We start from the raw sequence: 140,974 nt of genomic DNA on the forward strand, positions 1-140,974 counted from the left end.
TAAATCATATAGTTTAAAACTTTGGGCTGAATAATGACCGGTTATGATCACAACTATAGATCTGGTTACTCTAATGGCAGGGGAGGAGGACCGCACACTAATAAATGGAATAAGACAAGCTATGCAGATGATGAGTGCCGCACAATCATCGTTGGTGCCGATGGAACACGAAGACAAGCCATATTAGCCACTATGACTCAAGATAGGCTAAATGGATTAGCAATCTTATGCATTGAAAATGATGAGATTGAAGACTTGGAGTGCGATGATATAATTGATGATTTTGCTTCAAAAAATGCCAGAAGACAATTTTTAAAGGTTGAAATTTCAAGGAGCTTTGCTAGAAGTGGTTGTATATGATTGTATTTTTTATTGTCGGGGTTTAGGTACTATATCCCCTCCATTGTCTATTTTCTCAAGTAATATAATTTGGGCATGAGCCCCCCCCAGCTTCGACTGGGGTTCCAGCCCTCGTTAAATATTTTTTTAAACATATGTTTCCAATTTAAAAAAGGGCACATTTTGAGTTTTCGAATTGGACACCCAAAAATTTAGGACCGGCAAAATCTTATGTTATACTTAATGAAAGTATAAATAAACTCCAAGTTATGTTATACTTAATGAAAGTATAAATAAACTTCAAGTGTTAGTGAATCTATTTTTTTTATGGGATACGCATTGTACGAAACTAGTTTCAAATATCCAACCGTCAAACTTGTTTGTATATGCTTCAAGATCACATACGCCAAAATCGCAAAAAACAAACATTCAAAGATTATGTAACGGGACAAACCTTTTTTACGGTTATAAATAAAAAATCACCATTTACGGTAGTTTTAACTTTGACTCCTTGATCCTATATGAATACAATGAACTAATTCGATCGTCAATTTAAAATATTTACACTAATGGATACCACAAAATCTTATGTTATACTTAATGAAAGTATAAATAAACTCTAAGTATTAGTAAATCTATTGTTTTTATGGGATACGCATTATACGAAACTAGTTTCAACGATCCAACCGTCAAACTTGTTTGTATATGCTTCAAGATCACATACGCCAAAAATCATAAAAAAAAACATTCAGATATCATGTAACGAGACAAACCTTTTCGACGGCTATAAACAAAAAATCATGATTTAACGGTTATTTTAACTCCGATTTTAATAATTTTTTACAGCTACACTCTTTAACCCTATATGAATACAATGAACTAATTCTATCATCAATTTAAAACATTTACACAAGTGGATACCACAAAAGAAAAAGGCAATGCAAGAACCCCGACATAAAAGCAAAAGGAAAAAAAAAACTTTGATTTTCTTTTCCCCTTTTGCCTATGACATCCAAAATCCAAACAAAACCCTCTTATTTGTGTTCTATGTTTCGAAAATGAACTTGTGGTTGTTGATTGAAACAGGAATCACAATTTATCTTTGTTTTGTGACTCTCTGCTTTTCCAGTTCTACTTTTGGTTTCTCCAATATATTTATAAAGAGAGTATAGACTTCAAACTTTTAAATGAAGGAAAAAATATACATTGTAATTTGCAAGGTTTGTGCTTTTGACTTGTGTTAAAACACAAGAAAGAAAGATAATGACTTTGCGAAACGAAGTTAGGCGTCGCGCAAAGTTGTTTTGCGTGATGTAGGTGCACCAATGTCACACAAAGTTGGGAAAAAAGGGTAAAACATTCTTGGTTTGACCCCAAAATCTTGCACGACGCACAAAATGTCACGCAAACAGCCTTTGCGCAACGATACTTTGCGCGACAAAGCCTGACATCGTGTAAAATGGTTTTGCTCGACGTAGGTGCGCCTTCGTCACACAAAGTGTCGTTGCACAAAGGTCGTCTGCATGACGTTTTGTGTTTAGCGTCACAAAAACATACTTTGCGCGACGAAATTTGTTGCGTCGTGCAAGTTGCCGTCGCACAAACATGTTTTTGTACTAATGGGAGAAACTATTATATTCATCGAAATCAATGTTTGACCATCCCTAAAGTTTCATATTAAATTCTAATCATTTCTATTGAAAGCAACCGATATTAATATTCGATATATCCGTCAATATTTTCACAAATTTACAAATCAGTAGTTTTACCGATATTAATATTTTAAACACTATTTATGTCTACATCTTTTTGGTGAAGCCTTGTGACACCAAAATACTCTTCTTGCCTTCTAAAGTACCCTTATAGTTGTTTTTTAAGTACTCTTATTGTTGAGATATTAAGGTAAATCTCAATTCACTACCCTCAAGTTTCGTGGTTTTCAACATTTAGTACATGAATATTTTTTCATCCCAGAGTCATACCTAAAGTGTTAATTTTGGGACAGTTTTATACATCCATTAGTCTAGCTGTCAAGTCTCCCGTTAACTGATGATGTGGTGCCTATTTGGACAATGACTGGGCGCCAGTATCATTATGGAAATTAAAATTAAAAAAAAAATCCAAATATTCAAAATTCAAAATTTATAATGGGAACCCTACCAACTCGCCGTCACTCCACCTCATCGTCGGTCTAACTCGTCCTCTCTCAACCTCGCCGTCACTCCACCTTGCCATAGGTCCAACTCGTTGTCGGTCGCACACCGTCGTACGTTGCGCATACCTTTGCACATCAAAGAATGGGCACCGTTTATAGGCAAGGTTGTCGTGAAGCCATCACTGGAGTTGGGGTGGCAAAAAATGAGGATTAAAGTAGCTAAAACACCAGTTTATTGTAAGTAACCTACCTTTTTCGAAGTGTAGATAATATGGGTTTAGGTTTTCCGATTTTTCAATTTTGAATTTTAGGGATTTGTGAGTTCTAATCCCTTTTTTTTCCTATGGTTTTTGGAATTGTGTTGTGTAGTGGGTTTCTTGAATTGTTAATTGTTTTCAATGTGCATGTGGTTTTGTCTTCATTCGTGGTCTCAATTGCAGCCTTTGAAAAACCATGTGGTTTTGTTTTCACCTTTTTGTCTTCATGGTCCTACAAGTTAGTGTTTTGGGTTAACTTTTTGGGTTTTAAAACCTTTTTCCTTGACTTTGCTGGCATGCCTGAATTATTTACCCTTAAAATTAACCACGGTGGGAAGTGGTCTGAAAATGCATATACGGGAGGGTTTGAGGCTTGGTTTGATTATGTAGACAAAGATTTCATGTCTTTTTTCGAGATTGATGAAATGGTTAAGAAGTTAGGATATGACGGGTTTATCTTGTATCACTATAGGATTTCTGGGATGTCTTATAAGAAGGGATTAAGGCCTGTTGATCGGGACCAAGATGTGGGTAAAATGTGCAAGTATGTTCCATGGACTAAGGAAATGGAAATGTACCTAAAACATCTAAGTTTGAAGCAAGCTGCCATGAAACATAAGTTTTTGATGAATCGATGAGAATGGCATATTAAAAAAAGGTGTCATTATTGATGATATTAAGGAATCGAGGGTGGAAATTTCGATTACAAAGAGAAGTGGATCAAAATTAAAGAAGGGTATAGCAAAATGGGGTGTTGATCACTTAGAAAAACGACTATGTCGATGATGAACATGAGGCTAAAGCAACTGAGGGAGGACAAGGAAATGGAGATGAGGCTGAAGATGGTCATTTCAATGGTGATAATGAATGTGATGAAGATGATGAAGGTGATGAAGGTGAAGAAGGTCACGAAGCTGAATAAGTTAATGAAGGGGCTAAACTAGAAGGTAATGAAGGTAAAAATTTTGAAACATTTATTTTTGCAATTTTAATTTCAGTATTCAATTATTTTTGCAAAGTTTAGGTTTTTAACAAATATGCATTGTTTGTGGCAGTGAATGCAGAGGATGACACTACTGATAGTGAGTTTATGGACAGTGACTACAGTTTGGAAGATGATGATTGTCGTGCAGTAGATGATACGGTTGTAAACACTATGATTGGAGATGCTGAAAGGGGTGAAGGGCTTGGGAACTAACATTTAGAAGAAGTTATTGATGCAAGGGATGTAGAAGATGTTCTCCTTGATGATGAGAGAGAAGATTCAGATAGCCTGCATAGTGTTGACGATTCAGGTTCAAAATGTGATGAGAATGTCATCTACCCTGAGTTCAATGAAGAAGTCGACAAGGATGATCCAAAGTTTGAAAATGGATTGAAGTTCAGAGATGCTGCATAGTTGAGAAAGACAGTGTAGCCTCACTCCAAGCATGATGCACCTTCTATTAAGCTAAAAATGAATGAGAAATGGAAGATTAGTGCAAAGTGTGAGAAAAATTGTCCATGGAGATTGTATGCTTCCAGGATGTACAATGAAGATTTAATGCAAGTGAAAACTTATGTTGGGAAACATGAATGTCCGAGGATTTGGAGGGAAAATCCTAACTGCAAAGTGGCATGGCTTGTGAAGAGGTATGTAAACAAGTTTAAACTCAACCCAATCATGCATATCACTACATTTATGGATGCAGTAAAGGAGGAAAGAATGGTTGAGATCCACCTCAAAACAGCCTACAGAGTAAGAGCACATTGTTTGAAAATCCTTGAGGGGAGTAACATGGCTCAATACATAAAGTTGTGAGAGTGCTGTGATGAGCTTAGGTGGATAAACCCTGGTAGTACAGTTAAGATAAAAGTGTTGCCCTATGATTATGCTCATGTGATATTTTAGAATATTTATATTTGTTTGGGGGCTTGCAAAAATGGATTTAAGAATGGATGTAGGCAGCTTGTAGGGTTTGATGGTTGTCACTTGAAATGAGTGTTCAAGGGCCAGTTATTGTCTGCAGTTGGAGTGGATACAAATAACCAAACTTGGGTTATTGCATATGCCATAGTAGAGCTCGAAAACAAGGACAATTAGGTTTGGTTTTTGGAACTGCTAGCTGTTGACTTGGGAATTGTGAACCAGCGTGGTTGGACTTTCATTTCTGACAAACAAAAGAGTTTAATACCAGCTTTTGAGAAGGTACTACCTAATTGTAATCATCGATTATGTGTTAGGCACTTATACACCAACTACAAGGCAGATGAGTTTACAGGGAAATGATTAAAAGATGCCTTATGGAATGCTGCCAAGTCAACAACCATTGCTGATTTTAGAAAGAGTATAGCTGAGGTGAATAGGCTAAATAATGAAGCTTATAAATGGTTGGTGAAGAGACTAGCCTTGCACTGGAGTGTGTCAAACTTTAAGACACACATTTAGTGTGACATTCTCTTAAACATCTATATGATAGCTTCAATTCTTTTATCCTAAGGGCTAAGGACAAGCCTATTATTACCATGCTGGAAACTATAAGAGTTTTATTGATGAAGAGGATATGGTTGAGAATGTAATGAGGAAGGATAAAGAAGTTATCTGCCCAAAAATCCAAAAAAACTTGGAAGAGTACAAGCTGAAAAGCCCATACACTATAGCTACATGGTCTGGAGGAGAAAAAATTAAAGTGGATGAAGGCAAAGGCAATATATTCGTGGTGGATTTGAATTAGTGCACTTACTCATGCAGAAGATGGGATTTGACAAACTTTCCTTACATGCATGGTTGCTCGGCTATCTATTATGCAAGGAGACAGCCTAAGGAATTTGTTTACTCTTGGTATAAGAATGGGAAGTACTTTGAAACTTACGAAAACCTGATTCAACCTGTCCAAGGCATGAAATATTGGGAGCCATCTGAAAACAAATGCATTATTCCTCCAACTTTTAAAAGGCAGCTTGAGAGACAAAAAAAAGAAGAGAAATAGCGAAGGTGATGAAAATGAATTCAAGTTAAGCAAGAGAGGACAAAAAAGTGTGAAGTGTAGTGTTTGCAAGGGCTCAAGACACAACAAGGCCAGATGCCCAACCACTAATCCTCCTCCAAATGCTAGAAAAAGGAAGAAAAAAACAAGAAAAATGAGGTATAATTTTGATAATTTTTGTTGATTTTGCATTTCTTAAGTGAATTTGTTATTTGTGAAGTGTAGTATCTATAAGTGCTAATGTTTTATAGGTTCATTAATTAGGCCTCAACATCTAAAGCATTACAACCCTCTCAGTCATCACAGCCATGCACTCGGGAAGCTCCACAAACTTCATCTCAGCCAACTCAAGTCTTTCAAACCACTTCAAAGTCTACTGCAACAGGTCAGAAAAAGGAGGATGAATGTTCCATGATGATGCTTTAATGCTTTAGGTTGTTTAAGGGTTCATTTTGTTATTGTTGAATATGCCCTTAGTTTTTTTGGAAACAATTTTCGGATAGATCTTTAGTGTTTTGGACAGATCTTTGGTGTTTTTGGTACTCTTATTTTGGTTTAGTTGTGTACTTATATTTTGGAAGAACACCTTTACTTATTAGTTGTTAAAGTTGTGGTCTTTTGATATTTTCCTATGAATTGAAGGGTGTACAACTTGGAATATTAAACTTTGTTGTAAAAAATTTTGGCGGGAAAAAAGAAAGGCAGTACACAGTTATGGGTTAAAATTTGGGTGGGATTTTTTTTTTTTTTTAATTTTTAATTTCCATGTTCAGTGCAAATGGAGGATAAAATGAGTTAGGGGTGAAAATCGGAGATCAGAAAGTACCAAAGAGTGATCATTTTCTCTACCTAGGATCTATCTTGCAAAAGAACGGAGAATTAGATGGAGACCTCAACCATGGATAAAGTGGAAGAGTGCATCCGGCATGTTGTGTGACTGTCGTATGCCACTGAAGCTCAAGGAAAATTTTTATAGGACGACAATAAGGCCGGCGATGCTGTATGGCACAAAATGTTGGGTGATGAATCATCAACACATACATAAAATGGATGTAGCAGAGATAAGGATGCTTCGTTGGATGTGTGGGCACATGAGAAATGATAAAATTAGGAATGAAGATATTCGAGGTAAAGTAGGAGTAGCCGAAATTGAAGGAAAAATGAGAGAAAATCGGTTACGGTGGTTTGGACATGTGCAAAGAAGGCCTACTAACGCTCCGGTTAGAAGATGCGACTATGAGACAGAAGTCCAGGGCCGAAGGAGTAGAAGAAGACCTAGGAAAACTTTGGAAGAGACTCTAAGAAAAGATTTAGAGTACTTGGATCTAACAGAGGACTTGACACAAAACCGAGCACAATGACGTTTTAGGATTCATATAGCTGACCCCACTTAGTGGGAAATGGCTTTGTTGTTGTTGTAATTTTTAATTTCCACATGGACTCCTTAATGACACGTGGCGCCCAATCATTGTTCACATGGGCACCACATCATTAGTTAACGGGAGATTTACTAACGAATGTATGAGACTGTCTCAAAATTAACACTTTAGGTATGACTTTGGGATGAAAAAAAACTTCATGTAGCAAATGTTGAAAACCACGAAACTTAAGGATAGTAAACTGAAATTTACCCGAGATATTATATAGTTTTATCCATGACAATCCAGGGTAGAAAAAATAAAATAAAAAATAAAATAAAACCGGAGGATTGGGGAATGGCAAAGTGTTCATCCAAAAAAAGGCCCGTTATGTTGTAGCTCGGTTTGGGCTTTGGGCCCACAAATGTACCTAAAAAAGAAAAACTGGGCTTTTGCGCAATTTAAGTAAAATGTAGGGCATTTTCCGAAAATCGGGTTATTATTTAAACCCCACAGAGCTACTAGGGTTTATTCTTCATACTGAGTGGGTGCATTTCGCCGCAGCTAGCTAGAAGCTCAGGTTCCTTCTCCCTCTGCTCCTCTCTGTGTCTGTATCTCTCTTCATTCTCTGTGTGTGTGTTTATCTCTCTCTCTCTCTCTCTCTCTCTCTCCATTGCTTGTCTTCTGGTAAATTGGGATTTTCTTGTGTTTGCGTATTGTCCATGAAAGTTATTTGGATTCGATCATGTTGTAGGGTTTTAATCTCGTTTTTTAGTTGAATTTGATTCATTTTTGTAAAATATATATTGGTTTCTGTAAGGTTGGAATATACTGAGATTGTTTGGTTTCTGAATGCTATTATTGTTCAATATATAATTATATTATATATGTATAGATCGTTGTGTCACTATTAAAATTTGGTGTTAGATCCTGTAATATTTTTCAATAACATGTATGGACATCTGGGTTTTATTTGTATTGATTTCTGTTGCCTTTTTTCGATTAAAGGAAGAGGAGGAAGATGTCTCACAGGAAGTTTGAGCACCCCAGACATGGATCCCTTGGATTTCTTCCAAGGAAGCGTGCCGCTCGTCACAGAGGCAAAGGTATATATAGCTCCTTCCTTTGGCTTACAGTTTACATCGAAGAGAGTTGTACAATATTTTATCATCTGCTTGCCAGTGGTTTGTTTGTTAACAAGTATTGTATTGAATATGATATTTCTATATTTAAGCCGAATGCTTACGCTTTTCCTTTTTGTAAAACAATTTGTAAAGATTTTAAAAGTTTGTGTTTTGATAGTTAGCGTTTAGTGTGAATGTCTGTATCGGTGTAATTTGTTTGTGTTTATTTGTATTTATGTATCACTCACTCTTCTGTCAATTTTGTGGTCATGCAGTGAAGGCATTCCCCAAGGATGACCCATCCAAACCCTGCAAGCTGACTGCTTTCCTTGGTTACAAGGCCGGGATGACTCACATTGTCAGAGATGTTGAGAAGCCTGGATCAAGTATGCGACGCTCTAACTAACATCTCTTTAGGTCATATATTTTGTTGATGGGGTTACCGATATATAACATAGTTCCTTAACTTTATGATTTCTTTTGTGCTTGATCGAGAAGGTCAATAAGAGATGTTGGATACTTAGGTTGGAAACATGCTTCTGTTTCATATTTACTGTCACAAAATACAATGCTTAAATAAGTTCAACACGAATTTGTGCTTTTTTTTTCTTCTGACGTGTGCGTTCAAGTGGTTCACTTAGCAAGCAGAAAATGTGAGTGTTTGAGGTATCAATGCTAGTTGTTTTTTTTCTAACAAACTTTTAATCTCTTTAGAGCTTCACAAGAAGGAGACGTGCGAGGCTGTTACTATCATTGAGGCTCCTCCCATGGTGGTTGTTGGAGTTGTTGGTTATGTGAAGACACCACGTGGCCTTCGTTCTCTGAACACAGTGTGGGCTCAGCATCTGAGTGAGGAGGTGAAGAGGAGGTTCTACAAGAACTGGTGCAAGTCCAAGAAGAAGGCTTTCTCAAAGTACTCAAAGAACTATGAAAGTGAGGAGGGAAAGAAGAGTATTGAATCCCAGTTTGAGAAACTTATCAAGTATGCTACTGTCATCCGGGTGTTGGCTCACACTCAGGTATTGATTGGACTTTGTGGAATTGATGCTGTTCTTGTTTAGTCTGGGTATTTTTTGTCATGATATTTGATATTTGCTTCGTAGAACCTTCAGCCAGTTTACCCTACAAATTCGTCTTTAAAAAATGTAGTTCTGATTTTATTTGTTCAGCTAGATTGAATAAATTGTTTGGAGGCTAATGTTTGTCATGTTTTTTTTGCTTCGTTTTTAGATATTATTCCAAATACAGTTTTTATAATAGCTGCAACATTGCATTGAAACAAGTAATGTTATGCTCTATGGAACTCTTGATTGATGTCGCATGTGCTTGTTAAGTAATTTTTTTAATTTTTTATTTAAGTTGTTTCTCGTAGTATTTGTTATATCTTACTGTTATGTCCTTTTTATGGTCCTTCAGTGATGTTTTTGTTCCTTTGTCCAAAAAAAGTGATGTAGTTGTGCTTGTATTTTACATCTGCAGATTAGGAAGATGAAGGGATTGAAACAAAAGAAAGCACATCTTATGGAGATCCAGGTGAATGGAGGAACCATTGCCCAGAAAGTTGAATTTGCCAAAAGCTTCTTTGAGAAGCAGATCCCTATTGATGCTGTTTTCCAGAAGGATGAAATGATTGACATCATTGGTGTCACAAAGGGTAAAGGTTATGAAGGTGTTGTTACTCGTTGGGGTGTTACCCGGCTTCCTCGCAAGACTCATAGGGGTCTGAGGAAGGTGGCTTGTATCGGGGCCTGGCATCCTGCTAGAGTCTCATTTACAGTTGCCAGGGCTGGTCAGAATGGATACCACCACCGGACTGAGATGAACAAGAAGATTTATAAGCTCGGAAAGGCTGGGCAGGAGTCACACACTGCTGTCACTGAGTTTGACAGGTTAGTAAACTTAATAAACTTGCATGATTTTAGTACTCTGCATATGTCCTGTTGGTTCCTCTTTAGTTTTTGTTGGGTTCTTGGTTTAGGTTTTAGTTTCGTGTTTCTTTAGAAAATATGCTGATATCGATGATGTTTCAGGACCGAGAAAGACATCACTCCCATTGGTGGCTTCCCTCACTATGGTGTGGTGAAGGATGACTACATTCTGATCAAGGGATGCTGTGTTGGACCTAAGAAGAGGGTCGTCACTCTTCGCCAGTCCCTTCTCAAGCAGACCTCTCGTCTTGCTCTCGAGGATATCAAGCTCAAGTTCATCGATACCTCCTCAAAGTTTGGCCATGGTCGCTTCCAGACAACACAGGAGAAACAGAAGTACTACGGACGTCTCAAGGCATAAGGATGAGAACTCCCCAAGAGTTAATAGCTATCGAAGTAGTAGTCGAGTTTTTAGTTTCTATGCAAAAGACAGTAAGTAAGTTGCAACAATTCTGTTTTTCATGGTTTGTTTTGGTTTGAATTGCCGAGGATGTTGAACGGTGCGGATTAAGTTTTGTTTTCTTCGAAGTACTTGAATATTTGATGGTTATTTTTAGAATTACTACTTTTGAACCTGTTTTTAATGACTGCTCATTTGACGGCTAAAATCACGGGGATAAGGGGAGAAAACTAGAGGGTAGGAAAAAGTTATTTGATTGATAAACGGTGACTGGTGAACCACAAGTGGTCCACTGGTAAGAGCGCGAACTGTGGTTTCTCAATAAACAAAAAAATGTGAGAGGTTTTAGGTTTGATGCTCCGAGTTGGTAAGTTTGTTTGACTGTGGTTGAGTATGGTGGAATTTCTCAGTCTTTCCGAGTTTGGAAGGTTTGGATAATCGTTTCTTGTCAACAGTTGTTTCCTTCGAATTTCAAAAATAAATGGTGACTGGTGAACAACGGCAAGTGGTTCATTGGTAAGGGTGCTGATTGTGGTTTCTCAATAAACAAAAAAAAAATGTGGGAGGTTCCGGGTTTGATGTTCCGAGTTAATGAGTCTATTTGATTGTGGTCGAGTAGGGTGAAATTGTTCAAAGTGTCTTTGGATCTGGAAGGTGTGGATAATCGTTTCTTGTCTTCACTTGTTTCCTTTAGGAAAAAAAAATGGTGACCGGTGAGTGCATATAAGGTCCTGATATACTTTTTAGTGACTTGGCGTGATTTCTTGGACAAATTATGTGATCTTACCATTGTCATAAAGAAAGGTTGGAGCATATTGTCAAAATTATGGGTCGGTTGATCGCATCCGTTTGGGGTAGTGTGGCACTTGGTGCTAACTGTTTGGAATGTATTTGTGGCTCAAACAGCAGTAGCCATGGTCTTTACCAAATGTTCACCTGGACAGAGCGAGAGCGCGATAACAACCCGAAGACGAAGATGGTTAGAAGATTAGAGAAACATTGTGGGGAAGAGACTTGGAAGATAAGAGAAACATGAAGGGTAAGAGACTTAAGAGGAATTGCCCCCTACAGGCCAAGGGAAGGGTTTAGCGACGATTAGTTGTCCTTATTCATCAAGTAACTTAGATTTAGCCAACGCAAATATAGCATTGAAGCTGAACTTGAGCTTGACTCAACTAATTTACATTTTTTTAATTTATTTAAAAAATATATATTTACACAGAGAGGGTGGTGGAATAAATTGATTTCAAAATCGTCATTTACGAGATATGAACCTAAGACTATTTATCAAGGAAGAGGAATACCACTAAACCATTGTAGAGCAGTTTGGATTGATGTGCTTTAAAAAAATTTAAAAAAATTAAAAAAAAAACCGATTTTTCTTTAAGAATAATCAGTTGTAACATAAGCAAATGAGTATTTGATAAACTATATTTTTAAAAGGGGGTGTGATATCCACACACCATTTTTTACTTCTCCCACATTTTTTTGGTTTCGGCCGTCGGATCATATGAATTGAAGAAGATCAACGGACAGAAATTGACAAGGGGTGTGTGAGAAGTAAAAAGGGGTGTGTGGATAGCATCCATTTTAAAAGTGATATGAGCATGAAAGATAGTGTAAAAACGCTTGGTAAATTTATATAAGTTTGTATATGATAAAAAAAATGGACATGTAGTGGCGGTGGTGGCAATGATAAGCGGTAGCAAAGGCAATTATGGTTATTTTACATCAACAATGGTGGAGGTAGGGAGGTAGTGACACTAGTAGGGTGTGGTGTTTTGTGGTGTATAGGTAATAGTGATGGTAGCGAAAGAGGTGATCTCCATGGTTGTGTAAGGTTGGTGATTGCAATTATATAGGTGGTAGCGGCTATAGCGGTGAGGGCGACATTGGTGATGGCAGCGACAATGGTGAGGCTATGATGGTGGTGCCAATAGTTGGGTGTGATGGTTGTGGTGCAGAGATAACAACAATGGTGGTAGGGAAGCAACAATGACGATGGTGGTAGTGGTGGCAATTGTGGTTGTGGTGACAACAATGCGGTGGTGGAGGTGGTGTTGTGGTTGTAGCGGTAGTGGTGGCGGTTGTGATTGTTGTGTTGGTGGCAATGGTGGCAATGGTGGTGACCATTGTGGTAGTGGTGTAAGATTAGTGGTTGTAGTGGTATGTGGTGACAATCACTTTGTTACTTTAGAGATAAAATGTGTATAAAAGAATAAATAATGTCATTGTTAAATTAATAATGGTATTACAAGAATTTAAAATATTCATTATATGCTCAACTCTGCTTTTTATGGAAGTAGTTTTATAAAGTAACCTACAAACAACTTTTTACAAGTTATTGTCCAAAGGTCATTATTTCTATAATAAGTGAAATATTTAATTTTACCAAACGTTTTTTTAACCATAATGCAAATTAGTCTTCTTAATTGAATAAATGGTCCTCGTGGTTACATGATATTCAGAAGACAGCTCTTGTGGTAAAAATATTCAAATTTAAACTCTTATGGTGAAGTTTGTTAGGATTTATGTCCAAAATTAAAATTTCTGTTATTCCTCTGATAACCTACACATGACCCTCAAGTGTGAGGCTAAATACGCGAGGCTCACTTGTGCGCTATTAATGGAGAAATGACAGAAACTTTGATTTTTGACATAAATCATAACAAACTTCAACACAGGAGTTTAAATTCGAATTGTTACCTATGAGCTATTTTTCGAATACTTTGCAACAATGAGGACTATTTGCCCGATTAGGCCTTACATTTTTTATGGTTTTAGTGGGGTCCAAGGACTGACCCTGGCCTCGCACGTGTTTGAAATCCAAGTTTAGGTTAGGGCAAATGGGTGTGGGTGTTTGTTGTACTTTGATTGTGCGCATTCCAATCTAACCATATCTTGCAATTACATGTCAAACACTCGATCTCTCTCTCTCTCTCTTTGCGGCCCTGACTGAGTTTCCCTCTTCACTTCCGACCTCCTTCGATCGCTCTGTCTCTCTCTCTCTCTCTCTCTCTCTATCTCTCTCTCTCTCTCTCTATCTCTCTCAGAGGCAAGTCCCTTTCCTCCGTCTTACCTTTCATTGTCGATGTCGTTTTAAGCATATGAAGGTGCGTTTGGTTGTAGAGAAATAGCCAGGGAAAATCATAATCCGGTAACTGGGATCTAATACGTCACTGGACGTGTTTGATTCTGCAGCTATATTTTCCTTCCGTTGCTTTCTCGGCAACCAAACAGGTCTTTAGGCTTTGAGTTCTTTATCAATTTTGTCAGCTCAGTTTCCCCTTTTCGTTTACTGTTTTGCCCTCTGAAAAAAAAAAAAGAAGCTTAATTTGGTATTCTAATTAATTTTTTGAAGAAAAGCTCAATAATTTTGTGTATTTTGAAGGGAATTATTGTTGTTTGAAGCCACTTTTATCTGGTTAATTTGGGGTTTCCACCGAACTTAAGAATTTGCATTGCTATTACACAGCTATGGTGTATTTGGTGTTGTTTGAAATTGGGTTGTGCCTGAAAATGCTAATGTGTGGTTGGCTATGGTTGGTTGGGTTGTTGCAGGGTTTTCCACGATGACAGAACCTTCTAAAGTCATTCATGTTCGAAACGTGGGGCATGAAATTTCTGAAGTATGTTTATGCCCTTCACTGTGTCTCTGCAAATGCCGAGATTCAGCGGATTTAAAATTTTAGATTTGTTTTGATGGCTTTCCAAAAATTTGTATGATTGACAATGTACTTTAATTGGGTTGAATTCGTGGTCTCCTAAAACTAGAAGCATAGAGTCTTATACTGATGAGTTTAGTGCTTCTTGGACAATCCAGAAGCAAATTATGTTTAATTGACTTTCACTATATCTAAATGTGAAGAGAATGGTTTGATACGATGAATAATGAGAATTAGTGCTGATTTTAGAGGGAAGTACCTTTCTCTTTAAAGGAGTTTAATTCTTTAATTTGTTACATATAAGTATAACGTGGTAGAATCATCTTGAGCTTATTATGCGTTTATTTCTTTTAACTATTTCTGATGAATCTTATGTTGTTCTACTAGAATGATTTGCTTCAGCTATTTCAGCCATTTGGAGTCATAACTAAGCTTGTGATGCTTCGTGCAAAAAATCAGGTTTAAATTCTCATTACAATATGGTAGAGAATCTAGAGATAGAGGGTTTATGTTGTATATTTCATGTGTCATGTGAAATCTGCTACATGTGCAGGCTCTTATCCAAATGCAAGATACTGCTGCTGCAGTCAGTGCACTGCAGTTCTATGCAAATGTTCAGCCTGCCATAAGGTAAAAAATGGTGTCCCCCCCCCCTCTCTGTATTACGCTCTATATATTGTGATTTGCATAGCAATTTAAGTAAAAATTTGTTTCCATTTCTGGTATAGTCTTTAATATCATATACATTTTAATCTCAGTTTATACTTTCTATGATATTAGGGGAAGGAATGTATATGTCCAATTCTCCTCACATCAAGAACTGACAACAATGTACCAGAATGCTCAAGGACGAGGAGATGAGGTTGGTACCTTGTAGGCTTGATACTTCTATAAAAAGTGTTATCCAGTAATAAACATTAGAATGAATCACCTTCTGGTATGTTAGTACTTTTTACTCTGTCGTTAGTAGAGCTGAAGTGGCATGTGGTGAAGGTATAGACATATTGGTCCGATATTTTTCCGATGGAGGTTGAAATGTCACATGGGGAAGTGGACGTCTATGCTTTATAAATAAATAAAAAAAAACCCTTTATATTGGTTCAAAAGAAAAAGGTCCATATAGTTTTTTATGATGTATTAAGGCCATAAACCGCATTAGTTTTAACCTTCTTATGTATTAAAGCCATAAACCATATAAATTTCCATATAATTTCGACAATTTCTGTATAATATTGTACTTTCACTATAATTTTAGTTAATACGGGTGCGAATGTTTAGCGTTATATTTACCTAGGCAATAGTAAAATGTATCATGTTTAAAAATCTGTTATTCAGAGAACTTATGTAATTATGTATGTTATAAGGTCATATTTCCCGCCTCACATTGTTTTCTTCACCTGACAGGTTATATATTCTCATGTATGTAAACCTTATGTTTTTAACCTTTTTTAAAGAGAGCATTTATTAGTGTATTGTGAGTGAATTGGGGAAGCATAGTTCTGCTTGGCCTCCAATGGTTTATCATAAATTGATGGGTCAGTTACCGGTGACTTTTTGAAGAAAAACAAAACATGTGCAGGTTGTGTGCTACCAAAATTTGCTCTTTAGGATCCTATGGCAGAATGCAGATGTCATAAAGTCTTTGCAATTAGTACCAAAAGAAGTCCCTTTGCAATGAATAGCAGCACCCCTTCTGTGTTTCTTTTATTTTTTATAAACAAAGTACCAAAAGAAGGCCTATCAGTTGCATTTTGTTCTTTTTCTGGAGGTCACTTCTGTGTTTCTTTTATTCTTTATAAACAAAGTAAATAGCATTTCAGGTCAAATTGATTTTTAAATGTGGTCAAGGGAGGGACATTCAGTATAAATTACATAATAAGTGATAGGATTAGCATATTCCTGAAGGTTAACATCTTTTGTCTTTTGTGATGTAATGCCCAATGCCTCATCTGCATACTTGTCTTAGAACAGCCAGATCAAATGCAGATAGGTTATTGGATCGTTTGCGTGGTAGCCTGAATAAGAGAAGTTTCTTTTTCTTTCCTCCCTCTTTAATATGTCTTAACAGGGCCTTCTAATAGAGTAATGTCAACCTTTTAAATATATTTTTCTGTTACCACAGTTTAAGATTATAATCAATCTCTGATAGTCCAGTTTGATTGGATGAATACTGTTCAAATTTTTAGAAGATCTCCCAATACTTGTTGACAGGGTTCAGGATTCAACAATGAACACAAATAGTATAGATTACACGAATCAAGCCTGTTCCGAATTTCTTCACGGGCACCTATATTCGTATCTTAGATCCTTTCATATTTCTTTTCATGTTTTACATGCTTTCCATCCTTTTATAGTTAGATATTAATTTTATTATCACTTTACATGTCTCTTTCTCTATCTGTACTTCTCTATTTATTCTCCTCTCTCCTCTGTTTCTATGCTGTTCTGCTGTCGGACACTATCTGGATGCACAGCCAAACCGAATTCTGTTAGTTACAGTTCATCACATGCTATATCCTATTACAGTGGAAGTCCTGCATCAAGTGTTTTTTCCTCATGGTTTTGTTGAGAAGATCGTCACTTTTCAGAAGTCAGCTGGTCAGCTTCTACAAGTTTTCTCCCTCTTTCTATCTCAGTCTATGCCTCTTTTATTTTAGATTACAACTCTCAAGTTGACTCTTGATCCAAAGCTGGATGCATATGTGCTTGTTTCAATAAGAATGATCATATTCGCTTTAATTATTGATTATCAGTGTTTCAGTAGCTATAAAAAACTTATTTTTATATTTTCATTTTGTAGAATGATTCTGTTTGCAAACCTTATGCCTTGTAATTGAAAAAAGGACTTACTGACAAACAGTGCATGGATGCTTTATTTGTTGTAATGTATTTTCCATCCTGTTTGTGCAACCATGTAGGTTTTCAGGCCCTAATTCAGTATCAATCCCGCCAGAGTGCTGTTGCAGCTAGAACAGCCCTGCAGGTATTCTTCAAACATCCATATTGCTTTGCAGCTTGGACGGAGACTTTGTTTAAAGGCTGCATCCTAGTTCTGTTAATTGTTGAGCGTTGGTTAACATATCTGCTCTACAGGGACGTAATATTTATGATGGTTGTTGTCAACTAGACATTCAGTTCTCAAAGTAGGTTTCAAACCTTTTATCATTTGTGGATTCAATTTATATGCTTGGATTGGTCATATTTCTTTCTCATTATCTACTGATAATATTAATTTGTTCATTATTCTCATCATAATCCAGCCTTGACGAATTACAAGTGAACTACAATAATGAGCGTTCAAGGTTTGTTGGAATCTGATGGACTTAGTTTTATCTTCTTTATCTTTTTGACGTTATCCTGCTGTTAGTGCTGAATCATTTTTTTTCTTTCATCCTTTGCCTAGGGATTTCACAAATCCCAATTTGCCTTCAGAACAAAAAGGAAGATCTCCACAAGTGTGTTCCACTGCATTTTGTTGTTTATTTCAAATTCATATGTTATATCCTTGCTAGTTATCTAACCCTTTGTATTATATTTCTGTTCACTTTGTGCTACAGTCTGGATATGGTGATGCAGGAGGCATGTATGGCCTTCAAGGTACTGGAGCCAGGGCAGGTGCTTTATTTCTCAGGGTTTTTTTTTTTATTGCAGCAATCTTGTGATCTACAATAATTTATTAATATCTGTGTTCATTTTCGTGTTTCAGTTGGATTTCCGCAGGTGGGTATTGTTCAGACTGTCTTGGATGTGTATGAGATAAACCGGAGCTGAGGATATTACCAGCAATTTTGTGGAAAATATTTAGGATGTCTAGTGGATGACTTTTTCCTTGTGTTTTCATTCTTTTTGCTCTTAAATGTGAAATTGACCGCATGGTTTCTGGAACTCCACCGTGTTTGTGTGTCAGCTCATGCTTGTTTAATTTGAAATGTGCCTACTGCTTTTGGGGATCTCCTTCAGTTTGTTTCGGTAGTGAGTGGGGGGAAGTTGGTCATTTGAGATATTACATTATTTGGGGGCATAAGATAAGATGTCTGCTGATACCTTTGCAACTAGACATTGAAAAACGAAAAAAATCTTTGGATCGCCTTGGCCTACATTGGTTATTATAAAGAGGATCTTAACCAAGGTTTCTGTATATTTATGGTTTCTGAACTAGTAGTGAGCAACACTAGGACTATTTAAAGCAAGGAGCCTCTCAATATCTTGAGGCTCATTAATTCCAATTAAAATGGTTCCCACCTTTTAAGTTGGAAATGTATGTTTTTTTCAAGAAAGATTATAGCTTCTACTTTGTGATGTTATCTCCAATTCAGTATGTGGTTCCTTAATTGTATGGGAAATGATTTTCACACCCCATTTTCTCCCCCTACACGGTTCTCTCTTTTTCTGGCCTTTGGATTGAATAAATCAAAGGAAAATAATGGTCAGAATTTTACAGGGGCATGCAGAAATAGGAAAGGGGTGTGTCGATTTCATTTCCTAATTGTATCTCTGTTTATATTCATACTATAATGCAATAGGAAAGGGGTGTGTCGATTTCATTTCCTAATTGTATCTCTGTTTATATTCATACTATAATGCAAAATATAAGTAATTAACCATTTTTTCCCCTTAAATCTAGATGCCAAATGCGGCAGCAATTGCAGCAGCCTTCGGTGGAGGTTTGCCTCCTGGTATAAGTGGAACCAACGACAGGTGTACAGTCCTTGTCTCCAATCTGAATCCTGATGTAAGTCATGCTACTACTACTCTTCCTTCTTTCTCTTATGTTCTTTATTCTTGACATGTCGGCACTTTTTATTTCAGAAAATAGATGAGGACAAGCTTTTTAACCTGTTTTCCATCTATGGAAACATTGTGAGAATTAAACTTCTTCGGAACAAGCCAGACCATGCCCTTGTCCAGATGGGTGATGGCTTCCAGGCTGAACTGGCAGTACACTTTCTAAAGGTGTGGTTGTTTAAACTTCTCTTATTTATTGTAGGATACAGTGTGTTTATACCTAGGGGTCAACCTCACTATGGAATTATAGTATTTTTTGGTGAGTGATGCAAGCTTAACCGTCTGGGGGTCTTTTGTTTTGGTCATGTGGCTTGTAAAGAGCTTTGACAAGAGATGTGTGGCATCTGTTTGTTGGTTTTCAGGTTTGAAAGTAGGTTTAACATTGTTGATTATTACTACCATTATTATAATTATGTTTGGATAGTAGTCTCTGAAAGCTTGGCGTAGAAGTTGAATAATGCAGTCTTTGGTGCCACTCAACTTTGGTTTTGAGTAGTCCGGCAGAGTTTTCGTTATTGGTTTTTTTTTTTTTAATTTTTGGTAACCAAGGGTAGAGAAGAAAACGAGGGAATACTGACATTTGTTTGACACTAGGGATGATAGTAGGGAGAAGAAAATTTACCTGCAATGATTCACACGACAAAAACAAACAACAAAAGCCAAAAACAATGTTAAATGGACGTTTTCCCCGTCAGTTAAAGTTTTATGTATTCTTTCTCATTTCTTCTTCACATTCTAACATCTATTCTCCGATACACTTTTCCTCTTCACACATTTCTTATAGTGAGAAAAGTTGTCCTTCTGGTACCAATGTAAATTCATACATGTGATGCAGGGTGCACTACTGTTTGGGAAGCGATTGGAGGTCAACTTCTCAAAGCATCCAAATATAACGCAAGGTGCTGACACACATGAATATGTGAACTCAAATCTCAACCGCTTCAACCGTAATGCAGCAAAGAACTACCGCTATTGCTGCTCCCCAACAAAGATGATCCACTTGTCTTCTCTTCCCCAGGAAGTCACTGAAGAGGAGATTGTGAGCCACCTAGAGGAAATTGGGACCATTGTCAGCACGAAGCTCTTTGAGATGAATGGAAAGAAGCAGGCCTTGGTTATGTTTGAAACTGAGGAGCAGGCCACTGAAGCACTTGTGTGCAAGCATGCTACTTCCATCGGTGGGTCAATAATTCGAATCTCCTTCTCGCAGCTACAGGCAATATGATAACTTAATTGTTTCAGAAATAACAGGGATGAGGATTATAAAGCATAACAGGGTTGAGGCTTCATAAATGGGAAATATTTGTGGAGCTGAAGCTGTTATTTGCTGTTGCTTTTGTTTGTAATGGTGTTTTCGAATTGCGATTGTGTTGGAGGATCTGCTTCTTGATCATTTATGGTCTTCGTTATCTCCGGTGTTTGTATCAAATCATTTATTAGGTTCTTTACGTCTTGGAGTTAGCTTTCGTTCTTAGAGATGCCAAAAATTTTGAAGCTTAGGAAAAGGGAAAGTTTTACCTTTTTTCAATTTTTAACTTTTTAGAAGAGGGATTTCTTATGTGTACATCTCTTGTAATTCGGGTTGATTAGGTCATCTCTGTTGTATTCTCAATCCATGGCCATTTATGTTCCACTCAATTCCTTGATGTGCTACTCTTGTATGTTCACCTTCTTCCTCTCTCTCTCTCTCTCCCTCTCCCTCTCTCCCCCTCTCCCTCTCCCTCTCTCTCTCTCTCTCTCTCTCTGTGACATTGACTGTAAGTTTTATGTATTATTCTTCCTCTCCTCTCTCCCTCTCTGTGACATTGACAAAGTGTAAATTTTATGTTCGATTCTTCCTCTTTCCTCCCCTCCTCTCCTCTCGTCTCTCCCTCTCTCACAAATGGTTTGAAAATTGTATGTATGAATATACCTCTTTCCTCTCTCTATCTCTCTCTCTCTCTCTCTCTCTCTCTCTCTCTCTCTCTCACACACACACAGATTGACAAAGTGAAAATTGTATGTATGATTCTTCCTCGCCTCTTCTTCCACTTCGTCTGCCCTCTCTCCCTCTCCTTTTGGTTTAACTTGCAATGTCTTGACCATAAAATGTCTTTAGTTTCTCTTCACGAGCCCGTGAGAGAGGCACTTTCGTGTGACATGCTATGGTCTCAACGCGTTTACGAGTAACTGGACACTGGTAGGATCTGACATTGGAAAAAATACGTCTAGTTTAGGTGCAAAAGCTATAAAAGTGTCTGATTTGTTTAGTGTTTAGGGTTTAGGGTTTAGGACCGTGCACGGCAATATCCAATTGAGAGGGCTAAAGGTCCAAAAGCTAAAAAATTGTCTGATTTATTCAAAAACTCATCTCCAATCGATGACTAGGCTATAATTTTATGGAAGCCCAACAAGCTATTATTTGGCCGAAGAGGCGTTAGGTTGGCCAAATGTAGCCCTCTCTTAGTCCTTTTTTGGGATCAAGCTTCTCAGTTGTAATCATTGATTCAATTTCAACAACTGGATTTGAAAACATTTAACGGTAGTTTAACTAAACTAACCAATAAATTTAAGATATAAACTTAAAACTAATAAATTATTTGGGAGCTATGTTTAACTCCTTTGGTTGGAGATATATGAATATGGCTTGACACGTATATTTAAAACTAGTTGTTTGTAGGGCTATAATTATAGACGGGATTATGTATAACCCCTTCAGTTAGAGATGACCTAATATCTTCAAAAACTAGCTCAGCACGAGTAATGACTATCATAGAAAACACGACCCAAATCCAATTGCCCAAGAGGATGGTTCTTGTGGAAACTGGAGTAACTGCTATAGCGGAACCTGATTCAACCACAAGTTCACGAGACAAACTACGAACACAGGCAAACACGGGCCTCTTCGGTTGGCAGGGCAGCGTGCCATTGACACCGAACTCGAATCTCCTATCGTTTATCATCTGACGATTGTTTAGGGCAAACAAAACGAAGCTGTTATGTTTGTATTGTACACATGGAAAAAAGTCAGCAGATTGAAAAGCCAATTTATAGACCACAGCGTTCCTTCAGCCTTGGTTTAATTACTAAAACATGGAAGTCATTGTAGCATTGCATTAGTACAATACGCATGGAATCATTTCTGTTCGACGACAAACGGAATAAAACAAAACTTTAGGGAATTGTAGAGAGTACAGAGGGCAACTTGTATCAAACCGGAGCTTACAAAGAGAGCATACTATGACAAATCCCCCACTCAGGTTGCTTGCTGGTAAAGCATCAACACAGCACATCAGTGTAATTGCCAATTGAACTCAGTCCGGCGGTCATTCTTTGTTGCTGGAAGATTTTCCTTCCCTGACAGCTCTCCTCTTCTCTTCCCTGCAGAATTTTGAAAAAGGTTGGTTAGTTCCGAATAAAAAATGATGGGAAAGAACTCTAGTTATCCATAGAAACTATGTTTTACCTGGCTTTTGATATTTCCTCTCTAGGAGGGTGCTTCAGTTTCGGGTATTTCTTTTTCTGTTCTTGTTTTTGTTCCAAGGGGGTTTTCCCATTCAGATGAGAGAAAAAGGCAGGGAAATTCATATCCTTCGACCTTAACCCAGCGCCCTTCCTCCTTTTCAAAGTGACGGGGGATTCCTTCTTTTGGTTGGTAGTGCCTGGAGATTTTAGTTTCCCATTTTCAGCAACCTCTTTTTCCAGAACCTTTTTTTCAATTTTAGTATCATCCTCTGTCAACATCTGTTGGTCATCTTCCTCAGCATTCTCTTCTTCAGTCATGTTTTGGGCTTTCTCCACTGTTTCACCGAGTTCAGACTTTTCTGCAGATGGCTTCAAATTGCTCATCTTTTGCAGCTGCAAGCATTGAGTAATCAAATAACTAATTATGGTCGCAATTCAAGGAGATCCCTGACCCATGACTTCTAGTATTTAACCCTTTACTTTCACCTAAAGAAAGGGAAGATAAAAAATCAACACGTGCACACAATTTTACCTTCGCCACAAAAAAGCCATCCATATTGTGAACATGAGGGTAAAATCGCCTCGTGTTCTCTAATGATGGGTGAAATCGCTGTTCCCTGAACCGGACAAACCTGATAAAAAAGAAAGAATCATTAGTATAGAACTGTAAAACTCTCTGCATCAACAACTGAGCCACACAAAAAGAGAATTATCTTTACCCTTTAACCCCAAAGCTAAGTCCACATGGGACAAGTTTAACATTTCTCTTTTTGAGTGCATAGTCAATTACTGCTTCATTCTGCAAGACATGTTAAATAAATATTAAGGAACAAGTAAAACAAGAAAGACAACTTAGGGTGCAATAAACAAACCTCAGCAACCAAAATGGAGCACGTGGAGTACACGATGTATCCCCCGGATTTTGAATTTGCATCCACCATGTCAATGGCAGCAAGTATCAGTTGCTACAGAAAAAACAATACAAAATTTAAAGGCGATCTAAATGATGAATGAATATAGTAATTTAGAAGAAAACACCGTTAACTGAAAAAGGAAAAAAGAAATATATAGGTCTGCCATCGATCTGACATGAAAAAAGGTCCACATTTTCTCATAAATATTTTGGGAAAGGGGAGTAAAAGTTGATTTTTCAATTTAATAGAAAAGGAGAGATTAGATTGTTAATTGCTTTTGTAATGTAATAGACACGTATAATAACTGTTGACTTTCTACCAACTTCTTGGTCTAGAATCACAAGTCGGAGAACAATATACCTTCTGCAGGTGAGCACATTTATGAATTTCATCAGAGCTTTTAGAAGTTTTAACAGACTCATCTTTAGATATAACCTGCAACAAAAGACTTGTTACGTTTCATACATCCACGAAGCCAAGTAAATGGTAGCACATTCACCCCAGTTGCTTACCCCTGTCCCACTGCAAGGAGCATCTAATAGAACTCTATCAACTGCGTTGACTCCCAGAACCTTAGGGAGCTGAAATAGAGGATTTAATCAACAGAAGAAAAAGAAAAGATATAAAATTGGGCAGAACATAATAAAACACAATAATCCTCAGAAATAGTCCTATACAACAATACATGATAAAAAAAATTGAAACCAATCAAAACAAAACTATGCACTTATAATCTAACCTCTTTGCCATCATAGTTACAAACTACTGTGTTTGTCACCCCCATGCGGTGCAAATTAGCAGTGAGTGACTTGAGCCTTGGCTCCTTCATTTCATTGGCAAAAATTATTCCTGAAACAAATTGCATCGTAACAATGAAAAAACCAATAGAACAGATAGGTGGAGCTTCTACAGGTTCTGAAAAAAAAAAGGACTAAAAATCGCATATGAGGGAAATATGGCACCAACATCTTGATCTTAATGTTCTCACTTCTTTTTGTTCTTTTAAGCAATATCATTATACATTTGAAGTATATGTAAGATGCTAGATCATGCATTTGTACACTTGAAAGGATTTGTAGAGGATTAAAGACGGATGCACAAAATGGAAATTTTAACAGAGATTTTCTCACGTAAGAATTAATTATCATAGATAATGTGATGAAATGAACCAAAGGGCGATATCCTCGCATGAAATGGTTCAAAAGACGCTAAAAAGCATGTCTACTGTTATCATGCAAAAGGCTTTTCACCACATGCAGACACATACACAACACCTCACAAGTTCAAATGCGAGCATCAGCACATATATTTGGGATCAAGGTCCATACTAACTTAACTAACCATGCTTTCACATTAACATAGAAGTAAATCAAAAGAAGAGCAGGATAAATAAATAAAAGAAGGAAACTGAAAATAATGAAAGATGAAATGTTGTCACGGTGTTGTGTGGGCTGAAAGTCAAAATCAAATCCAGGATATGAAAAATAATTACAACATGTTGAAAAGAATGGATGCAGATAATAGCTTACTACAGCATAACATGTCATTCATCAATTGCATCACTCCACATACCACTATTTTTCATTAGAGCGGCAATATAAGTTGTTTTACCACCAGGTGCAGCGCTGCAAAGGGACAAAAGGTGTTATCACAACAGAGAATACAACTGTGGTAGTAGTTGGAGTATAATGTTCAAGACAATTAAACCAATCTGTTCTTATTACATGACACTGACAGGGCATGCAAGCATGACGATGATGCCAAGCACATAATTGCTTAGTAATCCAGAATCCTAAGGAAATTTAACACTTCAAAACATGAACAGAATTTATTCTCTCACTCAAGCACACCCTGCAAGAGCGAGGTTACATGACTTACATTCAGAGAAGATAACCCATAAAACAGACCAGGTTTCTTTTATTTATACTTGATGTTCTAGTAAAAAGTTTAATTCCTTCTTAACCCTAAATTTTAAGCACATTGTTTAATTCAGTTTTCGCTAATCAGACCCCCAATTACAGCAGGAAGAACTTCTAAAATGGAGCATAGCATCTGTTAAGCAGACAGGTATATATTAGGTGCGGCATACACATAGTAACCAATGATATCTTCTTAAGGTATTGTGAAAGTTAAATTTAAGAATGATCAAATAATGATATATCATTAGTAGGAAAGTAGATAAGCAAAATAAAGTAAAAAAGAAAATTACTTACGCCATATCAACAATTCGTTCCTTTTCTTGAGGAGCAAGGGCCATGACAGGCAAAAAGGAGCTTGCACTTTGCAGCTGAGCAAACAAATTAACAGTAAGCAAATCACTTGAAGGATGACAATTGAAACGAGCACCACAATATAATGCTAAATCGTAAAGCATGTACCATGTAATAACCAGCCATATATTCAGGAGTGGCACCAATTGGAACTTGAAAATCATACACAACCAATCCAACCTGCAATCACAATATGAACAGTCTCATTAATCTTGATAAGAGATAGAAGATGAAAAAGACAGCTAAGAAAAATACATAGATGAGATGGTCCTTACTTTCGACCACTCGCTTAAGGGAGCTAGGTTTACTCCTCTGTTGATTAAAACATCTGCCAAATCCCTCCTTCGTGTCTAAGCACAATGGAAAACATCAATTTAAAATATGCAAAATACTGAGGGTAAACATAAAAACAAGTCACATTTCACAAGTTCAATATGTTATAATATTCTGTCACCTTTAGCGTATTAGTTCGGAGACACATTGGTCGAGGTTTTTCAAAAGCTTCTATGAGTTCCACCAACTCAACAGCCGGAAACATCTAGATAACAGAATAAGATACTCATAAGTTTCTGAAACCAAACAAAGTAAGAAAAGATCATTGCAGAATTGATACAAAAAACAAGACAATGTGAAGATATATATCAATCACCTCTACTAAAGCCCCAATTAAAAAGCTATTGTAGCCATAGTACGAAATTAAATCCCTCTTAAGCTGCTCAACATAATCCTTCCTTGGTGCCCCATCTTGCCTCAAAGCCTTGAAGTTTGAGAGCACTCGAACAACTAGATATAAATGTTAAGCTTAGATTTAAAAAAAAATAATAATAATCAAGAATTTTTTTAATTTTAAAAATACAAAAGCCTAAGACATGCTTACTCTCTTTTATCCTCCTCAGGAGATTTGGAAGATCAGGAGGCCGATGTGCCTCTTCTTCCAGTTCCTATTATCATTAAGTAAACAAGTTAAGTTAAGCATGAAGTAGAATATATCAGCTGTTAATTTAAAATGTTAATTAATATTCCCATTGTTTGCAAAAACATAATGCGGTCCAACAATAACCTCTTGGGTTGGTAATCTGAACTCATCGGATTCTTCCTTAATGTTTAGCTGCAGTTCCTCTTCACCTTCTTTTTCTTCCTTTGTCCTCTTCTCATCAATAAGTCTTGATTTTTTCTCAATATCAGATTCATCTGAATCAGAACCTGAATCAGAACCCAAACCTGAACCGTTCGCTGCACCAACATAACAACACAATGATATATGATATTCAACTATCAAAGAACTAAAAGCACAACAGACAATAACCGAAGCACGAAAACAATAAAAAGCCGGATACCATCATCGTCACTTCCTTGGAGAGAAGCATCATCATCAGCAAGGGGATCATCACCGAAAAGACTGTCGGAATCTGAACCAGACCCTGCCTCATCTCCATCAAATTCTACATGTTGTTCCTCTACCTCTTGTTCATCCGAGCTTTCGTAATGGTCCGAAAGCTCAGGTTCCTTCGGGGTTTTAGGGGCGAAAGACCCTTTCTTTTGCCTCTTTTTGGGGGAAGCCTTGTTTGCTTTCGGACCCTTTCTCTTATTTTGGGCAGAGATGGCCATTAAAACTGTGATGGAAAGACAAAAATTCCAATATTAGGGTTCTTAGCTTGATATTAACTGGAGGAAAAGTGATAAAGTAATCCAGAAGCAATCAAATCACAGTTTAACCACATAATTAGCAAAGACTGGCTCACTTAAGTCGTTGAAGAGAGAGAGAGAGAGAGAGAGAGTTTGAAGAGGACTTACTGTTTTGCAGTGGGTGAAAGGGAGCTTTGGCAGCAGAGCTTCAATGGCGGGGGAGAGGAGGATTTGACTGAACGAGGGAGGGAGGCAGCTCAAACAAAATTGACGAGAGGAGAGGGGAGGGTTTTAGGTCAGAATTAGGGTGAGGGGTTTATGCGTATGGTGGCTCATAGCCGTCAAACCCTGGCCGTAGCTTTGTTTCAACGGTCAGGATTGCATATAAAAACAATCCGACCCTCAGATCGCTCCACATCAACCTTGCGTCTCACGTGCGGTGATAACACGAGAACTCGACGTGACGACTAATTGTGTTTGTGTAGCTAAAAACTCATTGCTTAAAAAAATAAAGAATTTTAACGAAAAACCCACGGTATTGTTCACTTTAACAAAAAATCATATTTTTACACTAAAAATTCAAATATGGTACTATTCACTTTACCCTTTATTTTGTCTTTATCATTAAAACTCAAAGTTTTCAAACCCTTTTCATTAGTTTTCCTAAAAAAATGTGTTACTTAGTCCACCGGTCTATTTGTATTTCTTTTCATTTGTAAGTAAGATGTCTTATATTCGATTCTCATCAAATGCAAATTTGAACCATATTATTGATCCCCCTCCTTACTGTAGATAATACCGATTGTTAAAAACAAAAAAAACAAAAAAAAAAAAATATATATATATATATATATGTGTGTGTGTGTTTATTGCGTTTAAGTTATCTATAAAATAAAGCAATTAAATGTTTTATAACCTATATTTTTAAAAGCGTTGTGATTATGAAAAGCAATATTAAAGCGCTTTGTAATTTTTAACATGAGTAATATAACTGTATATAATTATGGGGGTGATGGTAGGGACAATGGTGGAGTTATAGTGGTGGTGTCAATAGTAGAGCGTGATGTTTGGAGTGAGGAGGTAGCAATGGTGATTAGCAGAAGTGGTGACAATTATGGTAGTGGTTGTGGCGGTGGCGGTGGCAACAATGGGGGCATCGATGGTGATGGCAGCAATGATAGGGGTATGGAGATGGTGCCATAGTCGAGTGTGGCTAAGGTTCTGTTTGATATTGTTTTTCTTTCACCAAATAAAACAAGTCTATTTAGACAAAAATTTATGTATGTTATTTTTTAATTAGCACAAGATGTCATCGTAGTGTTATACCCATGGTATATAAGTCCCTCTCTCATTTATTGTAATATCTGGTTGTATCAAAACAAGAAGGGTAAAAACATTTCGATACTAAATATCGAATAACTCAATATTCTTAACTTGTGTTCGTTTTTGTAATATACATATATTTATTTTTGAACATTGTCAATAAATTAAGGGCTTGTTTGGAAATGCTTTTAAAATGACTAAATGTGTTATTGGTGAAAGTGTTTTTGTGTTCCAAAAGTACTTGAGGTGCTTTCTGCAATAAGCGCATTTCAAGATTTACTTGCACTTTTAATAATGATTGATTCTAAAAACACTCTCATAAAAAACAATTTCAGTTATTTTAAAAACACTTCCAAACGAATGCTAAATGTAGCTAGCTCTTGAGAGCTTTGACATTAAACCTCCAGCAAATCATATGGGTTTGATTGATTGGATATTTTATACGATTTCTCCTTTGTTCCTTGAAAAGCTATTTACAACCTGTTATAAAATTTGCGATCAAAGAAATAAGTTAGGTTCGTACGGTAATGTTTTAGAAAACGATTTTGAAGAACTATTTTGTAAAACAAAAAGGACAGAATTTTGCATTTTTATGATTTGAAAATGCGTGCGTCTGATAGTTTAATCTGAGAGCAGTTTTTGAAAATGAAAACATTTCCAACTGGTTTGTGTTTGATGATAGTAGTGTTTTTGTAATGTAACTAAGATGATAAAAAACAACAGTAAATTTGTGTTTAATAGCAACGTGTGGCCGTTTTATGATCTCGTTGAAGTGTTTGGTTTAACAATTTTCATAATATAATATTATGTAGGTTAACATTTGATTTGTATGGAATAAGATCATCTCCAAACGAGATGTCAAATTTTGAACATAAAATTTAAATTTTGACCGCTTATGTGATACTTTAACATCTTTTAAAGTTTTGTTCTCCAACTGATATGTCAAATTAAATTATTATTTTATTATTTTATAAAATAAATTATTAAACTAATTAAAATTTAATAAAAAACATTTAAATTTTAATTTGTAATTTGTTCATCTTCCTTGATGGAAAAGAAGAAAAAAGTAGGATAATTATATGAGTAAATTGTACAAATGGTCCCTCAACTTTAATCAAATTGGAGCAATGGTCCCTCAACTAAAAATCCATTACATTTGGTCCCTCAACTTATCAAAACGTGTAGCTATGGTCCCTCAACTAAAAATCCATTATCATTGGTCCCTGAACTTTAATTCAAGTGGAGAAATGGTCCTTTAACTTTAACCCAATTGTAGCAATGGTCCTTCCAATATAACTCGTTTTGACAAATTTTTTGACATAGTTGACAAAAAGAACCATAATTATACACTTTGATGAGTTAATGAACCCTAATTATATAAATGGTCATTCCAACATAGCTTATTTTGACAAATTTTTGACAAAATTGATGAAAAGGACTATAGCTACACATTTTGATAAGTTGAGGGACCAATGGTAATGGATTTTTAGTTGAGGGACCATTGCTCCAATTTGATTAAAGTTGAGGGACCATTTGTACAATTTACTCTAATTATATCCATAAACTCAACATTAATTATAATAAATGATTAAACTAATTAAAAATTAATAAAATACATTTAATAATTAATAAAAAAAAACATTTGAAGCTGCTATCAAATTTGACAGCAACCTCTTTTGCTGCCAATTCATGTCATCGCAACATAAGATTTGGCACTTCGGTTGGAGAATATTAGTGTGATATTTTTTTACTGTTATAGCTGATGTGTACATTTTAGTCGTAAGATCTCATTGTAATTTACTCCTGTTTTCAAAAGGAATGAAAAAAAAAATGGTACGCTTCCCCTTCTGTTCTCATGTTCATCTCGCGTCGCCTTTTTTCATCGGTCACATCATGTTTTCCTACTCTCAAGCTATATACTATGCAACCCTCATTTGCGGTTTAGAATTGGATTCAAAGCAAGCTTGAAGTTGTGTCCTAGACTCCTAGTTAGGGTTGTGCAACGATTATGGCAAGCAGGTAACTGTGATTATTTACCCATAGCCAATTTCAAGCTTGAAATTGATCATAGCAGTGACCATAATTCAACTTGTAAAATTGCTCCTGCACCTAGGTGAGCAGTGAATCCAAAATTCAATCAGATTTCCAATACCTACTGAGACCCCCTCACCCAAGCTAAGAGAGCTTCACTTCAGTTCTTAGGACTGGTTTGATATTGTTGTGCTTTGAAAAAAAACTGCTTCTGCTGTGCTGTGAAAATAAATGGCTGTGAAATAAAGTTATAAAGTGTTTGGTAAACTTTTTTGTAAAAATGCTTTTGAAAAAAAAAACAGTATTTTAGTATTTGATAAACTTTTATGTAAAACAAATGTGAAAAAAAACCGGTTTTTCAAAGCTAGGTTTTGCAGCTTCTTGTTTTTGGCTTTTTTTTCACCCAAAACTGTGAAAAAAAATTGAAGTTGAATGTCTACCAAACACAAAAAAGCTCCCAGCATTTTTTCATACCAGCTTTTTTTTTAATCACCTCAATACCAAACTGCACCTTAATGGCCTATTATTTAAGGGTACGTTAGCCTTGAACCAATTTTGGGCATATTGCGGAATACAATCACAGCAGGACCCTTAGGGAAGCAAAAATCCAGGTCAAAAACCTTAAGAACATCTCTACTTCCCATCATACCAACAAGCAACAGCAAAAAAAAGACTCCAATCAAGCCCAACAAGCCTGATTTAGAGTACTTCAAAGTTTGACTCCAACCCTCACGCACCCTCACCATCAGTTTAAATAAATCAAACAGAAACACGGTCAAGATTAAACAGGGGTGTCTGAGAAGTAAAAAAATTACCAGGTCCAAACAATTCAAACCATGCACTTGAACTTGATTTTATCATCCGTAGATTCTGTACAAGGATTCAGTTTTAAGAAGTGCTCGAGTTTGCTCCTCTTGACGCGTAACATAAATAGGTTGTCATTATACTACAGTACTGTTTACCAGGGAGAATGTAGAGTTTTCAAACACACAAAATATTGAATTTATAAATACATACACGCGGGCACACAACAGATGATCCTTGAACTAGAGCTGCCATTTGTAATATGCCAATCCTGCATTCCGATCATCAGAAGATGTAGTTGGGCAGCTGGAGGGGAAACCGTGCCACTGCAACCTCAAACGGGCCACCCTTTGGCACCCTCAAACTAAAACCAGAGACACAACACAAGTTACAACTATCAAATGATATACTTATGATATTGCTTCCATAAAGCCTTTCAACAGAGTGGAGTGGCAAACTTAATATGTATATCTATGATTGTTACAAAATAGATTTTATGCACACAAGAGTCATAATTGATATGTTCATACAGATTTTGGCTAACAACCGGAATTCAAAACTAGAAAAATTCGAAGTTCGTGATACAGAAAAATCAAGTTGGTGAAAGATCAGCCAAGTAGGAACGTCCTTCAACATAACTACTTTTGATATGGTGGAAGTTGCTCCTATGTAGCTCCGAATGACAAAACATAAAGTCCTGGCTTTATGGAGTTTGGTTAGCCTCTTCTCTCTTGCTCTTATTACTCGTCTAACTACCCCATTTCTTGTCCAAAACTACACTTAAAAAAATATCCAGCTAAAATATGTTGGTTTGGCTTTTCCATGAATTCAATTCGATGCTATTTCTACTCTACATTATGGGTTAAAGCAATTCCTTAGAGATTCTACATTCCAAGTAAAGTTCTCGATCATCCCAATTTTAAACCAACAACTCAACAGGCTGAGAGTATGGGTCAACTAGGGGCTTATTTGGGAATGCTTCGACAGGAAACACTGTTGCTCATAATTACTTAGCAAAAGCTTCAAGTTTTTTCTGCCAAACGTGATCATAAGCACTTTTGGTTATCAGAAAACAGTTTTGGCCCTTTCAGCAGTCTCAAACATGCCCAAAATCAGAGTCATAAGCATCATGCACCAATCTTAAAATCTGAACTAAAACCCCAGGTGCTAACTGAAGAAGGAAAAATTACAGTGGAAAGAAAAAATCACATATTAATTTCCGTCTCTTCATTGGCAAGGACAAAATCTAAACAGGCAAAAAAACCCTTTTCTTTTTATCACGGGAATAAAGAAATAGCTGAATCAGTTCAAGCAAAGGAACCGCCAGTGCTCCAAGGTTGTATATAACCACAATACGATGCTTTTCAATCTTGGTCCAAACAAAACAAAATATGCTTTCAATCACATTTTGGGTGCCACGTAATCTACTTAGGAAGAAAACATAAAAGTTGTTGTACAGGAATTTAGGTCAAGTACCTGCCAGGGACAAATGTAAAAGAACCTTCAATAGAACCTGAAGAAGATGGTAGACAAGAGTAACTCTCATAAACGAATTCCTCTTCACCTGGACGCAAGAGTGGGTACTGCAAACATGTATAAGTATAAGATTTCTAACAGAAAATTTATTCTCTTTTCATGCGTCGTTTATATTACAATCAGAAGTGTGACCTCCAAAATAATTTTAACACTTGTCTACTTTTCTTCTTCTCAAGTGGAACCCAAAATTTATTAAAAAAGTCAAAAGTGCAATTGTGGAGGAGTCCACTCTCAAATTAAATCACTCACTCTAACTGCCTAAACAATATACATGACAATTAAGAATTAGACTTCCAAACCACAACACATCAATTCACAGCAGCAATGCTGACAAGGAAGGCTTCCTAAATTCTAAAGAAATGTAGACAACAACAACAACAACAACAAAGCCTTTTCCCACTAAGTGGGGTCGGCTATATGAATCCTAGAACGCCATTGCGCTCGGTTTTGTGTCATGTCATCCGTTAGATCCAAGTACTCTAAGTCTTTTCTTAGAGTCTCTTCCAAAGTTTTCCTAGGTCTTCCTCTACCCTTTCAGCCCTGAACCTCTGTCCCGTAGTCACATCTTCGAACCGGAGCGTCAGTCGGCATTCTTTGCACATGTCCAAATCACCAGAGCCGATTTTCTCTCATCTTTCCTACAATTTCGGCTACTCCTACTTTACCTCGGATATCCTCATTCCCAATCTTATCCTTTCTCGTGTGCCCACACATCCCACGAAGCATCCTCATCTCCGCTACACCCATTTTGTGTACGTGTTGATGCTTCACCACCCAACATTCTCTGCCATACAACATCGCTGGCCTTATTGCCGTCCTATAAAATTTTCCATTGAGCTTCAGTGGCCTACGACGGTCACACAACACGCCGGATGCACTCTTTCCATCCAGCTCGTATTCTATGGTTGAGATCTCCATCTAATTCTCCGTTCTCTTGCAAGATAGATCCTAGGTAACGAAAACGGTCGCTTTTTGTGATCTTCGCTAGATTGCTCCGGTCATTAGTGTGGATAAGTATATAAATGGATAGAGATAGGAAAGCAAACACAAGATGTACGTGGTTCACCCAGATTGGCTACGTCCACGGAATAGAAGAGTTCTCATTAATTGTGAAGGGTTTACACAAGTACATAGGTTCAAGCTCTCCTTTAGTGAGTACGAGTGAATGATTTAGTACAAATGACATTAGGAAATATTGTGGGAGAATGATCTCGTAATCACGAAACTTCTAAGTATCGGAGTGTGGTGTCGTCTTGACTTGCCTTATCTGTCTCATAGGTAGATGTGGCATCTTCTCTGGAAGTACTCTTCCTCCATCCAGGGGTGGTATCTTTAACTGGTGGAGATGCACAAGGTAATGTATCAATTTCACTTGAAGCTTACTTGTAGTTTCAGGCTTGGTCAAGCGCGATACAAACCATGTAGTAGGAGTCCCCCAAGTCGCCGAGCTAGGGGGTCTGCTGAAAGAGGTGACAGACAAGGTAAGCAATCAGAGCTCCGACTGATTGTTCACCTTCTCCCCATCTTGCAGCAGCATGAAGGATAAAGAGAAGAAAAATGAGAAGAGATGATATGAGATACTTTTGCTTTTGAAGAAGTAACTTTCCACAGGCTTATTCTTGAACTGAGCTGGAGGGTTTTCTGGTTTCCTCCAGAGTATAAGGCCGACTGAAGAATTTGAGGGTCAAAACAAGTCCATCAAATCTAGAGTACGTTCCACCCTGCTGATATGGGATACTTTTGCTTTTGACAGAGTAATGGATGTATCGGCACGTGTGCTGTTACGCTTGTCTCCACATGCTTCCTTGTATCCTTCGCACTTGCCCTATCTGTTCCTCAAGCAGATGCGGAATCTTCCCTGGAAACATAAGATGTTGAAGATGAGTACTCGAGAGCAATGCCAGGTAAGTAATCAGGTAAGGGGTTCCAGGCAGTCAGTTCCTGGCTGGAAGCTTGATTCCAAGTGCTGACTGATTGCTCTCTTTCTCCTTGTCTTGCAGGTAAAAACAAGGCCAAAAGAAAAAACAGGGAAAAAGCATGATATGGGATACTCTTGCTTTTAACCCTGATGATATGAGATATTCTTGCTCTAGTATAGCTTGTTTGCAGAGGTATTATCGGGGGGAAAGAAAGCTGAATATTTCGAAAGGCTTTGTTGGGAGTGCCCTCTCAGATATGATGAAGGGTTGAGCATTTTTGCAGGTCTGCCTGTCCGTTGGGGATGAAGGTCGACATATATAGGAGTCTCCCTAACAACAAGTAGTAATGCTATTCCTTTACCCTGCTTGGTCATAGCACGGTAGTGGGAGCTGCCAGTTTCACATGTTTTAACTCTGTCAGAGCACTTTGAAAAAGTGGTCTGTGGTATCTGGCTCTCGAGATTCGGAGAACGATGCCTCTTCGATTTTTGAGAAAGCAATCATGCTGGGGGTCTGACTCTCGAGATTCGGAGAACAGTGTCTCTTCGATTTTTGAGGAAGTAATCATGTTGGGAGTCTGGCTCTCGAGATTCGGAGGGCGGTGCCTCTTCGATTTTGGAGCAAGCAATCTTGTTGGGAGTGTTGTCTCGAATGTGAGTAAAGGTTGGACATGTTTGCTAGTCTACCTTGCCACGAAGCACAAAGGTTGACACACAGGGACTTTCCAATTATCCAGCAATGGTACTGTTCATTTACCCTCTCTTCGATTTTGAGAAAGTAGTCATGTTGGGAGTCTGGCTCTCGAGATTCGGAGGACGGTGCCTCTTCGATTTTGGAGCAAGCAATCTTGTTGGGACTGTTTTCTCGAATGTGAGTAAAGGTTGGGCATGTTTGCTAGTCTACCTTGCCACGAAGCACAGAGGTTGACACACAGGGACTTTCCAATTATCCAGCAGTGGTACTGTTCCTTTACCCTTGTGGGTAATAATATGGTAGCTAGACCTTCAAAATTTATGTGTCTAAACTTTGTTAGTGCTGTTTCTTTGCTATTCTTTTACCTTTCTTGGTCAGAGCGATGTAGTGGGAGCTGCAAGCTTCACGTGCTCAACTTTGGCAGAGAACTTTGGCAGATTCATGTGCTTTCTACTTCACCAGAAGTCTTCGACAGAATGCCCATAATTTCTGCAAAGCTGAGTGTGCGTGTGACAGGTGCTGACAAGGCTAGAAAAGTAGGTGCCTCTTCGATTTCTGAGATCGGCCCTCGTGGTCTCTGAGCAGCCCAGCTTTTGAGAAAGCGAGCGCCTCTTCGATTGATTCGGAGAACGGTGCCTCACCGATTTTTGAGAAAGCAATCATGCTGGGGGTCTGGCTCTCGAGATTCGGGGAGCAGTGTCTCTTCGATTTTTGAGAAAGTAATCATGTTGGGAGAGTGGCTCTCGAGATTCGGAGGGCGGTGCCTCTTCGATTTTGGAGCAAGCAATCTTGTTGGGACTGTTTTCTCGAATGTGAGTAAAGGTTGGGCATGTTTGCTAGTCTACCTTGCCACGAAGCACAGAGGTTGACACACAGGGACTTTCCAATTATCCAGCAATGGTACTGTTCCTTTACCCTCTCTTCGATTTTTAAGAAAGTAGTCATGTTGGGAGTCTGGCTCTTTAGATTCGGAGGACGGTGCCTCTTCGATTTTGGAGCAAGCAATCTTATTGGGAGTGTTTTCTCGAATGTGAGTAAAGGTTGGGCATGTTTGCTAGTCTACCTTGCCACGAAGCACAGAGGTTGACATACATGGACTTTCCAATTATCCAGCAGTGGTACTGTTCCTTTACCCTTGTGGGTAATAATATGGTAGCTAGACCTTCAAAATTTATGGGTCTAAACTTTGTTAGTGCTGTTTCTTTGCTATTCTTTTACCCTTCTTGGTCAAAGCGATGTAGTGGGAGCTGCAAGCTTCACGTGCTCAACTTTGGCAGAGAACTTTGGCAAAGTTATCTGTGGTACCCATGAGCTATTGTTGCGTGTGGGAAGTGGGTGATTGAACAGTAAGATTCATGTGTTTTCTACTTCCCCAGAAGTCTTTGACAGAATGCCCATAATTTCCGCAAAGCTGAGTGTGCGTGTGACAGGTGCTGACAAGGCTGGAAAAGTAGGTGCCTCTTCGATTTCTGAGATCGGCCCTCGTGGTCTCTAGGGAGCCCAGCTTTTGAGAAAGCGAGCGCCTCTTCGATTTCTGAGATCGGCCTTCGTGGTCTTTGAGCAGCCCAACTTTTGAGAAAGCAAACGGCTCTTCGATTTCTGAGATCAACCCTCGTGATCTTCCAACTTTTGAGAAAGCAAACGCCTCTTCGATTTCTGAGCAGGCGCCTCTTTGATTTCTGAAGCTCCGTCGAGTGCAGCTTTTTATAGGGGCTGGCATTAAGTTCCAAAGCACACTTGAATCTCCACCAGTAGAAGCTTCATTCTTGCACTTCTAAGATCTTGATTTGTCCGACCTCTTCTCTCTTCAACACCTTTGAAAATGTCTGGCCCCTCCGACCGTCGTTTTGACTTGAACCTTGTTGAAGAGGCAGCCCCGCCTTCTCCAGACAACATATGGCGCCCATCCTTCGTCTCCCCAACTGGTCCTCTTACCGTTGGGGATTCCGTGATGAAGAATGATATGACTGCTGCGGTGGTGGCCAGGAACCTTCTCACTCCCAAAGATAACAAACTACTTTCCAAACGGTCTGATGAGTTAGCTGTTAAAGATTCGCTGGCTCTCAGTGTTCAGTGTGCAGGTTCTGTGTCTAATATGGCCCAACGCCTATTTGCTCGAACCCGCCAAGTTGAATCATTGGCGGCTGAAGTGATGAGTCTCAAACAGGAGATTAGAGGGCTCAAGCATGAGAATAAACAGTTGCACCGGCTCGCACATGACTATGCTACAAACATGAAGAGGAAGCTTGACCAGATGAAGGAAACTGATGGTCAGGTTTTACTTGATCATCAGAGATTTGTGGGTTTGTTCCAAAGGCATTTATTGCCTTCGTCTTCTGGGGCTGTACCGCGTAATGAAGCTCCAAATGATCAACCTCTGATGCCTCCTCCTTCTAGGGTTCTGTCCAGTACTGAGGCTCCAAATGATCCCCCTCCGGTGCCTTCTCTTTCTGGGGCTCTACCGACTGCTGAGACTTCTCCTAAGCAACCTTTGTGAAGGCTCCCTCTTGTGTGTTTATTTTGACTCATGTATATGTACATATTTGTAGCTTATCGGGGATATCAATAAATAAGCTTTCCTTCATTTCAACGTATTGTGTTAAATACACCAAAGCCTTCTTCGCTAAGTTCTTTGAATTTTCTTTTGTTGAAGCTTGTATGTTGAAGCTTTCTGAGTGGAGCATGTAGGTTGGGGTAGTGTTCCCTTAATTTCCCGAGTGAGGAAAACTTCTTGGTTGGAGACTTGGAAAATCCAAGTCACTGAGTGGGATCGGCTATATGAATCTTAGAACGCCATTGTGCTCGATCCTGTGTCATGTCCTTCGTTAGATCCAAGTACTCTAAGTCTTTTCTTAGAGTCTCTTCCAAAGTTTTCCTAGGTCTTCCTCTACCCCTTCGGCCCTGAACCTCTGTCCCATAGTCGCATCTTCTAATCGGAGCGTCAGTAGGCCTTCTTTGCACATGTCCAAACCACCGTAACCGATTTTCTCTCATCTTTCCTTCAATTTCGGCTACTCCTACTTTACCCCGGATATCCTCATTCCTAATCTTATCCTTTCTCGTGTGCCCACACATCCAACGAAGCATCCTCATCTCCGCTACACCCATTTTGTGTACGTGTTGATGTTTCACCGCCCAACATTCTGTGCCATACAGCATCGCCGGCCTTATTGTCGTCCTATAAAATTTTCCCTTGAGCTTCAGTGGCATACGGCGGTCACATAACACGCCGGATGCACTCTTCCACTTCATCCATCCAGCTTGTATTCTATGGTTGAGATCTCCATCTAATTCTCCGTTCTTTTGCAAGATAGATCCTAGGTAACGAAAACGGTCGCTCTTTGGTATTTCTTGATCTCCGATCCTCACCCCTAACTCGTTTTGGCCTCCATTTGCACTGAACTTGCACTCCATATATTCTGTCTTTGATCGGCTTAGGCGAAGACCTTTAGATTCCAACACTTCTCTCCAAAGGTTAAGCTTTGCATTTACCCCTTCCTGAGTTTCATCTATCAACACTATATCGTCTGCGAAAAGCATACACCAAGGAATATCATCTTGAATATGTCCTGTTAACTCATCCATTACCAACGCAAAAAGGTAAGGACTTAAGGATGAGCCTTGATGTAATCCTACAGTTATGGGAAAGCTTTCGGTTTGTCCTTCATGAGTTCTTACGGCAGTCTTTGCTCCTTCATACATATCCTTTATAGCTTGGATATATGCTACTCGTACTCCTTTCTTCTCTAAAATCCTCCAAAGAATGTCTCTTGGGACCCTATCATACGCTTTTTCCAAATCTATAAAGACCATGTGTAAATCCTTTTTCCCATCTCTATATCTTTCCATCAATCTTCGTAAGAGATAGATTGCCTCCATGGTTGAGCGCCCTGGCATGAACCCGAATTGGTTGTCCGAAACCCGTGTCTCTTGCCTCAATCTATGCTCAATGACTCTCTCCCAGAGCTTCATTGTATGACTCATTAGCTTAATACCCCTATAGTTCATGCAATTTTGTACGTCGCCCTTATTCTTGTAGATAGGCACCAAAGTGCTCGTTCGCCACTCATTTGGCATCTTCTTCGTTTTCAAAATCCTATTGAAAAGGTCAGTGAGCCATGTTATACCTGTCTCTCCCAAAACTTTCCACACTTCGATTGGTATATCGTCTGGGCCTATTGCTTTTCTATGCTTCATCTTCTTCAAAGCTACAACCACTTCTTCCTTCCGGATTCGACGATAAAAGGAGTAGTTTCTACACTCTTCTGAGTTACTCAACTCCCCTAAAGAAGCACTCCTTTCATGTCCTTCATTGAAAAGATTATGAAAATAACCTCTCCATCTGTCTTTAACCGCGTTCTCTGTAGCAAGAACCTTTCCATCCTCATCCTTGATGCACCTCACTTGGTTTAGGTCCCTTGTCTTCTTTTCCCTTGCTCTAGCTAGTTTATAGATATCCAACTCTCCTTCTTTGGTATCTAGTCGTTTATACATATCGTCGTAAGCCGCTAACTTAGCTTCTCTGACAGCTTTCTTCGCCTCTTGCTTCGCTTTTCTATACCTTTCACCATTTTCATCGGTCCTCTCCTTGTATAAGGCTTTACAACATTCCTTCTTAGCCTTCACCTTTGTTTGTACCTCCTCATTCCACCACCAAGATTCCTTTTGGTGTGGGGCAAAGCCCTTGGACTCTCCTAATACCTCTTTTGCTACTTTTCGGATACAACTAGCCATGGAATCCCACATTTGGCTAGCTTCCCCCTCTCTATCCCACACACATTGGGTGATTACCTTCTCTTTGAAAATGGCTTGTTTTTCTTCTTTTAGATTCCACCATCTAGTTCTTGGGCACTTCCAAGTCTTGTTCTTGTGTCTTACTCTTTTGATATGTACATCCATCACCAACAAGCGATGTTGATTAGCCACGCTCTCTCCTGGTATAACTTTGCAATCCTTACAAGTTATACGATCCCCTTTCCTCATTAGAAGAAAATCTATTTGTGTTTTTGACGACCCACTCTTGTAGGTGATCACATGTTCTTCTCTCTTCTTAAAGAAGGTGTTGGCTAAGAAGAGATCATATGCCATTGCAAAATCCAAGATAGCTTCCCCATCCTCGTTTCTCTCCCCAAAACCATGGCCACCATGAAAACCTCCATAGTTGCCTGTCTCCCTGCCCACGTGTCCATTTAAATCTCCTCCTATAAATAACTTTTCCGTCTGAGCAATTCCTTGCACCAAGTCTCCAAGATCTTCCCAAAATTTCTCCTTCGAACTCGTATCCAACCCTACTTGAGGTGCGTACGCACTAATCACATTGATAAGTTCTTGTCCTATTACAATCTTGATTGCCATGATTCTATCTCCTACCCTCTTGACATCTACAACATCTTGTACCAAGGTCTTGTCCACGATGATGCCAACACCGTTTCTCGTTCTATTTGTGCCCGAATACCAAAGTTTAAACCCTGAGTTTTCTAGATCCTTTGCCTTACTACCAACCCACTTAGTTTCTTGTAGGCACATAATATTTATCCTTCTCCTCACCATAACTTCCACTACTTCCATAGATTTTCCCGTTAAGGTTCCTATATTCCACGTTCCTAAACGCATTTTGCTCTCTTGAACTCTACCCTTCTGTCCTAGCTTCTTCACCCTCCCCCGTCTAATAGGATCAAAGTACTTCTTTTGTGTGTCCCGGGTAAAGTTGATAGGAGCATATGCTCCCAAACAACTTTGAGTGGAGTCGTTCGAAAGGAAGTTTCTATGGCCCCCTTGCTCATTTAACACTGCATCCGGGTGCCGATGGAGATACAGCGACCCTTGCTCACTTATCACTGTGCTCGGGCCACACAGCGCGCCACTTACGGGTGACGCCCTAGCTTTAGCGCGATTTTGTTCTGGATTCATTTTCATAAGGATTCGACGTGATCATGGAGTGCCGGCTGTCGACTACCTGACGCCCTCCCCCTCCTCCTTTATCCGGGCTTGGGACCGGCCATGTAAGACATAGGCGGAGTTTCTAAAGAAATGTAGACAAAAACTAAAATTTCAATGCTCACCATCACCCACCCGAGTGTTCCTGAAAAAGCTTTATATTTGACTCCATAAAAATGACTAAAATGATAAGATACACCTTGAGAAATATATTTTCAAGGGGTTTGCCTTGATGTCTGAGCATGGATTTGGCAATCCAACCATTAGTAGCAATTCCATACTTACTCCTATCAACCTTATGCCACAAAGAGTCAGCTTACAAAGGGTATCTCCACAACGACTTCCCAATAAATGCTTTATTTTTCTCATTAAATTAACCACACCTATGCTCCCTTATCCTTGCTTCTATCCACCAAGTGATCGTTCTTTCCTCCTCTCTCCTCTTTCTCCCTCTCCTGCGACCCTATCTTTTTAAATCTCTTTGTCTAGTTTAAGTCGTAAGATTTAAAAAATTTAAATCGCAAACCAATCAAGTTTTTTAGTCTTGAAGAAAATTGTTTTCAAGAAATGTTTTAAGAAATGATAAAAAATTTAAAATAGGATACAAAACAGCCCCTAAATTCTCAGAGTATCCAACGTGCTATATTTATAAAGACAAATGCTGCGGGGACTTGGTCAAAAAGCGAGTCTCCCCGAACTCTCCCGCCACGTATACTCCCTCTCTAATGCATCAATCCTGTATATGGGCCCCACCATTGTTACGATTAAAATTAAAATTTTATTTTTCTCTCCTCTCCAGCATCTTTTCTTATCACCTCACTGAAAAACTTAACAGCATCTTCTCTTCATCTTCACTGGATTAAAACTCACTTCACCTTCCTCCTCGCTTCTCCTCTGTTTGCATCACGGCAGATGTACCATCACCGCCATCACCCCAACATGAAGTCCTCCTCCATGAATGTAAAACCCGGAAATTTCCCAATCTGAAAACTCAGATCAATATAGAAGAACTAATTTTTCCTTTTGTCTTTCTCATCACCAAAATTGGTTTAGGTAGTTAATGAAAGCTAAAATGGGTTTGAGCATCATATATTAATTCTTTCAATCTTGTGAATTTGAGAAATATAAATTAATATTAAAACATTAATGGTGAGATTTGAGACGGCGGCATATACAAACCGCAGATCTGCTAGATGATGAACCATGAGAAGGTGGAATAGAGAACTGGAATTTTGGCAGCCATGGTTACCAATTCATGGTTTGAGTTTACTGGAATTTTTGCAGGGAATTAATGGTTTTTTTTTCGTCCATCAGGAAGGAGAGGGAGAGTGATGAAGGACAGAGAAATTATGATTTTCAATTGCACTTTTATCTTTGAATTATTTTAATAGTGCGACCCATGTCTAATTTAATTCAGGACGCATGTATGGAGAGTCTTTCCGGACTCGCTTTTGAGTGAATCTGGCTAGCATTTCTCTTTTATAAAAAAATCTGCATGGTTTAGAAGGAAAATAAGTCTTCTGGTAAGAGTAACGCACCTCAGCCAAGTGAGCTATACGGATTAAGCAGATATTAGGACTAGTAACTATGACATGGCATCAGCAGATTGTTTAAAAGAAATTGTTTGAAATACATTTATAGGGTCATGTCTTTAAACACCCCTCCATTGAAAGGTAGATAACTGTCTATCTACTAAAGGGAAGAAGAGTGATTCAATTAGATTCTGGAAAAATAATCTGATAATGGAAGCAACTGACCAAGTGAAATCGTACCTGTCCAATAACAGCTTCTCCTCCAACATCAGCTACCACAACATCATTAGAACGAATGATCCAGTGCCTCCAATTCAACTGACAAGAGCTGAATGGCATTCCATTAATCACACATCCTTCAGGAAGAAGGGACATGCGGATCGAATAAGAAAATGTATACTTTTCAGAAGTATTTTCAAGATCAGCACGCTCTGGGACAAACACAGCAGAAGCACGAACCTAAAACAAAAATCATGGTATAAATATTTATATTGCAATTGAAAAGTTAAAGTAGTCATTCATGTAATTGCATTCAGAATTACTGTCAAACAAATCACTGTGACGAACAGTATTTTGTAAGAAGAATGGAAAGACCAATAGCGTTTTAGAACAAGTAATATAACTATAAGCATGCATTGTAATGTTTAAGAACTTAAAAGTCCCCCATAAAATGAGGGAGGTCGCAAGCAAAACAAATTTTGGATCCAGCTTTCCAGCTCATGTCTGACATGTGAGGTCCCTAAGATATTTTCTATCTGGAAACTATTGGCACCTTCTAACAGCGTAGATATTACCTGCTTATTTATCAAGAAAAGAGGTAATGAGGAACTAAATGTGGGTTTGCTGACTTCAATTGAGGCACAGTAACAATCTACAATCAGGCGATTCTCAATGCAAATGCCCATGAAACAAAGTTAAATCTGTTCATTCCAATATACATCAACCACGACATATACTTTCCATATTTATTTGTTTTTGACTAGCCCCAAGAGAGAGGAAATAAAAGGAAATCATTATGCAAAGGATTGCACACTTTCAAAGACATGCGAACGAAAAAATACACACAATTGACTACCTTTACGCCATTTGTTATAGCAGTGGAACAAAGAGGGGATTCTTCTGGAAACTGACTGATGGTTCTGAAATTTTCTTCTTGACGAAGTTTAATAATGCCATTTTCTAAACGACGGCCATGCTCTTCTAACCAAAGCAGCATGCCATCCTGCTGTTGATCAACATTGCAATCATGAATTGAACTTATCAACGCATCTGGTACGCAAGGAAGCATTTGCCCATCAGTTGGAAGATTTCTGGTACCAACATAGAGTTGACCACTTGTACAGTTCAGGAAAAATAACTTCCCGCTATATGTACAAGAATCCGCCACAACAACATATTCTGATCTACCAGTAAAACCCAGTTTACGTCTGATCTTCATTGTTTCTAAGACTACCTGACGTAAAGGCATCAAATACACAGTTACCGAGTGGTCATAAAATGCATAACCACCTATGAGGCCCAATGGGCAGCCAACCAGGCTATTTTGAAAATGTTTTTCCTCAAAAGCTTGACCATTATGAAAACGATACAGGATCCTTGTTGGAAGAGGAAGTTTCACTTTCAAGATTTTCTCCACCTCTTGTATATTAGCTTCTGATGCACCCTTTTTCAGTGTAGAAACAGCCTCTGGAAAATTAATAGTCAACCAGTTTCTAATTTTGTCCCAGCATCTTTTGACTCGCTTTACAAGCGACCAAGGATACATTTTAAAAGATACACGCCATAGTTGGTAACTTTCCTGAAGAGAGGAGGTGTGTTATTAAAAATAATATTATTTGACAAGATATTAAATATATAACAAATTCAAAAAGGTGTCAACCCTGCTACTCGAAATATGATCCATGAAATCTTCACGGCTACAGAGCTCCATGAAGTTTTAGACAATCATACACACCAAAATAGTGAAGCTGCTAGGAAATGAGCAAAATATGTATATCATGTTAACACGCCATCACATGCAGCCCCGTTCTGCATGTGAGAGGCAAAGAAATGTAAACAGAGAAAGACATATAAGTACCTCCCCACCCTGCACCTTGAAACCCAACAAAAGAAGTGGGGAACAGTGTTTAGAGGTTTAGAATCCAGGACCTTCTACAAATCAAAGTTCTGATACCAAGTTGGACGATAACTAGACCTCAAAGAATTAAGCCATTAGGTGATGGCCCCAAACATGGATCAAGCAAAAAAGGACTATATTCCTTGGAAATCAAGCCATGTCTCACAGCGGTGCTACAAGTTTTGGACCAAATATGATATGTACAATGCATTTAAGCAAAAAAACTGAGAAGCTTACCGCAAGAACTGCACAAAAAGTATAAGTAGACATCTAAAGACCATGAGACTGCACATATCAGCTCTCGGTCATCCTATAGACGCTCAAGAAACAATACTCGCTAAAGTATGTTTCCAATTTAGAATCGAGAAGCAAATTTGAACCTAACAAACCCCTACCCACTACCCACACTATTATTTTAACTAGACCCTTAAAATTTGAGTCTTCAACCCAAGTTCCCAACCGATCAATCCGCCATGTTAATACGCAGTCTGTGCAAAAGCCTATGATGGATTTCCTATGAAATGTCCACAAATACAATCGACCCGAATCAAATTGGAAGAATTTCAATCTTTTAACAACTTTGGAGAGAAATGAGAGGTCCCTATAAAACCAACCCAGAACCCAAAACACAGAAGTAAACACTAACCCACAAACCAGACTGAAAATTCAACATTTTTTCATTTGATCATGATCACATACACTGATATACATAAGAAATCGGAAGAAAAGTTGGAAAATTGTGTGAATATATATACGATTCATACATAAAAATCTGAATTCAAAGGCCAAAAGTTTGTGAGAAATTGACCTTGAAAGAAGGGGCGAGGTTGCCAAGGGGGTCGAGGGGTTGCGAGAGGTGAAGGTCTCGAGCACAGAAAAGGGACCAAAGGGATTCATCGGAGGCGGAAGCTCTGAGTTTGGTGCTGACGCATGCTGCTTTCGCTGAGTCTTCCGCTCCTAACTTGCTGAGGATTATGTGCAGCGCAAGATCACCCACTGCCTCCAAATTCATCTCTCAGATTCAGCTCTTACTCTCGCTTTCTCTTTCAGCCTTTCAGGTGCCTTCTACTGCGATGGCGCGGACGCGTTTATATACGCTGCCTAAACTCACTGTCGAATGTTCTACAGCGATATAGAGAAAAGAGGCACGCATCCCATTTTATTTTTACACAGCTTGATAATTTCTGTCGATGAGCTTCTTCAATTCATTCGATTTAACGGTCGAAAATTAAAAAGGTATATAAAAAGTAAAATTGAGCGTGGATATCACATCTTAGAGAAAATTGGTGCAATAGTATTAATAATAATATTACAATTAAATATGAAAAGTTTTAGATTCGAATGTCATGGATAACAAATTTGATACCAAATTAAGTTGTTTATTGTGTGGCTTAGCCGAACTCCCTCTCTCCTTAGTATAAAAATATCAATGTATTCAAAGAAAAAATAATGGAGTTCTGGGTTGACTTAAAAATACATGAGTATTTGTAAGAGATTTATAAAAAATAGTAAAATACTTACGAATTTTCATTTCAGGAACTAAAATTCTAATCGAGTTAAAATTTAAGAAATATTGCTCCAATTATCCCAATATATGATGTCCTTCCAAAAAATTTTATGTGTTTCCCCCAAAAAAAAAAATTAAAAAATTATGTGCTAGAGTATATGCTATTCTACGATTTTAACCTTTTTATGTTTGACTTTTTAACCGTCTAATCTTGATTTCTATGTATTTTTAATGAATAAACTATTCAGAGCATTGGATACTCAAATTGTCATAAAGAAGTCCCATGTCCTAACTTCTAAGTAAAGCACCATAAAATTTGAAAAGTATCATGTTCTGAGTATTAATGGTAGCAAGTCACTTAGTTTTACCGTTTAATAATATTTTCATTCATTTATAAATCGGAAATTTTTAATTTTAATTTTGTGAATGATTTGATACTAATTTACTCTTCCATTTTTTTTTTTTTGTAAATACCATTGTATGGAAAGAAACTACAACCATCTCTAATACCAAGGTAGTAAATTCCAGCTGTGTGGCTCACTAAAATACATTTTGGTACGCTCTTCTTCTTTTTTTCAATTCGAACCTCCTGGTATTATACCAATTAATATTATGATTTAGTGATTTTTTTTTTTCTTCTTATAAACGAAAAATCTCGTGTTTAACTCACATAGATGACGAGTTCAATACCAATTTATTTCTCCATCATGTAATTATATGGCGCTAAATACCACCAATTGGTCATGACAATCACTACTGTTACATTACTTCTTGGATGAATTTGATTTAACCTTATTCTGCATGCCAATTTTTTGAAAGTCTTCAATTAAGGTGAAGCTAGAATTTTGTGGCTCCAAAACCTAGAGCCAAGTTAAGACAATAGGTCCCAATATTTCAACAAATAAAAGAAAGTCTCAATTTCAATCAACAATATGAACTTATTATGTCATTCTGTTGACCTTAAAAACTACCAAGCTTACGTGGTGCGCAGGCCGAGTAACTAATAAACTAACTATATCCTTCAATTATGTGCGGGGCGTGCTAACTCGTTGGCCGAACTCAGCCGGGGAGTAGAATGTGTTGATATCGCGTTAGACGCGTTGCTGACTTCTCAATATTGCAACTGCGGCCGAGGAAGGAACACGTTTCGACCTTTGGGTTCTAAAGCTTGAAGACAAGACTGCTAGTTCTACGAAGTTCACAAATCGTCGGCGCCGGGTTCGGTCACAGTGATTATATTTGTGAAAGTATAAGCATACCAAACTATATGGATACAAGTACTCAAAAGAGATATACGTCTTGATTGTAAATGTGGTTCGAGCATCGGAATGTCGAACTCTAAAAAATACTTGTGAATATCCAATCATAAAACAAAACTCGGCTTTCAATGTGCCAAGCCTAGTAACTTGTAACACCTCACTTCGGCGAGAAGGCTAATGAGATGACCTCTACCAAAAAGGATCCGAAAATCCTTGTCGACCGAGTCTTGGATAAATAACCAGTCGGCCTCAAAACAGTGCTATTTATCTAAACTGAAGGTGCTCCTCGATCAACTAATTCTATGAATCTAGTGCTGTTTATCCAAACTGAATATGTGTTGGTGGGAAGAAAAAGGGAGAGGAGAAAATCTCAGGGTTGTAGAGAAATTTTGCGCATGGCAATTTGAGTGTTGAATTGGAGAGGCTTTGAATGATGCACTCCATTCTCTATTTATAGTAGTGAATCCCCTCATGGCCGAACTAGAAATGGACTAGGACTAGAACTCCTCAACCCAATTTGACTAGGTTTCGGCCAATCCTAATTCCTATAAGACTTTGATCTAAGCTTCTTAACAAACCAAATTCATCCCCTAATTCTCAGCATCCTTAGCCTTAAGAATCCTTGTTGCACTAGGATTCGACCAACTCACACTTATCCAAACCAAACCTCTTCGTAATAGGATTCGGCCGACCTTAACTGGACGGCCCATAACAAGATTCTAGATGAATGCCACCGGGCCGAGAATGATTCTAAGCTCGGCCCAAAATAATATTTTGGGCCCAAACACATCGGTACTAGGATTTAGTAGTATTCATCTTATTTATAAGTTGAAAGTCTTATGTTCTGACTCTTATGTGCAAAGGTTCATCATTGAAACGTGATCTAGTTTCTTCTTTTGTGAAAACAGGATTTCGTTCCAATTATTTTTTTAATAGTAAATTCTTTCAAGTATTACCAGCTTTTGCTCTTGACAAGCAAACTGCAGCTGAAGCAACATTCCACCAGTTGCTTAAAGATAGTTGTCTTCTTGTTATTAACAGCTTTTGCTTCTCTCAGCCCATTTTTGCTTATTTCAGAACCAAAACTGAGAGGTTAGAGTTTGAGAGTGATTTGTTTAAGCTAAGGAACTCAACTGTTAGATTTCAAGCTTAGTGTATCTGTAAGCTACTTTATTATTGAGCTATCATTCGATTTTCAATTGTTTAGGTCTGTTTGGTACTTTACTTGGATTCAATTTTTAAAACTCAAAAACAATTTTCAAGTTTCAGACCTTAAAAACTTGTTTGATAAGATTATTTTCAAAAACTGAATTCAAAACTTTTTAAACTTAAACTCACTCCTTTCTTTTCTCTCACTCTTCCCCTCTCACTCCAAATCTATCTCTCTCCTCTTTTTTTTTTTTTTTTTACCGTTTTCGTCTCTCCTCCAATCCGCTATCTTCATTCTCTCGGTTCTTTCTCTCACTCCTCGTCCTCTCTATCTCGTCTGATCATCTCTCTTCTTTCTCTTTCATTCAATCATCTCTTACTTTCTTTCCTCCTCTCTTCTCTTTCTCCCTCTCCTGTAACCCCATCTTTTTAGATCTCTTTGTCTAGTTTAAGTCGTAAGATTTAAAAATTTTAAATTGCAAACCAATCAAGTTTTTGAGTTTTAAAGAAAATTGTTTTCAAGAAATGTTCTTAAGAAATGTTTTGAGAAATGTTTAAAATTTTCAAATAAGATACCAAACAGGCCCTTAGATTACTTAATGAACTTTGTAGCTCACTCTTTTTCCCTTCCCTTTCAAATCAGCTTGGGTGAGAAGTTGACATGTTATTTGAAGATTTTCCTTCTTTTTGGAAGACCTTAGATAGCTGTTTCGACAACACTGTGTACACTAATGTTTTGTACCTTTGTTATCAATTTTGGAAGATTTGTAGTTCATTTTGAGGTCTATTGTAAGAAATGGTAATGAATTGTTTATTTTCAGTTTTGGAGACTCGGAAGTAGTTACCTTTTGCTTTACAAGTAACGTGAAGTGTCGCCTGCTCGAATTTAGCTTGGACCGAATACCGGACGTGACATATGCACCATTTAACCAATTGTACGTCGTTAGAATATTTTCTTTTAATCTTATTTTACACACAGCGATAACTAAACTGCAAAAAAAAAAAGGGTTCGAATTTGGGTGCATAAGAGGTGGCACATCTGCTATAGTCAATGTCCCCTTAAAAGCCAAAACGAGAGAGAGAGAGGGAGATATACAACAAGCGCTCAATTAAAAGAGATACGAAGGTTGATGCTAACAATCTGAGAAGCTACACTCTAGGAAAAGAAAAACCAAAAAAACTAGGGCAACATCATTGTATTTGTATGTGCTTCAAAAACTGAAACAACAAATTAACAAAATAGGCATGTCGACCTTTCGAAACAAAAGCCAAACGTACTTTTAAGCATGTACAAAACATCTCCTGGTTTTCGAGTTCCTCGGAAGGACCCTTTTCTCTTTTCACGATTGCAAAACGAACGTCCATAACGCGAAAATCCGTTCTACTCCGAACACCTTGTAAACACGAACCTACAAGTCCGAATAGACAGCGAGACGCTGGTTCAAACCCTGAAATAAACGCGTAGAGATAAACGGTCCTTGAGTATGTAAATGAAAAAAAACATCTACTATTTGGTTCCTAATTTCGTATTAGTTGCTGTGATTAGTGTCGAACCAACTCGTATATCAAGTAATGAGACATTATTTAACAGATTAGCGAACCCAACGGAAGAAAATGATGCTCATATGTATGGAAGCAAAACATTTGAATTTGCTGGACCGTTCAGGGAAATCATATCTACTTCTACTCAAGTTTTGTTCACAAGATAGACAGGGCAAAGTCGTTTCATTCAAAATTCGGATTCGAATCTCCTCGGCCTCTCTGACATCTACCAGAAAACCAAAAATTAACTTGACGACGCTCATCGGAAAAGAAAAGAAAAGACGACACTGGATGGCCATGCCGACGGGAGTAAATGTTTCGGTTGGAAACTGCTGCAGGAAAACATAAAGTTTGGGGACATTTGTGCTTTTAGGAACGCTACAAAATCGCAAATGTTGATCGCACTGAGAAGCTTGTGAGGTTCGAGAGAGAGTAATCCAAGCCACCATAGTACAAAGAATTGGTGACTACTTTACAGCCTACATGAATTACACGACACAAAAAGCGCTAACGTATGACATAAAAAGGTTGAATGCGCAGACAGGAAGGGAGGTGGATTGTCTGCCCTCCCATTTCCATACTCTTCCTATTACTTTAATGTTGACGTAACTTAACCGTGACCACACAAATAGGAGGGGATGAGAAGAGTATGGAAATGGGAGGGCAGACAATCCACCTCCGACGGGAAGATCCCTCAGCAAACCAAAAAGGAACCAAATTGTTCAATCTTCGTGGGACGGAAAGTATGAACTCAAAAATGCCAGAAACAATATGGTTTTCGACAATTCGCGCTAGGTGAACTTCAAATAGAAATCGATACATAAACAGGCAGTGACATCCAGAATGAACACTTTTCTATCTGTTTCTTATGCATATCGTCGAATTACTAAAGAAACCATAAATCCTCGATTCCCTACCTCGCTTGCAGGTTAGTCTACAAAGGTTCAGCTACCAATCAAATGTTTGCACCAACGGAGAATATTTGATGTTCAACATTGTCGGTACACTATCATCTATTATTTTCACTCAAACCAAAATCAAAACAAACAAGGAAAAACGAAAATGTGTGTGATCTCCGAGATTCTGGGTAAAACGAAACACAACTGATTCGCATATTTGATATAACATGTTTTTTGGTAGTGTTAAAACATTTATCTGTGCAAATAAGGCCTACTGACGCTCCAGTTCGAAGATGTGACTACGGGACAAAGGTTTCAGGGCTGAAGGGGTAAAGAAAGACATAGGAAAACTTTGGAAGAGACCCTAAGAAAAGACCTAAAAGTACTTGGATCTAACGGAGGACATGACATAGAACCGAACGCAATGACGTTCTAGGATTCATATAGCCGACCCTACTTAGTGGGAAAAGGCTTTGTCGTCGTTGTTGTTGTTGTTAAAACATTTATCTGTTTTGTTTCTTATTACCTACCACTTAAAATCTTTTCTAGAGAACCAGAGAGTAAGTTTTTTCATAGGTTCCTATACATGCCAAAATTAGCACCAACAATGGGAGAGGTAAACTTAGGTTCAACCAAATTAACAAGACACTGCATAGAATCGAATCAGATGGATGGGAGCTGAAAGCTCGGCCTAGTACCGTTTCAAGAACACGGAAATTATCTTTTTCCCTGAATTTACGAGGCCATCAAATTATCACAAGGGAAACCAAAAGGATTCAGAGTTCATAGAACCAGCTGAACTTCAACCTGTCACAGGAGGCAAGTCTTAAGATGAACCTCTAACTTTCCACGGGTGACTATTATGCGTTTTTCTTTACTGTACTAACCTATTCTCAACTTTTTCATCATGAAATAGCTTTTAACATGAACCTATTGGGCCAATTTTGTATCCTTATAATTCGGTTTGTTAAGTTTACTTGTTTACAGAGTTTGGACACTTGTTACATGTTTGAAACCTCTCACAAACGCAAATCCGTAAAAAGGAGAGACTAAACAATTTTGGAAGCCAAACAAATCTCTATCCAAAATTACATACTAGCCTTTATGTCCTGCCGTTTTAGGATGTAAATTATACCAAGTCATTTGTTTGAGAGGACACTATCATCTAAAATAGCAGATAGCTGACCATACTGACGCCTATATCGAGCGGAAATTGATAAGGGGAACGACCTGAATGCCATTTAAAAGTTTACCATGTTATGTTAGCAGGAGAATATGCAACTCTAAGGAGATATTCATCAACCAAGAATTGCATTTGTTACTAAAATATCTGAACAACTCTTACAAAACATAATTACATACGATAGTTACAATTTGACAGGGTTGAAAAGGACAACCTAAGGTCAGATAATAGTCGGACAAGACCATTGCCTCGATATGACAGAAGAAAGTAAGCTATAAAGAATGAGTTTAACCTACAGATATAAAATTAACGCCAACTGCATGGTAGAAGCATACTGATGGGGAAAAAGGAAGATAAAATACTCCAATACAGTGTTCTTTTTCATAAAATTACAAACTGCTATAACTGAAAAACATGCCATCTGATATGAAGAACAATGCACTCAAACGGGAAGACAACAAACTACTGAGATGATTACCGCAAAAGAACAGCAGTTTCAAACAGAAAAATAAAATAAAAAGATGCAGATAAAGTATTAAAAATACACGGGAATAATACAAAAAGTACAAGAAAATTGTCAATATATATCAACAAGTGTAACATACACTACTAACACAACTGACTGGACCAAATATGCAAACACGTATTCTTAAAGAGAAAAAACTAAGGAAAACATGTACTAAAAAAGATCTAGAAATGACAATGGCAGCGGCACCAAAATAGGAGGAAGAAAATACTTTCCCTTAGGAAACACATTTGAGTACTAGACCAGCAAAACTGTCCAAACTTACATGGAAACCATGAATATATATATATATATATATATATATATATATATATATATATATGGTCAGGATCAGGGAACACACATGTTGACACACTTTCTAGGGCCCACTAACTTTTTTCAACGATCCGAACCATCTATCTTTTAGGTCTTACTTCAAAGATCATGTCTACCAAAATCTGAAACCATATGACAGTTGGATTAAATGGTAGTCATTTTAGTGTTTCTTTGCTGGACTGTATTCGTTCATTTTCTTCACTACAAATGAATGTCTTAATGGTTTTGGATTTGTCTAATTTTTTGCAAGGATGATCTATGAATGATGATTTGAAAAATAGACAATTCGAATCATTGAAAAAAAATTATGGAGTGAGCCCTACGAAAGTTTGTCAAAAAAGTGTCCCCAAATCCTGACCCTATATGTGTATATATATATATATTTTGGGTAAAGAGAAAACATGAATCTATTAAACACGAAAAATCTTGATATAAAAAGTCTATATCCTTAACTGTATACAACAATTCAATCTTACAACCCACCACAAACAGAACTCCTGTGCTATGAAACATAATTATTATCTGCTTTGCATGCTTGCGATCAAACAATCCAGTTTACAAGAAACCATTCTTTGCTCATGATTGCAACAGATAGCTAAATATTATAATTCCATTGATTATATTAGTCCAATGGAAAAGCTCCAAAGTCAATTTCAAGGTGCCAAAGCTGCATAACTCTCCCTAAACTTTGCTGACACCAATACCCAGAGGAGAAGCCCAAAAAAGGAGCCACTCTCCAGCTCTTCAGCCCTCACATCCTCAAATATCTGTATATTCTATGAAAACAATCCTAGTAATAGACACCACTGAAAAACATCTTCCCCACCAAAATCGCCACAATATCTATATAAATAAAGAAAAATATCTAGACATACATGAACATTCTCGAGCCAACTACAATATTGAAAACGTTGCCGATGAAACCAGAACCATGATCAACAAACAAATCACTGAATACAAATATGCCTGCAGCAAGCCTATCCAACCAGAAATGTCCCACCCTAAAAAGTTCTGCAATTCTACTTCCTAGGAAAGCTGTGATAAAACCTAAGGATTTAATTACACAAAAATACCACCACATCAGTTACACCATATGAAAAGAAAAGAAAGCAAGCAAATAGATTTTCCAACTAACAGCATTTTCAAAATGCATGTTTCTCTAGAAAAACACATTCATTCAAAAGCACAAGTCACTAACACCAGTGGTGGAGCTAGACAACGTTGGTAGCAGGGGCCATATAAGGGGCATAAAAAAATACTATCTAGACAAGAGAAAATCATTATTCTCAAACCATATCACACAAGTAAGACAATTCAAGGTTAAAATCATATACCTAATGAAATATACAAGACAAGAAAAATCAAAACTACGTGATTGAAGAATGTAACACAAAAAATTGATGTGGTAAATTTTTTTTCTGGATGAAATATATTGTAGTTGAAGTTTGCATGTTGATATCTTATGTCAGATAAGCATATTGATAACAAATTACACATTAACATGTGTATATATAATTATATATATATATAATTAAAAAAATTATTTTCGGCAGAGGGGTGATAAAAACAAAGGTTATATTATAATACTATTTGGTGTTATTAAAAATTTAAAAAAAAATTAAAAAAATACCTATTTGGTGTAAAACATTTGGGAAGAGAACCTAGACAGTTATAGCTTAATTTGGAGGGGCCACGTTGCAGGATTTAGTTGAAAGGCTTCATATGATTATACCTTCTATTGAAACATTTACAAAAATTGTAGGGGCCATGGCCAACGTTGGTCTCTTGCATGCTCCGCCGCTGACTGACACAAACAAATAACTGAACGTGGATGCCTATACAGCCAGGAACTACACTATAGTTCGATATCCAGAAGAATGATTCGCTAAATCTATCCCGTGAAGTAAGGGAAAACAAATACTAGCACACAAGTTTCACCATATGCAAAGAAAAGAAACAAACACATGAATTGACCGACTAATACTTCCAAAAGATGTGTTTTTCTCTAGGAGCACACTGATTCAAAGAAAAGTCATACGCAAACAAGTCACTGGACATAGAGCAAGCCTATCCGGTCAAAAATAGACACATCACATATTGTTCAATCGCCCAAGGAAATATGTGCTAAACCTATGGCATTAATTAATATAAAACACATACTAGCACATAAAATTTAATCATATGCAAAGAAAAAAAACTAACCATAAGCCAGAGACAGAAAAATACCTATACGGGGATATAATTATCATTGTTGACTTCCAGACCCTCGCCCCGCTTGACTACCCATTTGCTGCTGCTGCTGTTGTTGCTGCTGTAATTGAAGGAGGAGGTTAGCCGCAAATTGGAGCGTCGACTGATACCGATGATTTTTGTCTGCCTCACCATCTGGGGCGCTCTGACCAGCCCCAGCCCCAAGTGCAGGCTGAAGCTGCTGCATTTGATTTGGGTATTCTGGGTTCACCTTTTCAGCCGCTACTGGCAGAAAGGTCTGAGACTGCGAATTAGCACCATAAGTCTGACCAGAAAAGGCCATAGAATTATTGTGTTGCTGAGAAACAGGTGGATTGTACAACACAGAAGTATCTGTTCCATGTGCTGAAAAGCCTTTCTGAGTACCAAGAGGAGCTTCAGCCAGATAGTGCTGGTTGAGATGAGAGGGTCCAAAAGTTTGTCCGCCTTGAGAAGGGATAGTAAAATTATTCAAAGGCCTAGATGAATTTGCAGACTGCGAGGGCTGACTGGTAGAAGAGTCTGGGAATTGGTTGATACCAGGGGCTAGTGGGGTAGAGTGGTTGGATGAGTTTGGAACAGATGGATAAGGTTGGTACTGCGAATGATTCTGTTCGTGTGGATTAAACTGATTACCTAATTGTTGTAATGCATGACCGGTATGATCAGAAATTTGTTGATCTTGTTTCCATCCAGGAGAAGATACTTCACTAGGTGCAAAAGCAGGAAATGAATGCCTAGCTGCTGAGGATACTGGTACCCTAGCACCTTCTGGACCAGACGGCTGTGCATTTCCAGGCAGTAAAGTTGCCAGAGTGGCAATAAGTTCAGGAGTTAAAGCCACTCCAGCTTGTGATACTGCAGTACTATTACTAGAAGCATAGTCTTGCAGTTGCCCTCTAGAGGACTCGCTAGTAGGTGGAAACAGTGGTTTTGCAGAAAGCTTTGAGTCCTCATACAAAACCCTGTTATAATCCATATGCAAAATATGATCCTCCTTCGGTGGGATTACACTATACTCAACTTGTGAAGAAGGAATCTGCTGTCTATCTATAAACTGTGAAGGTGGCATGGGCTGCATCTGTTCGTGCATAGAAGCAGTACTAGGAACTGGTGGAAACTTGAGAACCACACCATACAGACGTTCAGGGCCTGCAACTTTTAAAACATTCTTCAAGAAATCTGAAGGAGGCACCAAAAATAAGGTCATCCCATCATCAAACTTTGCAACACCAGCACGGTTTTTTGCACCTAGATAACGTAGGAATTCAGTGTAGGAAGCAAAATCATCTTCACTATCTGGCAAGAAGAAAACGATATCAAATCCAATGGCCTCAGCATAGTGTTTTGTGAGCATATCCAGTCCAGTTCTAGCCGAACAATTAACAACTTCAGGACTGCAAAACAGAAAACAATTACATTAAATACAAACAAGAGAATTCTCTCTACACGCACCAAAAACAACCCATGCTGATATAAGATAAGAGGGGCAACTAAGTTTAGTTTTGAAGATTATCCAGAAAAAGAACGAAAGAATCATAATAAATATTTTTTGAAGTCCAAAATCATTGAGTGTAAACAATTTGAAAATAAAGAGAGATACTAGCAAATCTGAACCCACTTTAGTGCTTTTAGTAATCATATTAAGGATTTAACAACGTTATTAACCAAGTTGTTTGGTTCCAATCAAAAAACAAAGAAAAAACATTGTTTGGTTTATACATTATCTACCTGCATACTGAAATACATACGGAATGTATGATTATGAGTTAACTCAAATATCATTTCTATAGGGTGAAGGATAGGGTAAGAAGTATTAGTTTGAAACTGTAAACTTGCAAAACCATAAAGAAGAAAAGTTTAAAGCATTGGGATAGATAGCTCCGGAAGGCAAGATCATAATAAATAAATAAATAATAATGTCAATGTTTCACATTAATAATAAGATGACTGTAGTATTTTCTATGCTAATAGTCTTATTAAGTTCAAAAGGGAAGTGCTTCAGGGGCTTCTGGAATAAAGTAGACAAACTGCTAATAGTAATGTCTTCATCTATCCATACTTAAAATACAATGAATAAATAAAAAAAGGGTGTCATAGAACATGCATTAGAAAGAAAAAAAAGCCTAGACACTAAACAATGTTAAGTATGAAGTAAGTCGTTTGATCAAGCTCACCTAGACCCTCTTTCAAGACACATCATTTGGCACATCAGTTGAAACAATAATTTAGTTTCCAAAATACTGAGAATGTAAAACTGGATGAATAAGAAACGGTTGCCAATATAATCATGAGAAAGCTGATATTGCATGGATAAATATGAACATTTGTGAAATACTAAGGTTTCATAGTCTTGGTAACTTGATAATATACTTTTATCCGAATACCATAGCGCAGTGGAATCCATGTATATGTTCTAAGTAGAACAAAGAAAGTATGCCATACGAGTCCCCAAAGAAAATGATAAAAAACAGAAGATGAAAGGAAAATTGTACTCACAGCTCATTTCGTATTCCTTTTCCTATAGGGACACAGCGAGCATGGCAAACAGGTGTTCCACCCTTGGCAATAGTTCCACGCCATATAAAATCATTTTCAGGAGGCCCTCCAACTGAGACCCTTACACCAGCTGGACTAAGGCGATTCTTTCCTTGGACATTCATAGATGGTCCGGAAGCACCTCCATCAATTACCGGACCAAGTCCGTAAGACGAGTCGAACCCTAATCCATGGTCATCAACGTTTCTAAACTGATATGGAGGGTCGTCCATGGACAAAGGACTATCTATTCTTGATCGTTTAGCATCCTTTTGAAATTGGTTAGCATCTAACACGTCCCATGCACTAGATGCAGGTCTCGTGGGTGGCCTAATACCAGGCACAGGAGAAGACACGGCCCTAGGTGTGGGAGGAGACAGCTGCCTCCAGTTGGGACCCATCAGGTTCTTGGAATTTCCGTCTTGATAATTATGAAGCGATGCCAAATCATTAAGTTCTGGACCTGAAAGCAGAGGGTCAAACCTACCTTGAGGACCTAAAGGCCTCATTGGAGCATTTGGTCCAAGAATGCCATTTTGTGGTAGAGCTCCAGGATAATTATTAGACATCATTGGACGGTTATGACCAAACATGTCCATTGGTAAAGACTGAAAAGGATGTTCATTGAATAACATATCTGACCTAGGTCCTTGGCCTCCAGGATAAGGGCCAGGGTATTCTTTCCCAGGTGCCAGCCCACTGCTTGAGAACATAATTGTAATCCGAGGATCATTGAAAAGCCTGCCTTGCAAGCCCTCCTTGGCCCGCCGAGCTTCATCCACACTCCTGAATTCGACAAAGGAGTAGTGTCTTGAAGGAAAACTTTTAATTCTCTCAATCTCACCAAACAAAATCATGGCATTGTGGAGCATTTGTTCATCAATCTGCACAGAAGGAGGATAGCCCACCCACAGAACATTACTGGGTTGACTGTCACCTTTTCGTCCCCCGGAAGATTGAGAATACTGCAACATGACACAAAAGTTAAGGGAAATAATCACAACAGAGAAGTTTACTCCCATTTGGAATTCACATACGGATTTCCATTTTCTATCTAACCCACAAAAAGCATAAATCAGACCCTAGGGACCAAAGGTAAGTCTACAACTCTGAGTTATTTATTGGAGGTAAGATGCACCTTGTGTGACATAACCAGCTAACAAATAGTTATTATGAAGCAACAAATATACACACAATCAACATTGTAAGAATTTACCATTTCTGGTTGAAACACTATATGCAACTTATTCCTCACCTGTTGTCTTTTATGTGAATCAGCAGGCCCCATGTTTCTGGCCAGAAACTGTCCATCTCTGTAGTCAGGCTGTTCCTGTTCAAAAGACCAAAGGAAACCAGAAACTCTTTACATATGAAAAGAAAACAAAATTTAACTATTGTTCATTTTCACTAAGCGTTTTAATAAGTAACTGAAGCCGGACATTTTACAGTGAACATGCAAATGCATTAATCAAAAAACACTGATCAATAAATGATTGTTAATAGATGCTTCTCCTGATTGTTTGATTCAAATTCTTGTTGATAATATGACTGGAGTTTCCACGCCTAGGTTAATTGTTTCTTAGTTATTCTTTTTTTTTTTTCCATTTAAACAAAAAAAATGATTATAGGTTTATGAAATTTAAGTAATTATGGCGAATTCCTTCCATCCATTTAATAGGTGTAATATATATTTGGCATTGTTACTCAGGTGGGAGTGTCATGTCCTTAAGACACCCACATAGAACTAGAAAGAATCTTTCAAAACAAAGTGTCAGCACCAGACAACACTGAATTTGCCACGCAGAGAGCCTATAACTGCTCTCTAATGAATTTTCACTTGCAATATTTCTGCTAACCCACAAAGTCCTGGAACCGCAATAATATACCCATGGAAATACCATTGAAGTTATGAATAATAAACTTACCCTTCTCGAGTATTGTGATCGAAGATAATCAACGCGTATCTGGTCACCACCCAATCTCTTCCCGTTCATGTTTCTCATTGCTTGGGAAGCATCCTCCAATTTAAAATATTCAACGAATGCAGTATTACGGTCTCTAAGGAACTTGAAGTCCTCCATTTTTCCAAACTTACAAAACTCTTCTTCTAATTCTTCCTTTGAGACAGATGGGCTAATTCCACCTACCCATAGATTCTTGCAAGGTTTTGCCTGTAAATACAAGTGCATAAGAACCACAAACTTCAGGTCCCCAAGAATGTAAAAGGTGCACAAATTTATTTCAAGGCAAGGATAAACAAACAAAGAGTGAAACAAAGTGATCTCAGGTTTAAAAACACTTTGTACAACAGTTGCTAAGCAGAGGAAGAAAATCACAAATATTACTATGCTAGACATAACAATGGCAAGATGAAAGCATCAAAACTTGAAGTAAGCCATATCCGGACAGACTGGCTAATGCATGCAAAGTTAAGAACATATTCAGTAGAATCCATGCATCAAAACATTCAGGGGGCTAATGCATGCATAGTTAAGGCCATAGGCTTGATTTCATACTAAGAAAAGCTAAAGACATACTAACACAAAATAAATGGGGAAAAAACAAATCAACATGATAAACATATTCCATCTCTATTCCTCCTTTTGATAAGGCAATAGAAGCAACTAGGTCACTTGCTTCTTTTCCTATTTGCAAAAAATAAAATGGCGTGTTTTACACTACAACGTATGCCCCTTGCCTTAACCTAAATATGATACCATATGATTGTCCTTCTATAACTTCATATTTGCAAATATCTACCGACCTTGGGTTTCACCCTTCCTCCATCCCCATAAGTGACAGGATGGAGATTTAAAGGTTACTGATAGGTGAGGGGTAAGAACTAAAGTGTGACCAAGACTAGAGCGCAATACAAGTGCATAGGAGAGATATCTACATCTGTTTCACAATGTTGCTATCCCTACCATTGTTTAAATTTCTCTTTGTCAATTTTGTTATGGGACTACCATTTTGTTGCAAGACAAAAAACTTGAGAGAGATGCACAACACTTGTAACTTTCTTTCCACAACACTTGTTCTCACAAGACTTTGTTCTCCTATTAACTCGTTTATTAAAACATATATAAGCTCAACTTATAAAAATCAATGGATTGCAAATGTACGATATATGGGTGGTAAAAGAAGACAGTGAAGCTTAGTTCCTAGTAAATTGCCATCAAACTAGAATTGTTAGATCCGGTCTGCTCCATCCTCAAAGGTTGATTAGCTATCTTTTGAGATTTTTGTGTACACAAACACCTAACACTTTGGTGTTAACTTGAAACAGAAACACGCCTTTGTGCGCTTACTGGCATTGGTAAACGTTTGAGTTGTTTGTCGAGGTATTAAGTTTTGGGTACAGTCAATGAGGGTAAAATAAGATTTCAAATCATTGCACAGGAATCATAACTGATCTTCCGCAGGCTGTAATGTTTGTTTCACAGTTTGATTCACAGGAGATAGTGTTTGTTTCGCAGTTTGGGAGCTTGGAAATGGTTATAGAATCCTTTCTGTTGTGTTTGCACCTCAAACATTGAAACTAAAGCACAACTAAGATTGGTGTGGGTGCACATATATTAATTTTGGTGCTCAAGTTGAATTTGAAACATGCCTATTTTGGTACTAAAAATTATTATGAAACTGAAACACAACTTTTGCACTCAATGACGTCGGTTCATAATGTTGTATTGCGCTTTAGGTTGAAATGAATCACCTATCTGGACAAAGGGATTTCAATTAATCACCTATCATGTACTGGAGTCGTATTTGATAATTCGCAGAGACCAACAAACACTCAGGTTGTGCACTGTTTCGCGGTTTTGGAGCTTGGACATGTTTATGGGATTCCTTTCAATGGTTTTTGAACCTCAAAATCTTCATAACTGATCCTTTGAGATTGGTGTGTGCACAAATATTGAGTTTGGTGCTTCAGTATTGGTTAAAACCCCCCTTTGTGCACTAACTAACATCGATTCAAAATTTTGGGAAAAAAAGAAGAACATTTAAAGTAAAAAAGCAAAGCTACTACTAAGTTCTTATGCAGAGACCTAACCGCAGATGTAAAATCTGATTCGCAGTTTTGAGGCTTAAATTGGTTATGTAACCAATTGGTCACACTAACACATATCTTGGTAATTGTTAAACTTTTACACCGAATCAGATTCCATGAAATAAAGGGAAAAATCTTAGCAATGGATGTATGATTAATTAAAAATATCCTTCATATCCTCAAAATTATCCACGCTGGAATGGAAATTATCGATGCTAAGCACTCTAGAATGGGATGCCTAAGAACATAGGGTGTCGCAAAACAAGGGCAACTTAAATCATAACTGTGAATATATTCTGAGAAATTAAGGAAGCTGAACATCATCAGCATCCATATACTTCTCAGTTTCCCCATTGAAGATTATGGTTTTTCATGCCTAAAATGTTATTGTTTAAGCCCAATTCAACAATTTGAAGCTTTTAGACTCGTAAGCGAAACTTTCCCAAATCCGAAGAGAGATGGAAAGAAGGGCAATGAAAAAGGCGCAAATTTCCTTAGCTTCTAATCAAATAAGCGCATCACTCATACTCTTCGTCTTTAAAATCGGGAGCATAGATGATGATGATGATGATAGGATGATGATGATAAGCACAATTTGATTGAAATCGAATAAACACGAATTTCTTGTTCGAAAATCAAAGCAATCAATAAAAATCATACAAAAACAACCAAATAAACCTAACGATGCACAAAGATCAATACGAACCGGTCGGGCAAACTCAATCTTAACAGGGTTTCCGCGCAGAAGGGCACCTTGCAATGCCTCCTTGGCCGCCGCAGCGTCCTCCACGCGCTTGAAGAACACGAAGGCGTAGCTCCGTGACGAGTAGGAGGTGACGCTATCCAAAGCACCGAATTGGGCAAACAGGTCCATGAGATCGGCGTCGGTGACGTCGCTCGCTAAATTTCCAACCCAGAGATTGTTCGACGGCGTCTCGGAATCGTCTGTGCCTTGCTTGTTCGGTTTGGCCGCAGGCGCCATTGCGATTGAATTGAATTGAATGGAATTGGGGCTGAATTGAAACCCTAGCAGTGTACAGACTGAAGATTGGGCGAAACTACTTGATTTTCTGGATACGTTTAGGGTTAGGGTTTTGGGAATTAGGGATCGAATAATTAGAAAGGAGATATGCCAGATATGCCGGGAAAGCCAGTTATATACACAAGGCAGAGATAGGCTTTCTTCCCTCACCCGTTATACAATACTGAAATGACAAATATACCCCTAAGCTTTTGTGATGGACCGTCCGATTTCCGGCAAGCTTTCAAACCCGCGGCTTTCTTGCCACGGGTGCATGATATCTGGTGCACCCAACATATCCTCTCCGGTTTTTTTCGATGATGATCTTCGTAAATTGTGTTCGTTCATCGTATATTATGTAATCAGTTTTTGTCAAATATTATTTGGTTTAATTTTAAATAATAAATTTAAAATAATTTTTTATCGTAAGATATACGATAAATGAACACGATTCACGGATTTTCAAAATCCAAGAGAATCTGCCGAGGATCCGGATTCTTGGTGCACTGTGTTACATAAAATAAGTCCAACTTAGCAGCCTTCTTTCCTTTTCACACGGGTGGGCTCCGTGAACAACGGTAGCCCAAGCATCTTCTTTCAGGATTTTCATTTAGCCCACAAGATATGGGTATTTGCAAGAAGTGGATTATATTGAGCCCTTTGGCATTCCATTGGAGATAGCACAGGTTCCGTTCACTTGGATGTGATTTTAATATTGTCTGTTTGGAAATACTTATAAAATAATTCGAAAAGCATTTTAACAAACAAAATCACTTGTGATTGTATTTAGCAACAAAACGTACAAGCCCTTTTTTGTTACACGCCAAGAAGCATTTTGATTTTGAATAAACTTTTATAAAGCTCTTACAATTGGAAGTGCTTCTTACAAAGTCGTCTTTTTATTATGGATGGCTGATTTGCTTAGGCCAAAATCTCCATTCTAAAATTTCACCATGAATATCGTCGTCGCCGCCACTACTACCTTACCATAGCCATTGCTACCACCACTCCTCCCCACCACCATCACTCCATGCCCACCACCACCACCACCACCATTACCTTTACTGACACCACCTTACCATGGACAATTACTACCACCGCAACATTACCGCCGCCAACCCCACTGCCACCACCCATCATCGTTGCGACCACCTCACTGCCATCACCGTCTACCAACACCTCTATTTTCACCACATTTCCATGGCCATCATTATCACCCCCACATTGCCGCCGCCAACTTCAGTTCCATCATCACCACCACCATCGTCGTTGCCGCCACCTCACTACTACCACCACATCACCTACACAATCACCACTCACTGTAATCGCCACTATCACCACTACCAGGGTCGTCTCTGAGATTTCAGGGGCCCTGTGTGAAATTCATAAAAGGGGCCTCTTATAAGACATCTTAAAAAAATTGAACAATGTATTGATACTAAAAAGCAATATGGAAATAAACAAAACTTAAAAAAGTCTAGAATCGAAGCTTCACTTAAAGATGGCTCTTCGTGCATTCTTTGCTGCAAAATCATCAATTAAATCTTCATAATCAATTTTGTCTAAAAAATCACTCTCAATCGATATCAAAGCAAGTCCATTTAACCTTTCCTGCAACATGGTTGATCGCAAGTATGATTTTAATAACTTTAACTTCGAGAAACTCCTTTCTGCAGATGCAACGGTAACAGGTACAGTCAACAAAATTTTGTATGCAATGCTTGCAATCGGGAAACAACGTATCTTCTTCAAGTAGTTCAATATGTCAATGGATGTCTTTATTTCTTTCAGCAAACACTCTCGTAAAAGCTTCAACTCTACTAATAATGCATCCCCATCAACATCAAAAAGCTCATATTTCTTGAGAAAGTTTTGAAGCCGATCACAACAATCTTTCAATTTATCATTGTCTATCGAATTCAACCGTTTTGAGGTGAACAAAAACCCAAATATATCATCATACGCTTGATATTCTTCAAACCTTATCTTTAATGAACCAATAGCTTGATCTATTATATACAAGAAGTAATGAACCCTAAAAGATTCCTCTGCTGATTGTTTAGTTGGTTGGAATGATTCACCTTCATTCTCATCAAAATGTCTTTTTCAACGAACTTGACGCTTTTCTGGAAACATGGGATTTCAAAATAAACGATCAATCTTTGTACTTGTTCTATAGCAACATCAATAAGCATGTCTTTAGATTGCAAATCTTTGCTAACCTCATTAACAGCATCCAATATTTCATACCAAATAGTCATGCCTAATAAAAACTCAAAATTCCCAATGTCGTATGTTGCCAAATATTTAGTTGCACTTCTTGTTACTAAGTCATTATCACTTTCTGCTAATTGGAGTAAAGCTTTTTTTATTTATAGAGGTTGGGATTGAATTGCTTTAACACTCGCAACACGGCTTTTCCATCGTGTGGCCGAAAATGATTTGAGAGTCAGTCATTTTATATTTTCTTTCAAAATCAGCCATCGTTTTGTAGAATTTGCAAACAAGCTGTAAATACGTTGTACTGTTCCAAAGAAGTCTTTTGCTTTACCACAAGAGTTTGTCATCACAAAGCGTTAAGTTAAGATTATGGCAACCACACGGAGTGTACATTGCCCTAGGATTTATATCCAAAAGCCTCTTTTGTACACCTTAGTGTCTCCCTCTCATATTTGATCCATTATCGTAACCTTGCCCTCTTACATCATCAATATCAAGATCAAGAACTTTTAATACATTCTGCAACTCTTCAAACAGTTATTCTCTTGATGTGTTATTCGCAATCAAATATTGCAAGAAATATTCTTCTACTTTTACTAGAGTACTGTTCATATCCACACATCTTATGATCAAGGTCATCTGTTCTTGGTGGCTAAAATCAGGAGTACAATCAAGTATCATAGTAAAATATTTAGCTTCTTTGACTTTTTGAATGATTGCAGCTTTGATTTCACAAGATATCAACAATATCAACTCATTATGGATGGTATGACTAAGATAATGATAACGAATCTCATTATTTTAGAAGCGTTGAAGATGATTCTTTATTAATGGATCAGATTCAGCCATCATTTGAACTAGGCCCATAAATTTTCCATTACTTCCTTGATAAAGAGTATCATTATTTCCACGAAAAGCCAGTGTGTGTTTAGCTAAATATTTCACAATGGAAATCAACGTTTGTAGTAACTCCCTCCAATGCTCTTTTTCTTTCTTGATCTGGTCTTGCACAACTTTGTCAATTGTTTCGTTTTTTCTGCAATCTAAGATGCAAATTAATCCAAGTGGTCATATTCGAGATGTGATCAAAACTGTTTTCATGCTCTTTAAGCCTCACATTGAGATGTGTCCAATCTTTGTAGCCCTCATTTGCTAATTGACCTTTGAGAGGCCATTTCTTGAACAATTTACAACAAAAGCATAACACTTTATCAACATCATTTGAATAGACTAGCCAATCTCTAACATGTTTCTCTCAATTGGATAAGTATCGAGTGTAAAAGGCTGCATTAAAACGCCTATTAAACTGATCTTGAGGACCTTTCTCAATTGATAGATCTCTTGCACGACCTCTTTCTGCCAACAAATCAATCCATTTAGGATCAAAACTATCCCAAATTTGAGGATCATAAATGTTTGAGGGAATGGACTCACTTGGTTGATCAGTGACAATAGGAGCATCTTCATGATTATCATTCTCATCAAGGTCATCATCAATTTCATCATTGCCCAAATCATCAACTAATTTCTCATTATCATCCTGTTGTTCCGTAATTAAATCATCAACTGAACTTTGTGGTTCTTTTTCTTTCAAAAAGAACCTATCAATAGCTCCTTTTTTAGACGTAATCAATTGTTCAACTTTTCTTTTTCTTTGATGCTTCAAGTAGCCAGATGAATATTTTTTAGTAGGTGCCATCTTTTATATCTCAAACAAGATCACAAAAAAATTATAATAAGTATGAACAATGAAACCTGATAATCCGTAATATGTGTGGGTCTAATGATTTTTTGTGACTGCTCTTCTCTTGTTTTTGCCCTGAAAAGTACAAAAATAAAAATAAAAATCATTATAGATGAGAAATACCCAAATCTTCAAATTTCGAGTCAATATACTTAAATTAGTAAATATCTTACTTTGATCGAAGTCTACATCACTCTGATAATTTGAAAGTTTCTCTTTAATTTCATAAATTTATAAATTAGGGTTTAATAATTTGTGGGAAATCTAACAGTGGAACGAAGAGAGAAGGGTTCGGGACACTGGTAGGCACAGCGTCTGAGATTTTGACTTCAGTGCTCTGGTACTCTGGTGGAAAAGAAGAAAAGTGGAACGCAGTTACGCAGCGTTGGGATTTTGGCGTGAGAGAGTGTATCTGAATTTTGCCTCGGTCAGTGGGTTTTCCACTTTAATTGATTAACTTTGCCGGTTTGCCTTTTATTAATTATTATTTTATATATTTTCGTATAGGTTGTAGCCGTAGGTAGTAGTCTAAGTCTGATGGGTCATGGATGATGGCTTAGTAGTCTAACATGGCTTTTAGGTAGTAATCCTGGCCCATTAGATTTTTATATGTATATATTTTGATTTGATTAGTATTTATATATAATATTATTATATTCAATAAAAAATATTTTTGGGGGACCCCAAAATTTTGGGGCCCTATGCCATAGAACCGATCACACTCCCCCAAAGCCAGCTCTGACCACTACCACCACCACGACCTTGCTATGGCACCACGTGCACCCCACCACTATAACCACCACCTCAACCCTAGTGAATTAATGTGTGTTAGTTAAAAATTCTCACTTATGTCGAACCTCAAACTTATTTCCCTAATCCAAATGCAGTGATGAAGATTTACTTGAGGGGCCTCAAGTACTAATCTATGTTACCAATCTTTCCCACTCAAAGCAAAGCTTGATTCCTTCACCCAAAATGAAAGAAAAGGAGAAAAACAAAGCTTGATTCGAACCACCTCACCGGATTTGTAACAATAAAAACATCAAACTCACAACACAGACATGCCGAAAAGGCATCGATTTCTACAGCCTAACATTTTTGCTCTCTCTCTTTTGTTGGGCTTGCCCCAAAATCTGTATGTTCATACAAATCTAACCTAGTTAGCAGACCATTGGATTGGATTTATACAGTTAGAAAAACTTCTGTGAAAAGGCTATCGAGGTCGCAGTGGCAGCTATTTCTGATGCTTTACTGTTGCGGCTCCTTTGTCGTGATGCAAGATTCCACGTTTTTGAAGATATTGTTGCACAGAAGCGGGTACATTTGTTCTCAACGACCCAGAAACTGACATGAACCTGTTGAACAGTAGCTTTGCCAATCCATCTATTTCCGATTCATATTGTTCACAAACAAAAAATAGCGTGAAAGCCAACACCAGCGCTGCAAAATATGTCCAACAAGATCAACACAAAGTTTAAACAAATAAGCGATTAACTGACTCCGGCATGGTGAAACTGGCATTCTCTTACCTACACCTAACGACACAGTCGAGGCATGAGACAAAATCAACTTGAGGAAAAAGAAGGAAGCTGCAAACTGTAGAGATGGCCACAAGAGAATAATTGCTGTCAATGAAAACTCACCCATTCATATAAAAGTTGCATTTGGAAATATTAGAATTTATGTATCAGAAAGAGATATTTGTAAATAGAATAATTGAGGTTTAAACGGTTATTTTAGAAAAGAAAGAAAAGATGCTGAAGTTCATACTCTGCATGGATCAAATTGACGCAAACATTTCCAACAAGTATAATAAGCAAGGGATACAATAGTATTGGTAAGTAGCGTTCAAATACCGCCGGTCAATTCCAATGTAAATCATTCAAATGGTCATATTAATTCTTGAGAATCTGGCCAAGATGAATAAATGAATTTAGGTCCAAATTTTCCTAACATACACAAATTTTGACAGCTAAAACTGGCAATACCTGTGCTCACGAAAAGGTTTCACGGTTAAAAGTTAATAAAACGTGAAATTGGACATTTTCCAGGAGTCATGCACTTCAATTAAGGGAATAAATTATTAGTGCATACCTTGAAGAAAATATACCACCCATCTCCCTGGGCCAGTAGTCTCAAATAACAAACCCCTCTGTTCCACAGATATGCTATCATTGCAATCTTCTCTTTCACTACCATTTCAGGGATCTCAAAACAAGATAAAGATAGTGTCTTAAAGGTAAAACCCAACCTGTTCAAAAGACATTATGGTCAGTATATGTAAATTAACTAAAGCACAAAAGAATTCTGCCAGCACTTACAAGTTTAATCAAGCAAAAGCTTTGTAAACACAAATACTTACATCTTGGGTGGTAGAATCCCATATCCATAGAGGCCAAATGAAACTAACAGCAGAAGCTTGGACATAGACGAGGCAAAAGTTCTTCCGGAAAGGAAAAACCAGTAATACAACATACTCAAAGCAAGGAAATATGTAAAAGTCTTCTTCTCATCACGCCACAGCAGAATGTCTGCAACTGCAGTGACAGTTCAATGTCATTCTACAATCCAAATAAAAAGCTTTCATGAAAGTTCTAGTATGCATATTTTTCATTTATCAAAGCAAGAAACTTTCGATGAAAATAAAAAGTACAAAAACAGAGGACAAAGTGTCGTCTGGCCTGAGTGAATGCATATGAACAACGATCACGTTTAATCCGAAGATGTTTTCTGAAATGCAAATACTGTCTAAGTTGGTGTGTTCCATTTATTTTAAACTCTGTTCATCAGTTGAAGTAAAGCCGTGGACCAAATTGCGTATTACCATGGGACCATGCAAGAACAAATTAACATATGTAGCACTTGAACCCCAAAACCAGGCACAAAGTTCTGATTCAATCCCAGCCCTACCCAGTTATAAATTTTGTTACTAGGAGTCAAACACACTCGGATAAATACTGGGAAATCTGATTTGCAGGTTTGAGGATAAGTGAAAGCAAAACTTCATCCCAGATAAACGAAAAAGGAGCGCAGAGTAAAAACAATATAATAAAAAATGAAAAAATGACTTCAGGCTTACAATGTGTAGCTGATATCAAAATTGAGCAGAAAATAAAATGGTACTACGGAAAACAACCTTCTCCACTGCCTAGCAGCTTCTCCACTTTTGATTCCTCATTAAAGTTTCTGAAAGTTGGGATAGATGAGTTCCTGGCTATATTAGAGAATGACTCGACGGTTAATTTCACACCTTCCTGTACACAGACAAAGAAGAATGTTAAACATGGAATTGTTATGCTCTTTAGTAAGCCATAGGAGAATATGACAATATACACCACTTTAAATGCAACAAAAACTGTAGGAATTTGTTTTCCAAAACGAAAGGATCAGGGAGCAGTCTTCATTAATTTTCTGCTATGTACTATATATACTAGAGCAATCAAATACTGCTCAGGATCCAGCATATAAGATGTGGCACGACAATGAACATGTCAGGGCCTAACTAGCCAGACAGTTTGTAAAGGTCATAAGCTTCAATCGGATATCTATAGAAGGATGTAAAACCGCCAAGAATATTCCAATGCTGCAACTTTGCAAAATATATTTGAACATGGAGAAAAACACATCACAATATTCTCTTTTATAGGGCAAGGCAAGAGTAAAGTTGCAACTAAATGACATGAAGGACTAACAATAATAAATGAATGAAAAACTTACTTCCAGCGAGACAACTGGTGAATACCCAATCTGGTTTTGAGCCGCAGTGCAGTCGAACGTTCTACTACGTGAAGCTAATTGAATGTAATGCGCTGACATCAAATTGTTGTATTTTATCCTTCCATACTTTTCAGATACCCGTTTGATGAACAAAAGAATATACCAAGCCATCTTAGCAGGAACTTTCAGTAATGGTCTGCAATGAGAAAAAAAATGGTAAAAAATGACTTCTGAGGCACAACATGAAAAGATTCCAAAGAAACCTCAACAGATCCTAAACAAACATAAAATAATAAATACCCAGAGTTGTTTTTAACACTTTGGACTACATAGTACGTGCGTAAAAGCACATAAAAGATGCCAATACAGAAGATCACATATCAGAATAAAAAAAAGGTGAAGATAAAATGAAAAATATACCGGTCAATTTAGGGTTTGAAAATAAGCTTATTTTTCAAGGGTGATGATATACATACACCCCTTTTTAACTTCCACACACACCTTAAATTTCAGCCATCTGATTGAATGAATTGAAGAAGATTAAAGGACAGAAACTAACAGGAGGTGTGTGGGAAGTAAAAAGAGGTGCGTGGATAGCACCAACCTTCTTCAATATTTTCATTTACATAACTGTTCCATACGATAAGCAAGATGAAGCGTTTACTGAAATTTCTGAAATGGGTGTGCCCATGTAGACAGGTGATATTAAGCATTTTCTTCTTTTATACCTCAATTATAACCTTAAATCAAGCACAATAATGCATGAGAAATAAAAATTGCGCCACACAATTAAATGAATCAATTAACAAATCAGCAATTTCCATATCTGTGAAAGCTAGGGTGGTTAAAATTCGTTTTTCCTTCAATAGCAATAAGGTGGAAAACAATTCATTTTCTTAACTCTACTAAGAAATTACACTCTTTTCTCTCCCACTCCCAAGGTGGGGCCACACTTCTCTGTTCCTACAGCCTATTGCCGAAATTTAGCAACAAATACACAGACAAAATTGGCCATGATGACAACTTAGTATGACTTGAACCATGGATAAATTTTTGTAAAGGTGGTAATCTTTGCATATCTTATACATAAGAATGTCCGGGGAGCAGCAAATATACTGATACCAGAGTCAAAGTTCAAACTATAACACAAGTATACCCAAGTACCAAGCATGACAGGGTCAAGAGCTTTTGTGCCTTTCACTGATCTTGTAAGATATGCAATTTGCTCATTTATAGTAAGTTCAGTTTATCTCTTGGATTCCTAGAATAAAACCTAACGTTTTCTAATTTCCCTATTGGAGTGATTCCAATAAACCTTTGGGGGCAATGCTAAAGGCCAGAGTGAGTATGGATCTCTCATCTCTTTATTTCTCTTACTATTGTCCTATATTAATAATGCATGCAAATATATGCATCTATCCCCTGCTTATGCAACAACACAACAAACAAAGAATGTAAAGTCTCTAACAGAAAAATATAGGAATGTTTGCTTTACCTTTGACATCCCAGGCATTCCAAGATTAGTAATACAAATACCCAAAAATTTGCAGGCTCGAGATTTGTGATGAAAAAGGCCTACATATTGATCACAAGTACCTTCTTAACCATGGACCTAGAAGAAACGAAAAATAAAGTGCTGTGCACTCAAGAGACTTAAAATTGTAAGTACCTTTCCAGCAGCAGAGACCATCCGAAATTCTAAAGCTTCTTCTGCACAGATATGAGCATGAGTAACATTCTCAACGTATGTGAAATCTGACATGTTTTCACCACTCCCTATAATAAACTGAAATGAGAATCTCTGTTACTTCAAAAAATACTGAAATAACTTGTGTACGAGGAATTATAAGATATTAAACCACATAATGACCAAGATACCAGAGATAGGGCGAGGGAGGCGATATCATAATTGGTGGTATGCAAACATCAATTATGTGTGATTATTAAATAAGGCTCCAAGTTAACAAAGTGTATGTGAAACAGTACATAGGATGAAATGAACGGATAGTTAAAAAAACCTTTCCCCAGCCAGATTTTGCCAAGTTCACAAAAAATGGCACAAGATGTGTGTCTCCAGGTCCAAATACATTGCTAGGACGAAGCACACATGTTAAAAGACCATCAATGTCATTAGAATGCAGGATAAGTGATTCTGCTTGAGCCTTGAGGTCACTCAACATATCATCAAACTGTATAAAGCATAATAAAACTAAGTTAGAAAGAAATTTTAGCAGATCGAAAAGTAGGCAGTGCTCCACTATAAACATGAAGAAAGTCCCTTGCCAGTGACATACTTTCCAAGGGTATGCCAAAGATTCATCTCCATTTAATATATCTTTCGATCCATCAAAAACTACATCAGCAGAACTATTGTATATTAACCTCCTAACTTTGCAGTCTCGACTAGCACTGATGACATTTTTTGCACCTGCACAAGAATTTGAGATGACAGTAACCATCTTTTCCTCCAAAATACGCATTGCAAAAAATCTGATTTGTTTCTTCATTAATAGGGATTTACCTTGAACAACAATCATATAGCACTGGCAGAAATCATGTGTGGGTAAATCATCCCCATCCAAATAGAACACTACAGATGAACCTTCAATGGCTGCAAGAGATGCAGGTCATACTATGGCAATTAATTTCTGAACTCAGAGCTTTGATATAATAGGAAAATACCACAAGTGCCTGAACATGGCAACCGGGAAGCAGTGCAACAGATATCTAAGGAGAATCGTTACGCAACTAGCTAAGATAAATGTTATAAACTAAAACTGCTCTTATTACACCCATCGAATTTCATAACACCTATTTTACCCTAATTTCACAAATTGGAGCAAAAACATAAAATGTGAAACACTTTCAATCTCTAGCAACCAAACACTAGATGAGTAACCTTGGAGTTGAATTCCAATCACACGTTTTGATCAATAAGACATTCGTAATTAAGTTTACGCCTCTTCCTCCCATTCCTTCAGTTCGGTTTCTGAATCCTCTAGAGGTTTTTTTTTATAATTATTTTCAATGTTTTCAGGAATATTGCACCAGTAAATACTTATAATCTGGGAGAAATCCTAAAATTTTCCACCTCTGATCAACATTTCTTGTTAAAATTGTGCAATTTCTCAGCAAGCCTTTTAACGAAAACGAAGTAACAAATCAAAACCTAGCATTTCATGCTTAGAACCACTCCACTCAATCTACAAAATGCATCACTTCAGTCTCAAGCCAGCCTACCTTTTGATTTCATCAAATATTTTCTCTCTCGCATTTTCTCATACAGCAACCAAACAAGAACACACGAAACGGAAAATAAACGAACAAAACAAATTTCGAAAAAAGATTTATTTTTATTTTACCAGCGATGATTTGAGACGTGTCGCGGACATCGACGCCGTGTAAGGAAGCGCGGCCGGAGGAGAGAGCTTGCGAGAGGAGGGAGTCGCGCTCGGAGGGATCGAGCTGGAGGGACTGAGTCGAATCGGCAACACGAACGATCCACTTTCCGATATTCAAGAGCCGGAGGACGAGCGATCGCCCGAGGAAGCCTCGGCCGCCTAAGACGACGCAGGTTCTGGGCTTTGGGTTGAGCTCCGCCAGCCGATCGTCCATCGCCATTTTCTCCGATAGAGGGCGAGGGCGTGGTGTGTTTGGCGCGTAATAAATTAGTGTGTGCTTATGCGAGAAAATGAGAATGGTCAGTGGTGGGTGAGTCACTGGATAGAGAGAGAGTGAGAGAGAGTTGTTTGTTCCTTACGCTTTTGAGGTGGAGTGGGGCCCAAATAGTGCGGCTTTAGCGCTTTCGGGTGTACTGAAACTCGATTGCGATTTTCGACCATAAAAAGATTCGAGTGCGATAGATAGTCCCAGTGGTTGGCCGGCTCGTTTTTTAATTAGTATTTTGTTGAGGTTTTATTTTTTTCTTAATCAAGTTACTTAACCATTGTTTAATGGGTTCAATTTTTATACTCCGTATCGTTAAATGATATGACTACTAATATCGTTAGATTGAAGTTAGACCGTCATCTATCCATATCATTTATAGATACTGAGTATGGAAGGAAAGTCCTAATTTCACAAAGATAATTGAAATTATTTTGGTTCTTTTTCTGATAATTATTATAATTCTTTTTGTCTATGTGTTTATGCAAGCGCTAACTATAAAAAGTATGTAACATATAAAATTTAGCATCAAATATCTGAAAAATCAGTAATCATATCAATTGTGGAAGTTAGTTGAACACATACATCATTCTTTTTCTTTTTTCTTGATTTATGATTTTTCTTATTTCAGATAAGTAAATATTTTAGGTAGAGAACATTTCAGGTTTGACGGATACCCAGAATCAGAGTTGGTGGAGTTGGCTACTTAAGCAATATTGGACACCAAGCACTTCGTGTATGAATGCTAGGACAAGTGGTTCGGGAGAAAGTCCGCTACAATAGCTTGCTACTGGGATCTTCGTGTTTCGCCCAAGTCTTGCGCAACTACTCCGACTAGCGCACCCCAACCATAAAAAAATTGCTAGGACAAGTGGGCTAGTCGTGCCGTGTCTACATACTTGTCGTGAAAACAACCACACATGGTGGTAATTCATGTTAATAGGTCGTTTTTGTGTTGTGCTATTTTTTATGTTAAAAACTAGTCGATCAAAATAGCATCTCCGATGAGCTTGCAATTGCCCTTGGACCCAACAATGATGCTCCACCGGTGGAAAAAGTGGGAGGCAGTTGGGCAAAAGGCAGCGGCCCTTGCATTGCCCCCCTTCAACAATTGCAAGGGTTCGCTCACCCGTGAAGCCTAGCAGACACAGGGGGCCCTTGTGAAGTTCAGTAGACCCTTTAATTTTGCGGCGCGACTACATGGCTCTTGGTGAGCCTCTGAATTCGTCAAATTCAACAACTAAAACGAATCCAATTCTAAAAAGGTAATTGTTATTGGCATTCCAAAAATCTCATTCTGACACACCCCGACCCAGAGGATCAAGGCGTGCTGGCCGTCACGTGAGCGTGACGTAACCATAAGTGCGACACGGAAGCAAGATATAACAGAATACGAAGGAATTCAAATCAATCTCTAGTAGAACCACCTACTAGAATAAAAGGATGAGTTATAAAGTAAACACATAAATTCAGAGCATAGGTTTAAGTGCAGTCAAGTAGGACCAAAATAAAATACATCACCCGCAGGTGAGTCCTACATGCAGAACGTCTGTCAGAATGCCGAAAAAGACCTCGAGAGCCACCAACCGCTAACTAGAACCTGGAGGGGCGCAAAACAAAGATGAGTGGGTCAGTAAAATCAAAGATTTTCCAAAACATTTCATTTAAAACATTTCTAACCCCTCACCGAAAAACCTGTATATTTTCTCAGAAAAATAGTATATAACATATATATACACATATCATCAAAACTCAGCTCATACCCATCAACATAACATCTCAGAAATAATATGCCACGCCATGCCAAATATAATCAGAAATGCATCAATATCAATCAGGTGAAATAATAAATCAACCGGAGACCCTACAATGGTCCTGTACGGTTGATTCTAAAGCTCAACATCCCACTCAGCCGGAGTCACCACAGTGACCTATACGGCCCTGCCGGAGTCACCAACTGCGACCTGTACGGCACTACACTGCACATCACTCGGAACTACGTATAGTAGTCTGTACGATGAAACTTAGGAAATATGTGCATTAATCCAAAGTATATCACACACACACATACCTTAATACCCGCTAAGGGTAATCCCATCATTTCACATTCCCGTCAAATGTACCTCCGGGACGGGCTGTGACACATTCTATACTCTAAACTTTCTATATTTGAAAAAAAAATACACTTGTGAGGAGTGCATAATGAAATTTTTGGAGTGCCGATAACAATTCTCTTCTAAAAAATACAATAAAATCATAAAAATTATTTAAAATTTTCAAAAAACTTACAAAGTTCACACTTAAAAAATTATTGCAAAGTTCAAACACACTTACAAATTAAACAAAAATATATAGCAATAATAAGGACATGTGGGGATAAGACGAAAAAAACATTAAAAAATATGTTTGTGAATAGTAATCGTCATTGCCCTTCCTCCTTCCAAATGGATGAATTTGCACAAAAATAATTAATGTTTAGAGTGAATAGTCATTGCTCTTACACTTCAATTGCCATTGCTGATGAAGATGCTCTATGCTCATCCATTTTCATTTGATTTCATAAAGTTCTCTAAACCTTAAACCCTTTTAGTTATTCTAGGATCCATTTAATTTTGGATAAGATTTTCCTTTTCAATTCAATACTACTTTTTCGTATTGTTTTTGTTAGATTGATGTTGGAGTGTAGTTCGGAGGTGGCTCTGGAGGGATTTCAGATTTTTTTTCAGTACCTTGGATAGTAAGGGGGGGGTGTATTCAATTGAGAATGTGAGAGATTTTAATGGATTTATAAATTCATGGATTTTTATGGAGTTTAATTGATTTGTAGAGATTCCATATAAAATTTTGATTCAATTCCCTCGAAATCTCATGGGAAGAGGTGAGATTTGTGGATACTTAAAATACACTACGAAATCTCTCAAATTCCCTCTAATTCTTTAACTTTCTCAAATTCTTTAAAATCAATTTTTAATTGAATACACCTGGAATGTTATAAACTTCTTTAAAATCTTAATTGAATACACCTGGATTTCTAAGGATTTTAATAAACTATTTTGAAATTCTAATTGAATACACCTAGAATTTCAGAGAATCACTTAAAATCCTAATTGAATACCCCTGGAATTATTAATTTCCTGAAACTTTCTCAGAATCCTAATTGAATACACCCCTCTAAATCTAACAAATTTAAGTTGTTGAGACGAATTTTGAATGACTTACAAATTATTGGACTATTATTGATTATCCAGCAAAATCAGTATATATAATTTTTATTATAACACGTCACAAGTTGTTGTGCGTTGACACTAATACATATACATAAGAGCTTAATAGAAATTAAAATCACCGAATGCGATCAAATAAGAACTGAATTTTCATAGTCTTACTTCACTTTCTCTCTCCCACTTCCTATTTTTCCCTTTTTTTATTTTAATTTCCATTCAATTAAAACTTTCATTCCAATTTTTTAAATTGTCATATATTTAAACACACACATAGTGTGAGACTTTTATCCAATATATATGAGTTAAGATCCAGTGACACATTTTGACACACATTTTGTGACTTCTATTTCATAACTTTTTAAAAAAATCCGAACCATCTTATATTTCAATTCATCATTCATCTTTGTAAAAAATTAGACAAATCACAGACCATTAAGACATTCATTTGTAGTAAAAAAAAAAAAATTGGTGAATACAGTTATGCCGAGAAAACACTAAATTTAATGGACGGTCATATGAATTTGAAATTGATTGATCTTTGGTAAAGATGATTTTTGAGGAAAAACATGCATTTTGATACATAGATGTTGAAATGCATTACAGAGTGAGCCCCATAAAAACATGCGTCAAAGTGTGTCAAAAAAGTGTCCTCGGAATTCAAGTCCTAACATATATACATGCGTGATGCTATAAGAGATCAAATTTTTAAATCAAATTTTATATATCACGTAATGCAACGATTGATGGTCAGAGTCCTTTAAATCATTAATAAATGAGCCCAACCATCAACCCCACATGGTTTACAAAAGATGAACTTGGGCTCCCAAGCATTTTCCTAATATATACTAGCATTTGCCTACATACTTTGTGTGTAAGAACACATTTTTTTAGAAAATGAGAGAGAGAGAGAGAGCGAGAGAGAGAGAGAACGTGAGGGGAGTGAGAGGTTTTTGTTTTTGTTTTTCTTTATTTTTATTTTTAATTTTTAATTTTAATATTAGAGATATTTTAACATCACCTGTAGATGACGTTTCAATAAAAGAAGTAAAATTTAAACTTAGGAAATTACATTATTGCTCATCATTTTTTTGTGTGATAGAATACTAAGTTATCTTTTCACTCTCTTTTGATTCACAAAGAGGTTTCATTAATTAGTAGATATATATATTTGGTGAGACGTAGTGGGAAGGGAGGTTTGGTTTTGGTGAACCAATTCCCCCGACTGCACATCCCATGCAGTTTCCAAAGAGACCGAGAACTCTTGATGTATGGACAAATGCATATATCTTAGCTGTACTTAATTTCACAAAATGCTTGGGTTATCTCAATCTTAATATACAAACAAAACTTGTTCCCAAAAAAACAATCATGACAAGCATCAAAACGCATCCTTTGCTTGGCGTATGACACCCAAGGCTTCCGCATCATTCGCCGTGTCTGGAATATTCAACGACTGTCGAATCTCTCGACTTGATGTGCGAAGAAAAGGATTGCATTCCTTTTCCAGTTTTAATCTGGTTGGAACCTGTTATGTACACCACAAAAGAGTTTGAGGTCACTTGGACAGTAATTTAATGAAAATTGCCAGTGAACGTAGGATAAACAAAGAAAATTTTCATGCTCGCTATGAATTCTAGACATATTTACTGCATGTGGTGCAATAACCATAGACGATGAACAGAATGGCATGCACATGCTCGCTGCCTGATTAGGAACTGACATGCGTATTGGTGAGTTACATTGTTGTTTTATTCCTGAATAGCTAAGGCTTTTCTAACCCGATTCAAAGTCACAATTCACAAATTTCTCTCAAAAGATCATACTCGTTCAAAGAAAAGAAGACCTTAAGTTTCGGGCCTTAAGCAACTGGTAACCAAAAAAAGGGAAAAAGGAAGTCCTTGAGTTTACCGTAGGCATGCCCTTGTTGCGAAGATGGATGACATGAGCTGCATAGGACTGAAGTGCCTCATTCTCAGGTTCTATAGACAAGGCAAACTTTGAGTTACTCTGTCCAAAAAAAAAAGGGTTCTCTTCCTGTCAGGGCCTTCTTGTTCGTGGCATTAAAAAATTATGTAGGCCACAAAAAGAAACTGAAAGGGTAGTATGACTAACCAAGGTATATTCATGACCACAGTATATATCTGTGTCATCTGGCAAAGACGTGATCTTTGTAAGGGAAGAATGCATCTGTCACAAAGAAAAATCAACTGTTTGAGTACTGTACCCACGGAACAAGGACATAACAAAAAATGTATGCCAAACTCACCTGCTCAGGTGTTCCTTCAAACAACTTTCCACATGATAAGCTGAAGAGAGTATCGCCTGTAAAAATTGCCCCCGATTGAGGAAAGTAGAAGCCAATGTGACCTGCTTCCAATGAATACCGCAAGAAAATATTAGGAAAAAAAAAAAAAAAGGGAGGGTGGATCATCTGTAATGTAATGACATTTGGAACTACACCTAAGAAGCTACTTTGAAATGGATAGACTACAATTTTTGGTCACAAATTTTACTTAGATACTAAAGGTTGAAAAAGGCCTAGAAAGGGGCCAGTGGGGGTACTAACCACGATCCTAGACTCTAGATTTGAGATTATGCTTAGAAATTATTTTACAACTATTAGCATGAAACTTTAATATAAAGCGCCAACAGGATGCTGCTCATATACAGAAGAAACATACAAATCTGACGTGTAATGAAACAATAAAATCTAAAGCAAAAAAAGCATATTTCATGGTATGCAGTCATTGTGCTTGAGGAAGATAAACTGGCAGGTAAACTGCATTACAAATGAAAGAAACTTGACAGTTTCTTTGAGGAAGAATATCATAAAGTAGGAAGGGTGTAACATGCACTTAACGAGTCAGTCATTCAGAAAATTAATTAAACACAAAAAATAATCAGAAAATTAATTAACACACAAAATAACAAATCAAGAAACTATATTATTCAGCGATGAGTGTCCAAATGCAGCACATATAGTCATACTCGAGTAGAGTTTTTGGATGAAAAAGGGATGTTGATTAGGAAACCTCAAGGGATTTTTAGAATGTAATTAATGAATTATGACCTCTAGTATGACCAGGAGTCTCCATAACCTGCACCTCGTGCCCTGCAAACATCCACTTGTCTCCATCATTCAACGCAATATCAATGCCAGGAATTCTATCCCTGTCTATTCCTGAACCAATCACCTACAAGCAACAAAGGGATGAATAAACATGCAGAAAAAAAAATTCTGAGCCTAAACCACTTTGTAGAAGAAAAAACTATTCCATAAAGCTAAATGCAACAACAATCAAACAAAACGGCAGTTCTAAATTGATGCCGGACCAAAAGATCGAAGTTAATGTTACCATACCTTTGCACCATACCTTGCTTTTAACTCGGCATTACCACCAGTGTGATCGTGATGATGGTGTGTGTTCAGTATGTATGTCAGATTTCTGTTTTTCCGACTCAAAGCATCTATAACAGGTACAGCTTCAGAAGGATCAACAACACCAACTGTTCCAGTATCCTCATCATGTAAAAGATATGCATAGTTATCTCTAAGACATGGTACCTGAAAATTACAAGATGTGCAACTTTAACAACAAATGTATCGATAATGTTTTTCAAATCACTCTATATTGCTTAATGATCCTTAAAATGCTCAGGTGATTAAGGAAAACATTTATCAACACACACACACCCCAATCCATTACAAGTCCCAACAGCAAATATCAGGTTACATCAAAATTAAAAAAACAAGTTTTTTGAATATCTGCGGACAAACCATAATTTCCATTTTCCAAAGCCACCACTCTTTCTGCTATCTTTGTAACATTTGCAGATGTTCCCATAGATATTATATTTTCACCAATACTTCCATAATCAACCACCAATATTTCGATCAGTTATCGGAGATGTATCCTTAAAACTGGTTGTGGCCCCAGAAATACAGATATGAAGATATGAATGTAGGGAATCCCCGAGTCATAGACGGTTTAAATGCAAAAGGATAGAGAGATCTACTCACCAATTCAATATGTAACGAGGGGGACATATTAACAACACTGCAAAATTTAGCAACTTTAAGTGATCGACTAGCTCCTCCACGCAGAGTTTTTAACGGTGTAGACAATAGGTGCATGAATCCATACAGAAGGCCCTTTCCAAGGCAAAGCTGTCTCATGCCCGGCCATATGCAGAACCCATTCCTCCCCTAACATACGAAAGAAAGGTTTTCAAGTTCAAATAAAACAAAAATTACATCTACAGATACAGCAACAAGCAGCCACTTCCTGCCCTTCTCACAATAACAAAAAAAGCAATTTTGAAGCTTTGCATCCCATATATATATACCGATCTAACCGAAATCTCAAAAGAAATGGAAAAACAGCAAAAAACCCATTTGCCTAGATGAAGCATAAAATTATAAAAAGGTACCAAATTTGGCATTGACATCAGCCAAAGTCCTTAAGTTTCTCATCCTTACTCTAAAACCAAACATTCATATCAGTTTACTAAAAGCGGCAGCCTCTAACCCTTAAAACCCAATTTGCAAATAACCCCAAATCGATTTAGCAAAAAAGCATCAAACCAAAACGCATTTGCCTATAAATTTGCAACAATCGCAACCTATACAATTAAATTGCATAAATACAGTGATACACAAGAAAACATGAGTATTAATATCGAAAATTTGGACAAGAAGGAGCGGAATTTAGCAGAGAAATGAGAAATCGAATCAGAAAATTTGGGGAAAAGGAAATGAAAGTAGTAAAAAGCAGAGGGAGAGAGAGAGAGGGACGAACCCTAGTGCAAGGGAGGGAGGCCATGGCGCAAGAGGCCTTGGATACCATCTGCATCTCTCTCAAACTCACTCTCCCTTACTCTTCTTGTTCAGGAGAGAGAGGGAGGAGAGAGAAATGTGTAATTGCTTGGGTTTGTGGGTGTGGGTTGGCACTTGGTGGTTGAGCACTCAATTGTCAATTCTCTCTCTTATTTTTTTCTTTTTCCGTTATTTTTGCTCTGAATTAGTTTTTTTTTGGCTTTGTTTTATGAGAATTTTAATGAAAAGCACCGGTAGTGTTCATTTTAACGAAAAATCACATTTTTACACTAAAAAGTCAATCTTGATACTATTCACTTTACCATTTTTTTGTCTTTATCATTAAAACTCAAAGCCATTTTCATTAGTTTTCCTTTGTTTTATTTTTTTGACATTGAAGGTAGGCTTTGGTTTCTTTTGCCATCGTTCATCTGGAAAGGGATTGTCTTTTTATTCTAATTCATCAAATCAATGAATTTATGCTATTAAATTTTGATTCAACAGTTACAAATAGAAGCTCATTTTAAAAATTATAATCAATGAATTTATGCTATTAAATTTTGATTCAACAGTTACAAATAGAAGCTCATTTTAAAAATTATAATAACATTAGACGTTGGATTAAATTTCAATGACACGAATCCACTGATTTGATGAATTAAAAGGAAGAGATATCCCTTTCCGTTCATCCCCACCACTCTTACCAAAGGTACTACCACCCATAGGGCTAATTTAGTGTTGTGCTTTGGAAAATAAATTATTTTTATTATATTATGAGAATAAGCAATTACGAAATAAAATCGAGCTTGTTTGAAAATGTTTTTAAAATAAATAATAAAAATGATTTTAGAGAAAATATTTTTGGGTTTTAAAAGTACTCGAAGTACTTCTACAAGAAGCACCAATTATGTGATTCTTGCAGGAAGCAATTCAAGTGTGTTTTTTTGGGATTCATTTGCATTTTAACTAAGTATTTGCTTCAAAAATATTTTCACCAAAAAACTTTCAGCTATTTTAAAAATACTTCCAAACAAGTCCGAAGTAAAGTATTTGTAAACTATAATTGTAAAAGTACTTTTAAAAAACAAGAAAGTTATAATATTTAGTAAATTTTTATGTAAACAGGTTTGATTCATTGATTGTGTAAAATAATAAAAATAAACATAAAATTTTTGGCTTTTCTTCATCTTACCTTTTTTTTACCTTTCTTTCTTTTTCTTTCTGTCAGGAAATTTCTTGACATTTCTTCCTTTTTTGTCATTTTCTTCCTTTTTCTTTTTGTCATAAAGTTTCTGAGTTTATGGGCCCATTTTTTTCTTTCCAATTTGGGCTTATTGGAGTTGGCCTGGCCCAATAAATTACTTCCTTCCAGAAGCATCCAAATGCGGGTTATGTTATGTTAGTGGAGCTTTACCCAAAATAGCTGACCTAAGCAACTGCAAGTCGAACTTCGGCCGGCGATGGTTTCCAGCAGAAAAATGAGAGAGCCAAAGATGAAGCTTCTTCTTCGAGCTCTGCAGCTTCTGCTTCCACTTCTAATCCTCCACTTCCGTTCCGCCACCTCTGAAATCTTCTTCGAAGAACGATTCGAAGGTAAAATCTTTTTCTTAGAATCCAAACAGTGTGTAGAACGTGGAAACTTGTTGCGTTTCAGATCCAAGTCTTTCAAGTTTGATTGCTTAGATTAGTAGCCAAAGCAGTGATCTGGAGAGCTTCTAGTTGTCTTGTGAAATGCTTGAGTTGTTACACCTTGTTTGGCATGTGAGAAAATGGTAGGAGATTAAAGATCATAAATTATATGTTTATTGGGCTTGTTAAGAAACTGTCAACTTTGTGTACCTCAATCAGTTAAGTATAGTAAAAAAACACCTGAAAAATGCTCGGGTTTTCGGGTTATTATTTCTTGCCTTTTTTTTTTGTTTTGGCTCTGAATTGTTTCCGCGGTTTTTTTCCTCTCTTGCTTTTGGATTTGATGAAATGTTTCCGTTAACCGGAAAAAAAAATTAGTGGAGTATGAGATATTGTGTCTGTATGAGTGTTATTGGAAGACTATTTGATTAGTTGAGCAATAGGGTTTATAACTTGTTTAGATTTTTGAACTTTCTGATGTTTGTAATCGTTGTTGCGGAAAAAAGATGGGTGGAAAAGCCGCTGGGTCTTATCAGACTGGAAAAGGGCAGAAGGAAAAGCAGGAACGTTCAAGTACACTGCAGGGAAATGGCCGGGGGATCCTGATGATAAAGGTATCCCTGTAACTTTTTTGCTTATTAGCTCTGTTTCAGAATACATTTCATTGATTTTTCATTAAACTGGAATCGAGGAAATGCAACGTTGCTTGATTGATCATCTGTTTCAAATTTGATATGATGCTTTAAAATTTTTGGTTATTAGCTCGAAAGAAAATCTGAACTGGTACTAGATTCGGCACCCTATAATTTATGGGTGGTGCTGTCCACGCACCCCTTCTTACCTTCCACACACCCCAAGTTAATTTCTGTGACTCTGTCCTTTGATCTTGTTCAATTCATTCGATTCGACGGCCGGAAATTGAGAGAGGTGTGTGGAAGGTAAAAGGGTGTGTGTGGATAGCAACCCTAATTTATTAATAAGACAGTTATAATAGTTATTGGAGAATGTGAGTCATAAATGATCTCAGTACTCAATTGTTAATTCCTGTCTTTTATTTAGTTTGATGTTAAGTGCATTTCTTATACATGAGAACAATTGTCCCAACTGGGAGCTGACAGCTCCTAATGTGACTGTCTGCTTCTTTGAAGCTCACGGATATACCTAAGGATAAAGTTTGCGTAGGCCCTTGGATTAGTCTGTATTCAAAATTTGTTGTCATATCTTATCATCTATTCATACCATTTATCCCATACTATTGTAGAAGAAATACATGAGCAAGGGAATAAGGACCTCTTAGAAAGAAGTGTCAATGTAGTCATGTTAAGACGAGAAAAGAGGAGATGTAGGTGACAATAAAGAAATGATGAATTGTAATGTGTTTGAACTTTGATTATATTTCCTTAGGTTTTTTCAGGGTGATCTTGTCATAACTAAAGAACCATCAGATATGTAAATCTACTCGTATCATGTTTTCTGGTGGACAGCTCTGCAAGCTCTAACTAAAATTGGACGATCCTAGAATGGGTATGCTGAAGGTGAATAGACAAACTAGTTTGTGTTGAAAAAGAATAAATTTGTGATTATGAATGATGAAAAACCTAACATAACAGAGGTAATCGTTATTGCCATATGGTTCGTAGGAATCGGAGAAAACACCTTGCTTTCATAATCTAATTGTTGGTTTTCAATTTTCCATTAGAAGCTGCATTGGAGTCTCAATTAATTCATCCATTAAATATTTTTGAAATTTATGCAGGCATTCAAACATATAATGATGCCAAGCATTTTGCCATATCTGCTAAAGTACCTGAGTTCAGCAACAAAAATAGAACTCTAGTTGTCCAGTATTCGATTAAATTTGAGCAAGACATAGAATGTGGTGGTGGTTACATCAAGCTTCTCTCTAGCTATGTCAATCAGAAGAAGTTCGGTGGTGATACCCCGTACAGGTGTGTGAATAATTTACCTTGTGTAAATCAACATTAGCTCATGCTTTGTGATATTGAAATCTCCAATACTTGCTTATATTGGTGAAGCCTCTATTTACAAAGATAATTGTAGAAGTTTTTTTCTATGTGATTGTTGTATTTGACATATTCTTATAAAATACTTTTCCAATCATTTACTCATTGATGTTTGGGTGGTAATAATAAAATCATTTTGTATGTATGACTATTTTTGCTACTTTTAGTCCCCTTTTTTTATGCAGTCGTTGAATTAGTAAGATAAAGCACGTCGCTTTTATGGCTAGCTGACATGGTTACTTATATGTTCTTTTGGTTGCCATTGAGTATAGATTCCAAACACATCAGAACACATGTTCCTCCGCATAAATGCACTCAAAGCACATGACACACAGGTGTACCTTGGTTAAGTTAAGTGTGCTTAAGGGTTTAAGCATACCAGTGTTTGCAAGGCTTTCTTGTCGTTATCGTAAATGAGCCAACTCAAGGGTTTAAGCATACATGTTGTTGTGCTTTGAAAAAAAGCTGCTGTGAGAATAAGCGGCTGTGCTGTGAAAATAAGCGGTTGTGAAAAAAATCAGCCGAGTGTTTGGTAAACTTTTTTGTAAAAGTGCTTTTGAAAAAAAAAGCAGTCTGATAGTGGGTCTTTTCATTAAAGGAGCACTGTAGCTCCGTGTGCTTTGAAAAAAAGCCAGTTTTCCAAAGCTACAAATAGCAGCTTCAGCTTTTTCCTTTGATTTCAGCTTATTCTCACAGCAGCTTCCAAAATAAGCTCTTTTTTTTCAGTTTACCAAACACCTAAAACCCTCACAGCTTTTTTTCATGGGTGCTTTTTTTTTAAGCACCTCACTCCCAAACCACCCCTTAGACTTGTATATTTCTGTATGCTCTAATCAATTATGCACAAAGAGAGAGAAGTATCCTCCTTGGTTGCATTAAACATTAGGGAGGACTGATTCTTCTTTATATTTCTTAGGAAGTGACTAATTAGACTGCAAGTCAAAACCCTCCCAATAATGGGATTTGTACACAAGGGGTATAAGTGATTATTTATTTATTTTTTATTTTTTTGTGTGTGATATCATATACTGCAAGAAACGATCCATAACCATACCCATTTGACCTTTGAGGATGCTTATGACAAGCTTATCAACAATACAGTGCAGTCCATATACTTATCGGAAATAACAAGATGCACTTGGGGATTGACTTGGTTAGGAAGGACCGAAAAACTAATCATCAAAGCATATACATGCACTTGTATACTCTGTTATTTGGTAGTATTGAGTTCATCTTGGAATCTTGTTGTCTTTCTCTATATCAAGCTCAAATGCTTCATACTACTTGTTTGAACAACATTCTGTTTAATTTGGTTAATTGCTATTAATACTTAACTGAATACATAAAGACCATGGTTCTGACTTCATGTTATTTTTTCTGCAGTTTCATGTTTGGACCAGATTTATGTGGCACACAGACAAAAAAACTCCATGTTATACTTTCCTACCAGGGGCAGAATTATCCCATAAAAAAGGATCTCCAATGTGAAACAGACAAGTTAACTCATTTCTATACATTTATTCTTAGGCCTGATGCAACTTACAGCGTCCTTGTTGATAATCGAGAGAGAGATTCTGGAAGCATGTATACAGATTGGGATATCCTTCCTCCAAAAAAAATAAAGGATGTGAACGCAAAAAAGGTACGATATTATAAAGTTTTGGACACTGGACACTAGTTGATGTCATGCACAACCAATCAATTTAGTGTTTTTAAGTTTGAGAAGTTGCTTTCATCAAAAGCTATATTTCTAGATCTGTACACAAGTACTACGTTATCTTGTGGGTTTCTCATTTATGTCATTATTTCTTTGCGCACCAATCTCCATATCATACCTCAACCAAAAAGTTCCCTGCCTTACCACAAATTATCTACTGACTAGTATTGCCCTCACAGCCAGCCGACTGGGATGACAGAGAGTATATTAATGACCCTAATGAAGTCAAACCGGAGGTATCCTATCCTGGGACTCTCTAGTCATGATTGAATAGGTTACAATCCATTTACGTGATTCTTACTGAAATAGTCTGTTTCAATGTTGTAGGGCTATGATTCAATTCCATCTGAAATTCCTGATCCAAAAGCCAAAGAGGTTTGTAGATGTCATGTGTTATAAATGTTTATAGAGACTGTGCTATTTAGTTAGTGGTGTTTAACATATAAATGATGTTCTGGAAAGAAGTATTCTTTCTGTTATATGTATTATGTGGAGCTATTTAATTTTCTTGATTGATAGGATTTAAGAAGGAAATCTACCTGAATGCGGTATTGACAACTAACCAACATCTACTAATTTATTTGCTTCTATCTTCATTGAATAAATTTGTTTGTTCATCATGAATTACTAAATACGTAATAAGTCTTCTGGAAAACACTGATGGTTTCTCAGCCCGAAGACTGGGATGAGGAAGAGAATGGAATTTGGAGGCAATCAAAGATCCCAAATCCAGCATACAAAGGACCATGGAAGCGCAAGGTGCTTTTGAGCTAGATGTAGATAGCAAAAGATTCAAAAACTCATTTGTTGATTTAAGTTTCTAATTTGTTATCCTGCAGAAAATCAAGAACCCCAACTATAAGGGAAAGTGGAAGACTCCATGGATTGATAACCCCGGTATGTTAATGTGTTTTAGAATATTAAGTGGCAGAGATGGTTTATAGTTTATTATATTTGAGACTAAAATACGCTAAGGAATTTGAATTATCGGGTTAGAATCTCAGAAAGAAGTGAGAATGGCAGAAAAAATGTATTCATTTGGAGAGTTTGTGTTGACTACGTTTGTACCAGGACTTGATTGATGTGATATGATCCACCTATTTGATTATTCAACTTATGGTGGACCGTGATTTACAATGTCTGGCTCAGCCTACAACAGAATGTATAGGCCTATAACGCTATAACATATATTAGATGCAATCCTCATTTAGTGTCTATCTGTTTATAACTTTATACAAATGATTATGAAAGCCGTTTCACATGGTTTGCATTTTCTTTACACTGATAAGGTTTGTCCATGTGTTGGTCTGCGATGTTGCATATTTGTTTAGGAGTTATTGATAAGTATATAAATGGTTTGATGTGTCTAGACAGGTTATCCACTTTTCACTTTTCAGTTTGGGTTTAAAGAGTACTTCCTCTTTTCCTGTGTTTCTGCAGAGTTTGAGGACGATCCTGACCTATATGTGCTGAAGCCAATTAAATATGTGGGCATTGAAGTTTGGCAGGTATGTGTAAACTGTGTTATGAACTTATGAGTCATGAGTCATGACTTGTTCTACGAGGAGTTGACAAATTAGTTTGAGGTTACCTGTGAATCATTTACACTCTTAAAGGCAAGGAAACTGACTGTTGCTTATTTTATGTGGACAATATTAGAAAAACTGCTAATAGAAAAAGAAACTGCAACATTTCTCGAGCAGTTGACTTTTAGTTGCAATGGATTCGTTTACGCTTTCGTTCATGTGATGGTTTTCTCTTCCCCATCCAAAAATGAACTGCCTTTTCTGAACTTGTTCTGAATTTCTGAGCTTTGGAATACTTGGCTTTTCTGGAATGTGGACCCTTCTAACAATCAACAATCATTGCAGGTGAAGGCTGGTTCAGTTTTCGACAACATTTTAATTTGTGATGATCCACGGTATGCAAAAGAAGTTGTAGAAGAGGTTTTTTCCAATAGAGACGTGAGTTCTTGCTCTTAAATGTCTATGTTTGTCATTTATCTCAGTTAAAGTCTGAGTTGCATAACAATGACCACAATTTTAGGCTGAGAAAGAAGCTTTTGAGGAAGCAGAGAAGCAGAGGAAAGCTCGAGAAGAAGAGGTGATTTACAAGAGGCCATGTTGCTTTTTTAACTTTTCTGAGGTTGTACTGTAGTGTTCAAACAATAACCCTATCAATGACATCTATCCACTATGCTTGTTCATGTAGGAGGCTAAAAGAGCGAGAGAGGAAGGTGAAAAAAGGAAGAGGGAGAGGGATCGCGAATATGGCAGGGATAGGAGGCGCCGTAGAAGGGTATTGTATTTCCTGATTTGGTCTCATCAATAACATTTTTAAATCTATGTTGTCTCAATATCACCATATTTCTGATGGACCTAATGCTGTTGATCTATTTTACGCTAGTGAGGTACTGGTTTGATAGATGAAAAGAATCTTTTCATAAATACATCTATTTAAGAAAGTCATTTAAATTGTGAATCCCCAAGGCATTCAAATCTTTAAGGGTAGAGAAAAAGAATGTAGTACAAATTACAAAATATTTGAAAAGGAAGTATATGGCTTAAATGCCGGTAGAGAAAAGCGGTCTGGGGGAAGCTTTAAGAAGCATTCCCAGACTAAGGTCGCATGGATTAGTTTGCGTAAACAATCATAAAACGGATAAAACTATTTTAGTTGGATTTTTGTTTTGATTTATTAACTATGGGGAGGAAAAGAAGACAATGTAAAGCTAATAATTGTATTCAAGTTTGGCTAAGCAATTGATGAAATCAGATATCCCTAAGATATTAGACACCTCCGAGGTCCGAGGACAATATTACCTCAAACGCTATAATCTATCCCTAGTGTGTAACAGTGCATGATTTTCCCCACTTCCCATATCGTAAATGATTTCCCACTGAAAGTCTAATTTGAGAACCTTTTTTTGTTTTGCAGCATGATCCCCATGATTATCTGGATGATTACCATGTAAGAACTAACTTTTTCTCTTTTGTTCCTCCCTTCGTTTGCCACATCCGCGTATCTCCTCCGACTTATTCCTTTCGTATTATTTTCCTTTCCATATAAGTGGTAACCAGTTTAGCTATATTATTTACCAAAATTGTCTGTAAAACAGAAACATCTCAGCACGAGAACCTTGCTCGTTTTTTATTTACATGAGTTGGGGTAGGAGCTATACTAGTGCACCTTGGTCGCATTTAAACAGTACAGGTCCTACTCCAACTCGTAAACAATGGGTGTTTAGGCACCTTACCACCGATTCAATTGAACAAATCGAAGATTCCAGTCTTGATATCCTTAAAATGTAGACCTATGACCCAAATTTTAGTTTTAAATAAGTTTAGAAAGTTTTGCTCTTGTTTTTTCGTCCCAATATCTGTTTTCGTTGACCTTGCAGGATGAACTGTGAGGAGGCAGGCACCAGCAGCAGATGTTCGCTATGCGTATTTCGGGTGTGGGAAGCATTTCCAATTGTTAGAGAAGCATGTTTTATCTCGTCCGTTGGACATGCCTTGTGTGTTGGTACAATTGTTTAAACATCAAAATTAAACCCTTATTAACTGCCAATTTTGGGTTCAAAAGAACCATTAGCAGCATTTAGTGGTGGATTGAAAACTATTGTATCCACTGTGCTCTGCATGCTTATGGCTCAAATATAGACTTGTTGACTTATAGTTGTGCCTTTTTAGAGCATGTATACTTGGAATCGATGTGAGATGTGAGGGAGAAAGAGAGTTGTTCCGACACGATTACGCACACAAGAAATAAGAAAAATGTGAGGCCACCTTTCAAATATGGGAATGGGATCAAATAAGTGTAGGCGCTGGGTGGTGGTGATCCGAGGTCTTTTTTTACAAATCGGTTGGAAAAATCGGCTGGGCTTTAGGAGGTGCTAGCTAGGCAGTTGGGCAGTGTTTTATTTTATTTATTTTTATTTTTTTTTAAATAAAAAATAAATAAAAAATTCATATCTAAGTTTTCGAGGGATATGGTGAATAAGAGTTTGATGCATTGCTTTGTAACTTTGCGAATATCTTACATTGCTATATTTTTTTAATTTCCTCCTATTTTGTATTTTATGTGGTTTTGACGGCTGGATTGGAGAATGAATCATGTGCCAGTATTTAACGGTAAAGTGGAATAAATTTCATTGAATCTAACAGTAAAGGATTAATTGGCTAATTTCAAAAGGAGAGGATTAATCGGCTAATTTCAAATAGTTCAGATGGTCAATTCACTAAAAAAAATAGTTCACAGCTCAATTTTAAGTGTAGTAATACTAGTTCACAAGGTCAAACAGCAGTTTACTCTAAAAAGAAAGGCTACAACTTACCCAAAAAAAAGAAGTAAAAAAAATTAGAAACGCCATTCGATTGGTTTTGGGAGTCCAAACAGAATCCCTACTGTGTAGAAACAATTTCAATCTTCATGAAATCTGGAAAGATGCATTGTAGCTGTAAGAAACAAAAAATTTCCCCCCTCCTAATCTTTTTCAATCTCGTATAATTTAAGGTAACAACTGCATCAAACAACGGAAGAAAAAAAAAATGGCGTCGCACTTCGAATCGAATTCCCTCCTGCAAGTAACAACCCTTCCATCTATACCTCAAACCCATTGTGAATTTATGTACACAGATTCACACACACAGCTCCTAGGACCACTTGGTGGTTAAAGGGCACGGCTCCCAGGGCCTTCGGCGCTGCGTTTATGCAACGAGACACCAAATCCCGCCCGGCCACACTAACTTTAAATGACTCACCTTCTAACTTTTGTATCTGGTGTTCGGATTCGAGGTGATGACTGTGATCCGCCGCCAAGCGCAGCAGCAGCAGATTCAACATGTGTGAGAAGATACTCATAGATCTTCTTCCTCAGCCTGTCAATGGTCTCCGCTGAAACATCGGTTGTTTCAAACCCTTCTTGACTAGAACCGATGTTATCCAACCAATCATTCACACTCTTGAGCTGAGTTAGCATTCCTGCTATTTGACCATTGTCTGAAAGAGCTGAAATGTCCACGTCAGCATCTAGGAACCTCTCCACAAATCCCAGAAACCAAGCTTGTGATTGCAGTCGCAACATTTCGGCCAAGTCAACAACCTCGTCAAGGCCATTTCCTTTATTCCATTCAGGCAGAGGTGGTGCCGGCGGCTTTTGATTGATGGCTGATCCATCCCCTAGTCGGCGAGGTGTCCCTGGTGTCCCAAGCTTGGAACCCACTGCCTGGCGAACTTTGCCTTGGGATTTTGTTGAAGCATTCTTCGTAGAATTTTCTAGAACTAGCACGGGTTGATTTGCAGAGACTATCTTTTGGTTTTGAGAGGAAGCTGAAGCTTTAACAGAGGTTAAACTGGACTCTTTACTGAATACAGCGAAGGATGACAGATTGGTGGCTAATGCAGATTGTACCCAAGATGCTGCCTGTTTCTGTCTGTCTGAAGCTACCTTCAGTGCTTCTTCTGATGGGGTTTCTTCACTGTCTGGGGATGAACCATCTGGCATGATTTTAGATAGAGAATCAGCAACTACACGAGCATTATTCAAGCTAGCATGGAGAGCTAGAAACTGCTCTACTGCAGGCTGAGGGTTGTCTTCCTTGGCAGAGGTAGTTAGCTCTGAATATATGCTGCAGGACCCCAAAAAAGGGACCAAAAAAAATGTCAGAAAATGATGTAGAGAACTTAGGCTAAAAGCAATGGAAAAAGTCGCATCATATAAATTCTGGAAACATTGTGCCTCCACAAAAAAAACCCAAAAAGAAAAGATCACAGATAAGCAGAGATAAGCAGATTAATCTTTGTCACAATTAGAAGTACAAATGAAAGATGAGAGAGCCATGGAAAAAAGTCACATAATTGAGTTCAAAAAGTCTAAAAAATAATGTAGGATTGCATTTCCTGTATTTTGATGTTCCAAAATTCCCTGTTAAAAAGCTTTTGATTCCTAAGCATCTGTGCCATTCATTCCAAAGTACAAATCAAACAAGAACAGAAAATGCAGAAAATATAAGTGAGCAAGTGTCCCATATGAGTTAAAGAACTCCATGGATGGCCTCTAACGAGCAAACAAGCACCTCATGAGAGTATACTACGAAAGTAAACAGTATACCAACAAAAACGCAATTGAAGCAATCTAGCTGACTCATGGATGCCCTAAGGATATATCTTTGCATTATACTGTCAATAAAAAAAAAAAAAAAAAAAACCTATACTACTCAGAAAGTTCTAATGACTGTTCCATATCTTTTGGGTTTGAATGTCCAACCATTTCTATTGTCCAATAACAATATCATATACTTCACTTCCTTAACTCAACTCATTTGTGGTACTCAGATATATTACAGAAAAGAATGGACAAACACAATAAGATGTTGTTATAACTTATACCTCAAACATCGTAATAAATTCTCTGCAGCAGAAGCCTCCTGCATCGCCTCTATTGCTGCTAATTGTGCAGCATCCCTGTGCCTCATAACTTCCTGTGATAACAGATTCAAAAGTATATAATAAGAAAAACGAATGCCAAGCTGTACAACAACAAAAAAGTCTATCTTCAGATATAGATGTCACTAAAACTCATTCCTCAGGTCGTAAAAGTTATATCCTTCTCAGAATTAAAAGGAAATTCCCATTGACTAACTTGGCTCCTAATTAAGAGATCGGGTCAGAAAGACAACACGGACAAAGCAAAACAAAAACTAAGAAATTAACACAAACTAATAACCCAATATGCACGAAGAATTTGGGACCTCATATATCTGGGCACTTCATTCTTTTATAATATTCTCTCGTTCACTTCAGCAGTCTCTATGTAATGAAGTTTCAGAAGGAAAACACCATAGTACATTGAATAGGCAGGAAAATAAAGATTTAACCGGAGACAATTACCAAGATCTAAGATGTTACAGAAGATATACCTTTCCAAGCCTTGCAACTGACGATGGGAGCGAAGCCCATGGAACTCCATCAGTCAATTTTCTGTTATTTAGGGAAACCTTGACCAAGTTTCCAGGAAAGCCATTATTAGCTACATCTGATGATTTCTTTCCAACAGATATTCGAAGTTTATTTGACCTGTCTTGATCACTCAAAGTTCCATTTGCAGTAACTTTCTTTGTAGACGTTTGAACCTTACTCTCTTCTTTCAATGACTTTGCAGATATCTGCATCTTATTGTCCTCTTTAGGTGGCAACCTCTCAGTTGAGATACTTTTTCTAGGAGCCTGGCAAAACGTTTACTCGAATATTAAATACAAGAGGACAAATAACACTCAACATTGAGCTATCTTCCACATCTTTTGGAACTACTAAAAGATCAAATCAAAACCAGTGAGAAAAAGAAAAAAAAGAGTTTTCAAATGCAATAACACCCAACATTGAGCTATCTTCCACATCTTTTGGAACTAATACAAGATCAAATCAAAACCAGTGAGAAAAAGAAAAAAAAGAGTTTTCAAATGCAATTCATAATTGCTGGCACATTTAATTTTGAGGTGTTTATCTCCAGAATCAAAATTTTCTCTCAGAAGGTCCACCCAATTGAGAAAAAGGGTTTTTTTGGTATCAATTTGAAAATGGTTTAAAGCTTTAAAAATGATGAATGTAACTAAAGTACTTAGTATTCATTAGTTACAAAAACAAAGAATTGAATCCAAGGACACCATACGTGGCGTCCAAAGAAATCAAAGAAAAGCAACCAATAGTACACTTACACAAGTAAACATTAAGTAAAACCTAACTTGACATAAATTTCAAATTAAGAGTCATGAATTATTGAACTTACAGACATCCGAATGTCTAGCTTGGCATCATGTGAAGTAGCCCTCACTTTTGAACTCTCTTGAGTGTTCACCTCCATATTTCCTTCCCAGCTCTTCCTCAGGGACTTGGCCCCCATCTCAAACCCCTGTCCAAAATTCTTTATCGGGTTTCCCAAAACTGATTTCTTCCCAGGACTCGCCCCACGAACAGAACTTGCCTTTTCCACCACTCCCACCTTAGGTGTTCCCTTAACTTTTGCATGCTGCTTGACCCCATTTGCAAATTTCTCAAAAGAAGTCGGCAATGAATAACAACTTGAGGGAGACGATGGGATAGACCGTGAATTCAATGACTTCATTCTCGGCAAAGGTTCCCTCTTCATATCTATAGTTAATGCAGGTTTTGATGGCTGAGACTTTGATCGGCCAAAAGACCCTAGTTTCTTTTCCAACTGATCCACCTTCGCACTTCCATTCAGCCTCACTAGCCCAGGTTTATCCCTTTCTCCGGCATGACTATTTCCTAATACCTTAGACTCAGACTTTACTTTCTCTACAGTTTTCGAACTAGAAGACGAATTATTGTCAAGAAAACCAAGAGAATGAGTGGCAACAATGTCTTCAGGGCTCCCCACACAAGGGTGTCTCCCTGGCACCGGCCTAACCCCATGGAGAATGGGGACCGGGGTGGCGGCTTGAAGCCGATCCACATGAATAAATTGACCCAATTGAATCTTATCACTGAGAATTAAATCATCATGTTCATCAGGGAGAGATACATAGGTGGCATGTGAGGAATCTGATACCTTAAGGTAGAAACCTTGGTTTGGGAAAAGCTCACCGCCTGCAAGCGAGGGAACAATGCTCACCACTTGCAACAGAGACGACCTGTGCTCGCCGGCGACTTTGACATCCGTGTTCATATGCTGTAGCAGCTTGAGGAGCACGCCAGGAACAAGATTTGCCATTCTTGACACCCCCAATTGGCATCAGAGGTAAAAATTACAGACCCAGATGAGAAAGCTTCAAGCTTTCACGCTTAAACACACGAACCCTGCACAAGAAATGGTTTTTCCCCAAAACCCAGATGGAAAACTCAAAGATTTCCAAAACCCAGAAGACAATCACCAGAAGGGGACGAAAAAATGAGGGGTTTTCTCAATACCCAGATGGAGAAAAAGGGTTTTTTCCAATTTTTTTTCTAAGTGCCAAGAATTTGATCTGTGGATTTTGATGGGCTACAGGGATAGGAAAACGTGAGGAAGCTTTACAAGGAAATGAAATTTGTTACCAAAGAAAGGGTTAATCACAGAAAACGCAATGCATTGCACAACACAAGATTATTGAGGCAACGGTAGGTGAGAGCTTTTGGCAGTAATAATGGTGAACATCTTTTTCAGGAAAGGAGAAAACAAGAAAATTAGAGGCCACCCACAGATCAAGTTTTATATTCAAATTAGATAAAATCGTCAGCAGAAAGAATTTAATAAGAAGGTTTCAACAAATGGCATCAATGACAGAGAACAAACCCAGAAGACCAAACAAAACATTTGATTAAATTAAATAAATGAGTGCAATGTATCCCAAATAGTGACCTTTGCATATCAGTTTCTTGAAATTTCCATGAAACCAAAGGGGGGAAAAGGTACAAGCTCTGGGGTGTTGCTTGGATTTTATTATTTTTGCTTTTTGGGGAAGGAAAAAACAAAAATATATTGGGCTGAGTTCATGGAGAAAATTCCAGATCAGGGTATACAGATTTGGAAAGCAAGATTTTAAAACAAGGCCAAGAAGGAATGATGATGAAAGTACAGGTGGGAATGGGAATGGGAATGGGGAATGGAAAATTGGGAATGGGATGTTGTTGGAAATTTCTCTGCAGGAAACAGAAGAAAGAAAAGGGAATTGGGGAATAATTGATTGCCAGGCTTAATACATGATTGAGTTGCAAGGAGCTGTCAGTGTCTGACACAACAACAACACACTTAAAACCTTAGAGTAATCCTAAAACCGACCAACTTCCACTTGGAAAAATTTTATGTACACTCGACGCACAGAATGATACACTACGTGTTATAATATAAATAAAGGAACACATTTGATATTTAACATTCCATGAAACTGGCACACTGACATCGGATACTCGTAAATTTTTAACATAACATTGTATTATTAAATAAAGAGTAAGAACGTCGCGTGATAGTGAACTAGATCCATATAAGCTACTGACATACTGACATCGAATACTCATAAATTTTTAATATGACATTATATAATTAAATAAAAAGTAAAAACATCGCGTGATAGTGAACTAGATCCATATAAGCTACTGACATACTGACATCGAATACTCATAAATTTTTAATATGACATTATATAATTAAATAAAAAGTAAAAACATCGCGTGATAGTGAACTAGATCCACATAAGCTACTGACACATTGACATCAGATACTCGTAAATTTTTAACATGACATTGTATTACTAAATAAATAGTAAGAACGTCGCGTGATAGTGAACTAGATCCACATAAGCTGCTTTCAACTTTGAAAGGGCTGCCTTAACCTTTGCCTTTTCTTTTTGGCTGAAGGCTGCCTTTGCTTTTCGATTGATTGAGTTTCCAGAGTGAAGGATTCCACGGATGGATGAAAGGGTGTTTGTTGTAGGAGCTGGGTCAGTCTGGGTGGAGAATCTTGGCAGAAAACGATATGTTTATTTTTTTTCTTCTTACAAAAATATTTTAAATGGTTTATATTTTATTTGGAATTTTTTAATATAACTTGTGGACGTTTTGTCTTGAGAGTGCAGATGGGTGCATGTGGAAGGTAATGGAGTGTTGTACTCAAGGTAAGGGGTGTCGGTCGGCTACCTGAAAAAGTGACATCCCCCAACCCCAACTTAATTGCAGAGCCTGCAAGTTTTTTTTTTTTTTTTTTTTTTTCTCTTTTTACACTAAAGAGGAAGAGTTCAGTTAAATCACATAATAGACGATCTAATTTATTATCGAATTCATCATTCACGAAATTTGAACTTAAAACATCTTATCTTTAAGTGAAAAAAAATATATCATTAGACTGTTCTGAGTGGCTGCAAAGGCTGCAAGTTTGCAAACCTTTTTTTTTGTTTTATTTTATTTTATTTATTATTTATTATTGTTGGTTGGCACACTATCTCAAACTTTGACCCATAAACTCGAGCCCTACCTTATCCCACTAATTTTTTTTTTAATACAACAATATAAATCTACACTAAAAGCTAGTTAATTCGTTGAGCAGAAACAAAAGCAATGACAGCCTAAAGGCAAAGTAATATTCACTCTAAATAGTACTTGTTCTTATATAATTTTACTCGGCTAATTAATAGACGTGCTAAACTTTTGGTATGGGATGAAGAAGGGTGGGTATTTATTTCTTAGCGCTTCTTTCAGATCTCTAGAAACATACAGATTTTAGGATCTTCTATATCATAGAGGTTGAACCAGGTACTATTTTTTGTATTTTTATAAATAATTTTCAACAATGGGCTGAGGTTGGCCCTGCTCCCTACCGTCTGGGCTGCTACAAGCTATGCGCTGAAGGCTGGCACTATTGCCTTCTTGCTTGGGCTGCTGCAGCGCAATGGGTTGCTTAGGATGGACTGCAACTATGCTGTCTGCGCCAGGGCCTGCATGCTCTGGGCTGCTACAGTGGAAGCGACGGTGGCTTGTGGTGGTGGCAGTCATGCCTGCTCCGAGGTCCGTCGCGTGGGTCTGGCCCATGTCCAATTTTATTCGAACAAATATAGAACAAGAATGGATGGTTTTATGTCTATTAACAGTTCTTCCTTCCGAGTTGAGACCGATCATTCAGATAGATAGGGGTAAACTAATGAGCTCAGATATTAATGAAATCTATAGAAGAGTTATTTATCGGAACAATGCTTTATCCCGAGGAATCCTAAATTTGATGCTAATAATATAATAGTGTACTAATCCACATATGTCTCTCTCCCATCAATCGAATCCGTACTAGTTGAAGAAATGGAAATTCCCCCATTTGGTTGATGATAAATGTGAAACGAAAAAAAAAAAAGAAAAAAAAGAGGAATCGTTGTTGAATGAAATTATGTTATTTTGACTTCTCTTAAAAAAAAAAAAAATAGAAAGATGAATTGATATAGTTTTTTATTGGATATGGATTTGTCGGGATTGACGGGGCTCGAACCTGCAGCTTCCGCCTTGATAGGGCATTGCTTTGACCAATTGAACTACAATCCCAAGTAAATACCACAATAAAATAAAGTATAAATATTTTTATGATTTCATTCTAACCCTTTCAATTTCAATTAGAATTGACGTGTTGTAACAAAGCTACGAGTGTGATATATCGATACCCATATGTATCATACTTTAGTGAGAGCAGCCGGTATTATTAGTAATCCTTTCGTCATTGCCAAATCAATTGGCTGCTATTTAATATCGGCAATAGGTCTGAAAAAGTATCTAAAAATATCAAATTAGATATTTGTATCCTGTCAAAATAAGGAACCATGACATATATGTTTGGAATATATTCCATTTTGAGAGCGTTGAAAAAGCACTATCTCGTTGAAAGGTTCTGTACATCTGTCATTTCTCAAGGCATTTCTTTAGACAAAACCCATTTTTTTCCTCTTTTCGGATGGTACATATTTCTCAGAACATGTAGTGTGAATCAAACTTATGTTTGAATTGAAATTGAGGCACTGACATACACCTAGTTTGACCCCCCTCCCCCCCTTTTTTTCTCCGCTAACCAATTTTTTTTTTAATTATTATAAATCTCGTTTTTTTTTTCTTTTTCTTTTTGTAAATCCTTAATCTTCCATTTTTATTATCCCACAAGGATAGATACAATCAATTTAAATGGAAGAATTTGTTAGGCTGAATCATTGCATAGAAATATCATCATTAAGTATCGCGTACTGTTTGTTGTGCTTCAGAATTTCCAGCCAAGTTTTCCTTTTTCCATGGACAAATCAAATAATTTAAAAATTCAGAGATTAAGAGCGCTAGCTAAATTCAAAGAGGGAGAATTTTCGAAAAGGATTGCGAAAGCTTCTTCGAGAATTAAATCAGCTCTCAATGAGAAACACCAATTTGTTGTAGCAAAATATGCCGTCTTTAGTCTAGACGAATTTGTACTTGCAAAATTAAACACCTTTGATCAATGACCAAAACCATGCGCCAACGAAGTTTATGACTTAATTGCTTAGCCAAAGCTTACCAAAATTTGGGGGAAAATGAGGTATTTACATTGTTCTAAAAAACGGTTGAGGGGGCCGCCTAGGTGGCGGTGCTCCGCCGCAATTAACTCAAAATCATTTCTTAAATCGGCAAGGTATGTGCGGATGCTGGGCTGTTTGGCAGCTAGAAGAGATAGAGAAAGAGCGAGCGCCTTGGAAGCAGGAAGGAGCTCGGAGAAGAAGCGAGAGAGGCTGCTGTGGAAATTTACAGAGCAACAAAAGAAGAAGAAATGGAAAAACAAAGTAATCAGAGAAGGAGAAGAAGAGGAAAAATAAAAAAATTCAAAACATTAATGGCTTTCCTCTTTCCAAGGAAGAAGAAGAAAAGAAAACCCCCCAAAAAAATGCGTCTGCTTTCCAAGGTATAAAAACAACTCCACCTTTTGGAATCCAATTTGATGTGAGAAAGTGGGGTGGAGGGAAGGTGTCAAACTTCACACATGGACTTTGATGAACAAGCTTTTGATTTTTAAATGTTTATGAACTACCCAACCCACTAGGTGGGGTTTTTTAATATTTATTGTTTAAAAACGAAGTACTAATTATTTAAAATGTCTTGAATTATATTTTATCTCTTTGAATTTAATTAATTTAACTTACTAATCATTTAAAATGTCTTAAGTTATATGGTATATATGCTTAATGTGTTTTTAAATTTTGAACTTGTTAGATATTCTTTTTGTATTTTATCATTTGTTTGTACCATACTTGACCAACCCCGAAACTACTAAGCACCGGTCAACATTATACCGCCAAGGACCCACAAGAGTCTCCCTCCAACAAGGAGGCTAATCACAACGCGACATGTGTCGACATCAGAAGCCAATCATAGCGTGACACGTGTCAACATTAGAAGCCAATCACAACACAACATGTGTCAATGTCAGAATGAAACTAGAAACTCTCTTCTATAAATAGATATCATTCTCTCACAATATTTCCTAATGTTATTTCTACTAAATCATTCACTAATACTCACTAAAGGAGAGCTTGAACCTATGTACTTGTGTAAACCCTTCACAATTAATGAGAACTCCTATACTCCATGGACGTAGCCAATCTGGGTGAACCACGTACATCTCGTGTTTGCTTCTCTGTCCCTATCCATTTACATACTTATCCACACTAGTGACCGGAGCAGTCTAGTGAAGGTCACAAACTTAACATTTTCTGTTGTACCAAAGTCCTCACTAATTTTGTGCATCAACATCATTCTTTTATTATCTTATCCATGAATTTCATACAAGTATAATTTTTATGTGTCAATATGCACTTATTTACAAGATATACAAGAAATTTACCTAAATCCGCCTAGGCGCCTGCCTAGATCCCGCCTAGCCGCCAAGGTGCTAGGCGCTAACCAGCCACCCGACTAGCGCCTAGCGTCTTTTAGAACCTTGGGTATTTATAGAGCTAAGACGGTCACATGTGTAGGGTTTGTCATGCCATGTGTCGACATCTAGTTGGTCAATGTGTGTCATCCGTTGAATAGAAAATTGAATTATTCCGTATTATTGAATAAATAATATCTAGGAATTATCTCATGGAGTCCTTGATTGAGTTTGATTGTGATTTTTTGCTTGATTGAGTTGATTTTCAATAAGGAAAGCATAAAGCTAAGAATTTACCTTTGACTTTTCTTTTTGATATAGGTAAGAGAGCTTGAAGAAGTCATAATAAGTAGCTCAGTTTTTCTTGAGGGTTGAATTGCGCGTGAAACGAATGTGGGTGATGAAGGACCATCTGAACAGTCACATAACATTGCAAAAGACAGACCAAAAAGAGACATTAAAAGACCCATCAAGTTTCAAGATTAATTATTCAATAGTTTGGGAACTGGTGGTTATTAAGTTATGCCTAAAGACTTGTTTTATGCCTTTATTGTAATGTTATGTCTTATTTTCTTCCTTATAAGTTTGCTGGAAGCAAGAGATGTATTCGGTTTTTTAGAGATAAGACAATATAACTCTATGAGTTTATCAATCAAAGAACTCTATTTACCTCCAATTGCTTTATTGCTAGTTGCTTCTATTTCCTATTCTTTGCAGGATAACCTGACTTGCATCAAGTGGTACCAGAGCAACTCCTTGGGACCGCTGCTGTTAACCTTTATGTAGACCGATGGTGCGAGGTGGTCGTTGCGGTGAACGTGGTCTGGGACGCGAAGCTCGTGATATCGAGAATGAGGATTTGAGAAGACAAGTGCAGTAATTAGCAGAGCGATTAGAGCGCTTTGAAACCCGAAGCTATCGAGATGATGAACTTCTCTCAGAGGATGATATCAATCTCTTCGGGCAGCCCAACGACAAGTTCAACGATATCAATATGAAGGTTGATATCCCTAAATTTGAAGGGAGGATTAAGCTCGATGAATTCATAGATTGGTTGAACACCATGGAGAAAATCTTTGATTACAAAGACATCCTTAATTACAGAAAGGTAAAGGTTGTGGCCATTAAGTTGACCAAGTATGCATCAGCTTGGTGGGAGCAATTGAAGGTACGAAGAGAAAGGATCGGAAAGTCTCAAATTAGCATATGGGAAAAAAATGAAGAAGGAGTTGAGGAAGAAATTCCTACCTGAGAACTACATCCAAGAGTGGTACTCCAAGTTGTATAATTTCCAGCAAGGTGGAAAATCAGTAGATGACTATACCGAAGAGTTTGATTTATTGATGGTTCGATGTGGTGTGGATGAGCCTGAAAAGCAGACAATAACTCATTATTTGGGAGAGATGCGTAGAGAAATCCATGATGTCGTTGCCCTGCAACCTTATTGGTCTTATGATGATGTCTACCAACTAGCCAAAAAGGTAGAGAAGCAACTGAAGCAGAGGGGTAATCGAACAACTGGAGTTGGTGTGTTTAATGCTAATCAGAAGGAACAATCTTTCGAATCAACAAAGGCAAAGGAAAAGTTAAATCCCAAGGCCTTTGATAAAGTAAGTGGTAGCAAAGACAGTGCTAGTAGTAGTACCGTAAAGCAGATTGCAGCAACCCAACGATTGCCCAAATGTTTCAAGTGCTTTGGTTTTGAACACAAGCAAGTAGATTGTCCAAACCAAAGTTTTGTCAACCTTGTTGATGGGCAATTGTTTTTGGGTGATTCCAAAGTGGAGGAGACACCTTATGTCTATGATGAATATCAAGAAGATGATGAGGACATCACCTGGAGTGACCATGGAGAAGCTTTGGTTGTACAACGGAGCATGACTACTGCACGTGTCGACAACAATGATTGGTTACGTTATAACATATTTCGCACTATGTGTACCACCAATGGGAAGATTTGTAATGTGATAATTGATGGTGGGAGTTGCGAGAATGTTGCATCTCAGGAGATGGTCGACAAGCTTCAACTAAAGACAGAAAATAGTCTAGTTCCTTACAAGCTCGCTTGATTTCAAAATGGAAATGAGGTGTATGTTGATAAGCGATTCTAGTCTCATTTTCTATTGGGAAAGTATATCAAGATGAAGTTTGGTGCGATGTCGTACCAATGGATGCTTGCCATATTTTGTTAAGAAGGCCTTGGCAATATGACCGAAAAGCTCTTCATGACGGTTTCAAAAACACGTACACCTTTGTGAAAGATGGAGTGAAGGTAGTTTTGGGGCCTTCAAAAGAACCGCATATAGTAAAAAGGAAGATGGGAATAATTTGCCTCACCATGGCATAATTCATGGAAGAAATTGAAGAAGGTGCTTCCGTATATGTTTTAGTGATCAAAGAGGAGAATGTTGGGATCTCTCTTCCACCTGAAATCGTGTCTTTGCTGCAAGATTTCTCTGATGTGATACCAGATGAGCTACCCGCTGAATTACCACCTATGAGAGACATACAACACCAAATCGATCTCATTCCGAGATCTAATTTATAGAATAAAGCTGCTTATTAGATGAGCCTCAATGAACATCAAGAGCTACAAAGGCAAGTCATGGAGTTACTTGAGAATGGATTGATTCAAGAGAGCTTGAGTCCTTACGCCGTCCCTGCCCTTTTAACCTACAAAACTGATGGAACATGGAGAATGTGTATGGACAGTAAGGCAATAAACAAAATCACAATAAAATATCGATTTCCCATTTCGCACCTTGATGATATGTTGGATTTGTTGGGTGGCTCTCAGGTGTTTTTCGAAAATTAACTTGAGAAGTGGATATCACCAAATAAGAATCAAACCGGGAGACGAATGGAATACAGCCTTCAAGACAAGAGACGGGTTGTATGAATGGCTTGTCATGCCCTTTGGCCTATCCAATGCCCCGAGCATAGGCCTGGCAAATGGGTCGTGTCTGTCATGTTCGTGTCGTTTTCGTGTAACACCTGTTATCTTATCGGGTCGTGTCGTGTCACACCTGTTATCTTAACGGGGTCCTTAACAAGTCGGGTCACTTTACCCAACGGGTAAAGTGACCCAACCCGTTAAGAAAAATATATTTTTTTCTTAAATTTGCACATACCACACATTGCCACATAAATATTACTTCAAAACATTAAAACACATTTATCGTTTAAGTACTACATCTACACTCGAAAATAAGAGCTTAATAAAAAAACATTCATACACTACTAGTCAAATTTTTAAATTTAATTTAATATATAGATTCACTAACACTTAAGAGTTTATTCATACTTTTATTAAGTATAATATAAGATTTTGTGGTATCCACTATTGTAAATATTTTAAATTGAAGATCGAGTTCATTCATTGTATTCATATAGGGTCAAGGAGTGTAGTTGTAAAAAATCATCAAAATCGGAGTTAAAATAACCGTTAAATCGTGATTTTTCGTTTTATAACCGTTGAAAAGTTTTGTCCCGTTACTTGATCTCTTAATGTTTGTTTTTTTTCAATTTTTGGCGTATGTGATCTCGAAGTATATACAAACATGTTTGAAGGTTGGATAGTTGAAACTAGTTTCGTAGAATGCGTATCCCATAAAAACAATAGATTCACTAATACTTAAGAGTTTATTCATACTTTCATTAAGTATAACATAAGATTTTGTGGTATCCACTATTGTAAATATTTTAAAATGAAGATCGAGTTCATTCATTGTCTTCATATAGGGTCAAGGAGTGTAGATGTAAAAAATCATCAAAATCGGAGTTAAAATAACCGTTAAATCGTGATTTTTCATTTTATAACCATCGAAAAGTTTTGTCCCGTTACTTGATCTCTTAATGTTTGTTTTTTTTTTTTTTGGCGTATGTGATCTTGAAGTATATACAAACATGTTTGACGGCTGGATCGTTGAAACTAGTTTCGTAGAATGCGTATCCCATAAAAATAATAGATTCACTAATACTTAAGAGTTTATTCATACTTTCATTAAGTATAAGGTATCCACTATTGTAAATATTTTAAATTAAAGATCGAGTTCATTCATTGTATTCATATAGGGTCAAGGAGTGTAGCTGTAAAAAATCATCAAAATCGGAGTTAAAATAACCGTTAAATCATGATTTTTCGTTTTATAACCGTCGAAAAGTTTTGTCCCATTACTTGATCTCTTAATGTTTTTTTTTTTCAATTTTTGGCGTATGTGATCTCGAAGTATATACAAATGTGTTTGACGGTTGGATCGTTGAAACTAGTTTCGTAGAATACGTATCCTATAAAAACAATAGATTCACTAATACTTAAGAGTTTATTCATACTTTCATTAAGTATAACATAAGATTTTGTGGTATCCACCATTGTAAATATTTTAAAATGAAGATCGAGTTCATTCATTGTATTCATATAGGGTCAAGGATGTAGCTGTAAAAAATCATCAAAATCAGAGTTAAAATAACCGTTAAATCGTGATTTTTCATTTTATAACCGTCGAAAAGTTTTGTCCCGTTACTTGATCTCTTAATGTTTATTTTTTTCAATTTTTGGCGTATGTGATCTCGAAGTATATACAAACATGTTTGACGGTTGGATCGTTGAAACTAGTTTCGTATAATGTATATCCCATAAAAACAGTAGATTCACTAATACTTAAGAGTTTATTCATACTTTCATTAAGTATAACATAAGATTTTGTGGTATTCAATATTGTAAATATTTTAAATTGAAGATCGAGTTCATTCATTGTATTTATATAGGGTCAATGAGTGTAGCTATAAAAAATAATCAAAATCGGAGTTAAAATAACCGTTAAATCATGATTTTTCGTTTATAACCGTTGAAAAGTTTTGTCCCGTTACTTGATCTCTTAATGTTTGTTTTTTTTTCAATTTTTGGCGTATGTGATCTCGAAGTATATACAAACATGTTTGACGGTTGGATCATTGAAATTAGTTTCGTAGAATGTATATCACATAAAAACAATAGATTCACCAATACTTAAGAGTTTATTTATACTTTCATTAAGTATAACATAAGATTTTGTGGTATCCACTAGTGTAAATATTTTAAATTGAAGATCGAGTTCATTCATTGTAGTCATATAGGGTCAAGGAGTGTAGCTGTAAAAAATTATCAAAATCGGAGTTAAAATAACCGTTAAATCGTGATTTTTCGTTTATAATCGTCGAAAAATTTTGTCCAGTTACTTGAACTCTGAATATTTTTTTTTGCAATTTTTAGCGTATACGATCTCTAAACATATACAAACATGTTTGACGGTTGGATCGTTGAAATTAGTTTCGTAAGATGCGTATCTCATCTTTCCCTCTCTTTTTTGTTTCCTTTTCTTATCATTTTCTTTTTTCCCTCCCTTTTTTTTATTTTTTTTTAAACTTTTTCCCTCACTCTTTCTTCAAAGGGCTGACACCTCACCTCACCTACACTACACGGTACAGTGGTACTAGTACACCCATCTTTCCCTCTCTTTTTTGTTTCCTTTTCTTATCATTTTCATTTTTCCCTCCCTTTTTTTTTTTAAAAACTTTTTCCCTCCCTTTTTTCTTTCAAAGGGCGGATGGCAGATGCATATTAATTGTTATAGTTTTTAGGGGTATAAAATTTAATATATATATATATATATAATTATAGTATTTGTTTAGGGTTATAAAATTATAAAATTAATATTCTGCTTATCGTGTATCGTGTTACCCACGTGTATACCCGAACCAACCCGTTATCTTAACAGGTGCTTATCGGGTTACCCGATAACGACCCGATTCGTTATCGTGTCGACCCGAACACCTGTTAATTTCGTGTCGTGTCGTGTCGTGTTATTGGGTCGTGTCAGGAATTGCCAGGCCTACCCGAGCACATTCATGCGCTTTATGAACTAGATATTTCAACCTTTTATAAGTAAGTTTCTGGTTGTTTACTTTGATGATATACTGGTGTATAGTTTGAACAAGAAACAATATGTTGAGCATCTTTAACAAGTTTTTCAAGTTTTGTGAGATCAGAAACTGTATGCTAATCTTAAGAATTGCCACTTTTTGAGTGAAAGTGTATTGTTCTTGGGATATATTGTTTCAAGTGATGGAATTAAAGCTGATCCCAGAAAAGTTGCCTCCATCGTTAATTGGTCAACCCCGACAAATATTCAAGAGGTACGAAGCTTTCATGGATTAGCCTCTTTTTATAGGAGATTCATCAGGAACTTTAGCTCTCTTATTGCTCCTATAACTGATTGTTTAAAGAAGAATGCTTGTTTTGAGAAAAAAAAAAGAACTAAGGAAGCAACTGCCATTTTTGAATTAATAAAAGAAAAAATGACAACAGCCGCTGTATTAGTTCTTCCAGATTTTGAGAAGGTATTTTCTCTAGAATGCGATGCGTCGCATAAGGGCATTGGTGCTGTCTTAAGTCAAGAAAGAAGACTCGTTGCCTTCTTTATTGAGAAATTATATGATGCAAAGAAGCAGTACTCAACATATGATGTGGAATTCTACGCTATAATTCAATCTCTGCGACATTGGCGTCATTATTTAATCCAAAGAGAGTTTATTTTATTTTCTGATCATGAGGCTTTGAAGTATATCAATGGTCAGCATAAACTTAACGCTCGACATGCGAAATGGGTAGCTTACTTGCAAGAGTTCACTTTTATTATTCAACACAAATCAGGGAGTCAAAACAAAGTTGTTGATGCATTGAGCAGGAGATCTTCTTTGTTAACTTCTATGCAGGTATATGTGATTGGGTTTGAAATGCTTAAGAAGCAATATATGGAGGATCCTGATTTTGGGAAGATTTGGTATGATTGCCAAAGTGGGAAAGCTTTTGAGTTTATGTTGCAAGATGGGTATTTATTCCATGGCAACCGGTTGTGCATACCTCGGTGTTCATTGCGTGATGTTATAATTTCGGAATTGCATGAAGGGGGTCTCACTGGCCATTTTGGGCGTGATAAAACCTTAAGACTTGTTGAGGAGAGGTTTTATTGGCCAAAATTATACAAAGACGTGGCCAAGCATGTGAGTAGATGTCGGGTGTGTTATGTAGCCAAGAAAATACAGGTTTGTATACTCCTTTACTTGTTTCGGCAGCACCTTGGGAGGATGTATCAATAGACTTCGTATTGGGGCTTCCAAAAACTAGACATGGGGCTGATTCCATACTTGTTGTGGTAGATAGATTTTCTAAAATGGCTCATTTCCTGCCATGTAACAAGACTTTCGATGCCACATGTGTTGTTGACTTATATTTCAGAGAGGTTGTTAAGCTTCATGGCATACCGAAGTCCATCACATCAAATTGCGATCCTAAGTTTATTAGTCATTTTTGGAGAACCTTATGGCGAAAAGTGGGAACTTACCTTCAATTTAGTAGCTCCCATCATCCTCAAACCGACGGTAAAAATGAAGTTGTGAATCGATCGCTCGGGAGCCTTTTGAGAAGCTTAGTTGGAAAAGAAAAACATAATTGGGATTTCACTTTATCACAAGCTGAGTTTGCTTTCAACAGGTCCAAGAACCGATCAACTAGAAAATGTCCCTTTGAAATAGTTTATGGACTTATTCCAAATGGACCTTTAGATTTGATTCCTCTGCCAGTAACTAACCGTTTTAGTGGAGATGCCAATGATATGGTAGTACACATTAGAGACCTACACTCTCAAGTCACAAGAATTCTGGAAAAGAGCAATGAGAAATATAAAGCTGCAGTAGATAAACATCAAAGACCCATGGAGTTCAAAGAAGGTGACTTGGTGTGGATTAATCTTCGCAAAGAAAGGTTTCCACGTGGACAGTTTGGCAAACTTCATGATAGAGCTGATGGTCCTTTTCGAGTAATGAAGCGAATTGGTGAAAATGCACATAAGTTAGAGCTGCCTCGTAACATAGAAGTGTTTGCAACTTTTAATGTGGCTGATTTGCAGCCGTATTATGAAGACATTCTGGAGCAAAAGTCTGACTCGATGGCGAGCCATTTTCAGCTATAAGGGAATGATGAGGGACCATCTGAACGGTCACATAACATTGCAAAAGATAGACCAAGAAGAGACATTAAAAGACCTATCAAGTTTCTAGATTAATTATTCAATAGTTTGGGAACTGGTGGTTATTAAGTTATGCCTAGAGACTTGTTTTATGCCTTTATTGTAATGTTATGTCTTATTTTTTTCCCTATAAGTTTGCTGGAAGCAGGAGATGTATTCAATTTTTTGAAGATAAGATAATATAACTCTATGAGTTTATCAATCAAAGAACTCTATTTGCTTCCAATTGCTTTATTGCTAGCTGCTTCTATTTCCTATTCTCTGCAGGATAACCTGACATGCATTAGTGGGTCTCACCAATTTAATGAGTGCATTCTTGTCTCTTACACATAAACATCCACGTGTCAACTCTAAATTTCTGTATTATTTTTTACTCCACATTTTCTTTATTTTGGTCAAGCATCCCCTATGGTTATGACTAAACCAAACTTGTCGCTAAATGGATTGGCTTGGTTCTCTTCCATTACCAAATGAAGGCCTAAAGTTAAGCAATTAAAACTACGATATTCCATCGTTTTAGTTAGAGGTGGTAAATCAACTATTTGGTTGTTAATGAGTACCTGTTAAAACCTGTTTAAATTGATATCACCATAATATAGAGGTGGGATTGGTAGTGGTGCTGATGGTGTAAGGTGAAATTAAGCTAAATAACAAAACTCCACCATATTACATTAAGGAGTGAGGAAATGAGTTAAGCCTCACAACGGGCTAGCAATAATATTGTTCAAATTCGCCTTTGGTGAGAATCGAACCTAAGATCTCTCACTTACAAGTGAAAAGGAATACCGCTAGACGTAATACTAAGTGACAACTATGAGTAACTCCACCATATATATTAAAGGGAAATTGTCAAAAATGACCTATTTTCTTAATCTTTGGACTAAAATAGGACAAACCGGCCATGCACAAGTCATGCACACTATGCACACAAACAAAATGACGAAAATAACCACATAGAAATTGTAGAAACTCACAACTCATTGCATCATTTTTCTTATTTCAAAGAGAGAGTTGTGAGTTATGGGTTTCTGAGTTGAGCTCAGATCTGTGAGCATATTGTGTGCATGTCATATACATGTAGTGTAATACAGTGAGCATATCCTGAAAATTCCTCATACAAACACCAATTTCTGCCAATTTTTAAACACCATCACAATATTCTAACAAGGTAAGGAATCCCATGATATAGAAGAGGGAGAAATTGATTAAATCGTTTGCTGCTTTTGTATTCATGGACGAACCAAGGAAGCACAAAATAGAAGAATATTTTGACATGAAAAACAAACATTCAATTAACTTATATATATATATATATATTTAGGAAACCATATTTTGGGAACTTTAACAAAAAGTTTCCGGTATTATTCACTTTAACGAAAAACCATAATTTGACACTAAAAAGTCAATCCTAGTACTATTCAATTTATCTTTTATTTTGTCCTTATCGTTAAAACTCAAAGTTTTCAAACCATTTTCATTAGTTTTTTTTTTTGTTTTTTTTTTTAATGTGGCCGTCGGCACATAGAATTACTCCACCCCGACCCATGGTGTTTGAATTAAGAGGGAGGAAAGCAAGAGGAATGAGAAGCTGTCCTAGTTATCTGTGGCAGAATTTTAATTATCTAAGACGAAGCTATAAGATCTAATACAAGTCACAATAATTAGTGATTAATTTCAAACTTACATGTGCTTAGTTAAGTTTGGATATTTTATTAACGCTCCACATATTGTTAAATATGCTCTACAAAAATTTTGTTTATTGAATAACTTACATACCTCTTATTAAAATAATTATTTTGACCTAATAATATTTTAAAAGAGAAAATATGCAATCATTAAGGAAAACTGATATTATCACGAGGCAATCAAACAACATTAATCTTAGATATATAGTAACAATTATTGAATTGTTTATGTAACTCATAGATATTATCACATATATTCCCTGCACCTAGTGACACTTTAGGGTGAAAGAACTACGCTGTCATCTATTTAGGCAATCATCCCAATAGACTCTCACACCAACCGATCGAAAGATGAAGGAACTCATGCAATCATCTATTTCCAATTACTTTGCTTACCATGTGATTGTAAAGGATCTGAAAAATTCAAGGTGTTATGCAAATGCAACTACGCTGCAAAAAAAAAAAAAGAAAAAATAAAGAAGGAAAATGATCCTTAATTGACAGAAACCCCAAAATCTATAGAAAACGAAACCCTAAATCCATAATTGACAGAGAGTATGAGATGTGAATGTAGTATTGGAAAATAAGTGGGGTGTGTTAATATAAATTTTAATTTAAAAAGTGAATATGAGGTGTATTAAACACGTGGAGTGTGGTAAACAAAATATGAGGTGTGTACAAAACAACCCATTACGTATTAGCACGTTTAAATACACATAAATATTCCGAAACACTAAAGACATACATATGAGGACAAATATGAAATCAGGCGACAAAAACACAATTCCTTAATCAAACAATAAACACATAATTAACTTGGTTCAGGAATATTATCCAGCACATGGGAATAATATCAACACAATTAGTTCAAGTAAAATAACACATTTAAACATTCTATTAGAATAAAATATTTCTGAATCAAGTTTTTGGAGTAAAAAAACAAAAATAAACATTCTATCAGAGTAAAATAACACAAGTTGGCGATTATGAAACACATTATGTACAGGCGACCAAAAAAAAAATATAAAGTTCTGAAATACAAATATTAGAATTTAACACAAAAATTAATACAAGTTGGGGAATAATATTATTACCAGGACATACATGCATGTGATCAATCTCTGACCATCATTTGCCACTTGATCGTTCAGTTGACGATGAACCCTAGTTTTTGTTCGATTTGATGTCCATTTTTTTACCATTCATTACATGTTGATTAGTATTAACAATATGCATGCATTATTATATTTAATTTAACCAAATTCGCTCTAGCAATGTGCTCAATCCTCTACTCTTAAGTTCGAATTTCGTTTCCCATAATTTAAATCAATTTAGTGTGCATTATCATATTGTTTGTAAAATATACATATATAATCGGATTAGGGCAACTTCAAGATTAATCTTCCTACAATATTCTACCCTACGATAACTAGTTTATAACTTTATAGGCTCCTCTATAAATAGCCCTCCAAATATGTGGCGTTTGCAACATTCAAAAAATAGTGAAAATGGCCTTAAAAGCCCTCTCTCTCATCCTTTTCTCTCTTCTCTCTTCTGCAACTTCATCATCTTCTCCGTTTGAGTTCTTAGACCATCTGAGGGGGGGTCACAAGGGTGACCACATCGAAGGCATCCATGACCTCAAGCTATACCTCGAAAAATTCGGCTACTTAAGCTATGCCCATGCCAAGAACAACCCTCATGCTAATGACGATGATTTTGACAACCTACTCGAGTTAGCCGTCAAGACATACCAGCTCAATTACCACCTCAACACCACCGGAACATTGGATGGCGAAACGGTGTCAAAGATGATGATGCCTCGTTGTGGTGTGGCGGATATCATCAATGGCACCAGCTCAATGAGATCAGGGAAGAAAAAGCACCATCACCATGACCCTGACCACGACCACCACAACCACGGTTCCAGTGTGCATGCAGTCTCTCACTATTCTTTCTTCAAGGGAAGGCTAAGATGGCCAACTTCTAAGCATCATCTCACATATGGATTTCTTCCAAACACCCCGACAGAAGCCATGGGACCGGTTTCATATGCGTTTCGAACATGGGCGTCAAACACGCACTTCAGATTTAGTCGTTCCAGGAACTACAGAAGGGCGGACATCAAGATTAGTTTCGAATACGGCGATCATGGAGATGGGAGCCCATTTGATGGGGAAGGTGGGGTTTTGGCCCATGCTTATGCTCCAACAAATGGAAGATTCCACTACGACGCCGACGAGCCATGGTCTGTGGGTGCTTTGGAAGGTTATTACGACTTGGAGACGGTGGCTTTGCATGAGATCGGACACCTTCTTGGACTAGGGCATAGCTCAGTTGAGGGAGCCATCATGTACCCTTACATATCTTCTGGAGCCACCAAGCTGACTTTGCATGACGACGACATTCAAGGGATTAAAGTTCTATACAAGTCTTGATAATGCATGTCTAAAGTAACATGAAATCAATAAAAAAACTTTCCATCTTTTGAGTTTTTCCTTTCCTTTATTTTTGTGTACCAACAAATGAAATCCATAGCCAATTTTGTTTGGGAAGTGTTATTGACACTCCAAAAATCTTATTCTACACTCCTCATAAGTGTATTTTTCTTTCTAAATATAGAAAGTTTGGAGTGTAAAATGAGGAATTTGGAGTGTCAATAACACTTTCCTTTTGTTTTGGTGATCAGGTTTTTTTTTTTTCTTTCTAATATTCTCATATGCATTTCTTAATTAAAACGATTTTGCGTAACGTTAACGAACAGACCCTTATAAATATTCAAATAAAATGTCTCAAATAATAAGGCTTAATTGTTTAGATTGGATCTATGAGAGATGTTGTGAAATAATAGTTTATGAGACCTTAATCGGTATGATTATCTCCCCTCTTGGCAAATATGCGAAGTGTTGACAAAAACTTCTTCCAACACAATTTCACCGCTATCCGAAGAGAATAGAGTTTTATTATTTAAGTGCGGACCCATTTAAGGTTAAAAATAATTTCTTACGTACAACTCTTGTATTAAATTACAAAAAAATAAAAAAAATAAAAAATAAAAAACCCTTTGGTTAAAATTATGAAGAATCGTTTATTTAGGGGAATGGTGGTTTGTTTGTTTCGTAGCTGCACAAGTACTTGGAACAAATCTCAAGTTGCCTACGTATTCCTTTTGAGGGGAATCAAGCCAACCCGTAAGAGCAAGTCTATCCCTAAGAATTTTGTGCCAGCATCCAGCTTATTTATCCACTCCAGTGAACAGTAACAGACTATAATGAACAGTAATAGGCCAATGCATCTCCACCCCTAAAAAAATACGCTGACACCCAGTGAAAAAATGTGCTGGCACAAATGATCTCCATTCCTACAAAATGCGCTGGCACTCAGCCCATTTAAAATATTTTTAAATTTTTTCTAAAAGAATAAAAAAATAAAATAGTTTTAATTTTGGATGGTCATTTGGATATGGTTTTTGTAGTGTTTGGGGGCGAATTTGGTCACGGTGAGCTAGGAATTCTGTTTAGGTTGAATTTTGTGAATTTGAATTTATTTATTTACCGGATGGATTTGCATCTAATTTTGGGAGAGATCAAACTATCGGAAATGTGCCTTAAAGGTCAATTATGAGATGATACTTTACAGACGTTTTACATATTAAATTAATTTAGTTTAATTTAAGGGCAGAGATATTGTTTAAAGTCGTCTCATTAAATATTATACATTCAAACAATAAGTCTAAAGAATATGTAATAAAGCCCTTCTTTCTCATACACATATCCTAAACATTCTTGTTCATAGGATTGTCAATTAAACATGACAATTCGATAAGTTTAGTACATACTATGACATTATCTTCATAGGAATGACTAGTCTCGAGTCATTGGTGTGATAAACACAAAGGTAAGTATGTAGGTGCTCAAATAGAGAGTAAGTTCACCGAACACTATCAAATAAGAGTTCTCGTACTCATGTCATATGAGAACTTACTAGTTGGGATAATGCACAGTAATCATTTGACTTGAGACACCACAATTGTCTTGCGGTTATGTCTTTGACCATTTGAGGATGCGTCATAACCTCATTGTTTGCTCCTTGCATTATTGGGATCACTGATTTATTCACATAGGCATGTGAGAGTACAACAAGGGATCTCTAACCTTCAAACTACTGAAGGAGAATACCCTATGATATTATTTAAGAGTCTTTGTCTAGAGCACATAAATATGATTTAGGAAGAGTACATTCCAAATCACATTCACAGTAATCATATAGACAAGAGAATCACATTGTACAGTAGACACGAATAAACTATCAACAAACAATGTGATCAAGAGTATTGATATAGATAAGAACTGTATTGCATTGCAATTCCAACTAAATAGGTTCTCCACCTTTTCTGCTTAGCTTGGGTAGCCATGACATACTGCTAATGTAACATCCCACATCGCCCAGGGGAGTGGATCCTGTAAGCCTTATATGTATATTCTCATCTCTACCTAGCACGAGACCTTTTGGGAGCTCACTGGCTCCGGGTTTAGTAAGAACTTCGAAGTTAAGCGAGTTCGTGCGAGAGCAATCTTAAGATGGGTGACCCACTGGGAAGTTCTCGTGTGAGTTCCTAAAAACAAAACCATGAGGGCGTGGTCGGGGCCTAAAGCGGATAATATTGTGCTACAGTGGAGTTGAGCACAGGATGTGGTGGGGGCCCGAGTCGGGATATGACAGCTAAGTGTCACTCATGGCTTGTGGGAAACCCTGAAGTTAGCAATCATTAATCTTCATTAAAGAGAGAATTAAAAAGTAAGTTTCAATTCATAATCGATTAGTAAGAGTTCTAATAGCCCCTTATCTAGCTCATCGAATGAGTCTTTTTTCGCCACATCGGGGCTATGAGAATCGAACCAAATTCTTCCAAATTAGAACCTAATAGATCGTACACCGTGTAAGGTAAAGATTGAAGAATACAACATAGTTGAGTAAGTACAATTAAATGGTTTAATTGTTTATGGCTAGGATTAATTAATCAAACGAATAAGTATGTATAACCTTGAGTTAGTTTTGGGATTCAAGACCCAATGGCTTTGAACCGTCAAGCCCATTAAGTTGTAGAAAACTTGAAGGGCCCAAAGGCCCAATAACTCTATATAGTCCATAAAGAAAGAGCTTAGGGTTTTTCCTTTTTGTTAAATGCAATAGACTATTAAAGGGGAGTTATAGCCTTAAGCTCATTTAGGGTTTTGTGAGGGAAATGGGAGAAAACACAACTGTCTCTTTTCTCTCTTGGATGCCAACGCTTAAGGAGAATTTTACTAGCATCAAATCCTCGCCAAGTCACTCATCTCCTCTTCACACCTCACCTTAGAGGTTCCTTCTTTTGGGAACTTTGGAGACTCTATTCCTTACCTAAATTCAAAGAGCCTAGAAGATAATAAGCAAGGAATGAAGGTCATCTCATGGGTGAGTAGCATTTGCTTATGCAAAGAGGAATCTACAAAGGTATAATAAGAGTTCTTTCCTTTCCTCTTCAATTTGGATTGAGTCTTGATTCACCACACTACAAGGCTGTGGATTTCATGATTAAGATTTGTTTTTGAGTGTATATGTACTAGTTTCCTCTCTTTAATTGTTAAATGCTCAATGTAAGTTGCTCAAATAATCTTAGTTTAGCCAAATTTTTCCTTCACAAACCACATGTAGTTCCAATTTAATTTTGGGTCGCTTGACTTCTGGAGCAGCTTTGTGCCATTTTATCATTTTGAGAACGATCGAAAATTTAGCTCATTAATTGGAAGTGGTTCGCATCTACTAATTTAATATTTGTAATGGCACAAGTCCTCTAATTTGAGATGGTATGAATTCACCATAATTTGACGCCGTCGAAGTTGTGGACACTTTTATTTTAGACTACTTCAACCTGGTGTGTATCTTTCTAATCAAATAATTTATAGCCTGTCGATATTACAGATTTTGTGATGATTTAGCCGTAATAGGACTTTCTTCGACTTGAATGCCAAGGGAAAAATCTCCAAATTATTGTCGACATGTTTTATTCCCCCCTTTTTTGTGTGTGAAATGTTTATCGCCAAACACGATGGAAGGGACAACGTCGATGAATCATGTAAGGTGAGGAGTGGGGGGACATTGGAAGTTGATAGAAGTTAAAAGCTACGATGAGTTTCGACAAAAAAAAAAGTACGATGAGATTTTGAGTAGCGGTGCTTTGATATTTTTGGAGCGTGTTTGTACCATACTTGACCAATCCCGAAACTACTGAGCACCGATCAACGTTATACCGTCAAGGACCCAGAAGAGTTTCCCTCCAACCATGAGGCCAATCACAATGCGACACATGTTGACATCAGAAGCCAATCATAGTGCGACACGTGTCAACATCATAAACCAATCACAACACGACATGTGTCAATGTCAGAATGAAACTAGAAACTCTCTTCTATAAATAAAGATCATTATCTCACAATATTTCCGAATGTTATTTGTACTAAATTATTCACTAGTACCCACTAAAGGAGAGATTGAACCTATGTACTTATGTAAACCTTCACAATTAATGAGAACTCTTCTACTCTGTGGACGTAGCCAATCTCGATGAACCACGTACATCTTGTGTTTGCTTCCCTGTCTCTATCCATTTACATACTTATCCACACTAGTGACCGGAGCAATCTAGCGAAGGTCACAAACTTAACACTTTCTGTTGTACCAAAGTCCTCACTGATTTTATGCATCAACATTTGGCGCCGTCTGTGGGAACGACATTATTCCCACTCTCTTCAGTTTTGTTAAGCTGGTTTCCACCATTCGTACACTCTCTTTTGACCAGGCATCCCTTTCTAACATAGGGAGCGAAGGAAACCATAGCACACAGAATGACACCCCTCTTGCACCTGGTGCGAAGCAATGAAAGAATGAACAAAAGAAGTTTGCTCTTCAGGCTAAAGTCGATGAGCTGGAGGCTCAGAACAACAAGATAGCGATGAAGAATGAGATCCTCAAAGAGCAATATGAGAAGGTCTTTAAGACGCTCCACGAAACTAGGCGTACTCAAACACGCGAGCTCGTTGCCCCTGTAGACATCAACCATCATCTTGGTGCCCCCCAACACGGAGGGTCACCTCCCTTCGACATAGGTATCCCTGATGAGGAGCGAGCTAATCATCAAAACATTGATCAACATGAGACTTCTCTCAACCCAGATACTTCGACTGAAGCAGGAGAAGTGGAGAAAAACACCTCATTGCAGAGGGGTTGGAAGGATCGAAAGCCGTTTATCGTGACTGCCGAGACTTTCTAAAGCAACGTCGAGAGAATCCTCTCCACATATGCTTGAAGATCAATGACCCAAAGTTTTTTAAAGACTCGATCTCATCCCACGACCCAGGCCAACTACCAATCTAGGGAAGAAACGACAGGTCCTAGATGAACATGAAGGTACATGGGACTCTGAGGTATTCCGACAGATTCACCCCAGAAGTTAGTACGGCGAGTCCAAGGAAAAACCACACGCCCTTGCTCAAACTTTCTTACTTCCAAGAGGCGATGGAGACTTACGAAAGAAAATTCCAGTGGTATATGACTCCACTCAAGACCCCATTGTCCTACAACTCATTGAGGAAGTAAACAAGTTGTAGGTCGAATGTCGGGCCGAGATACCTGACTGGAACCAACTCATGCCTGGCCCTCTCACAAGGAGGATCATCGACACCCCCATTTAAGTGAACACAAAACAAAAGCTTGGTTTACAACTCTATACTGGAAAAGATGACCCAATTGAACACCTTAACCTCTTTGAGTCCACCATGGCATATCGGATGCACACTGACGAAGAACGATGTCTTCTCTTCCCCTTCACCCTCTTTGACGGAGCTCTAAACTGGCATTGCCGTCTTCCACCTGAGACAGTAGACTCAAATGAGTAACTGAGGAAACTGTTTGTCTCTCAACACATCTTCCAGACCGATCGCTTGCATTCTGCAGATGACTTGTACACTATTCGCTAGAAGCCAGACGAGTCACTACGAGAATATGCTGGTCGCTTCAGCCATGAGTATTCTCGCTGGGCTAAGGCAAATGACAAAATCGGCCTCAAGGCCTTCACGACATGCTTACGTGATTGTTTCTTCAAGTACATGATCAATGCCAACACTTAGAAGACTTACCCTAATGTGATGACACAGACTTACAACCACGCCTCTACCGAAGCAAGGACATACCAAGGGAACCCCCATATGGTTAACCCCTATCAACAAGTAGGAAGTGGAAGTCAAGTTCTACCAAGTGAGAAGATCTTGGCCATTCAAACACCCATTGCATCATCTCTTGCCTCATTTCGCTACTCGTTAAGTAACCAAACGTATCTGTCTCTTGGTAAGATGAAGCATTTTTATTCTCAGCAAGCCCATTACAACAAGAGGGATAAAAGTTCGTATCAAGACAACCAGGGGTGAACGTACCACCGACTATTATGACTATGGGGCCAAGCCTCACTCTTTCAAAATGGAGGACTAGGTACTGAAGGAAATGATATTATAAGAAAGCATACACATTACAAATGTTTTGACTCTCAACTGCTTGAGATCTTTTGTCACACAAGCCATTTGGCAAATATTTAAAGAAAAAAGAATTCAAACAACTCATTCTGAGTCTTTAGCGTTCCTAGCACTGGAACACTTGGTCTATGCTGACCTATCCTTATACTCCAACTCAGAGCTTCAACATGCGTACTTTGACACAAAATATGTGATACTAAGTGTTACAACCAACATGGTTCACATATCAAAAGCATGGATCCCTTCATGCATAGCAAAACATTCATAAGCATCACTCATATCAATCAACATAAACATCACACATTCCAACATATTCATACATAAACATCATACATTCCAACACATTCATACATAAACATCATACATTCCAACACATCCATACATAAGCTAACTGTGCTTCGAAAGGGTTCAACATACTTTGTGTCATTCAACACTTGCTACAATGTGCCTCGACACCTTGCCCTTATTCTCACCAACCAGGTGATTAAATGTGAAGAAGGAACTCATCGTCATGCCACCAACCAGGTGATGAAATGTACAACCCGTAACTTCCTTCATGCCACCAACCAGGTGATGAAATGTACAATCCGTACTCTAATATCATTTGGCAACTTGCCACTCATGCCACCAACCAGGTGAAGAAGGAACTCATTTTCATGCCACCAACCAGGTAATGAAATGTATACCCTGTACTCTCCTTCATGCCACCCACCAGGTGATGAAATGTACAACCCGTACTCTAATATCATTTGGCAACTTGCCATCCATGCCACCAACCAGGCGATGAAATGTACAACTCGTACTCTCTTTCATGCCACCAACCAGGTGATGAAATGTACAACCTATACTATAATATCATTTGGTAACTTGCTACTCATGCCACCAACTAGGTGAAGAAGGAACTCATCTTCTTGCCATCAACCATGTGATAAAATGTACAACTCGTACTCTAATATCATTTGGCAACTTGTCATTCATGCCACCAACTAGGTGAAGAAAGAACTCATCCCCGTGCCACCAACCAGGTGATGAAATGTGATGAAAGGTGATGAAGGAACTCACCTTCGTACCACTAACCAAGTGATGAAAGCAACTCACCATTCATTCCACCTACCAGAAGAAGAGTGGTATAACTTGTACATGTGAACTTTTAGCATTCAAAAATAATAAAAAACCCTCAAGCTTGACAACTCAACTAGGGGAGCACTTATGCCCAACAAAAGTTATAGTCACCAACAAAGTCTTATTGCAAGCCAACAACAACTTCAGTGCACGGCATATGAAGATCAAGCTATTCAGCCTTCTTGCATTTGCTTCAGACATTTCCCCTATGTAACAATGCAAACACTACAACTCGTAGAAAGTTTCACAAGCTCTTGATCAAGACATTGTGAAGCAAAACCAATATATGGTGCCAACAAGAACTTCATCAACAGAGTTCAACCACAATTCTTAAAAGTTTCACACACTCTTGATCAAGACAGTGTGAAGCGAAACCAAATTATAGTGCCAACAAGAGCTTCATCAATGGAGGGCAACCACAATTCTTAAAAGTTTCACACACTATTGATCAAGACATTGTGAAGCAAAACCAATTTATGGTGCCAACAAAAGCTGCATCAAAGGAGTTCAACCAGAATTCTCAAAAGCTTCACACACTCTTGATCAAGACAGTGTGAAGCAAAACTAATTTATGATGCCAAAAAGAGCTTCATCAAAGGAGTTCAACACAATTCTCAAAAGCTTCACACACTCTTGATCAAGATAGTGTGAAGCAAAACCAATTTATGGTGCCAACAAGAGCTTTATCAAAGGAGGGCAACCACAATTCTCAAAAGCTTCACACACTCTTGATCAAGACAGTGTGAAGCAAAACCAATTTATGGTGCTAACAAGAGCTTCATCAAAGGAGGGCAACCACAATTCTCAAAAGTTTCACACACTCTTGATCAAGACAGTGTGAAGCAAAACCAATTTATGGTGCCAACAAAAGCTTCATCAATGAAGGGCAACTGCAACTCGTAGAAAGCTTCACACACTCTTGATCAAGACTGTTCGAAGCAAATTCAATTTATATGGTTCGTCCAAACCTTCGACTACTACAAGGTGTGGCTTGCATCACAATCTCTTGCTCAACAGTGTGGAAGCAAAATTTGTATATGTTGTCTCTTCCACATTTCCAAATTTCTAGCTTCAAAAAAAAAAAAGGGAAATTTAACAAAGCTTCATCAATGGAGGACAACTACAAATTCTCAAAAGCTTCACACTATCTTAATCAAGATAGTGTGAAGCAAAATCAATTCGTGGTACCCAACAAAGTTTCACCACAAAAGCTTCATTAATGGAGGACAACTACTAATTCTCAAAAGCTTCACACTATCTTGATCAAGATAGTGTGAAGCAAAATCAATTCATGCTATCCAACAAAAGTTTCAACTCCAAAGCTTCACCTACAAAGCTTCAACTCCAAAGCTTCACCTACAAAAGCTTCACCCACAATAGCTTTACACACAGAAGCTTCACCCACAAAAGCTTCACCCACCACAAAAGCTTCACCTACAAAAGCTTCACCCATAAAAGCTGCACCCACCACAAAAGCTTCACCCATAGAAGCTTCACCAACAAAAGCTTCACCCACCACAAAAGCTTCACCCACAAAAGCTTCACCAACAAAAGCTTCACCCATAAAAGCTTCACCAACAAAAGCTTCACCCACCACAAAAGCTTCACCTACAAAAACTTCACCTATAAAAGCTTCACCAACAAAAGCTTCACCTACCACAAAAGCTTCACCCATAAAAGCTTCACCAACAAAAGCTTCACCCACAAAAGCTTCCCCCACCACAAAAGCTTCACCTACAAAGCTTCACCTACAAAAGCTTCACACTATCTTGATCAAGATAGTGTGAAGCAAAATCAATTCATGGTACCCAACAAAGCTTCAACTACAAAGCTTAATATATATATATATATATATTTTTTTTTTTTGAAATTCGAAAATTTAAAAATTTAAAATTTTAAAAATTTAAAAATTCAAAAATTCAAAAATTCAAAAATTCAAAAATTCAAAAATTCAAAAATTCAAAAATTCAAAAATTCAAAAATTCAAAAATTCAAAAATTCAAAAATTCAAAAAAAAAAAAAATTGCCTAGGCTTCCTCTTCTTTGGGCCTAACAACTTTCATAACAAATATATATGAAGGAGAAGTTTTGGGCTACCACTTAAAAAGGAAAATGGTGAAGTTTTGTTACTATGGAAATTTGGCTACTAGCAAGACACCTCCTTTGTCAACTCCCTCGACTGGAAACTTGGGGGACTCCTACCATATGCTACTGCACCTTGATACTCGGAAGTCTCACGACCACTCAGTGACTTGGATTTTTTCAAGTCTCCAACAGAGAAGTTTTCCTCACTCAGGAAATTAAGGGACCATTACCTCAACCTACATGCTTCACTCACAAAGATTCAACATACAAGCTTCAACAAAAGGAAAAATTCAAAGAACTTAGTGAAGAAGGCCTTGGTGTATTTAACACAATACATTGAGATGAAGCAAAACTTGTTTATTGATATCTCAGATAAGTTATAAATATGTACATATACATGAATCAAAATAAACAAAAAAGAGGAAACCTTCAAAAAGGTTGTTTAGGAGAAGTCTTAGCAGTCAGGCAGAGCCCCATAAAGAGGAGGCACCAGAGGGTGATTATTCAGAGCCTCAGTATTAGGCAGAACCCCAGAAGGAGAAGGCACTGAAGGTTGATCATTTGGAGCTTCATTATGCGGTACATCCCTAGAATACGAAGGCAATAAATACCTTTGGAACAAATCCACAAACCTCTTATGATCAAGTAAAATCTGACCATTAGATTCCTGCAGCTGGTCGAGCTTCATTTTCATGTTTGTAGCATAGTCATGTGCGAGCCTGTGCAACTGTTTATTCTCATGCTTGAGCCCTATGATCTCCTGTTTGAGACTTATCACTTCAGCCGCCAATGATTCAACTTGGCGGGTTCGAGCAAATAGGCGTTGGGCCATATTAGAATCTGCACACTGAACACTGAGAGCCAGAGAATCTTTAACAGCCAACTCATCAGACCGTTTAGAAAGTAGTCTGTTATCTTTGGGAGTGAGAAGGTTTCTGGCCACCACCGCAGCGGCCATATCATTCTTCATCACATAGTCCCTAACGGTAAAAGAACTAGTAAGGGATAAGAAGGATGGGCGCCATATGTTATCTTGAGAAGGCATGGCTGCCTCTTCACCAAAGTTCAAGTCAAAACCACTGTCGGATGGCCCAGACATTCTCAGAAATGATGAAGAAGAAATGAGGTGCAATAAATCTCTGAAGTAAGGGGAAAATTCCTACAAGCAATAACTCTCTGAATGTACTTCTTGCACACAATTGGTGCCCTTATAAAAGAAAGGGCAACAGGGCCGTTGGTTCAAAAATTGAAGAGGCACCACTCTCCGGATTCCAAAGAGGCATAACTTTCCACACACAACATCAGCTCCTCGGGTACCACATATAACTTTGCCAAAGATCTCTGACAAAGTTTAGACACATAAATTTTGAAGGTCCAGCTACCTTACTATTACCCACAAGGGTAAAGGAATAGCACCACTGCTTGATAACTAGAAAGTCTCTATGTGTGTCAACCTCTGTGCTCCGTGGCAAGGCAGACTGGCAAAAATGCAAAACCTTTACTCACATTCGAGAAAATACTCCTAACAAGATTGCTTGCTTAAAATCGAAGAGGCACCGCTCTCCGAATCTCGAGAACCAGACTCCCAACATGATTACTTGCTAAAAAATCGAAGAGGCACCACCCTCTGAATCTTGAGAGCCAGACTCCCAACAGGATTACTTGCTCAAAAATCGAAGAGATACATCTCTCTGAATCTCGAGAGCCAGACTCCGAACATGATTACTTGCTCAAAAATTGAAGAGGCACCGCTCTCTGAATCTCAAGAGCCAAACTCCCAACAGGATTGTTTTCTCAAAAATCGAAGAGGCATCGTTCTCCAAATCTCGAGAGCCAGATCCCCAACAGGATTGCTTGTTCAAAAATCGAAGAGGCACCGCTCTCCGAACTTCGAGAGCTAGATTTCCTTGGATAAAGCTTTTCTGCAATCTTCACACGCAACATCAGCTTTCCAGATACCACAGACCACTTTTTCAAAGTGCTCTGACAAAGTTAAAACACGTGTATCTTGCAGCTCCCACTACATTGCTATGACTGAGAAAGGTAAAGGAACAGCGTTACCACTCGCTGTTGGGATAATTTCTATATATGTCGATCTTCATCCTTCACAGCCAGGCAGACCTGTAAATAAAAAAAATGCTCCACTTTTCTTCATATCCGAGAGGGCACTTTCAGCAGAGTCTCGAAATACTCAGCTTCTTTTCCCCCCAATAATTCCTCTGCAAACAAGCCACACCAGAGCAAGAGTATCTCATATCATCAAGGTTAAAAGCAAAAGTATCCCATATCATGCTTTTTCCCTATCTTTTCCTTTGGCCTTGTTCTTACTTGCAAGACAAGGAGAAAGAGAACAATCAGTCAGCACTTGGAATCAAGCTTCTAGTCAGGAACTGACTGCCTGGAACCCATTGCCTAATTACTTACCTGACATTGCTCTCGAGTACTCATCTTCAACATCTTATGCTTCTAGAGAAGATACCACATCTGCCTGATGAACAGATAGGGAAAAGTGAGAAGGATACAAGGAAGCATGTGGAGACAAGCGTAACAGAACACGTGCTTATACATCCACTACTTTGTCAACAGCAAAAGTATCCTATATCATCAGGGTCGAACGTACTCTAGATTTGATGGACTTGTTTTGACGCTCAAATTCTTGAGTCGACCTTATACTCTGGAGGAAACCAGAAAACCCTCCAACCCAGTTCAAGAATAAGCCTGTGGAAAGTTACTTCTTAAAAAACAAAAATATCTCATATCATCTATTCTACATTTGCTTCTTCTTATCCTTGTTGCTGTTTACGACACAAGGAGAATGAGAATAATCAACCGGAAGCCGAAGTCGAACCTCCGATCCAGGTTGCTTGCTTGGAAGTTTGATTGCTTACCTTGTTTGTTACCTCATTCGGCAAATCTCCTAGCTCGGCGACTTGGGGGACTCCTACTATAGGGTTTGTATCGCACTTGACCAAGCCCAAAACTACAGGTAAGCTTCAAGTGAAATTGATACATTACCTTGTGCATCTTCATCGGTTAAAGATACCACCCCTGGATGGAGGAAAAGTACTTCCAGAGAAGAGGCTATATCTACATATGAGACAGATAAGGCAAGTGAAAATGATACCACACTTCGGTACTTAGAAGTTTCGTGATTACTCAATGGCTTGGATCTTACAAGTCCCTAACCGAGGAGCTTCCCTCACTCGGGAACTTAGGGGAGCACTGTTTGTACCATACTTGACCAATCCTGAAACTACTGAGCACCGGTCAACGTTATGCCGCCAAGGACCCAGAAGAGTTTCCCTCAAACCAGGAGGCCAATCACAGCACGACACGTGTCGATATCAGAAGCCAATCATAACGCAACATGTATCAACATCAGAAGCCAATCACAACACGACACGTGTCAATGTCAGAATGAAACTAGAAACTTTTTTCTATAAATAGAGATCATTCTCTCACAATATTTCCGAATGTCATTTGTACTAAATCATTCACTAGTACTCACTAAAGGAGAGCTTGAACCTATGTACTTGTGTAAACCCTTCACAATTAATGAGAACTCTTCTACTTCGTGGACGTAGCCAATCTGGGTGAACCACGTACATCTTATGTTTGCTTCCCTGTCTCTATCCATTTACATACTTATCCACACTAGTGACCGGAGCAAACTAGCGAAGGTCATAAACTTAACACTTTCTGTTGTACCAAAGTCCTTACTGATTTTGTGCATCAACAGAGTGATTAGGTTAACTTGTGAAAGAAATTTACCAAGATGCACAACATGAGTCTAGGATCACAGTCGATTTCGCATCCTAAAACAAGATGACTTGCACGTGAAGAAGACATGGCTGCTAAGGTTTTCAGAAGATTGTCTTCCACTCTTTCCCCTACATTAGTTGGACTTATACTTTGGTGAAAGCCTTTCAGAAGATTGTTTTCCTCCTATCAGCTTGCCTTGCGAAATTGAAGGATGATCCATTGTTAGCCGTTGATATTGATGAATTGTGTAAAACACAGAATCAGAATGTCATGACTGATGTGATGGACGTCACTGAGTTTGAAGAGTGATTAGATGATTTTGGGATGTGAAAAGTTTCTAAAATGACATTTCAGCTTAGCTATTTCAACATGCTTTTAAGTCGTTGTGAAGTAGTCGTGTATTATGTAGAATGGTTTTGTATAGAGTAACCTGGTTGTATGCAATGACGAAGCTACATAGGGGCAAAGAGGGGCAACCGCCCTTCCCCTCGCCGGAAATGAAGCCCAGGAGTGAGTATCCGCCTCTCCTCTCGCCGAAAATGAACCCCTGTTTTCTGCTGCTGCGTGCTGCAATTCAGTTTTCTGAAAACCCCAAGCCAAACGGTGTCGTGTTGGACGTAGAAAAAAGAAAACCCCCTTAAGTAGAACGGTGTCATTTGTATTCATTGAAAAACGTAAATAAATAAGACTGACATATGTGACCACTCTTCCAAATTAACCTTATTAGAGCCCCCACGAACCAGCTCGAGAAGATAAGCCAACCTTCAAGCCACTACCCAGATTCCCTCTTCGCGCATTCGCCCTTCCCCTCCAAGTTTCAGCCTTCAAGCCAAGCCACTGCCCAGCTTCAAAGGCTTTCAAAGCTTACCTGAATTCCTCTCCAAAACTTGACAACAACAATATATAAGCTTATAGCTTACCTAAATTCCTCAAAGTTGGCTACTTAATCTCGATTGAACCTCCAAATGACACGATTGAAGTCAAGAACACTTGAAACATGAGATTAAAGTCTAGTTTGTATAAAATTCCGAATTAAAAAAACAAAATTCCAAACCTGATTACATGTCCAAATCCTTTACCTAAACTTGTTTGGCTTGACTCATTGAATCCGTAGGCGAAAACCTTTTGTCAAATCGACGAGCAAAAAGAAAGTTACGAATTTTCAATGACTTTTTTTTAGGGAAAACGGAGGGAAGCTGAGCTTTCCGGAGAAGCCGAGATTGATGAGAATATGAAGAACCAGATAGCATTCTGGTTTAAAAATTAAACCCACGTGGCTGACTAAATTTGTATCTTTTGGGACTTTGTAACGTGGTGAAACTAGATTTCACCTCATAAGCAATTATGAAGATGCATTGTAATTTTTCATCATTAAAAAAAATAGTGATATTTTTGGTGAATTTCGAGAGTTATGAAAATTATAAGTTAGTGTATAAACTTCTTAAATTGGTTTTAGTGTTACCGTTGCAACCGTTTCAGTGGAAAGAGCATTTTCTACTATAACCATTGTGAAAACACCATTGCGTAACAAAATAGTTGATCAATGATTGAAGGATAGCATAGTTGTTTACATTGAGAGATATTTTTGCTTTTATTGATAATGACAATGAGCATATTATACGACGTTTTCACAACATGAAACGTCGCCAATAACAATTGTAATTTGTTTGTATTGATAAATTATGATCAACATTAATATTGTCTACTATATATCTAAATGGATTTAGTTGTCTACATTTTTGTGACCTCTTACCCTTTTATATTTCGCCCCTCCCCCCAACAATTCGTGGCTTCGCCACTGATTGTATGATATTGCATATGTAGTACTAGTAGTTGAAAGCACTTCCAGTTCCTTCTCTCTGATGAATTCTTTTAGACTGCATTTGGACAAGTGTATTAACATGAGGCATTTAGTTGGATTGCCTAATTCAAATTGTATACTTGGTTAAATCTCATTATTCTATATTTGAAGTGGTTTAGAGAGTAATTGTGAAAGAACCCGTTAACCTAGTTGTACAATGAACAAAGTTGGAACTCACAACTTTTTTGGGTCGTGCCATTGGGAAATAGAATAGCTGCAAGTTTGATGAATGCATCTAATTAGACTACTTTCAAGTACATTAATAATATTGTACTAATGAATCCTAGCTATATAGTCTAAAATATTTCAATTGAAGTAGTTTGTCATACTAATTAATATTTAAGATAAAGTTAAAAAATAATTTCTTTTAAAAATAAAGTATATTCAGTAATTCACCTTTATTTGTTAAGAAAATTAATTTAATGGCATATCTTATACCCTTTTTTTGTCATTTCACACAGTCACTGCTGTTTTATATAAATGTTTACCAAATACTATAATACTACTTTTTCTTCAAAAAATACTTTTACAAAAAAGTTTACCAAACAATCTGCTGCTTTATTTCATAACTGCTTATTCTCACAGCACAGCAGAAACAATTTTTTTTTTCAAAGCACAACAATACCAAATCAGCCCTTAATTATAGTGTTTTATTATTTTTCCCCCAAATTAATTATAGTGTTTTATTGTTTATATTATTGTATGTTGTTCAATAGTATTGATGTTACAACGTTAGTACGTCCGCTTTCATATAGATTTCAGGACCAGAGCGTGACATTTCGCCCTTTCATGGGATCCCTTGCTTCTTAATTCCACGTAGCAAACTCAAAACACCACTCCCACAAAGTGTATGATAAAATGATCCGGGGAAGTCCAATTTGCATGATTTTTAATTCTTTCAATTCTATTTTGTCATTAGAATTTGGAAGTGTTGTTATAGAAGACTCTCTTCTTCCATATTTGGCTATGCATGTAGCTTCAAAGACTTGAACTTTCATCTGCATGCTTTTTCATTTTTCCCTGTACAAACTTTTTAGTCCAAATTTCTGCTACGTTTTCCTGGAAATTGATATCATATAAGATATAAACAGAGAGATCAATCACTCTCATTTCACTACATTCTTTAGCTAAATTTTTCTCTCTTTTGCAAATATTTAGGGTTAACAAAACAGACATACTTCTTATGCAAAAATATCATTATATCACCTATACGTAGACCTGACATTTTAGATCAATACGTTAACCCGACTCAACCCACTTGGTTAAAATTAGCATTTTAGTGGATGCTTAATGAATCAGGTCGTTAACAGATGAACTTGTCCTATTAAATAACGGGTCATTTTGGGTCTACCCGAAACCTGTTAACAATCGTTAGTTGAGGGTGTACATGTAATTTACTACAGAAGACTTAGGAGCAAGTTGAGTCGGTCATTTCTTCAAACATGTGATAGGGGTGTAATGAAAGGAGAAATTGGTATCTTTGACGAACCGATGCGCGTGGGTGATCAGGCTTCAAGACGACGATGTGGAGATGGAAATCCACCCTCATTAGTAGAGAAGACATCGTATAATCGCAATCCAAGAATAAGGTTGATGTGTTTTCTATACTAATAAATTTTTAGTGAAATATTTAAAATAAATTGAAAAAAATTTAATAGATTGGGTTTGAGTGAAATATCTAAAAATTTAGCTAAAGAGAGAAAAATTTATTAACAATTCTTTAGCTAAATTTTTCTCTCAATTGCGCACCAAGCCGCCACCCCGCCCACCACCCAGACCTGTAAACAGGCCAATTTTATTGAGTTTAGATTGGTTTTAACCTAACCCGTTAAGTTAATGAGGTACTTTAATTTAACCCATTAAGCTAACAGGTTACCTAAATTTAACTTGTTATGCTAATAGGTCACCTGTTAACATTCATTAACAATTTTTTTTTTTAGATATTTAATCCAACGGTTACAAACAGAGAGCCCCTTTAAAGTTATAATAATTATAACCGTTTGATTAAAATCCAACTGTCCACATTAGTGGATCCCGAGGATTTGCCTCGGAGGGCATCCAATTCCGAAGAGAAGAGGGAAAAGCACTACCCTAGACTTTAGATGATTTTAAACGGTTCAGATTAAATATTCTTTATCTTCGGGCACCGAAAATTCCCGGTGGAGGACCCAAAACCCGTACGCCTACCTCTCCAAAGACACAAGGTAGTCGTAGTCGTCCCTCCCGTCTCCCATACCCTGTGTGCTGTGCTTTTTCCATGCCAGAAATCTCCCGGGAGGCCACACACCGTCGATTCTCCGATCCCTCAAGTCCTTCCCTCAAGGTATTCGCTTCTCTTCACCCCCTCATGCTTTGATTCTTATATACATCTTTATTCTGTTTTTTATACACTCTATTTGCTGTTTGGTTACTGAGAAAGTATGGGAAAAATTAAAAGAAAAAAGAAGAGAATTACGCACGTGATTTTTTTTATTTTTTTTTGGGGGGTTTATGTTTTGGCATCTTGATGTTTAGAATTTCGATTTGATTAGTTTAATTTTCTGTTATCTTACTAGAAATCTAGCATTTCCAATTTGTGGGATTGAGGATTTTGACGCTGACCCTTGTTTTTTTCTTTTCTAGGGTTTATAATTTGCTTCCAATTTTCAGCACTCGGCTTCATGTGTACGTAAACCCCATTTCTACATTGTTCTAGGTCATACCCAATCCGGTATCGAGCGTTAAGTGCTACTTGTAGCTACTGCTGGAGTGTGTGTTTTCTAGGTTATATATCAAAAGATGATAGGGAATTCGTTGGTCCAAGTTTCCACATGCCCCACGATGTTGTCTTTGTCACGCATTTCTGCAAATAGTTTGCCTTATCTTCCTTCAAGATCACCAACAAAAGCAACCCGGATAAGAGCTGCATCGGCAGAGACAGGACATAGCCAACAACCCTCCTCTTCTTCTGAGAAAAAGAATCCACTTGCAGTTGTTTTGGATGTCCCTCGGACTATTTGGAGGCAAACATTACGACCGTTGAGTGACTTTGGGTTTGGTCGTAAAAGTATATGGGAAGGTGGGGTAGGATTGTTTCTAGTTTCGGGTGCAGTTCTCCTTGCACTCAGTTTGGCTTGGTTACGGGGGTATCAATTGAGGTCTAAATTCAGGAAGTACTTTGCTGTGTTTGAGTTCACTGAAGCTTGTGGAATATCCACTGGAACGCCAGTGAGGATTAGAGGGGTCACTGTAGGCAATGTTATCCGTGTTAACTCTTCCTTGGAAAGTATTGAAGCTGTTGTCGAGGTATGCTTCAGTGTCATAATAATCCATTTTCAATGCTGAATGAAAATACAGTATTAGTTTTTTTGACCTTAATGAGATTACTGTTTTTGTAGGTTGAAGATGATAAAACTGTCATACCTCGAAATGCACTGATTGAGGTAAACCAGTCGGGTCTTCTCATGGAAACTAGAATTGACATTACACCTAGAGACCCGCTTCCAAATATTTCAGTTGGGCCTCTTCATCCTGAATGTGGCAAAGAAGGTCTGATTGTATGCGATAGGCAAAAGATGAGAGGACATCAAGGTGTGAGTTTAGATGCATTGGTAGGTATATTTACTCGTCTTGGACGTGAAGTGGAGGAGATTGGTATAGCTAACACTTATTCACTCGCTGAACGAGTTGCTTCCATGATAGAAGAGGCAAAGCCACTGCTATTAAAGGTGTGATGTGCCCCTTTATGTTTTCTTCTTTAGTTGAGAATTATCTATGTTGATGAGGATAATTAGGGCCATTCATTTACATATTTTTATCAATCTTGGATGAGGACCTATTTGTTCCAGAATCTATTTGCTTCAAAATAAATTTGAAAGGCAAAAAGTGTAGGGACTTCCATCAGCCGTTTGGCACGAGACAAAGATTAGGTTTTCCTCTGGCACAACTGTGCATTTGTGGAAGGTCCTGGAAGACATCATTTACATATAACAATGGCAACTGCAATAGGGGTTTACATATCTTCCAGTTTTCTGAGGCTGCATATCTATTAAATAAAGTTTCTTTTTTTCTTTTGGTCTGATCTGTTGAATAAAAGTTGAAGTTACCTGTAAAATTACTGCACAGATACCAAAGTTTGTTTGCAATGGGTGGTTCGCAGATAGGAAGATACATGCAAATAAATCTATTTGAATTGTTTACCTTCGTGGCATGTATTCATGCTGTTTGTGTATTTAAGATTAAAAAAAAATCAAATTTTCTGTTATTTGTCATCTCATTCATTTATCTAACACTTTATACTAATTTTCAAAAGATTTCCAATTAAGATTCTGAGTCATTTGTGAAACTATGAGGCTTTTTGGAAGAGTTGTTTGGAGTTATAGATTCTCATTGATTAATTGAATTTAAGTTTTCAAGGCATGAATTTGTTTTTTTACACAGGTAGACTTCTGTTGGCATTAAAAGTAAACATAATTTTCCCCTTTTAGGTTACTAGAATATCTCTTCTCATAAGAAACATAATTTGATTAAAAATAAAAAGAACAATACAGATACAGGGGACAATATGAAATCCATCTATTGGCATACAACGATCCTTTATGTGTGTTATGTAGAAAAGTACTCGTACATAGCTTGAAATTTAGATTGCAGGACAATTTAACTTGTTTTGTGTTCCAGTTCGAGCCAATTTGGAACTCTTATATGGATCTTCTTATATATTCTCTTGTTGCTGATGCCCATTTGTCTAGACATGATTGGTTACATCATGGCAGTATTTTCTGATTTTATGCACTGGAATTAGTGTCAATTTGGTAAACACAACAATGGTCGATACAGCCATTCTGCAGAAGCTATAAATCACCTATGTTGCATTTGTATATCAATCAGTATGCGTGCCTGTCTGTCCACCCATATGCATTGGTGTACACTGGATGTTCACTTGCTTCTTACAATTTCCAGTTAATTCATATTTTTACTATACATTCAATATGTTCTCATGCACAAGTATTTGGCTTTGATGTAGTGATCTCTCAGATCCAAGCCATGGCTGAAGATGCTCAACCTTTGCTGGCTGAGTTTCGTGATAGTGGGTTGCTGAAGGAAGTTGATAGTTTGACCAGAAGCGTTACGCAAGCCTCGGAGGATTTGAGGTGAATTTTAATCTGTATTGATAAGAAACTCATTAATCTTCATCATCTATCTTTTATAGTCTCCTACAGGTTAGAATGTGAGATCCAACCCAAAACCTATAGGAACTTGGTGGAGAGGTTCAAGATGGTTTAAACTATTAGGGAATAGTTCCCCGATTTGTGGGATTCACAATCTCAACAATGTGGACAACCTCTGTTTGAGGGCTTTTCATATAGATAGTTTAGAACATTCTTTGGTGTCTGTTGCAGGAGTTGAAATGCATGCCATTAATTTTGGCGTGACTCTGGGTTCTTATTTTTCATATTTATTTCCATGGTAGTTAGCTCACTATATTTAGTAATTATGCGTGTTCATCTTTGTGGTGATGTTTGTTTGGGTGTTCTAGGTAATTGGTTCTGGACAACGCTGGGTAATTCTCTAATTTCGTACTCTCTCATCATGTTTACGGATACTAGAATATGAACAGTATATTATCAGTGTCATGGTACACAGTAAGAAGTTAAAGAGGCTGCCCTGACAGTTTTTTCTAATAGTGTTCTGCTGCATTGTGATTTCTCTGTACCCAATAGACATGCATTCTTTGAAAGGAAAACTTCTTTTAAAGGAAAACTTCAAAACTTTTGAGTTTTAATGATAAGGACAAAATAAAGGTCAAGTGAATAGTACCATGATTGACTTTTTAGTGTAAAAATGTGGTTTTTCGTTAAAGTGAACAGTATCGGAAGCTTTTCATTAAAGTTCCCTTCTTTTAATTAATACCACTATGTTGTAGAGTCTTCATTCACTTTCAATTTTGTCCACCATCACCACTTGCCTACCTGCCTGCCACAGCTGATTTCATTATCCCTTCACACACTGCATTATGCCGTCTTTGTTACCATCCTTGAGCAATGACATCTACTCATAACACTCACAGTGCTTCCCTACAAGTTCATTATCATCAACACTTTCCCTGTAATCTGGAGTTTGGAATCCAAGATGAAAGTGTATTATCGAGCTATTTGTAGAAATAGTTAAAATTGTTCTTGGGAAGTACAAGTGTATTTATAGGAAGCTATTATAATTTGTAATAATAATTTATGTGTTTCGGAAAAAAGCACTTCCTCTAGAAATTAGAATCATTCCCAGCGGCCTTAGAGACTGGTTGTTAGTGTTCAGACTGCAGAGATTCTGGTCATAATATGGTTTATTGAGTTAGTTTTATGATGACCTTTTAAAATATATCCCAAATCGTTTGATTTTCCAATGTCATCTGCAGAAGGGTGCATTCAGCTGTTATGACTCCTGAGAATACAGAACTGATTCAGAAGTCCGTATACAGTTTGATTTTCACTTTGAAGAATATTGAGGTGATCCTAGTTGCCAAACACTTAAATTTTTTTCTCCATATTCTGTGGCTTGTTTTTCTTCTTATCTTTAGAGTTAAATGTATTTATCATACGTATCTGTTTTCTTGTTTAATTTTTCTACAACTCATCCACCTTTGCAGAATATAAGCTCTGATATTCTGGGATTCACGGGTGACGAGGCTACAAGAAAAAATTTGAAGTTACTGATCAAGTCCCTCAGCAGGCTATTGTGATGAGTGATGGCTGAAGGTGGACTTAGGATTGTCCAGGTATCTTGGTTGAGCAGATGCCCGCACTTGGTTTTTAGCATTCGTTATAGTTTGGACAGGAGCAAATTGCGTGTGCCTCCTCGTGACCGTTTCTTTTCTTTGTTTCATTTTTTGAATGCGCATAAAGGTTTCAACTCCAGAGCTACATTTGCGTTCTCCAATCGGTCAGTTCAGGTGTGTTTATTGTTTTCTCATAACGTAGTTAAATATAAAGTCGCTTATGCGTTTGTGCAGACGGCCTGGTGCTTTCAGAAACCTTCTGTTCCAAGTTGAGAACGTTTGTTCCAACCTTCTGTTCTAAGTTGAGAACGTTTGTTCCAAGTATTTATTTTGGATAATGACGCGTTTTACAGCTAATTGTGCTTCATTAAGTCGTGCATTTTGCAAAGTATATTTAGTGGTAATACGTTTGTGTGGGCTTTCCCCTAACCAAAGGGTAATGGCAACCATCTCCACTATGTTTTTGGTGATCTGTCGATATTACTCTTTTCTCTGAACTTTGTCGATTTAACGATTAATGCTAGAGTGAGCACATGTCCGGACTATTGAAGAAAAATTGCTGTTTTGTGTTTCCGATTCACTTCTTTTCCTTTCAAAACTGTAAAGCTTAAGCCCGAAACGCACAGTAACACAAATTAGATGGAAGCGATCCATAAGCATAACATCCGAACAAATAAACTCAAGACAAATATTAGGGCAGTCGCATTACGGTCTACTAGTATTCAGCCTTTACTAGTAAGTGAAATGTCTTTAAGTTCAATTCTCATCAAAGACGGATGTAAACCGTATTATTGTAAGCTCATTATGAAGTTTATCTCACTCCTCTACTTCTTTTATGTTAGCTAATATCATTTGTTAAAAGAAAAAGACCAATATCTGGGCATTTCAACATCTTTCACCAGCAACGATAATAACATCTTTCACTAGTATTGGGCTCAAATGTTGTCTAGATTACAAACACTTTTCGACCCGTTTTAATTAAGAAAAACTAATGAAAATGACATGAAAACTTTAAGTTTTAATTAAAATGACAAAAAAAATGTTGTAAATAAATAGTACCAAGAGTGACTTTTTAGAGTAAAAATATCTTTAACGTTAAAAGTGAACATAGTAACAGAAGTGCTTCGTTAAAACTCCCAATTAATAAACAATATAACATTAAAAAGCTTCTCATATTAAGAAGAGAAATAAAAAATCGATTTAATAAAAAAAAGAAATACAAACCCTTTAAAGTAAATATACGAAAATAGAGTCTTGAAACTGATACCTGCATTCCTACAACGAAACAGGTCTAAATCGACATAATTTTAGAATTTAAACATTATCACCATCCTAGTGCAGAATGGAAGCAAAAATTCCAAGCAATGTATTTCGATTACGGTAAAAAAACAACAAAAGATAAGTTTCCAACTCTCAAGTCCTGGTAACCATCTCACAGCCTCAGCTGATTCCAATTCAAGGGTCTTGCACATTCAAACCTACAAAATAAAACGTCATTGAATCCGTAAGAAAAAAAAAACCTTAATAGCTTCAGGAAGTGCATCCTAGAGATAATATAGTAAGAAGATACAATTATGAGACAGAGGCTCAGGGCAAAAGGGGTAGAAAAAGACATGAAGTACTTAGAGCTAACAGAAGACTCCGCGCAAAAGTGAGTGCAGTGCGTACAACTTATTTATCTATTGTCTACGAATAATATGAGAGAACGTTCTAGGATTCATACACCCGACTCCACTTAGTGGGATAAGGCTTTGTTGTTGTTGTTGTTGTAAGAGCCAGGGAACATATATGGCATCCGCTAAAATGTGTAGCCACTTCATGCATATCTGATATAAGTGTTACTCTAGCTTCATAGTATGTTGTTAAATAACAGTTTTTTGTTTTGTACGCATCCCAGAAACAGATGATAGTGTTTTGACAACATATTACCTGGAGGGAGAGACTGCTTAAGCTTATCAGCCTTCTCTGTGTCAAAAACACAAAGTGTGTAAAGGTACTTGGAGCATCGAACCTTGAACTTCACCGCATCTTTGGTCTTCTTGATCTTCACAGAGCGTGCGTCTTTCCTTCTTGCAGTGAGAAGGAAATCCTTAATTTCATGGATTTGCTTAGGCTGCCAAAGAAACAGCAAACAAAAACTCTAAGCACCAACTTCAACTTCAACATATATATGTGATAGAAAACACTAACTCTAAACACTAGACCCAGACTAGAATACGAAACAACTAAAACTGATGTATTATCGTCGATACAGTTTCTTCAAGATACGATCGAAAACAAAACAAAAACTTTATATTAAATTGTTTTAGGGCTTCAAAACATTCTTGACACTGGTGAACATCGGCAGTTGCTTATAAAAAGACTGTTGTAACTAGTTATATACAACGCAAAGAATTATGTCAAAAAGTAAGACGCAGTTGCATTGACACCACCACAATAACAGCACCGGAATCTAAGATCAGAAAACCAAACAACTCCGAAACGCTATGCAACATTATTTCAAACCAGTTCAGCTACCTAAATATAAAAACAACATTATTTCGAGGAAATTCCTCCCTCTTAACCTCTTCCACCATTTTCTGTATAACTTCTACATTTTCTCTAAACAATCCCTGAATTTTTCACTACATGCCAATTAACTCATACCTAAAACGCACCTCATCAGCCTTCCAAGAATCCGTGTATCCAATTCAAAAACCTCAACTATGCACTCACTTAAATGTATCAAAAGTTCAAAACCAGAATTTTCAAATAACCCCACAATATTTTCAAAACCTGAACAGAATACAACTCAAAAGTTTAAAAACAGCCAAAAGAGAAAAATCGAAGAGAACCCATTTGACTACATGATCCGTTCACATATATATATAAACATGTCAAACGGAAGCAAAAGAGGGAGAAGGAGAAATTGAAGATACCATTTTGATGGCGGAGAGCACCCCTTCGCTCCCTTTCCTTCCTGGTAAAGTAGATGGACAAGCTCCCGGCCGCGAGCTTGTGTTTTGAGCTTCTGTATATATACCTGACGGCGTAAGACGCTGCCTAAACCCTACAAAAAGAGCGTATGAGGCAATTTACCCGTTATAACCCTGAATAACAGGTGTTATTACGATAAAGTTTGAGAACTTTAACGAAAAACTATCGGTACTGTTCATTTTAACGAAAAACCATATTTTTATAATAAAAAGTCAATCCTGATACTATTCACTTTACCTTTATTTTTCCTTATCGTTAAAATTTATTTTTTAAGTCATTTTCATTAGTTTTTCTATAAAGTTTTGTAATATTATAATGGGCTTTTAATGGGCATCTAGGCCCAACTTAAATTAAAGAAAAATTAAATTATACCCTTTAAAAATTAAAGAAAAACGTACAATACAACGCGGCTATTACCCTTCCCTGATGCCCTTTCCCGTGACATTTCCGGCGGCCTCTTTGCCGAAATAGCCTACTGCTGCCCAATTCTCATCCCTTGTCTACCCGCATGATAATTGTTTGTCTCCATCTCTCTTCTCTATCTAATCTTCATCTGTCAAATTCTTCCGAAGGCCACAACTCTGATTAATCCTTGCGTTTGAAAATTAAAAAAATTGCCTAGACACCTAGGCGCTATGCCCTGCCCGTCGTCCGACTAGTGCTTTACGTCTTTTGGAACATTGGGTTGCAGTACATCAATTATTTAATCTTTCATTTTTTTTTTCTTGGGTTTTCTGTTTATTTTAATATTAAAAAACAGCAGGTTTTATTTTTTTTTTAACGTTAATCGTTGGTTTTTTTATTGGGTTTTAACGTCATTCTCAATGGGATACAATTGTCATCAAAATAATTTAGAAATAATGGGTGTTCAGAGATCAAATTTGGGTGTAAACAGAATTTTTCTTTGGAAATTGGTTTTAGTAGCCCATTTACAAAACCACCAAAATAAAATAACGATGATCCCAAATTGCAATTTGTACGAGTCCTCTTTGATAAAAGTACCCTAAAGTTAAAAGCCTCTTACTAAAGCATATGGAGGAGGTCATCACAAATCAAAATAGAGAAAATCAAGGTCGGACCTATTCATGGGCCGGGGTGATCTTGGGACCATTTAAAAGTCTGGAGAAGCACATTGGAGGACCTTTAGAGGTGGTTTGGGAGCGAGGTGCTTAAAAAAAAAGCACCCATGAAAAAAAGCTGTGAGGGTTTTAGGTGTTTGGTAAACTGAAAAAAAAAGGCTTATTTTGGAAGCTGCTGTGAGAATAAGCTGAAATCAAAGGAAAAAGCCGAAGCTGCTATTTGCAGCTTTGGAAAACTGATTTTTTTTCAAAGCACACGGAGCTACAATGCTCCTTTAATGAAAAGACCTACTACCAGACTGCTTTTTTTTTTTCCAAAAGCACTTTTACAAAAAAGTTTACCAAACACTCTGATGATTTATTTCACAGCCGCTTATTCTCACAGCACAGCCGCTTATTCTCACAGCAGCTTTTTTTCAAAGCACAGCAATACCAAACCAGCCCTTAAGGAGTCGTTTCTGACATTGTGGGAGCCCTGTGCGAACTTAAAAAGAGGCCCTTCTTATTTGAAAAAAAAAAATTCTGGACAATATATTCATGTAGAATTCAACAATAAATATTCACTTTCCAATTGC

The 140,974-nt window shown here is 37.3% G+C and overlaps 13 protein-coding genes and 1 pseudogene across 22 annotated transcripts; 6 read left to right on the forward strand and 8 right to left on the reverse strand.

Moving 5' to 3' along the window:
* The first annotated feature begins 3,841 nt into the window (after nt 1–3,841).
* On the forward strand, nt 3,842–4,552 carry LOC126619714 (uncharacterized; annotated as a pseudogene).
* A 3,008-nt stretch (nt 4,553–7,560) lies between these two features.
* On the forward strand, nt 7,561–10,686 carry LOC126619337 (60S ribosomal protein L3). 3 transcript variants are annotated; one of them, XM_050287677.1, is made up of 6 exons: nt 7,561–7,655; nt 8,084–8,181; nt 8,475–8,585; nt 8,914–9,218; nt 9,679–10,088; nt 10,230–10,686. In XM_050287677.1, exons 2-6 carry the CDS (start codon nt 8,097–8,099, stop codon nt 10,486–10,488), a joined length of 1,170 nt encoding a protein of 389 aa, XP_050143634.1. In that variant the 5' UTR covers nt 7,561–7,655; nt 8,084–8,096; the 3' UTR covers nt 10,489–10,686. The 3 variants fall into 3 exon arrangements, with proteins under 3 accessions (XP_050143634.1, XP_050143633.1, XP_050143632.1); XM_050287676.1 differs by lacking the exon at nt 7,561–7,655 and adding an exon at nt 7,663–7,682; XM_050287675.1 differs by lacking the exon at nt 7,561–7,655 and adding an exon at nt 7,684–7,707.
* A 2,714-nt stretch (nt 10,687–13,400) lies between these two features.
* LOC126619334 (polypyrimidine tract-binding protein homolog 3) lies at nt 13,401–20,386 on the forward strand. 4 transcript variants are annotated; one of them, XM_050287668.1, is made up of 15 exons: nt 13,401–13,582; nt 14,089–14,156; nt 14,580–14,651; nt 14,746–14,822; nt 14,973–15,054; nt 16,667–16,790; nt 17,111–17,175; nt 17,286–17,335; nt 17,453–17,494; nt 17,596–17,647; nt 17,750–17,807; nt 17,899–17,912; nt 18,817–18,924; nt 19,002–19,145; nt 19,813–20,386. In XM_050287668.1, exons 2-15 carry the CDS (start codon nt 14,100–14,102, stop codon nt 20,200–20,202), a joined length of 1,335 nt encoding a protein of 444 aa, XP_050143625.1. In that variant the 5' UTR covers nt 13,401–13,582; nt 14,089–14,099; the 3' UTR covers nt 20,203–20,386. The 4 variants fall into 4 exon arrangements, with proteins under 4 accessions (XP_050143625.1, XP_050143624.1, XP_050143628.1 ...); XM_050287667.1 differs by lacking the exon at nt 13,401–13,582 and adding an exon at nt 13,589–13,767; XM_050287671.1 differs by lacking the exon at nt 13,401–13,582 and adding an exon at nt 13,589–13,767 and having other exon boundaries at nt 17,750–17,789.
* A 1,605-nt stretch (nt 20,387–21,991) lies between these two features.
* Nucleotides 21,992–27,563, reverse strand: LOC126619328 (26S rRNA (cytosine-C(5))-methyltransferase NOP2B-like). 2 transcript variants are annotated; one of them, XM_050287662.1, is made up of 18 exons: nt 27,400–27,563; nt 26,943–27,218; nt 26,666–26,808; nt 26,483–26,546; nt 26,255–26,388; nt 26,060–26,143; nt 25,881–25,955; nt 25,714–25,785; nt 25,549–25,622; nt 24,908–24,960; nt 24,075–24,184; nt 23,848–23,916; nt 23,696–23,770; nt 23,294–23,386; nt 23,141–23,220; nt 22,954–23,053; nt 22,423–22,814; nt 21,992–22,337 (listed from the first exon to the last, which is right to left on the reverse strand). In XM_050287662.1, exons 2-18 carry the CDS (start codon nt 27,211–27,213, stop codon nt 22,283–22,285), a joined length of 1,944 nt encoding a protein of 647 aa, XP_050143619.1. In that variant the 5' UTR covers nt 27,214–27,218; nt 27,400–27,563; the 3' UTR covers nt 21,992–22,282. The 2 variants fall into 2 exon arrangements, with proteins under 2 accessions (XP_050143619.1, XP_050143618.1); XM_050287661.1 differs by having other exon boundaries at nt 26,666–26,838.
* Nucleotides 27,564–31,413: 3,850 nt separating this feature from the next.
* LOC126619335 (F-box protein SKIP16) lies at nt 31,414–46,240 on the reverse strand. 2 transcript variants are annotated; one of them, XM_050287672.1, is made up of 5 exons: nt 45,931–46,238; nt 44,082–44,804; nt 43,247–43,465; nt 32,866–32,972; nt 31,414–31,753 (listed from the first exon to the last, which is right to left on the reverse strand). In XM_050287672.1, exons 1-5 carry the CDS (start codon nt 46,132–46,134, stop codon nt 31,675–31,677), a joined length of 1,332 nt encoding a protein of 443 aa, XP_050143629.1. In that variant the 5' UTR covers nt 46,135–46,238; the 3' UTR covers nt 31,414–31,674. The 2 variants fall into 2 exon arrangements, with proteins under 2 accessions (XP_050143629.1, XP_050143630.1); XM_050287673.1 differs by lacking the exon at nt 32,866–32,972 and having other exon boundaries at nt 45,931–46,240.
* Nucleotides 46,241–50,128: 3,888 nt separating this feature from the next.
* On the reverse strand, nt 50,129–63,460 carry LOC126619326 (flowering time control protein FPA). Its single transcript, XM_050287659.1, has 6 exons — nt 63,024–63,460; nt 60,195–60,440; nt 59,525–59,599; nt 58,231–59,234; nt 55,729–57,128; nt 50,129–50,485 (listed from the first exon to the last, which is right to left on the reverse strand). Exons 1-5 carry the CDS (start codon nt 63,297–63,299, stop codon nt 55,748–55,750), a joined length of 2,982 nt encoding a protein of 993 aa, XP_050143616.1. The 5' UTR covers nt 63,300–63,460; the 3' UTR covers nt 50,129–50,485; nt 55,729–55,747.
* Nucleotides 63,461–66,613: 3,153 nt separating this feature from the next.
* LOC126619340 (uncharacterized) lies at nt 66,614–67,330 on the reverse strand. Its single transcript, XM_050287681.1, has 2 exons — nt 66,993–67,330; nt 66,614–66,914 (listed from the first exon to the last, which is right to left on the reverse strand). Exons 1-2 carry the CDS (start codon nt 67,255–67,257, stop codon nt 66,814–66,816), a joined length of 366 nt encoding a protein of 121 aa, XP_050143638.1. The 5' UTR covers nt 67,258–67,330; the 3' UTR covers nt 66,614–66,813.
* Nucleotides 67,331–68,303: 973 nt separating this feature from the next.
* On the reverse strand, nt 68,304–74,759 carry LOC126619329 (3beta-hydroxysteroid-dehydrogenase/decarboxylase). Its single transcript, XM_050287663.1, has 12 exons — nt 74,382–74,759; nt 73,541–73,630; nt 73,314–73,447; nt 73,038–73,208; nt 72,689–72,805; nt 72,515–72,594; nt 71,020–71,215; nt 70,439–70,556; nt 69,665–69,839; nt 69,397–69,553; nt 68,832–68,898; nt 68,304–68,742 (listed from the first exon to the last, which is right to left on the reverse strand). Exons 1-12 carry the CDS (start codon nt 74,638–74,640, stop codon nt 68,537–68,539), a joined length of 1,770 nt encoding a protein of 589 aa, XP_050143620.1. The 5' UTR covers nt 74,641–74,759; the 3' UTR covers nt 68,304–68,536.
* A 4,417-nt stretch (nt 74,760–79,176) lies between these two features.
* LOC126619338 (hydroxyacylglutathione hydrolase 2, mitochondrial-like) lies at nt 79,177–82,874 on the reverse strand. Its single transcript, XM_050287678.1, has 8 exons — nt 82,709–82,874; nt 81,931–82,116; nt 81,271–81,474; nt 80,980–81,103; nt 80,176–80,276; nt 80,022–80,096; nt 79,818–79,916; nt 79,177–79,434 (listed from the first exon to the last, which is right to left on the reverse strand). Exons 1-8 carry the CDS (start codon nt 82,760–82,762, stop codon nt 79,288–79,290), a joined length of 990 nt encoding a protein of 329 aa, XP_050143635.1. The 5' UTR covers nt 82,763–82,874; the 3' UTR covers nt 79,177–79,287.
* Nucleotides 82,875–84,133: 1,259 nt separating this feature from the next.
* LOC126619336 (calreticulin-3) lies at nt 84,134–91,770 on the forward strand. The gene is made up of 14 exons (XM_050287674.1): nt 84,134–84,318; nt 84,861–84,968; nt 86,111–86,303; nt 87,762–88,020; nt 88,275–88,331; nt 88,423–88,470; nt 88,768–88,854; nt 88,935–88,992; nt 89,536–89,603; nt 89,967–90,059; nt 90,142–90,198; nt 90,307–90,393; nt 91,033–91,065; nt 91,496–91,770. Exons 1-14 carry the CDS (start codon nt 84,186–84,188, stop codon nt 91,505–91,507), a joined length of 1,293 nt encoding a protein of 430 aa, XP_050143631.1. The 5' UTR covers nt 84,134–84,185; the 3' UTR covers nt 91,508–91,770.
* Nucleotides 91,771–92,454: 684 nt separating this feature from the next.
* LOC126619327 (uncharacterized) lies at nt 92,455–97,812 on the reverse strand. Its single transcript, XM_050287660.1, has 4 exons — nt 95,882–97,812; nt 95,016–95,321; nt 94,486–94,577; nt 92,455–93,725 (listed from the first exon to the last, which is right to left on the reverse strand). The coding sequence occupies exons 1-4, from the start codon at nt 96,824–96,826 to the stop codon at nt 92,855–92,857; spliced, it is 2,214 nt and encodes a 737-aa protein (XP_050143617.1). The 5' UTR covers nt 96,827–97,812; the 3' UTR covers nt 92,455–92,854.
* A 15,884-nt stretch (nt 97,813–113,696) lies between these two features.
* On the forward strand, nt 113,697–114,710 carry LOC126619339 (metalloendoproteinase 2-MMP-like). Its single transcript, XM_050287680.1, has one exon. The coding sequence runs from the start codon at nt 113,711–113,713 to the stop codon at nt 114,638–114,640; it is 930 nt and encodes a 309-aa protein (XP_050143637.1). The 5' UTR covers nt 113,697–113,710; the 3' UTR covers nt 114,641–114,710.
* Nucleotides 114,711–131,732: 17,022 nt separating this feature from the next.
* Nucleotides 131,733–136,701, forward strand: LOC126619341 (protein TRIGALACTOSYLDIACYLGLYCEROL 2, chloroplastic). 3 transcript variants are annotated; one of them, XM_050287683.1, is made up of 7 exons: nt 131,735–131,919; nt 132,219–132,881; nt 132,974–133,303; nt 134,610–134,725; nt 135,985–136,075; nt 136,216–136,344; nt 136,472–136,701. In XM_050287683.1, the coding sequence occupies exons 2-6, from the start codon at nt 132,375–132,377 to the stop codon at nt 136,306–136,308; spliced, it is 1,137 nt and encodes a 378-aa protein (XP_050143640.1). In that variant the 5' UTR covers nt 131,735–131,919; nt 132,219–132,374; the 3' UTR covers nt 136,309–136,344; nt 136,472–136,701. The 3 variants fall into 3 exon arrangements, with proteins under 3 accessions (XP_050143641.1, XP_050143640.1, XP_050143639.1); XM_050287682.1 differs by having other exon boundaries at nt 136,216–136,701; XM_050287684.1 differs by lacking the exons at nt 135,985–136,075; nt 136,216–136,344; nt 136,472–136,701 and having other exon boundaries at nt 131,733–131,919; nt 134,599–134,725.
* Nucleotides 136,702–137,519: 818 nt separating this feature from the next.
* On the reverse strand, nt 137,520–139,428 carry LOC126619342 (60S ribosomal protein L38-like). Its single transcript, XM_050287685.1, has 3 exons — nt 139,263–139,428; nt 138,274–138,457; nt 137,520–137,822 (listed from the first exon to the last, which is right to left on the reverse strand). Exons 1-3 carry the CDS (start codon nt 139,263–139,265, stop codon nt 137,800–137,802), a joined length of 210 nt encoding a protein of 69 aa, XP_050143642.1. The 5' UTR covers nt 139,266–139,428; the 3' UTR covers nt 137,520–137,799.
* Between the last annotated feature and the right edge of the window lie 1,546 nt (nt 139,429–140,974).

The sequence above is a fragment of the Malus sylvestris genome, chromosome 4 (genome assembly GCF_916048215.2).
Source record: "Malus sylvestris chromosome 4, drMalSylv7.2, whole genome shotgun sequence".
NCBI classification, from domain to species: Eukaryota; Viridiplantae; Streptophyta; class Magnoliopsida; order Rosales; family Rosaceae; genus Malus; species Malus sylvestris.

Excerpts from the sequence above, each read along its gene's own strand:
- LOC126619337 (XM_050287677.1), top strand. The coding sequence starts at position 8,097 with ATGTCTCACAGGAAGTTTGAGCACCCCAGACATGGATCCCTTGGATTT. Across the intron at positions 9,219-9,678 it reads GGGTGTTGGCTCACACTCAG|ATTAGGAAGATGAAGGGATT; the intron begins GTATTGATTGGA and ends TTACATCTGCAG. Across the intron at positions 10,089-10,229 it reads GCTGTCACTGAGTTTGACAG|GACCGAGAAAGACATCACTC; the intron begins GTTAGTAAACTT and ends ATGATGTTTCAG.
- LOC126619334 (XM_050287668.1), top strand. The coding sequence starts at position 14,100 with ATGACAGAACCTTCTAAAGTCATTCATGTTCGAAACGTGGGGCATGAA. Across the intron at positions 17,176-17,285 it reads CAGCTAGAACAGCCCTGCAG|GGACGTAATATTTATGATGG; the intron begins GTATTCTTCAAA and ends TCTGCTCTACAG. Across the intron at positions 18,925-19,001 it reads TCTCCAATCTGAATCCTGAT|AAAATAGATGAGGACAAGCT; the intron begins GTAAGTCATGCT and ends TTTTTATTTCAG.
- LOC126619328 (XM_050287661.1), bottom strand. The coding sequence starts at position 27,213 with ATGGCCATCTCTGCCCAAAATAAGAGAAAGGGTCCGAAAGCAAACAAG. Across the intron at positions 26,389-26,482 it reads CCTGAGGAGGATAAAAGAGA|TTGTTCGAGTGCTCTCAAAC; the intron begins GTAAGCATGTCT and ends ATTTATATCTAG. Across the intron at positions 23,054-23,140 it reads CTTAGCTTTGGGGTTAAAGG|GTTTGTCCGGTTCAGGGAAC; the intron begins GTAAAGATAATT and ends CTTTTTTATCAG.
- LOC126619335 (XM_050287672.1), bottom strand. The coding sequence starts at position 46,134 with ATGAATTTGGAGGCAGTGGGTGATCTTGCGCTGCACATAATCCTCAGC. Across the intron at positions 44,805-45,930 it reads ACCTCGCCCCTTCTTTCAAG|GAAAGTTACCAACTATGGCG; the intron begins GTCAATTTCTCA and ends TCCTCTCTTCAG. Across the intron at positions 32,973-43,246 it reads GAGAAGCTGTTATTGGACAG|TACCCACTCTTGCGTCCAGG; the intron begins GTACGATTTCAC and ends ACATGTTTGCAG.
- LOC126619326 (XM_050287659.1), bottom strand. The coding sequence starts at position 63,299 with ATGGCGCCTGCGGCCAAACCGAACAAGCAAGGCACAGACGATTCCGAG. Across the intron at positions 60,441-63,023 it reads AGATTGAGTTTGCCCGACCG|GCAAAACCTTGCAAGAATCT; the intron begins GTTCGTATTGAT and ends TTGTATTTACAG. Across the intron at positions 57,129-58,230 it reads AAAGGAATACGAAATGAGCT|TCCTGAAGTTGTTAATTGTT; the intron begins GTGAGTACAATT and ends TCTGTTTTGCAG.
- LOC126619340 (XM_050287681.1), bottom strand. The coding sequence starts at position 67,257 with ATGGCACCTACTAAAAAATATTCATCTGGCTACTTGAAGCATCAAAGA. Across the intron at positions 66,915-66,992 it reads TATTGTCACTGATCAACCAA|AAAGAGGTCGTGCAAGAGAT; the intron begins GTGAGTCCATTC and ends ATTTGTTGGCAG.
- LOC126619329 (XM_050287663.1), bottom strand. The coding sequence starts at position 74,640 with ATGGCGATGGACGATCGGCTGGCGGAGCTCAACCCAAAGCCCAGAACC. Across the intron at positions 72,595-72,688 it reads TGGTCTCTGCTGCTGGAAAG|GCCTTTTTCATCACAAATCT; the intron begins GTACTTACAATT and ends ATCAATATGTAG. Across the intron at positions 71,216-72,514 it reads GAATGCCTGGGATGTCAAAG|ACCATTACTGAAAGTTCCTG; the intron begins GTAAAGCAAACA and ends TTCTCATTGCAG.
- LOC126619338 (XM_050287678.1), bottom strand. The coding sequence starts at position 82,762 with ATGCAGATGGTATCCAAGGCCTCTTGCGCCATGGCCTCCCTCCCTTGC. Across the intron at positions 80,277-80,979 it reads GACTCCTGGTCATACTAGAG|GTCACATTGGCTTCTACTTT; the intron begins GTCATAATTCAT and ends CATTGGAAGCAG. Across the intron at positions 79,917-80,021 it reads GTGGTCATGAATATACCTTG|AGTAACTCAAAGTTTGCCTT; the intron begins GTTAGTCATACT and ends TTTTTTGGACAG.
- LOC126619336 (XM_050287674.1), top strand. The coding sequence starts at position 84,186 with ATGGTTTCCAGCAGAAAAATGAGAGAGCCAAAGATGAAGCTTCTTCTT. Across the intron at positions 89,604-89,966 it reads TGGGCATTGAAGTTTGGCAG|GTGAAGGCTGGTTCAGTTTT; the intron begins GTATGTGTAAAC and ends CAATCATTGCAG. Across the intron at positions 90,060-90,141 it reads AGGTTTTTTCCAATAGAGAC|GCTGAGAAAGAAGCTTTTGA; the intron begins GTGAGTTCTTGC and ends CCACAATTTTAG.
- LOC126619327 (XM_050287660.1), bottom strand. The coding sequence starts at position 96,826 with ATGGCAAATCTTGTTCCTGGCGTGCTCCTCAAGCTGCTACAGCATATG. Across the intron at positions 94,578-95,015 it reads CAGTTGCAAGGCTTGGAAAG|GAAGTTATGAGGCACAGGGA; the intron begins GTATATCTTCTG and ends CTGTTATCACAG. Across the intron at positions 93,726-94,485 it reads AATTTATTACGATGTTTGAG|CATATATTCAGAGCTAACTA; the intron begins GTATAAGTTATA and ends GGGGTCCTGCAG.
- LOC126619339 (XM_050287680.1), top strand. The coding sequence starts at position 113,711 with ATGGCCTTAAAAGCCCTCTCTCTCATCCTTTTCTCTCTTCTCTCTTCT.
- LOC126619341 (XM_050287682.1), top strand. The coding sequence starts at position 132,375 with ATGATAGGGAATTCGTTGGTCCAAGTTTCCACATGCCCCACGATGTTG. Across the intron at positions 132,882-132,973 it reads GTATTGAAGCTGTTGTCGAG|GTTGAAGATGATAAAACTGT; the intron begins GTATGCTTCAGT and ends CTGTTTTTGTAG. Across the intron at positions 133,304-134,609 it reads CAAAGCCACTGCTATTAAAG|ATCCAAGCCATGGCTGAAGA; the intron begins GTGTGATGTGCC and ends GTGATCTCTCAG.
- LOC126619342 (XM_050287685.1), bottom strand. Across the intron at positions 137,823-138,273 it reads TAAGCAGTCTCTCCCTCCAG|GTTTGAATGTGCAAGACCCT; the intron begins GTAATATGTTGT and ends TTTATTTTGTAG.